This window comes from Callorhinus ursinus, unplaced genomic scaffold, assembly GCF_003265705.2.
Source record: "Callorhinus ursinus isolate GAN/ISIS: 27379988/994484 unplaced genomic scaffold, GSC_fseal_2.0 scaffold10, whole genome shotgun sequence".
Lineage (NCBI taxonomy): Eukaryota > Metazoa > Chordata > Mammalia > Carnivora > Otariidae > Callorhinus > Callorhinus ursinus.
In genome coordinates, this window is record NW_027397072.1 from 85,745,212 (window position 1) to 85,878,938 (window position 133,727).

Below are 133,727 nucleotides of genomic sequence, written 5' to 3' on the forward strand. Positions count from 1 at the left end.
TCAGAAGACACAGGCTATCAGATTGGATTAAAAAACAAGACCCATCAATATGCTGTCTGCAAGAGACTCATTTTAGACCCAAAGACACCCCCAGATTGAAAGTGAGTGGGTGGAAAACCAATTACCACGCTAATGGACACCAAAAGCAAGCTGGGGTGGCAATCCTTATATCAGACAAATTAGATTTTAAAACAAAGATTGTAATAAGAGATGAGGAAGGATACTATATCCTACTTAAAGGGTCTATCCAACAAAAAGATCTAAAAATTGTAAATATCTATGCCCCTAACATGGGAGCAGCCAATTATATAAGGCAATTAATAACAAAAGCAAAGAAACACATTGACAACAATACAATAATTGTGGGGGAATTTAACACCCCTCTCACTGAAATGGACAGATCATCTTAGCAAAAGATCAACAAGGAAATAAAGACTTTAAATGACACACTGGACCAAATGGACTTCACAGATATGTTCAGAACATTCCATCCCAAAGCAAGGGAATACTCATTCTTCTCTAGTGCCCATGGAACATTCTCCAGAATTGATCACATCCTAGTTCACAAATCAGGTCTCAACCGGTATCAAAAGATCGGGATCATTCCCTGCATATTTTCAGACCACAATGCTTTGAACCTAGAACTCAATCACAAGAGGAAAGTCGGAAAGAACTCAAATACATGGAGGCTAAAGAGCATCCTACTAAAGAATGAATTAGTCAACCAGGAAATTAAAGAAGAATTTAAAAAATTCATGGAAACCAATGAAAATGAAAACACAACTGTGCAAAATCTTTGGGATGCAGCAAAGCAGTCCTAAGAGGAAAGTATATAGCAATACAAGCCTTTCTCAAGAAACAGGAAAGGTCTCAAATACACAACCTAACCCTATACCTAAAGGACCTAGAGAAAAAAACAGCAAATAAAGCCTAAACCCAGCAGGAGAAATAAAATAATAAAGATCAGAGCAGAAATCAATGAAATAGAAACCAAAAGAACAGTAGAACACATCAAGGAAACTAGGAGCTGGTTCTTTGAAAGAATTAACAAGACTGATAAAGCCCTGGCCAGACTTATCAAAAAAAAAAGAGAAATGACCCAAATCAACAAAATCATGACTGGAAGAGGAGAGATCACAACCAACACCAAAGAAATACAAACAATTATAAGAACATATTATGAGCAACTCTATGCCAGCCAATTAGATAACCTGGAAGAAATGGGTGCATTCCTAGAGATGTTTCAACAACCAAAATTGAACCAGGAAGAAATAGAAAACCTGAACAGACCTATAACCACTAAGGAAATTGAAGCATTCCTAAAAAATCTCCCAAGAAACAGAAGCCCAGGGCCAGATGGCTTCCCAGGGGAATTCTACCAAACCTTTCAAGAAGAATTAATACCTATTCTCCTGAAACTGTTCCAAAAAATAGAAATGGAAGGAAAACTTCCAAACTCATTTTATGAGGCCATCATTACCTTGATCCCCAAACCAAAGACCCCATCAAAAAGGAGAATTACAGACCAATATCCTTGATGAACATGGATGCAAAAATTCTCACCAAAATACTAGCCAATAGGATCCAACAGTACATTAAAAGGATTATTCACCATGACCAAATGGGATTTATCCCTGGGCTGCAAGGTTGGTTCAACATCTGCAAATCAATGTGATACAATACATTAACAAGGGAAAGAACAAGAATCATATGATCCTCTCAATAGATGCAGAAAAGGCATTTGATAAAGTACACATCTTTTCTTGATCAAAACTCTTCAGAGTATAGGGATAGAGGGTACATACCTCAATATCATAAAAGCCAACTATGAAAAACCTACAGCGAATATCATTCTCAATGGAGAAAACCTGAGAGCTTTCCCCCTAAGGTCAGGAACGTGGCAGGGATGGCCACTATCACCACTGCTATTCAACATAGTAGTAGAAGTCCTAGCCACAGCAATCAGACAACAAAAGAAATCAAAGGCATCCAAATAGGCAAAGAGGAAGTCAAACTCTCACTCTTTGCAGATGATAGGATACTTTACCTGGTAAATCCAAAAGACTCCACCCCAAAACTGTTAGAACTCATACAGGAATTCAATAAAGTAGCAAGCTGGTGCAACCACTCTGGAAAACAGTATGGAGGTTCCTCAAAGAGTTGAAAATAGAGCTACCATACGATCTAGCAATTGCACTACTGGGTATTTACCACAAAGATACAAATGTAGGGATCCGAAGGTGTACGTGCACGCCGATGTTTATAGCAGCAATGTCCGCAATAGCCAAACTGTGGAAAGAGCCAAGATGTCCATCAACAGATGAATGGGTAAAGAAGTTGGGGTATATATACACAATGGAATATTATGCAGCCATCAAAAGAATGAGATCTTGCCATTTGCAACGACTGGAGGGTGTTATGCTGAGTGAAATAAATCAATCAGAGAAAGACATGTATCATATGGCCTCATTGATATGAGGAATTCTTAATCTCAGGAAACAAACTGAGGTTTGCTGGAGTGGTGGGGGGGGAGGGATGTGGTGGCTGGGTGATAGACACTGGGGAGGGTATGTGCTATGGTGAGTGTTGTGAATTGTGCAAGACTGTTGAATCACAGATCTGTACCTCTGAAACAAATAATGCAACATATGTTAAGAAATAAAAAGAAGAAGATAGCAGGAGGGGAAGAATGAAGGGGAGTAAGTCGGAGGGGGAGACGAACCATGAGAGAGGATGGACTCTGAAAAACAAACTGAGGGTTCTAGAGGGGAGGGGAGGGGGGATGGGTTAGCCTGGTGATGGGTATTAAAGAGGGCACATTCTGTGTGGAGCACTGGGTATTATGCACAAACAATGAATCATGGAATACTACATCAAAAACTAATGGTGTAATGTATGGTAATTAACATAATAAAAAATAATTGAGCATGAAAAAAAAGATATACATTTTCATTCATAGCTCAGCAATTTGTTTTATTTTTCTTCAGGTGTGCCTGTGGTTATAATTTTGTATTGGACACATATGAGAGACAGATTTTCTGCAGAAAGAAAGCTTTTCTAGTATATCAGATGAATGTCCATATTGATATTTTAAGGTTTCACAAAAACTTCAAGTGTGGTAGAATCATTCAGTTAAAGCACGCCCTGAATAGGGACCAAGTCCCTGAACCATGACTATTTCTGATTTGTGTTTCATTCAAAACTGGCCATTTTGCAAATTTGGTATGTGGTGATAAAAGCATGAAACAGTAATTTAAGGTTCTCTCCCCATAATTTCTAGTACCCAGCTCAGGGGGTAAGGGCATGTTTCCATCATTCCTCAAAGATGGAATCTAAGTGTAAAATATAGAGAAATGAAGAGTCAGATATTTGGCTTCTGATTTTCTTTAGCCACAGTTGGTTTTAAAGCAGAAGATTCAGAAGACTATACCATACAAAGAGCTAGTTTATATCCATATCCAGATTGGCTGAAGGTTCTCTAAAGTGTGGGTGAGAGAGAACCAAAGAGGTAGACACTGGTGACCCAGGACCTGGAGCCATTTCCCTACTCTTCCCTCCCCACGCTGACTCCAGATCAGGGCAGTGAAAGAATCCCAAGGTGGGTTTGAAGATCCCCAGAGAGAGAGAACACACGACTTGCCTGTCCTGGGGAACCATGGGAGGAATCAAGATGTAAGGCACCCCCCCACAACCAAGATGGCATAGAATAGCAAATGGACTCTACAAGCAACAAGCCAGAGAGACTCCCGGGTGTCCCATCATTCTGCAAGACATTGCTGTGACTTGTGAGCCTGCCCAAAGTGGAAAAGAAGTAGCTTGTGAGAGGACCAGTCTTCAGAGGCCTTGAGACTGCAGAAAGAGGAGAGGTGGTGGATCTGCTTGGATGCACCTGTGGTTGGACCCTAGACCACAGTGAGGACAAATCAACATGGATGGATGGTGGCTGAGAACCAGACATGTCCTCCAGGGCCTCATGCCATGAGCAGCTGCTCCCTCGCATGGTCATGAATTTTACTTCAATGAAACTTTAGTTTTATTTTTGAGTATAATTACATTTGAGTGTAAATAAAAAGGACATTTATTTTTCCTTTGTTGAGATATAGTTCACATACCACACAGTTCACCCTTTAAAGGGTACAATTCAGTAGTTTTGAGCATATTCACAGGCTCACGGGACCATCACCATTGTCTAATTCTAGAACATTTCATCACCTAAAAAAGAAACCCCATGCCCATCTGCAGGCACTCTCTACTCCCCCCTTGCCCCAATCTCCAGGAAAAATCTCCAGTCTACTTCTGTCTCTATGGATTTACCTAATTCTGGACACATCATATAAAAGGAAACATAAAATATTTGTCCTTCTGTGACTAACTTCTTTCACTTGATATAATGTTTTTAGTTTCATCCATGTTGTGACATATATGACCACTTCATCATTTCTTATGGCAAAAACAACAACAACAACAACAACAACATTCCCTTGTATGGATATACCACATTTTCTTTATCCATTCATCAATATGGGTATTTGAATTTTTCTACTTTTTGGCTATTATGAATAAGGCTACTACATATATTCATGTATAAATTTTTGTGTGGATATATGTTTAAATTTTTTTTGAGCCTTTCATTCATTTTCTATGCTTATTATAACAAATTACCACTAATACTGGCTTATAACAAAAATTTATTATCTTACAGTTCCATAGTTTAGAAGTCTGAAATTCATCTCATTGGACAAAATCAAGATGTCAACAGAGCTTCATTCCCTCCTGGAGGCTCTCCCTTCCTTGCGCTTCTCAGCTTTGAGAGGTTGCCCATAGTCTTTGGCTCATGGCTTTCTTCTTTCATCACCAAAGACAGAAGCCTAGGGTAGAGATGGCACGTTACCATCTCTCTGGTTCCCCTTATTTATATCTTCTTCTAATTCTTTCATTAATTTTAAGATTACATTGGGTCCCCCTTTATCATCCAGAATAATCTCCCTATTTTGAGGTCAGCTGATTAATTCCTAACTGCAATCTTATTATCCTTTGCCATGTGGGAATTCTTTGTTGTTGTTGTTTACTTTTTTTTTTTTAATGTAAACTCTATGCCCAAGTGGGGCTTGAACTCACAATCATGAGATCAAGAGTTGCATGTTCTTCTGACTGAGTCAGTCAGGCACCACAATACCCTTTGCCACATAACATAACATATTCACAGGTTCCAGACATTAGGATGGAATTACTGAGATGTTTGGTCACTGTATCTCTATTTTTTTGAAGAACTGCCAAACTGTTTTCCTAAGCAGACACACCATTTTATGTCCCCGTCGGCAGTGTAAGAGTGTTCCAATTTCTCCACATTCTCACCAATACTTGTCATGTCTGGTTTTTGATTATCGACATCCTTGTATGTGTCAAGTGGTATCACGTGGTTTTGATTTACCTAATAACTCATCATGTTGAGCATCTTTTCATGGGCTTCATGTCTTTTGTATAGAAATATCTCCTCAAATCCTTTCCCCATTTAATTGGATTTCTATGCATTTTTATTGTGTAGTTGTAGAAGTTCTTTATATATTCTAGATACTAGACCTTTATCAGATATGTGATCTGCAAATATTTTCTCCCATTTTATGACTTTCTTGATGGTGCCCTTTGAAGCACAAAGGTTTTTTACTTTGGTGCAGTCCAGTTTATGTACCTTCAAATTCATTAATTATTTCTTCTGCTTGTTAAAATCTGCTTTTAGGCCCCTTTAGCAAAATTTTAATTTCAGGGATCATACGTTACGACTCTAAAATTTCTATTTTGTTATTTTTATAATATCTATAACTATTGATATTTTCTGTTTTGTGAACCATTGTTCTTACACTTTTTAAAAAATTATTTAGACATGGTTATTTTTTGTTCTTTGAACATAATTATAGTAGCTGATTTAAAGTCTTTGTGTAGTAAATCCAATATCTTTCTTCCTCATAGGTTTTTTTTTTCCATCTTTGAGCTATACTTTCTTGTTTGTCTTATGTCTCATAATCTTTTGTTAAAAACTGGACATTTTGAATTATATAATATGGCAATTCTGGAAATTGGATTCTTCTCCCTTCTCCATGGTTATTCATTTTTGCTAATTGTTTAGTGTCTTCTCTGGATTAATTATGTAAATTCTGTATTCCTTGTTGTACACAGCCATTGAGGTCTCTGTTCAGGTTTAGTGTTCAGCTAGTGATTGAACAGTGATTTTCTTCAGTGCCTTGAACCAATAAGTCACCTAGCCTTTGCCAAGGAGTCTGTGTGTGTACTGAAGCGTGTCTTCAATGCTTGAATCTCAGGTTTTTTTCTGGGCATGCACACATCCCTGCACATGTACATCATCTTCCAGATTCACAGGAAGATGTCAGAGCTTTTACAAAGCCTGCTACAGACATCTCATTCCCAGTTTTTTTATTATAAGACTTTGGTCAGCCTCTTGTTAGCCCCAACTGGTATCACTATCTCAGATAGCTGCCATGTTAAAGGATTGCTGCGGGTTGTTTTCAACAAACACCCTAGTGATAGGGTTGTTAGCCCCAGATGGCTCTGAGTCAGGAAAAGAACTACAATCTCTGAGAAAGGTGTTTTACAGTGAGTTGCAAGAAAGGTCAAATAGTGATGGTTTTCTAGGGCTTTCAGGAAGCTCAAAAGCTGTTCTGACCCTTGAGTGGCTGCTAGCGTTCTGGTTTTCACAGCTACCATAGTTGTGAGGCTGTTGTTCAAGACTCTCAGGGAGCTGGAGTGAAAGGGAAGAGAATAGGGCAAGGTAAAAATGTCACAAAGCTCACTGTTCTTATTGAGATTTAGACATTCTTCTTGAATAAACAGTCCTTGGATTATTGTCAACACTTACTTAATGTCCTAGTGTCTGAAAAATGTGATTCCTACAATTTCTTCCAGTGTTCTTGTTGCTTTTATGGAGGGAGTGGATTTCTGGAGGGCCTTACACTGCCATATCAGAAGTGCTCTTCTGCAGTCCAGCATTAAAACACAATCTTGGGGAAAGAATGGGATTAAATCCAAGCGAGATTAGAAATACCAGTTTTCATAATACCAAGAGTTTTTCCCCTCATATTTTAACGTCCCAGAAGTTGAAACGCAGTTTGCAATCACTATTTGCCAGCTAGGAGTCCTAAGAATTTGTTCTTGTCTCCTTGTGGACATTAAAATTGCAGAATGCATCAGTAGCTCAGAAGAAAATCCTAAAGATGATAGTAGAGCTCCCTTTATTTTTATTTTTTAAAGATTTTATTTATTTATTTGACAGAGAGATGGAGAGAGAGCACAAGCAGGGGGAGCTGCAGGCACAGGGAGAAGGAAAAGCAGGCTCCCAGCTGAGCAGGAAGCCCAACGCGGGGCCCCGGATCCCAGGATTCCAGGATCATGACCTGGCCTAAGGCAGATGCTTAACTAACGCCACCCAGGTGCCCCTAAAAAGTGGTGTATTCACCATTGCTTCTGATGGTGCAGAGAACAACTGTGGGTCAGAAAATCATAGTAGAAATTAATGACTCTTATCCAAAAAGTGATTAAGAAGAGAGCCTCTGAATATGAATGTTTTAAGAATACCTTAAATAGGGGCGCCTGGGTGGCTCAGTCAGTGTAGCGTCTGCCTTTGGTTTAGGTCCTGATCCCAGGGTCCTGGGATTGAGACCCACATTGGGCTCTCTGCTCGGCAGGGAGCCAGCTTCTCCCTCTGCCTCTCCCCCTGCTTGAGCTCTCTCTCAATTGCTCTCTCTCTCTCTGTCAAATAAATAAATAAAATCTTAAAAAAAAGAATATCTTAAATAATCTGTTTCACTTATATTTAGCTTTTCTATATGTACAAGAGTGATAATGTAAGAAAAATTTGTCTAAATAAGCCTAAAAACCTTTTCAACCAATTTACAAGTTCAAAGTAAGTATTGTTTTCTGGAGATTTAATGTGAGCATAGATACTGTAGCTCTTCTAATAAGCATGTTAAAAAGGTATAAAGGAACAAATAAAATTAATTTTCATGTATTTTTATTTAACTCCAAATGTCTAAGATATCATTTCAATGTCATCAGTATAACACAATGATTGAGATATTTTACATTCATCTTTTCACAGTAAGTCTTAGGTATTTGGGGTGTATTTTACACTTCACGTCTTAAGTCTGATGAGCCCCATTTCAGCTGTTCAATATCCTTATGTGGCTTATGGCCGCTGTGTCAGTCAGCACACACCAGGAGTTCTCACTAATTTAATTACAGCATTTTCCTCTGTAATGGTGCATCTTATACTTAAGGATGTCTTTGATGAGATGGAATATGGTGGTTTTTCCCTTGCGCTGGGAAGGGGACTCAAGACAGAAATTAAATTTAGTGATGGAAAAAATAAAGTTATGGTTCTTATACACACCTGCCATGTAGGTTAGATGAGAGCTGTCCGGGATGCCATTGTTGGCTCGGGATTCCTAGGTCAGCTGAGTCCACCTCTCAGAGAGGGGCAGCCTCAGTATCATGGCTGCTGGGTCTCCATTACTGCCGCCCAACATGGCTGCCAAGCTGTGTCCATGTCTGCCCCTAGATGCTCCGTGCAGGGCTCACTCAAACAGGCTTCATAAATGGGAAGAAGCACAGTCCAAAAAGTACCCTCCCCAATGGCTTCAGGCCTGCATCGTTTTTTTCTAAAATAGCCAAGGGGCAGGCTGTTGTTCTAATCCCAAACCCCACCCCGGCCGTGTAAGAATAGGGAAATCAACAATGACAGGGGGCGCCTGGGTGGCTCAGTCGGTTAAGCGACTGCCTTCGGCTCAGGTCATGATCCTGGAGTCCCGGGATCCAGTCCTGCATCGGGCTCCCTGCTCCGTGGGGAGTCTGCTTCTCCCTCTGACCTTCTTCCCTCTCATGCTCTTTCTCTACCATTCTCTCTCTCTCTCTCAATAAATAAATAAAAATCTTTAGGGCGCCTGGGTGGCTCAGTTGGTTAAGTGACTGCCTTCGGCTCAGGTCATGATCCTGGAGTCCCGGGATCGAGTTCCGCGTAGGACTCCCTGCTCAGCGGGGAGTCTGCTTCTCCCTCTGACCTTCCCCCCTCTCGTGTACTCTCTCTCTCTCATTCTCTCTCTGAAATAAATAAATAAAATCTTAGAAAAAACAAACAAACAACAACAAAAAACAATGACAGGAAGGTATTTTTCAAAGTCATTGATTTTTCTTTTACTTTTACTTTTGTGATCAGCTTCTCAGCTGGCATCTCATTTTCCAGGTTAAGTACTGTTGTTTCTCCAGTATGATGCAATTGAGTTAGGACAGTAGCTGGGAATAATCGATGAAATGCCAGTGCTCCATGCCTGCTTTCTCTATCCCACATAAGAAGCACTCTATTCGCTGGATGGGACACACACAGAGACTGGCTTCTAATAACAAAATAAAAGTTGTACTTGACTGACACATGTAGTTCAGATGCATTTCAGTGTTCTGAGGATTTAGAGAACTTGAAAAGCTTGGATCCTCTGTTAATCTCCATAACTTTCATACCACAGTTTCTCAAAATATTCAAAATATAATTGTCCTCCAGAACTGAGACCTTGGAGTATTGGGGTATGGGATACTCGAGTATTAAAGCAGTATCTCTAGGTACTAAAGGCTGCTTTAAAAAGCCTACCATAATGGTTCCAAGCATGAGCTGTGAAGTCAGACAAGGACTGCAAGCCAGCCTCTGTCATTTGCTGGCTGTGTGATTGTAGGCCGATGAGTTAACCCGAGCCCCAAATTTCTGGGGCTAATAAAATATTTACCTTAGAAGGTGATTTTGTGAGGCCTAAATACAACCATCTACCACGAGGTTTGCCTAAATAGTTCTTGGTAAATTGTGCAGTGGTCCCCCTGACCCCCAGGGGATATATTCCAAGACCCCAGTGGATGCCTGGAACCAAAGATAGTACACACCCCTATAAATACTATATTTTTATACATATCTATGATAAAGCTTGATTTATAAATTAGGCACAGTAAGAGATTAACAATAACGAATAATCAAATAGAACAATTATAACAATACACAACAATAAAAGTTATATGAATGTGGTCTAAGTATATGATTGTGCTCTACTCACCCTTCTTCTTGTGATGACATGAGGTGATAAAATACCTTTGGCCGAGGTGAAATGAGGGGAATGATGTAGGCACTGGGACGTAGCGTTACTATCGACCTCCTGGTGGCAGGTCGGAAGGAGGATCATCTGGTTCCGGACGGTGGCTGACCTTGGGTAACTGAATCATGGAAAGCAAAACCACAGATAAAGCTGGGACCACTGTACTTACAATGGGAGGTGGGCAAACCTTTTCTGTAAAGGGCCAGATAATTCATGTTTTAGGCTTGGCCGGCGGACTATAAGGTCTCTTTATATGTGGCAGCATAGACAAGACGTAAACAAGGGAGCATGGCTGTGTGCCAGTAAAACTTTATTTACAGAAACAGGCTGTGGGCCCCAGTTTGCCAATCCCTGCTCCCAGAGGGGCCCGCAGAGGTTGAGTGCAGGAGGGCCTTCCTCCCGCAGGGTTCTGTGCTCCAGGCTCTCCTGAACACAACATTTCAGTAGAAGGGCTCCCTTAACCCTTTGAGCCTTTAGCCAGGAGGCAGTTTTGTCTCTGAATGGATGCTTTGCTATGCAAACGGTGTTGAAGATCCCTGGCACTTAGATTTCCCTCCCTCTCCCTTTCCCTGCCCTGATCTTCCTCCCCATCTCCCTCCCCCTGTTCTTCCTTCGTCTCTGTGCCTGCTACCTGGCACAGAAGTAATTCCAGGTCTTCCCCGGCAGTGCTGCCAGGAGCATGCAGGCCCGAGAGGCCGCCAGCCAGGCCCCCGCGGAGGCATCTCTGCAGCAAGGCCGGCTCCTCCCCCGCTGCTCTCTCAGTGTGGGGGGAACAGCCTTCTAATCAGGGCCCTCGGAGCCAGTCCTGCGTTTTAATTATCTGGAAGCAAGCAGTCATCTTGTGGGGAAAGAAAAAGGACAGGAACCCAAAGGTGGTGGGAGGACGCCCAGATGCAGCCCAGCTGTCCGCCGTGATTTATGTCTCCCGAACTCCCCGGCTGCTCACAGCAGTCCTCCCGTCAAACACCCCGAGTGCCCCGCCTCAAGGCTTCCTTTCCATTGTACCCAGAAGGCACAAACGACGGGGAACTTCTTTCGAGGAGCCTAATGAGCCGATTTTCTCCTCACATGCAAGCATGAAAATCCCATGATCTGGGAAAATCCCAGATCGGGCTGATCTGACACTGCAGCAGGGTAAGGCGATTTCACCGTCCCTAGGTCTTCCTCTAATAACTTATGGGTATTTTCTAAGACCTGAAGACCTGTCAAGCTGGGGATGAGTCTCCCAAGGCAATAAATTAACTGAAATGCTGGGCTACTAACTCAACATAGAGAAACGGTAGCCTAAATATGCTTTTCCTGCTTGTTTTCGCCACTGTGGATCTTGGTCTTTGGCAATGAGCCCTTGGGTGAAGAGGACCGAGGCTGCCTCTGGTCTCAGGCGCAGGCCGTGTCCATACTCACAGTTCGAGGGTCTGCTGCTGCTACTTCATTTACAATTTTCTAATTAGCTTTCAGCTTTGTGCCATGTTCTCCTAAGATGGATTGTTTTCCTGCCACTCGCTCATTTGTATCTGCAACTTTTACAAATGAAAACAGAGAAACTTCTAGACAAATGAAAACATGTTTTATTTACAAGAAAAAAGTCTGTACACTGTGTATACATAAAAATATACAAAACCAAAATAGAAAATATCAAAGGTGTTAAAATGTATACAAACACTTTTTTAAAATGTGACTCCTGGAAAAACCTCAGGCCTTACTTAATTAATTTGAAGAGTACACATTGCAGTTTAAAAATTACCATACAAAAAAATTCTCAAAGCTGTTAAAAAAGTTCACTGGTTCCCACAGGAAAAATTTCATAAGTATTTTTAGCTAGCATAAAACAGGATGTGTGGTATCATAAATGTTAGGTTTTTAGCATTACCAGTGCAGTTAATTTGTTTGAAACCTACCTGGTAAGAAGACTGTTTTCCACAGAACCAATATTCAATTCCCCCCCTAACCTCGTAAAAACCATGAGCTATAATAAATAACCTTTCCATCAACATTCAGTGCTCCATTGGGCTTCTGATGAAGCTATGATGTTCAGGTAATGGTTCTACCTGCACAGCGCCTTTTAAATATTTTTGCCATACTTTTATACACACCCAGGGTGTGTAGAATATCAGTGTGTGGGAAGACAGAATGTTTTTTTTAATAGAAGGACATCTAACATTTGCTTTCTTCTATTAAAAAATTGGCATTTGCATAATTAAAATAAAATTTACTGTAAAGGCTTCAGGAATAAAGTTTGATGAAAAAAGACAATATAAAACCAACCATGTGTGTAGATACGTATATATACAATTATATAACTATATCTACATGCACACTTTCATAACAAAAGAAAGAACTAGAGCAGTGTCTTTAATTCTTTAAATTCTATCATTCCAAGCTTGTAGAGGACTATGCTGGATTATTATTTCTTACTAAAAGGCTTCATTCATTTGATAAAACAAGAATCAGAACTTATATTTTATCCTTGAATTCACAGAGAGATACCTTTCGTTTACCAATTGTGTAAATAATGCCCAAGTGACAAGGACATGCAGGATTATTTTCACAATGGAAATGTCCAGAGTATAAAAAAAGAGTTTGAACTCAGGCACATTTTACCTAAGCAACTGATCTCTCAATGCAACTGTAATAACTGAGTAAGAGCTCTAAGCTATCAGAAAGTGGGAAGTCGAATCAGACAACATGACAGAATATAGAGACTATTTGGCCTGTCATGGATTTCTCAATAATTTTCTCCTCCCTCTCTCTGTCTCTTCCCATAGCCAAGCAGAAATAGGACCAGGTCACTTTGCCTACCAGCCTCAAACACGCACTGTGTGTTAATCTCTAAGAGAGGCTGGAGAGAGAACTTTCATCATGTCATTTCTGCATAGAAAATGCTTCCATCATATGCCATTACTCACGTGAGACTGATCCCACTTAATGCAGCCAAACAGGACCTAATTAATTCGGTGGTTGTAAGTGCTCCTGCCCGGAAGGGTCAGCCAACCACATAAGGTATTAATCTGTTCCACCAGAACGAACTGGCTCATAAACATGTAATGGAGCAACCCCGTGGTAGCTTTAAACAGTTACTTTTATTTCCCAATTTTGAAAATGCTAACTATTATTTCAGCATCGCTTTGTCCAGATGCTCCAGCTACAATGACAGATGATTACTGGTGAGTTCAGGATTGATTAAATATCTGGCTTAGAGAACGAGGGCCCGAGACACGCGAAGGGCTGTGACTGAAGCAGGGGTCCCGGAACTCTGCGTCCAGGCAGAAAGGAAAGACCCAGTAATTGAAACAGGCACCAAAGTCCCTCACGTGGCTTAATACATGCCCTTGATGTTGCATGATGCATATATGCAACTTTTAATTGATTGTCTCTTGGCCTCTGCACACAGTTCTTGATAAAAGCAGCCCTGTACAGACTTAGTGGGGAAGGTCAGGTACACGGGGCCAGCACGGGTATTCCCTGCAGACAGTGAGCATCGGACACCTGTTAAATCCCACCACTCTCATAGCTGGTAGAGGGACTGGGGAACTAGTTAGCAAGAACCTAGACAAAGGTGAGTTGTCATTCTTGGTCAATATTTGTTTCTTTGTGGTAACAGCAACCACCACAAAAGATGGAGTGAAATTATCTTGAGACACCTAATGGCTTCAGGTTGCACCTTAAAAACTGTATCAGCGTCCCTTCCAGAAGCGGATGGAGCGTTTTGGGAGGGACAGAGCCTGGGAGAAATGTACTAGGACAGCATTTATTGTCCACTACTCCACAGAAGAACTGTGTGTTTACAGCAGTTCAGTAAATGTAGCCTAGAAGGACTTAATCAATGTCTGGCAAAATACTGCCACTTAGGACCAATTTAGCTAATACTAGATGCAGTCATCATGTTAACTACAACAGCCTGATCTTTTTGGGAGGCTAAACAATTTAAACTTTCAAACAGAAGAATGCCCAGCCACGCTATATTAATATGTGTACCACATTTTCTGAATGTTTAACAGACCCTGATTCCCAAGAGTCTTTAAGGCCATAATAAATTCAAAAATTTTAATTAGATTTCCTTTATGCTCTTCAGTCTTTCTTATAACATCAGTGAGACTGAAAGGACCTTTTAAAAGTACATGCATTACAACAAAATGTTATTTAAAAATCTTTGAAGTGTTTGAAGTGTTTTCTGGGGCTTTTGAACTTGAATATTTATATTGACCCCCAATGAATTTTCCTCTCACCAAGCTCTTATGTCACCAAAGGGGAATGTCCTGGGTAATAAGGTCAGAAGGAAATCCCCCAGGAAGACTATCAAAGGAACTTCAGTGTCATGGACATTTGAAAGCAGAGCTAGAAGGTCCAGGGAGAACCAAGACCATGGAAGGACTGCTCACCGTGCTCAGATTAACCTCATGATCTGAACTCCTTACTCACTACACGTGGGGACAAGACTAAGCTCTTTCAGGAAACCAGAGAGAAAAGTGTCTTGACTATGTCAGCTCACAGATAAGCTAATGTGTAGGACAAACTTATCGATTTCTTCTCATAGATCTGGAAAGAAAGCTCTCAAAATGGGCTTCTCATGGATGCTGTCATGATTGAAACTTTTTTATTACTCCTCTACTTCACTATTATAATAAGCCATAGGAGATGCCTATTACCTAACACGATTTCTGGGGAGTTAGACTCACCAAACAGAAGCTGTCAATTTCTGTAAACCATTCTTGCTCAAGAAAGTAGTTTTGAGAGCACTCAGGAAAAACCAATCCTGGAACAAAAAAACTTTCCCACTAAACTCTCCTGACATTCATGCACTTGCAAGGGAGAACATATTTGATTTAAAAAGTCTTACCTCTACTGCTATGTTTTGGTTATGTAGAGAGGTAACATGTCTAATTGTTGTATTCCAAAATGTTTGTTTCACTACATTCATAGCAAAAAAAAATTGTTTTTCAATGCATCAGTGATAAAAGTTGAGTTTAAAAACAGAACAAAACAGATCTGAATATAGCTAACGTATTGGGGTGATAACTTCCTCCCCTCTAGCCGGCTTTGCCTCTTAAGCATATAGGTATTTTCCTTGTTGTTAAAGAGCAACGTTTTCACGCAATTTTATTTATATTTATGGCTTGTATGTGGCCGACAAAAAATATATCTGTGAAAACAGGGACAGGGTTCCTCAATATCTGTCTGCAGAGAGAATTAGTGAAAATCCAGTCCATCATTGCTGGAGTTCCAGCAGCTGATATTGACCTGAAAGAAATCTCCAGGAGAGAGATAGGTGTGCATCCCTAGACGCACAGAGTGAAGGCTCTGCATTCCCTCCTTCTAGATCGGAAGGAAAGAGCCCTCCCCCATGGCGGAGGGGGTCACAAGTGTCCGTGGGTGTAACAGTGTAAGGGCTGTGGGGGAGGACTGGCAGCTGAGGGGGTACAATGCAGGAAATCTGGAGCTGGGAACATTCTGGCCCCGGGCCACCCTGCAGCCAGGTGATTTTGTATTTACTTGCCAGAGTAAGAAAATATTGCAGGAAAACAAAGTGTCTCCTCTGTAGTGCTACCCCAGGGTTGGCTTTTCCTTGGACTGCTCGAGATGGATGCTTTCTGGTTTTAGAAATCTGTCCTGATACACAAAGAGCAAAGCTTCGGTGGGCAATGGGAAACAGAGTGGGGGAATGCAACAGTTTGCAAACATGCACATCTCTCAACATATATGGGAGATTTTGCTGTTAAAATAAACACATCTGAGTGATAATTCAGATGCTTGTCATAAACGCTAAGATCTTTAATAACGAATGAATGTACAAGTGACACAGTAGGTGCTACAGATACTGTACCTCAACATGGGTGTATAAACCACTTCATAACGTCAGGCACATCACTGAAACCTGTAGCCCAAACCAACCCTCATAAGGGATGCCCATGGCATAAGAAAAGGTTAACATTTCTGGAGGTACAATACCCATTTGTCATTCATTTACCCCCCTTTTCTAAGCTTTTTTTTTTTTTTGCATCTTTCTTGAGCATTTTTTGCTTTTAAATTCCATTTCTGTATTCCAAGCAGTAATAAATACTCAATGGCTTAGAAAAAGAAGAATTCTTGGGCCACTGCTAAGTTACAGTCTAAAGGCTGAAGACTACATTGCCTAAAAGAGATCTTCAAGTATGCTCCTGTGACTCAGAGTACAACAGTAGTACCTTATTGCACATCGCTTCTCAAGAGCCTCTCTTCAGGAGGGCGGCCCGGCGGGCTTGGGCGCGGGGCAGCGCACCGCCCGGAGCCCGGGCAGGACCACCTTCCCCTTGCGGTGCAGGTCGCCCAGGGCGCCGGTGTTCAGCCGCTGCACCAGCAGTTTCTCGTAGAGCAGCGGGTGGTAGGCGCCGAGTGTGCACGCCGCGTCGTAGTACAGCTCGTGGTAGTGGCACAGCTCCGTCTGCCGGATGGACGGGATGTATTCATACACGTGCACTTCGCTGCACAGGGACATCATGATGAGGATTCCTGCGGCGGAGAGAAAATTAGAAGCAGTGGAACAACTCCAAGCGGGAGCGAGGATGTTTTGGAGCGTGGTGGTGGGAGTGACTGTAGGATGCACACTTGCTCTGCACTCGTTCGTTTCCTGTTACTTATACATTTGCAGTGTTAGAACCTCCAGCAGGTGGCCTGTCTGCGGTTCATGGGGTGCGGGGGCCTACGGAGATGTGACACACATTCACACGTCTGGTGGATTATCATGGGCGGGGCAGCGAGAAAGGAGGAGACAAAGGTACTGAACTTAACAAGCGGCAGTCTAGTGAGTGGCAGGTCTGAATTCCCCAAATTGGACAACCATGCGTCACAGTCCACACGCAGGTCCTGTTCTCATTTGCGAGAGTAGTTTACGAAGAAACAGGTTAGAAAAAAACTGACTATAAAATAGTTGCTTGATTATAACTGATTATAAGACAGTTGTTTGAAAAGAAAGAAATGGGATTGGGGACGCAGATGTTAAGATTCATATTATCAAAATTATTTATCTCCCTGGAACTGTCAGTATTAAAGTTGCTTTAACTGACTTTTCTTTCTTTTTCTTTCTTTCTTTCTTTCTTTCTTTCTTTCTTTCTTTCTTTCTTTCTTTCTTTCTTTCTTTCTTTCTTTCTTTTTCTTTCTTTGTTCTTTCTTCCTTCCTTCCTTCCTTCCTTTTCTTTTTCTCTCGTTTTTAATGTTTCAAATAGAGACCCATCAAACCTTATCCTCACTGAGCAAATCTAGTTCTTGATCTAGAAGGGCTAAATGGTTTTCTTTCTCCCCAGCACCACCAACATCTTTGTTCATATCCTTTAAACTTAAAAAATATATATGCTTATCCTTTTTATGAAAGAGGGATCCTTTCTTACGAAAAAACACAGTCACAACAGTTACATCCTGTTAAATGGCAACATCTATCTGCAGAGGATAATCATATTTCTAATTAATCAACCATGAAAATCCTCACAACCAGAGAAAGTCATGCATGAGGGCCACCGGGAGAGAAGAGAGAAGGGGACGAATTTTGCCTGGGGATCCAGAGGAGTTGCTCAAGGAGGTGAGCCTGAACCTCCTAGGCTGCCTGGCAGACAAGGGGAGGAAGAGAAGCAGGAGAAGGGGTGCTGGTCCACAGGTGACAATGGCATCCTGTTTAGAAGCCTTTTAAAGGTGTGACTTGAGAGCCAGGACACAGTATTGTGGCTGAAAATAAAACACATTCCTAACAGAGAGAAGGAGGTGCTTCATTTCAAATTCTAAGAAGCAAAACTGTCCTCAAGAGCTCTGTCAAAACTTCAAGTTACTGGTCTGTTCCTTTCCTTTTCCTCCCACAACCCATTTCCTCCTCCTCTCCATTGGCTGACCTACTGCTGGGTTGCAGCCCCTTCCTTGGGATGACCAAAGGTAACAGCAATTCAGGGGGAGCAAGGACCAGCACCTCACTCCAGAAGTCACCGAGGAGAGTGGGTATCAACACCTAAACATGCAACACAGGCGATAAAGAAGTCTCTCTCCTTCTGATGAGCAATTACAGCTCTAGAAATATTTTTTCTCTCCTCCTCATAAAATCATCTACTGATTGACATGGTGAATGAGAAAGCCATGCGCCCAGGGAGCATTAAAATTCCCCCTTTGATCCCAGTTACTTTACACCTGCAACAAACAAGAACCCCTCTGATGTGTACGTTCTTTCTCGATGAGCATCACAGGGCCCGTGTCTATGGAGCTGAGGAGGGCATCAGTGTTTTCTAATCAGGAGCTATGGAACAAGGTCCTGTACGGTATTGCCCTGGAGCAGGCAGCCCTCCCTCCCCGGGGCATGGTGTGATGTGCGGAGGAACCACATCAAAGGATCCTAGACACCCCTCGCATACTTAGACGCTTTCCATTAATACAATTAATAAAAACAACTTTCAGTTGAAGAGGCTTCAAGGGTGTCTTACACAAAGGCATCTCAAAAACTAGCAATGGAACTGTACTTAGAAACCACAGGTCTCTGTTACCTGGGGTGTGTTGGGAGCCAAGGACACAACCTCCTCCCTGAGGGCTGAAGTCACACGTGTAAGAGCTGTCACCTTTGCAACTTTGGTCCTTAGAGTGGATGGCTTTCAAAAGTTAACCTTATACTTCAGAAATGTATTAGCCACATTATTGGCCCTCCTCCTAAAGCAGTTCTCAAACTTTGGCACGAAAAAGAATGATCCGGGTAGCTTGCTAAGTGTCCATTCCTGGGACTTGTCCCCATTTCCATAGATTTGGGTTCCACTGGTTTGTGTTGGGATTTAGGAAATTGCATTTTTTAACAAATGTTCCTAAGCTATTTGTGGTGAAGGACCATTGGCGGGGGGGGGGGGGGGGTTCAATTTAATCATGAACCTTTATTTTGTAAAATACAGTATAATGATTTACTAGAAAAATTATCACATATTTGCATGCCATGCTCTGTCAAGTTACTACAGAAGTTTGTAAATACTTTCAGTTTCTACAATGATCTACTTGTAGACCAATGACTAATGTTTCCAGACCAATGCTGGTCCACTTCCCATGCTTTGAGGACCATCTTTGAGGACCATGCTGGTCTAACACAATATTCTTTGAAGAAGTCTGCTCTAAGGGACTCCCATGCTGTTTCCTAAGTAGCTAGACATTCTACAGGTTAGATTAAATCTAGAGCTGAATTGCCACCCACACCCAAGTGAGAAAATCCTTGGGTAGTTTCTCTAGTCCTTGTTATTGCCTTGGTCTCAAAAAGCAACTACTAAGGGGCACCTGGGTGGTTCATCTGATTAGCGTCCCAACTCTTGATTTTGGCTCAGATCACAATCTCAGGATCATGAGATCAAGCCCCACATTGGGCTCTGTGCTAGGCATGGAGCCTGCTTAAGATTCTCTCTCTCTCCTTCTCCCTCCGCTCCTCCCTGCTCGTGCCCTCTCTCTAAAAAAAAAAAAAAAAGAAAAGAGTATCTATTAAGATCTTTGAATCTTTTTTTTAAAAGATTTTATTTATTTATTTGACAGAGAGAGACACAGCAAGAGAGGGAACACAGCAGGGGGAGTGGAAGAGGGAGAAGCAGGCTTCCCACGGAGCAGGGAGCCCGATGCGGGGCTCAATCCCAGGACCCTGAGATCATGATCTGAGCCAAAAAGATGCTTAACGACTCAGCCACCCAGGTGCCCCAAGATCTTTAAATCTTAATAGATATTTCCCAGAGAAAATGTTCACTCTTGCTGCTGGTTAATTATTACTTTTTTTTAAAGATTTTATTTATTTATTTGAGAGAGAGAGAGAGTGAAAGTGAATGAGCACAAGCGGGGTGAGGGGCAGAGGGAAAGGCAGACTCCCCGCCAAGCAGGGAGCTGACTCAGAGCTCGATCCCAGGACTCCGGGATCATGACCTAAGCTGAAGATAGACGCTTAACTGACTGAGCCACCCAGGCACCCCTAATTATTACATTTTAAATCATGCGTTTGTTAGATACACAATATAAATTTTGTCAGGAGACTAGGCAAGAAGTTAGTTTCACTGCAAGTAAATAGGTACATTTTAGCATTCTCATATATAAATACCTTGTATTTTAAAATAACGTCTAGAGCTTCAGAAATGCAGAAACTTGGCAGTTAGTTCATGATAGTCCAAGATGGAGGCCAAGAGAGGTTAAGAAAGTGTGAGTTCTTGCCTTGAGTTATCTGCACAATTCCTCCTGATCTTCTCCCTATCTGATACAGACTTACAACAGCAGTTGTCCATCCTATCGTGCACTCATATGAACTTGTGACTTCCAGTAACCATGAGCCTAGAGCATCCTAAAACTTAGCGGCAGAACCTGCTCTACATGTTTAAATGGCAGCCATAGCTGTAGTGCTGATATCACAACTGGTATGGCAGCCCCTTCAAAGGGAAGGGAAAATTAATTTACAATTTGTTGGGTGCATGTGAAAAGTGGACCAGACCGATGGAACCAAAGCTGGAGAATACTTTTCTTATTTTGAACTTTTTTCAGACAGCATGGTCAATTCATTGGCATACGCATACTCTGTTTTTTGATTTATTCAGGCCATTATTACACATTGTTTTGAGTTTAGAGTCAGACTCTGTCATATAATAAATACTGAAAATCACTATTACTAAATGTGGTCAAATCTATACATCAGTTATCCAATGAGTGAATAGTACTTAGCCAAACACAAAATCCTAAAGACAAAATTTCTTCTTGTTTTGCAAAAAGGAACTAGGTAGACATCAATATTTGGAGTTCTAGAATAGCCCTGGCACAGTTCACAGGGTGTGTGTTAGGGAACAGGGTGTGTGGGTGTAGACACCGCAGTGAGGCAAGGTTGGGACAGGGCTGGGAAAGATCAAAGCCTTCACATTCTGCTGGAGGCCTCTTCAATTAAATTCAACATTTATTAAACTGGGCACAGTGCTAATCACTAGGGAATTAAGAGAAAGTTTCTTTAAGGAAAGAAAGAAAGTAAATTAAAGAACTAAGCTTTAAATTTAAAAAAGAGGTAGTGAGCACCTAACCTACAATTCTTTGGATGACCTGAAGAAAGTGTTTTACAGACTGTACTGGGAAAAAATGTTTGAGGCCTACCACCAACATTGCTTCTATAAGTGTTGTGAGGCTGAGCCCTATTATCCACCGACAACACATGGTCCTCAGACGTCCTCTGAATTACTACCAATAGAGTGCCATGTTGAGGGTCCCCAGCCCACCCTCAGGTTTGATGATTCACTAGGAGGACCCACAGGTCCCAATATTTAGTGATACTCAGCTATGATTTATTAAAGCAAAAGGATACAAGGCAAAATCAGCCAAAGTCCAGGGGGAAACTAAGGCCAAGTTTCTATTCCCAATGGAGTCACATGGGATTTGCTTAATACCCCTAGCAACACGTGAAATGCTGCCAATCAGTGAAGTTTTTGAGAGACTCAGTACTCAAGATTTTTGCTGGGAACTCATCGTGTAGGCAGTCTCTGCCTGGCACATACCAAAATTCCAGACTTCCAGAAGGAAAGCAGGTGTTCAGCATAAACCATACTGCTTACATAAACAGTCTAGGCACAGTGAACTACTCTTATCAGTTATGGGGTTGGGAACCTTCCCCAATCAAAGATCCCGGATGCCAGCCAAGGGCCAACTTTGTAAGCATGCCTTCCTAAAGATCAGCAGTCAAGCCTGCCAGGTTAAATCTTTTCTGCAAAGATACCAAAAATGGATAAATTCAAAGTATCATGTTACTTCAATATCAGTTCTCCATGCCAGACCAATGTGGGGAATTCACATCTGGTTATGCTAAAAATGTTTTTATTCTTTTTTTCATTTCCTCTCTTAGGACTGCTCAGGATTACCTAAAAGTCAAAAAGAATACAAATAATTTAATACTATGCTACTTGGTAAAGAATTTCTAAAAAATCACTTAAACTCTTATGTTAAGTAATTTTAAGGACTACCAGAAAGTAACTGCTTTCATCACTAATAAAATTTTACTGCTTTCACCCAGCATTCAAAGAATTAATACCAATCCTTCTCAAACTCTTCCAAAACACAGAGGAGATAGGAACACTTCCAAATTCATTTTATGAGGCCAGCATTACCCTGATACCAAGACCAGGCAAGGGCACTGCAATAAAAGAAAATCACAGGCCAATATCCCTGATTAACATAGGTACAAACATGCCCAACAAAATATCAGTAAACCAAATTCAACAAGACATTAAAAGGATCATACACCACAGTCAAGTGGGATTTGTTCCAGGGACATAAGGATGACTCAGCATCAATAAATCAATCAATATGATAGACCACTTTAACAAAATGAAGGATAAAAATCATATGATCATCACAGTAGATGTAGGAAAGCATTTGACAAAATTCAACATTCATTTATGATAAAAGTTCTCAACAAAATGGGTATAGAGGAAATGTACCTCAACATAATAAAGGCCATATATGACTAGCCCACAGCTACATCCTACCCAATGATGGAAAGCTGAAAGTTTTCCCTCTGAGATCAGGAACAAGACTTTTATCCAGCATAGTATGAAGTCTTAGCCAGAGCAATTAGGCAAGAAAAAGAAATAAAAGGCATTCGGATTGGAAAGGAAGAAGTAAAACTGTCACAATTTGCAGATGACATGATACTAGATATACAAAACTCTGAAAACTAGACCAATACCTGTTAGAACTAATGAATGAATTCAGTAAAGTTGCAGGATATAAAATCAATATACAAAAAAATTTGTTTTGTTTCCCTACACTAATAACAAGCTATCAGAAAGAAAAATTAAGGTAACAATCATATTTACAATTGCATTATAAACAATAAAATACCTAGGAATAAATTTAACTAAGAAGGTGAAAGATCTGCACACTGAAACCTGTAAGATACTGATGAAAGAAACTGAAGAAGACACAAATAAATGGAAAGACATTCCATGCTCATGGACTGGAAGAACTAATATTGTTAAAATATCCATACTACCCAAAGCAATCTTCAGATTCAATGCAGTCCATATCAAAACCCCAGTAGCATTTTTTCCCACAGATATAGAACAAAAAGTTCTAAAACTTTGTATGGAACCACAAAAGACCGCAAATAGCCAAAACAATTTTGAAAAAGAACAGAGCTGGAGGCAATACCCTCCCTTGATTTCAAACTATGTTACAAAGTTATAGTAATCAAAACAGTATGGTACTGGGCGCCTGGGTGGCTCAGTTGGTTAAGCGACTGCCTTCGGCTCAGGTCATGATCCTGGAGTCCCGGGATCGAGTCCCACATCGGGCTCCCTACTCAGCAGGGAGTCTGCTTCTCCCTCTGACCCTCTTCCCTCTTGTGCTCTCTCTCATTCTCTCTCTCTCAAATAAATAAATAAAATCTTTAAAAAAAAAAAACAGTATCGTACTGGCATAAAATCAGACACATAGGTCAATGGAACAGAATAGACAACCCAGAAATAAACCCAAACTTATATGGTCAAATAAATTCCAATAAAAGAGCCAAGAATATGCAATGGAGGAAGGACAGTCTCTTCAATAAATGGCATTGGGAAAACTGGACAACCACATGCAAAAGATGAAATTGGAAGGCTATCTTATACCATACACAAAAATTAACTCAAAATAGATTAAAGACTTGAATGTAAAACCTGAACCCATAAAACTCCAAGAAGAAAACATAGGTATGAGCTCCTTAACATGGGTCTTGGCAATGAATTTTTGGATTTGACACCAAAACCAAAAAGAAACAAGTAGGACTACATCAAATTAAAAAACTTCTTCAAAGCAAAGGAAACCATCAACAAAATGAAAAGGAAACCTACTGAACAGGAGAAAATATTTGTAAATCACATACCCGATAAGGTATCCAAAATACATAAAGAACTCATACAACTCAATAGGAAAAACCCCCAACAATCCAATTAAAAAATGGGCAGAAGACTGAATAGACATTTTTCTAAAGAAAACATACAGATGGCCAAGAGGTACACGAAAAGATGCTCCACATCACTCATCATGAGGGAAATGCAAATCAAAACCACAATGAGATATTATGTCACACCTGTTAGAATGGCTATCATCAAAAAGACAAGAAATAACAAGTTTTGGCAAGGATGTGGAGAAAAAGAAACCCTTGTGCACTGCTGGTGGGAATGTAAATTGGTGCAGCCACTATGGAAAACAGTATGGCAATTCCTCAAAAAAATTAAAATAGAATTATGTTATGATCCAGCAATTCCACTTCTCAGTATTTACCCAAAGAAAATGAAGCCACCTGGAAAAATATCTGCACCCCTATGTTCACTGCACTGTTATTTACAATAGCCAAGATATGGGAAACAACTTACGTGTCCTTGAAGGCATTGCTAAGTGAAGAAAGGCAAACCTAGAAGGTATTACACTACATGAAATAAGTTAGACAGAGAAAGACAAATGCCATGTGATCTCATTTATATGTGGAATAAAAAATAAAAAATAAAAAAAACCAATAAACAAAAAACACCCTCATAAATACAGAGAACAGATTGGTGGCTGCCAGAGGTGGGAGGGTGGGCAAAACAGGAGAAGGGGGTCAAAAGGTACAAACTTCCAGTTATGCAATAAATATGCCATGGGATATAACATACAGCATTGAGACTGTAGTTAATAACACTCTATTACATATTGGAAAGTTGCTAAGAGAGTAGATCTTAAAAGTTCTCATCATAAGAATAAATTCTGCAAACCAGACGTGGCGATGGATGTTAACTAAACTTACTGTGGTGATCATTTTGCAACAGAAACAATCAAATCATGATCTACACCTGAAACTAATATAATGTTGTACATCAATTAAACCTCAATATAAAAAATTCCTGCTTTTAACATGAAGCCAGACTTTTAGATAGGCAGATTAGTATTTAGACACTTTTTAATGTATTTTTCTAAGCCAATCAGACGGGCATGTAGTCAGCTTTTTAAAATCTTTAAATATAATTCAATTAACATTCAGTTTCTTTGGCCAGTTTTTATAAATGAGTCCATACTAGGTATTCATTTAAAGAAAAAAAAGGCGCACATTTTTTTTCTGGGCAATTATGACTCAAGAAGCATTCATTTGCCAAATTACATGTCTTTAAGTATTATAATGCAATCAAACCAATTAAAAAGCATTTCGACTGGTCTTAATAAAATGTCACATTATATGACTAGCAGTATAAACACTTATTTGCTCCAAAATCAGCATAAAAAGCAAACTGCAACCCATGTGCAGAGTATCAACAAATTCTGAATGAATTAGGTTTCCCCTATAAAACTCTACTTTGCATATCTAGCTTTGCATTTGATGTGTTTCCCCATTTAGTATAGTGTAATCATTTATAGCCTTGATTTTAACTGTGATTAAAATTATCTTGCTTTCACCTGGCAAAATATTTAAAGTAACATCAAAAATCGTTCAGAATGATAGAATTTTCTCCTTAATGAATATATCCTTTCAACACATGGCACAGAAGCTATGGATATAAAGAACACAATGGAAGTGACAGACAAAATATTGGCTTACATTAGTTCCAGTTAACATTTGAACATAAGTCATATGTAAGGCAAATTAGGAATTTCTGAGAATGACCAATACAACACTGCAAAACATATTTCCGAAGGAGTGGTTAGATTTATATTGTATTATTTGATGGTAATATACATTCAGGATTCATTATTCATAAGGAAATGCAAAAAGTTGTTCCTAATCAATATAATTGTGACATATTTTATGCAATCATAAATATGAATGTTAAGTGGCTGATTATTTTGTGCTAAACATCTGAGTTTGGGTGATATATTGGAAAATTAGAACCTCCAAAAGCAATACAAAATGGAGAAGAAAGTTATGACTTGCTTTTAAGCCTAGTATTCTTATGCATATTTAAGATTTTATTTATTTGATAGAGAGAGACACAGTGAGAGAGAGAACACAAGCAGGGGGAGTGGGAGAAGCAGGTTTCCCACTGAGCAGGGAGCCCGATGCGGGGCTCAATCCCAGGACCCTGGGATCATGACCTGAGCTGAAGGCAGACGCTTAATGACTGAGCCACCCAAGCGTCCCTCTTGTGCATATTTAAATAGCCTGAAATTATAGTGTCTGCATTTATGAATTCCAGAAATATTAGTTATAATTATAATCAGTAGTGGCTGCTTTTTTAAAAAAATGGCAGGATGTGCTGGTGGTTTCTACAATAAAAATATTGTCAATTGGTCCATTGTAGATTTAAGTAGAGAGTCTCCCCTCTCTGTGCTGCTGGTTGGGACCTGTGCTGCCAGGCTTGTCTGCCTGCTGGTCCTCAGGCTATGAGCCAGGGATGGTGAAGGTGGTGCCTCCTGGCATGGCTGGATGCCCTACTGCATGTAAGTGACAAACCAATCCAGCCATGCTTTATAACCCCAGGTGAGTTCACTGACCTTCTATAAAAATATCTGTCTTTATGAGAACAAAACGGAAGCCGTGGGATTCCAGGTAAATTATTCCTTATCCTCAGTCAGGCTAAGGTACAGTCCAAACGACTTCCAAGTACCAAATAACAAGATAAATCTCTAGTATCCAACTAGGGATGAAAGAAAGAAATGCTACTCATATGCGCATGAATAGCTCCCCAGTGGGCTGAAGGTAAGGAACCTAATTAGATAAAAAAGTTGTTCCAAAGAAAGAAGTCCTTATGGATCATCAAAATTACCTTGATCCATGTTACTTCCTTTTAATTTAAAAAATGCATGTGCTGTCCACCAGGGCCAAGAATCCCTTTACTGCTTCTCTAGAGAAGAGGATGGTACATGTACCACATTCCCAGTGTATCTACTAGTGTGCCTCTTTCTGTGAACTGTAAGGCTCTAATTAGAAAGTCAAAGAAAAAGCAATATGTCAATACTTAACAAACTGACATCAAAATATCATATATACTCTTTGCTCAGCACTAATACTCTTGGGAATCTATCTTAGGAAATGGTTTAAAGGAAGAAAAGTCTATGTATTCACATACAGAATAAACTCTAGTATTTTTGTACATAGGTATAATGATGACTCATTAATATAATTGTTTGAGAATATCAAATACTCTGAAACAACTCAAATACTCAACAACTAAAGAGAGGCATAAGTTATGATATTCCTATTTGATGTACTGATATGGCCTCTGTAATATCAAAATGAACAAGTCTATTTGTTTGATTATGTATCTTTTTTTTTAAGATTTTATTTATTTATTTGAGAGAGAGACACAGCAAGAAAGGGACCACAAGCAGGGGGAGCGGGAGAGGGAGAAGCAGGCTTCCCGCTGAGCAGGGAGCCGGATGCAGGTCTCAATCCCAGCACCCTGGGATCATGACCTGAGCTGAAGGCAGATGTTTAATGACTGAGCCACCCAGGCGCCCCTTGATTATGTATCTTAACAAAAGAACAGTGTTTTTATATTTGCGAATATGGTCTTATTTGATCGAGCATATGTTTTAGATGAGAAACATCACAGTAACAGTGAACAGAAAACATTAGCTATTGTACTAAGCACATGATAATTCACATATGGGAATTCAAACATAAAGGCACCACTGGGATCTTTATTTTCTCATTGAAAGACCTGAGGCTTGGAGGTTTGGAGTAACTTGTTCAAGATCACAAATTTAGTAGAGTGGTAGAACCAAGGGTTGGTTTTGGTCTCTGCAGAGCCCAAGGTGTTAACCACAGGACATAGCACACATAACTAGTGACAGGAGAAGAGGTGGGCATCCTTCTACATGTGAGACCAGCTGAATCAGACGTGAGAATCTAAGGTGGCATAAATCACAACTTCCCATTCATTTGTTCATCCCTTCATTCACTGAGCAAACATTTACTGTGCACCTGTTGTGTGGTGCCACACACTGAAGGAAGCTCATTCATTACAACAATGGTTTTTTCTTAAAGATTTATTTATTTATTTGAGAGAGAGAGTGCACATCAGTGGAGGGAGGCACAGAGGGAGAGGGAGAGAGAGAATCTCAAGCAGACTCCCTGGTGAGTGTGGAGCCCGATGGCGGGCTTGATCCCAGGATCCTGAGATCATGACCTGAGTCAAAATCAAGAGTCAGATGCTTAACTGACTGCACCGCCCAGGCGCCCCTCATTAAACAATGTTAAGAAAACAGAACTCTGTGGTCATGATTTGGAAGAGTTTAGACTATAGACTAAAATACAACCAGATGGCAGTACTGGAGGAGCTGGTGGGATTACCTGATGCTTTAAAAAAATGTTTAAATATTTAGTTATAATGTTATTTTCCCCTTTGTGTAAGGCCCACCAAGAAGACTCTTCAGTTACAATGAAAAATCTTATAAAGCAAGACAGCCAGTCTCTTCCTTCAGGTTTGGTGAAAGCTTTGGACCAATGTCTATGTTGGGATAAATAATATCTAAATCTCCTTAGGCTTACATATGTTAATAATGAGATTTCTTGAAAAGTTAGTCAAGTTTTCACTGATTTTCACATAATGATCTTGTTAACAAAAGTCAGAATATATTTACACAGTTTTATTAAAATATTTGGGGAAAGATAATTATCACTAATCAATGTCCAACTTTGAGTTAGTTTTCATGTTTAATTGCAGTGAATATTCATCTCTTTAGCAGTGACTCTTCAGAATATTTTGTTTGGTAGTAATATCGGCTTGATGTTATAAAAAAAGGAGAAATCATAGTTTAAAATATTCATTTAGAAATATGAGAGTACTAGCTTCAGTATATATCATAGATATTAAATCTTTAATAAGTATTTTATTAAATAAAGCTTGTAATGAAAGTATAGTTTAATTCACTTGATCTTAAAATGTATTTATGTTGTGTCAATATTATAAAAATTGTTCACATATGTTCTCTAATTTAGTTTAATTAATAAAGAAAGCATATTAAAATTATTAGCTTTGATAAGTCCTTTATGTATGTGAATTAGAAGTTTCTGGGGGCACCTGGGTGGCTCAGTGGGTTGAGTGTCTTCCTCTTGGTTTCAGTTCAGGTCATGATCTCAGGGTCCTGAGATCGAGCTCCACATCAGGCTCCATGCTCAGCAGGGAGTCTGTTTGAGATTCTCTCTCTCCCTCTGTCCCTCCCTCCACTTGCACTCTCTCTCTCTCTCTAAAATAAATAAATCTTTAAAAAAACAAACAAACCAAAAAAGAAACTTCTGAGATGCTTTTCCAGCAACAAAATGAGTTTCAGTGAAGAAGCTCTCAGAGTTTGTTTTCTTCAATGCTAGGTCAATGTGTTCATCAAGTCTTACACAACTTACTGCTCTTTATAATCAGAAAAGGCAGTTCCTGTTATTTGTAGATAAAACAAGAATTTATTTAGGTGCAAGTGAAATATCTGTGCCTGAATCTGATCTTACTAGGACATCTTGCCCATAAGAAAACTTCTCCGTAGGAGCTGATAATACACAGATCCCACAGAACCCAGGAAAAAGTACAATGCATACTCAGGAATTGTGATCAAAGACAATGCTGATGCAGAAATATTTCCAAGCCTGCTCTAAGGCATTCAGAATGGTGCAGTGGACAGAAGTAGTTTCTAGACTCTTCTTCCCTTCAACACTGTAGTCTCCCCTAATCCTGCAGGTTCCTTTACTCACAGTCACCTGCAGTCTGGAAGCAGGTCCTCCTGACATATCATCAGAGGGTCAGTAAGTGGTCAAACGCCAAGTCCCAATGCCCACATCATTCCCCTCACTTCATCACGTGGGCATTTTATCAAATCTCATAGCAGCACAAGAAGAAAGGTGAGTACAGTACCATAACAGAGTTTGATAGACTGTATTCACATAACTTTTCTTGTGATACATTGTTATAATTTATAATTTATGAATTCAACTTCTTCATCAGTATATATGTACAGGAAAAAACACAGTCTAAATAGGGTTTGGGACTATCTGAGGTTTTAGGCATCCACTGGGGGTCTTGGAATGTATCCTCTGCAGATAAGGTGCGGGGGGGACTATGTATTTCTTCCTCTCTTTTCCCCAGAGAAAACACACATACCCACCATAGCTCCTATCTACCAGGCAAGCCCTCGAGATTTATGTTCCATCAAGGAGAGGGCTGGTTCAGGGTTAGGGGTTCCTAATGAAGGTCCAAAAAGGATGTCATGCTTCTAGAATGGGAGATGTTGGCTGAAACTTCTGCTTGAATATTCCTGAAGGTGGTTTCCTGCAATCAATTAGAGTTGGGGACCTTGCTTATTGGTGCCAAAACTTATACTCAATCAGTATATGTAAAGAATCTGGGTCCCAAGATGATAGAATCAACCAACCAACCAAACAAAAATCCACTTTCAAGAAGACATTTACAGCCAGCTGTTATGTATGACATTTCACGAGTTTTTGAGACATGAAAGAAGTCTATCAGTAATGATAAGAGTAAATTTTTTTAAGCTATGTCTTTAAAGAAACAAAAAGAATAATGTATTGGTCACATCCTGTGTTCTCCTGAGCCAAATGCTTATCACCTTGATGGCACGTCTGTCAATACAGGATCTGCAGACAAGATTTCTAAAGTTCCTTCTAACTTTAAGATTCTAAAACGATAGGAAGGTGGTTCTCAAAGCACAGAACAAGGACCAGCAGCATTAGCATCACTTAAGAACCCGGTAGAAATGCAAATTCTTGCCCCCTCCACCTCCTCAGAAACTCTAGGATGGGCCCAGGTGTCTGTGTTTTAGAAAGGTGTGGTAGCCAGGCTTTAGCAGGGGCCCTAGGATCCCTACCTGGTGTTCCCATCTTTGGGTAGTTCCATCCCACAATAACGGGACTGACTGATGTAACAAACAGAATGTAGCCACGGTGATGGTGTATGACACCATAAAAAGTACTGTGGCCTCCTCCTTGCTCTCTCTCCGATCGCTTGCTGTAGGGAAGCCAGCTGCCATGTTGTGAGGACTTGCAAGTACACCTAGAGAGGTCCCCGTGGTGAGGAATCGAGGCCTCTGGTCAACAGCCATCTTGTGAGTGAGCCACCTATAAAACAGACCAACCAACCTACCTCCAGACAGCTGGAATGCAACCTGATGAAAGAGCATGGTGAGCCATCCAGCCAATCTGCTCCCACAATCCTGACTACAGAAACTGTACAAAATAATAAATGCTGATTCCTTCCAGGAGGTGAGTCTTAGGGTACTTTACTTCATGGCCTTAGCTAACTAATACACAAACCCTCCAGGTGACTCTGACACATGCTGAACTTGAGCTGAACTGAGCTAAAACATTCATTCATTCTCCAAATAATTATTTCTTGTACTTCCTATGCGCTAGGCTACGAGCATGAACATGATGGGCAAAACAGACACTTCCCAGCCCTCGAGGCAGCCTGTTCTTTTCCTTCATTTGCACAGTTTGTGATTTTATTTTATTTAGGGAACACACACTTATGTAATGTGGGTGACCCACTGCACCGTGAGTTTGTGGTGAGCAGGACCTTTGCCTGGTTTCTTTCCCACTACCCCTGGGCCTCACCCGGTGCCTGCTACATAGGAGGTGCTTAATTAATATCCACCTAGTGGCTTTGCCCTTCCATCTTTCCCACCTTCCTCCAATATGATGAACTGAGGCCCGAGGAACAGGCCTCTGAAGAGCAACCAATAACAATACATTTAAGGGTTCAAGGTGTGTTCCCCTGGGAATCTAAAGGCCATTGGCTATAAATTTCCATAGAAAGAAATGTCTTGTGTGTTCAAAATGGTCAACTTTTAGAGTCCCTCTATATTACACATGCAGATTCATAAACACATACAAGGAAAATATATGCAGTGGGTTTAGAAATAGAAGTAATTAAATGTGAGACTATTTTCCTGTACAGATGTGCACGTCAATAAAGCACAGGGACTCTTCTTGCTTTACCTCCAGGTGGAGCCCTGTGGTGATGAGGAAAGCAGATTATCAGGAAATTGCTCTTCTCTGATAGAGGATGTCCTGCTGACCCCCATACTTGTGCAGAACCCTCCGCTGTGCACCCAGAAACATCCTGATCTCACTGACCAGCTCTAGGATGGGTTCTTCTGTTCAGTAAGGGACAGGAGAGGTTAGTGTTGGAAATAAGGTGGTGAGATAAGAAGTCAATAGTTTTTTTTTTCAACATGACCTTAGAACACGAAGGAGTATTTAGAGAACCCTTTTCTTTTTTAATGTAGGCTCCACACCTTGCATGGAGCCCAACGCAGGGTTTGAATTCATGACCCTGAGATTGAGACCTGAGCTGAGATCAAGAATCAAATGCTTAACCGACTGAGCCACCTGGGCCCCCCGGAGAACACTTTTTGATAACAGAAAATAACTCACTGATTTTTAAAAATTCTTATGGCAGAAAGTTTGAGATGTGAGTGACATCATTTTACCAATACTTAGGAACATCAGAGAGGTTATAAAACAGACTCTGGCTCTCAGCATATTTCTGAGCAAGATCCAAGAGGAGGCAGGCCAATTGCAACATCCGCGGGGTCTTCAGAGGGCAAATGGTGCTCTGCTGGGCACAGCTCACACAGGCTGCCTCTCCTGCCCATCCTTCTTGAGGGCTCATGCTGAAATCTGGCCGGGGACGAGAGCAGCAAACGAAGGTGATGATGGCGGGCTGTGTCTTCTGCGACATCGGTATTCCCAGTCACAGAGCATAGCCCGCCCAGCGGGAACTTAAGACTTCCATAATTACCCGCTTGCTCTTTCTCATTCTTCTGTGACTAGCAGAACTTCACAGTGCCATCCTATACAACTGCGTGTGATGGAGATGGTCTCCCTCTGCACTGCCAGAGCACTGGGCTACTAAGAGCTAGAAAGGAAGCCAGTGCTTCCTGGAGCTTCTCTCTTATTTAATCCTAATTAATTTAAATGTAAATAGCCCCCTGTGGCTTGCAGCTGCCACTCTGGGCAGGACAGTGGTAGAAAACAGTAATCATGGCAAATGGGTGCACCAACTCATCTTGAGGAAGATTTTATCATTTTCATCTCTTCTAAGAGCGCAGGGAGGCCAGGCCCACAGGAGTGATTGACTTGCCCACGATCAAAAAGGTGGTAAATGGCAGAGAACAAGTCATGCTTCATCTGTCTGCCCCAGTCAGGACTCCTGCACCGCCATCGGAGTGCATTTCCCCTTCTTCAAGTAAAAGACGCCTCAAAGGCAAGCGTCAGTCTCTGAAAACTCCAAATTCTCAGGAAGCTAGCCATATGCGGCAGGATTCCTTCCAACAAAAACACATGGGAAAATGTTTCTCTCCAGCTATGAGGATCTAACTTGATTCTTTCAAACTACAAGTTTGAAAGTATATCTGACAGCCCCCACTGCGCTCGAAAACTTTTGCTCCAAGCCAGTGGTAACCCCATGAATTGGTGAGAAGGCAATAATACGAAAAAGATTTTATTAAACTTCTGCCACATCCTATTAAGTGTGCTTCTATCCTACTTAACTTTTGCTGACAAACTAGATTATACTTTCTTTCCTAAATCAACAGGATCCCATGAAATTGCACAGAAGATAAAGTACCTAGCATTTCAGGACTGATTTGGAAATAGAGTGTTAAAGGCATGACTTTAAAAGGGCGGTTAGCTATGCTTAAGGAAAATAATCTGCAGTCATATTGTAAATTCTGTCTTGAATTCTATGTAAAATATTTCACATTATTGTAATACCAGAAACTCACTCCAAAATCCACAAGCCTCAGTTCAGATACTTGAAGGTCCTGTATCCATAACCAAATGACTACGAGCTCCATAAATCTCTCCTTTATTCACAGAAACCCACAGTGCAGCCCAAATTAAGATGCAGGGTTGTAAATTCATTGAAATTAGGCTGGAGAACGTCACAGTTTTTTGTGGACAAAACTAATATCCTTCTGTTCTATTACAGCTTTCATATTGCCAAGGGGATCGAAGCTATTCCTTAATATTACCCTACTTGGGTAAAATCAAAGAGATAATGGGATGATTAGCTGAGGCATAGGTAAGGAAATGGGGTAAGACCACAGATTTTGAGGATCAGAGCCTGGTTGCGAAAAATATATATAATAAGCCAAGTGTGATGATCCTGTTAGATAAAACAATCCATTTTTTAGATTAGAACTAGTGCACTTTGGTAGCAAGAGCTGTAGAAAGTCCTAGAATTATTCTCATCAAAACCTGCACCTACTCTCTTACAACACATGACACTATCGTACAGTCACAAATTCACCTCCTCAATCTTGCATCATGTGAACAATGTGAATGGGTGAGTGGGGTGGTGGGTCATAGATGACCCAGGTGGGGTCTATGTGTCCTCCCTTTGAATCCCATGGGGACTTAACTATTCTGACCCACAGAACACAGCGCGAGTGACATTGTGCAGGTCTCTAGGCCTCAGCCGTAAGAAACTTGCTGGGAGGCCCAAGTGTCTATTTAAGAAGCTCAATTACCTTGAGACCACCATGCAAGAGACCATGGGCAGGCACAGAGTCAACATTCCTGGCTGAGCCCACCCTCCCAGCCATCCACATCAAGGGGGCCAACCATGGGAGGGAAGCCATTCCAGGAAGCAGCTGAGTACCACCAAGTGACTCCCACTGATGCCCGTGGAACAGAAGAATCACCCAGCCAAGCCCACCAAAATCAAGACCCACAAAATCATGACAGAAAATAAAATACTTCTTGCTTTACACCCTGAAATTTGGGGGGTACTTTATTATGTACCAATAGATAATCAGAACAGAGTATTTCTACTATCTTCAGCTAATCTATGCTTCCTCTAAAACCACCTTCTAATTGTTCTGATTAAATAATGTAACTGTACATTTACTAAATACTAAGCCTAATCCTGCCGGCCTGATCATCCGTTCTTATATACACCTACCAATGAAGCCGGAAGATGGTGGGTTGGGCTGAATCTTCTCCTTGGTGTTCTCCTGGATAATGTCCCAAAGCTGCCATATAAATTTTGGATGAAGAATGTAAAATGGCTGATTTGGGTTTCTCTGACGGTGCTGAACATATGGAGTGAACAGGTTGTAATCTGGCTTCTTGTACCACTAAGAAAAAAAAAATCGACACAATTATGTACAGAGCACTACAGTGGGAAAAGGAAACAGGCAGCACTCAGGTGGGGGCAGAAGCTCCTTCCAGGCTGAGGGAACAGGAGGGGAGTGAGGTGGTGACTGTCACGTCTTTAGGCACTGCCTCACTGGAAGAGGGAACCAGAACAAAGAGAGATAGGGTTCCAGCCCTGGAGGATGGATCCTTTGTTCTTTAGTGAAATATGGGAGATGAGGTAGGGCAGGGGTGCTGGACTCTTCTGTAAAGACCCAGACAGTAAACACTTTAGGCTTTGTGAGCCTCATGGTCTTCTTCAACTAGTCAATTCTTCCGCTGTACTGACAAAGCCACAGCAGAGAGCACGAATGGGTGTTTTTGCGTTCCAATAAAACTTTATTTACAAAACAGAGCCACATTCGGCTGACGGCTGTAGTTTGCTAACTCCTGGGCTCAATCAGTGTATTTCAAAAACATATTTCTATATCAAATGTATAGTGACAGAAAGCATGCCAGTTGTTGCCTAAGTCTGGGGTAGGGGGGCCCGGAAGACTGACAGGTGGGGCACCAAGAACTCTTTGGAGTGATGAAAATATTCCATTTCTTAACTGTGGTGGTGGATACATGACTATATAAATTTGCTAATACTCATCAAAATACATACTTCTACTGATTATACACACGTTATTGTACGGAAAAATGCACAATAAGGTTGATTGTTTTGTAAATGTCTTTAGAATGTCTTGGGTGCCGTCATGAAATGGGATTTGGAGGTCTGTCGGGGAGAGACTTAGCTCATAAGGCTCTGAGGGCCCCATCATCCCTTTGAACTGGCACCTTGGGGAGATAGGAGGTATATATTAATCCCAAGTAATATTCCCTGGTTGGATGGATTCTGTGGCTTTAACAATTTTGAGAAGGACTAGGCCCAATCATCTTTAGTACACTTTGCCCCCAAGCCAAGAGGCAGCAGGAGGAAAGCAAGAGGAGTATGGGCCTCAGTTTCCTCACCCCTTCCTCCTCCAGAGCACAGACCACACAGAAAGCAGCCCTGCTGCCTGAATTTTGGCACTGTCATGCCCATGTCCATTGGGTTGGACAGCTCTGTGCCCTGGGCTTAGCTGCTTCCAAAGGAGGAAGAAACAAGGTCCAACAGCTAGAGGTCTCAGTCTGTCCACAAACAGCAAGAGATAGGTCAGAACTTAAAGCTAGAGAACTTCAATCTGGAAAGGAAGCTGAAGAGTTCCAACATGCATTTCACACTTGATTCTTGGTAGATGGTACCTGTGAGAATCGGCTGGAGAGCTTTCTCAAAAAATACACACTCAGGCTGCAGGCTACATGTCTGGAAATGGGGCTCTGACAGATACACCTGAAAAATCCTCTCCAGGTGATTCTGGTTTGTACTCCTAGTTAACAACCAGTTAGCAATCATGCTAGGTAAACGTCCAGCTTGGTCTCATGATGAACAGTGACCAAACACCCCCAGAGGGACCCAGGTGACCTTGGACAGCTGCTCTCTTGGAAAGTTACCTCTTGGTGGAGTCAAGATCTGTTCCCCCACCTTTACCTTAAGAAGGATGCATTCTCTTAGGTCATGGCAGAACAAGTCGAAAGACACTCTTTGGCACAGCTGACAGCATCTTTCACGAGGCTAAACCGTCATACGTATTTCCCAGCCCTCTTTAAAAACCGCACTGGCTTTTCATCCAAGTTTTCACCAAAAGTAAGTAGCTGCTCCTTTAGATAGGCAATGATTTGCCAGAATGCCATGAATATAACTTGCTTATATTTTGATGGCCAGTAATAATCTTGTTTACACTATACCACGTAAAGTAAAAAAAGGGTTTAGAGGCAGAAGCCAAAGAGTGGCACACTCCAGGAAAGCCTGTAACAGGTTACACTTAAAGAATAATGAGCTGCTGATTCACAAAGTTTAAATTCTCTTGACAAGCACTTTGAATTTATTTCAGAAGGTCTTGTAACTGCTTGGAAGTTAAAGTAACCCTATCACAATGGAAACATTCTGACTTTACTCCACCCAATCTCTAGTGAAATTAGGAATGTCTGAATATTTAAACACTGTAATTTGTTTTGGTTTTTAACTCCTCCAGAGCAAAAGCCCCTTTTCATTAGATACTTGTTCACCAAGTATGCTCTGGGAACCGGGTATCAAAATGGTATGAATACACATGTATTTAAGTAGCGCCCGTGAGTGGTTTCATTCTGTGAAAGCTTAATCCTTGACTTGCTCCCATTATTAATCAGTCAAAGGCACTATCTGACTGTTAGGGTAGGGGCACTTACCCTAAAGAAAACACTTACCAGATTAAGATTTGCAGAATAAGGAGCAGGGTCCCAGGCCACCAGAATGACATCTTTATACAATGAGCTGTCAATGAAGTGATGGTTGGGGTTGGTCAGAATCTGCAAATACAAATAAAAGTCATTTCAAAACAAGTGTTTGGTTCTTCAAAATTACATCTTAAAAAAGATGAAAATGTAAAAAAATGAATCAGAGCAAAAAAAAAATTGTTCAGACTTTGTCTTTTCCTCTGGGGGATGGAGAGAGATGAGCATCGCATGCTCATGTGTGTAAAGAAATGTCTGGGGAAATGAGGGTTAAAAATAAAATCCACTGTCTCCTCCATTTTCACCAGCACTGTATTCATAGCTGGTGGCATCGAATCAGCTCCTGAAAGATGCCATGCCCTAGCTAATTCGGCACCCCAACATCATCTCCAGTTACTTTCACAGGTGATTGGAGAGGGAGGTGCAATTGTGGATGACCGGCCTTCTGAAGGCGCCTCCAGGGGGCCAGGCTCCCGACAAACGGAATACAGGCTGCCGGCTGACGGATGGCAGCCGCGATGTGACTTCCTCCCTCTGTGCCCCTATCTGGTCCTGGAGGAGACCAGGAGACACCTGCCAATCATCTTTTTTTAACTACAGTTTCGGAGGGAAAAAAGTATTGGTTTTCATCAGTTTTCAGGGGCAATTTTTCAGTTTTTGGGATATACTTTCTTCATATTTGAATATTTCTCAAGCCAGGGAGTATGTTACAGGGGACACGTATTTCAATTTGGTGGGGTTGATAACGCTGAAAAGCTGGGAAGCTGTGATTGAATGAATGGTGGCTCTTACAATCAACGGCATCTGTGAAGTAAGGAAATATGACGATTGTTTCAGGGTACCATGAAGAAAGCTAATCTTTCCTTCTGCAAGCAACCTGTCATAAATCATCCATCACCTCATGTTCTTTTTATATAGTTTGAAACTCTAGGAACTGCTGTGGTTTTGAGAGTAATTTTGCTCTGAATTTGGAAAACATTCTTATGAAGAACACCAGGAAGAGAAATACTTAACGAAACAATCCTTTTTTTTTTTTTTAAGTTTTTCAAACGATGGACTAAAGCTTGCAAGCCACCCTATTGACCCTTGGATTTTGTAAACTGTGTTTTTCTCCCCTTCATCACTGGCCTTTCTCACCGTGGCGATTTCTTTTAAATTTAACTGTCTTTCCCTCCATTCATAAAATGCAACATGCTAAGTCTATGATTATGTACGTACATGTGTGTATGGATAGACATGTATTTCCATATGTACACTGATTTTTCCTTTTAATTTTATTTACTCATTTCTTCCTATTCATGTCACATGTAAGTTCCTATTTATCTGCATTTTTTTCTCAATTCTTTTTAATTACAGACCCACAGAAATAAGCAAGACCATGGTCATGAATAATGGTAATTTCTCTTCACTCATCCAGTTAAACTATTTACCTATAAGATGTACATCCACGAGAACACATCATCCATCTTACCTGGGAATTAATGATGCGCACAGTGGTTTTATTTCCAACATCTTTCTCATAGCCGCGTGTAGGAGCAGAGTTAAATCTCAAAACTGCATCATGAGAATCTAAGGACACATAAGTGACAAACTTACTGTACTTTTCGCTGTCGAATCGACAAAATTTAGAAAAAGCGTTAAAGCAAATTTTTCAATACCTGAAGCTAATAAGAAACAACCAATAAAGTTAAGATACCCATACACATATTTTTCAGTATAGTGTCTATTTAGAAGGGGATCCCGGCTAGGGGACAAATCAACATGGAAACATAGGACCATTACAAGTGGTCCCATATCATCCAAATGTTAAGCTATATTTAGATACTTGTTGTGTTCACATTCTTTAAAGGGGACATGCTTTATGCAGCCATTCTCTGAATGATTCCAGAATATTTCAAAGATGGAATCTGTGGAAGCAGGTAAGGATATTGCAGATGGGCTGCTTGTGTGGTTCTTACTGCTTGGAGCATGGAGGCTGCTCATGGTGCCTCTGAGACCGCGGCCGAAGCCAAGACCAAGGGCGTCTCTCACACAGAAAGAGCCACAGCCTTTAATGCGACTTCTATACCTTGGGGTACTGGTTTGTGCTTAAAAAGAAAACCAGCCCTTGGGCACCTGGGTGGCTCAGTCTGTTAGGCATCTGCCTTCGGCTCAGGTCATGATCCCGGGGTCCTGGAATCGAGCCCCCTTTTGGGGCTCCCTGCTCTGCGGAGAGCCTGCTTCTACCTCTGCCTCTGCCTCTCTCTCTCTCTCTCATGAATAAATAAATAAAAATCTTAAAAAAAAAACAGCCCTCTATAACACCGTATGTTAACTATACTGGAATTAAAACTGAAAACTTAAAAAAAAACCCCAAAACCCAGCCAGGATTTCTGTGCTTCACATACTGCTGCTGCTGCCCAGAAGACCCACGGGGGAGCAATCGAGAGCGTTCTGCGTTCCCAGCAAATGGTATGACTTCCCGCCGCCTCCCTGCCAGATGGAAGCACCACCAATGGTACTGGCTGCCAAGGCACTTTGTCTTCTGTCAGGGCACACCTTGGTTCACCGAGCCTCAACTACAACATAAATCTATGTCTCTCTTCATTCAACTTGACAGATTTTTAAGTTCTCAGAGATCCTGGGTGAAAACAAAGCTCCCATCTCCTGGAGGCCGACAAGGACACAAAGAGCTACAGGTAGAGGAGAGTGGGGTGACCTGTCTATCCGATTAAGGGATGGGAATGGGGACATGTTCCCTTCCCACAAAGCAGTCCATATGCATACATATGTCTGGAAATTTCCTGAGCCAGCTACTTGTGTTGCCCAGAAACCAGAGTTAATCAGCAATAAGGGAATTTCTATGGGCTATCTTTAGCTTCAAAAATTCCATGCACATTTCAAGTTGAACTTGGTTGGAACAACAATGCCTGTGTATGTGGGAGAGAGAGAGGGGGGTAAGATTATGTATTTCGGATTTGCCAAAGAGCCTGTGGATGTACCCTGCATTTACTGTGACTATACCCCATGCAAGTCCCTAAAGCAGCCCATCTTCTTCATTTGAGTCCTGCTATATCCCCTCTTGAGCAGTGTCCTTGGGAGAGACCTTCCTATTCCTTAAGTAGCAGAGACTCGGCACACAAGTCACCATTAAAACAATGGTACACTAGGTACCTTTCTTGAGCTTCTGAGCTCTGAGCTCAGAAGAATTTGTATTCCAGTTTCGAGCACCAAAATTAAATAGAACACAAGGAATGCATAAAGGATTACTGGCTATGCCATTAAAAACTTCTACAGTGTTAGGGAGGCCCAGGTGGCCCAGTCGGTTAAGCATCTGCCCTCAGCTCAGGTCATGATCCCAGGGTCCTGGATAGAGTCCCACATTGGGCTCCTTGCTCAGCAGGGAGTCTGCTTCTCCCTTTCCCTCTGCCCTTCTCCCTGCTTGTGCTTGCTCTCTCTCTCTGTCAAATAAATAAATAAAATATTTTTTAAAAAATTCTACAGTGTTCTTTTAGGGGAACTGCTGAAGGGGTCAGCAAGCTATGACCTGTCACCTGTTTTAGTAAATAAAGCTGTACCATGACACAGACATACTCATTTATCTATTGTCTGTAATGGCAGAGGTGAGTTGTGACAGTGACCCCATGACTCACAAAGCCTAAAATATTTACTACTTGGCTCTTCAAAAAAAAGGAAAGAAAAAGAAAGAGGTTTGCCAATCTTTACATTCTAGGTGATCCATGCTTTGCATATATGATGTCAAAAAACATGAACATTTTCTATTTTCTTTATAAGTACTTGCTCGCACATTTTTTATAATGAAAGTTTTGTTATTTATTTTTATTGAATAGTACTTTGTCATAAAAACTCAAATGATATTTGCACTAGAAAAATTAGATTACCCAAAGCAGTGCTTCTTATTTTTGGGCCTTAGAACACTTTTAACTCTGAAAATTATCAAAAACCCAAAGTTCTTTTGTTTATTTGGATTAAATTTTTCAATGTATGCCACCTTAGAAAGCAAAACTAAAAGATGTTTATTTATTTATTTAAAAATAAAATATTTTTGTGAAAAATAACCATATTAAAAAAAATAGAAGACTGGCACTGGTTTAAATGTTTGCAAATTTCTCTAATGCCTGGCTTTTCAGAAGACAGTTGGTTTTTCTTATCTGCTTCTGCATTCTATCTGCTGCAATATATTGATTTAGTTGAATTATGTCAAGACTCAGATATATTGTTGAAAATGTAAGGAGTACTTTAAGTCTTTCCAGATTACTGGGAATATTCTTTGATACTTCATCAAAACTTGACAAGTGCTAGTTTTTGATAAAAAAAAACAACAAAAATCTTTTGTAATATGGAATGTGAAACAATATAAATGAACTTTCCATGCTCTGTTCCATTGAAATCCAACCAAATACTTTTTCTTGCTCTCAAAATGGAGGATTCACCCAGGCACGATTTTGTACCATTTAGCAATGATCATTTGGAGCTATCAGTTCAATCAGTTATGCAGATCTTCCAAATATTGATGCATTTCATTATAAAGTATCCCCCAAAATCACATCAGTTAAATTACCATGCATCTCATCAGTCTGAAGCATGGGAAGCTTCCAAGTTTGAAACCATGTGTCCTTAGGATTGATGAGGTTGAAACTGGCAGAAAGTTTAAAGCTTGTTTTGCAGAAAATTGTTTCCCCCTAATCAGCTATTGTGTCTTTTCAGACCCCACTGACTGCAGAAGCCTGGACTCAAGGTCAACTGATACCGTTCCAGACTATGAACAAAGGAGGCCTCACATTCCTTACTCAAGATAACAAGACCAAGACCCCATCCAGTTTAAAATGTCTCTTGGGGCAAACCCATAGCCCCTTCTCCTTGTCTGAAGATAACCTCCTGACGTCAGGGGCTGAATGCTGCCTCGTTCTGATGTTAAGTCTACACCCAAACAGAACACGGGATGTATGTTACATGTACGTTTGTTCAATGTGCATGTTCCATCTTTCCTTATGAGCTGTCATAAGTTTCCCTGATCTTTTCATCAATATTTATGCAATTTCAACCCCTGTGATTATAAAAAACTCATTCTCTCTCCCTTTGGGGAGGCAGATTTGAGGCTTGTCCTCTCCTCTCCTGGTTTGGCTGCATAAATAAACCCTTCCCTTGCTGCATACCTGATGTCTCAGTGATAGCTTTGCTGTGCATCGGATAGAGAAACTTGGGTTCGGTTCCAAGTTCATGGTTGAAAGCTTGCATTTTATCACTGGCAAAAAATACTGTCAGCTCTTTTCCTAAAAGTGACAGGCTCACTCAGATCCTTTTTGAGAAAATATCTACCAAATATCCAGGTCTGAATAAAGTATGTCTATCAGTCATTTGTTTCAAGTAAAAATTGTTGTTTCATGATGCAAGTGGCTAGTGCTACTCAAGACTCCAACCACACAGGGGCTCTTCTACTGTACTGGTCTGCAGAAGTGTGTTTTCACTTTATTGCCCACTTTGTCTTAAAAACACATGTAGTCAAAGATGGATATTAAATAAAACCAACATTTTTTTTTCATATTTTTCCTGCTTCATCAAGGACATCCTTAAGTGAAGCAGGCACTCTATTCTTTTCCTGCTGAGCCTGGCTGGCAGTGGTTGGAGTCTAAAGAGTTAAAAGGTCAATCTTTGGGAAGGAGGCAGGGAGGCAGAGACAGAGGGAGGCTGCTATGGATGGAGAGTGAACCTCCTTAGAGCTGCCAGTAGGATCAGGATGGGAGGGGGGAGCAGGTGGGAGGGGCAAGCCCAGGGTGTGTCTATCAGTTTTGTAAATGTCTGCCTGGCCCTGCATCTCCTTGATAATGCGCCCGAAAAGCTAAGCTGTCCATTCGTATTTACAAAAGGAGGAATGGATCAGACAGCAAGCACACGGGGAATAAAGTAAAGCCTCATTTCTGGAGAAGGCATTTCCAGGGTAGAGCCATTTCATGTTGACCTTGAGAACCAAGCCAGGCTACATGCATCCCCCAAGGGAAGATTAAAAACACCCTTGAAGGAGCAGCCAGCCAGGAGGGCACTAGCCCTGAGTCACTGCCCTGCCTTGGGCCCTGCCGCACGGTCCCCTCCTCCTTTCCTGTGCTCCTCCAGAGCACAAAATCGGAAACGGGAAGGGAGCAAAAGCCTCCAATCTTTAGGGAGCCGCCTGCCAAACAGATGATTCATCCCTCTCGAGACTCCGCCGCCCTGGCCTGTCTCACCTCTGCCTGGGACTGCTGCAATGTGATGGACTTCCTTTGTGCCCTCAGGTCCAGGCTCTGGAACACTCTCTCAAATGAAAAGCTGACCCATCACTTCCCTGCTTCAGAGATCACAATGCCTCTCTCTGCACCATGGGTGCAGGAATCAGAGTTGGAGTTTCTGGAGAGGGAGAGTGGGGTTTAATGGAGGCCAGGCTCCACCCCTGTGCCTCTAGGTGCCTCCATAAAACAGGAATCATCATATCTTTGGCTTGCAACACTGAACACAAGAGCATTTAGAAACAGGACTTGGCTGCAGTAGATGCCCCGTAAGTGACACCTTTTATTACAATTACTATGTGAAGTCTGATTTCTGAAGAATGATGCACGAAGACATCATGAGCTGCCCGCCTGCCTGCTTATCCATTCAGGTCTCTCCCCACTCCCGGCCCCTCGTGCTGCCTGTAGCTCTCACACCCCCCCATTGCCCCTACCCCTGTGCCCTTTTATGTACCCCTACCTCCCACCCCCAGCGCTCCTTCTGTTGTCTCACCTCCTTGTTATCCTGGCCTTTGGACTGGATTTCCCTCTTCTGGGCAGTTCCTCTTAACCTCCTCTGCCTACCGGCCATCAGCCCTCACGGTGGGTTAGGGTTCTGTTGTCATTTCTTCCCTGTCAGTCTGCATATCTCTCTGTCCTTCTAACCATGGAACCGGAACTGCCTGTTAGAGTCATTCTCCCCCAGTACTCTGCAGAGGATCTGAGGTTTAGTTCTGTGCCTTATTCATCTTTGCATCACTAGTAGGCCTAACATAGTATCAGGCCTTGGTGAGTTGGGGATCAATAAATAATCGATGCTTGTTAAATGACTATATGATCTGCTTTCTTACCTTTTCTTACCTTTTAAGGTATCAGGATATGCTAAGCCCCAAGCTCTTACCATCAAGTACTATATGCCCTGCTTCCTACACACAGCCCTCCCCACCCTCCCATTCCCTCCACACACTTCCCAGAATTTGGGTTTCAAGCACACAGATCCCGATTTCCCATACCAAGGCTACTACTGTTGGACATTTCTGCTCTGTCGAGTGTTTGCTTAGGACTGCTGGTAGCTACCAGCACTACCAAATTATTATTGTTTATATGTATGGCTGAAAAAAAAATCATCTCTCGGCTCTAGGAAAGACTGTTCCATGTTTCCAAAACAGTTCAGTTTGCTTTTCAATAACAGTCAAAGTGGAGGTGTTTACAACTGCTGCACCGTTCTCAGAAACAGTTATACGGTGTGACTCAAGCCTAACAGAGCCGGGAAACAGGACTGCACTGCCCGCCTGAGCAACCAGCAGGGGGAGCTAGAGGGCAGTCGAGAAGCAAACCTGAGGAGCAACTGGGTCTCCCTCTCAGAGACCCCCCAGTGGCGGAGTATTTATGGAGGGGCCTCCTGGCAGGGAGCTAGCCTCGGGTACTTCCGTAGCTTCTTCCTCAGATTTTCATGAGACCATGACCTTTTGTAAGTCCTTTGATCTTCACTTAGCCAATTTCACAAGTAGATTTCTAGGGTCCGGGATGATTTCAGCTAACTAGCAGAGCACGCCCCAATACTACAAGTTGCCTGAAGGAATCCACGGCATGAATTTGTTTTTATCAAGAGAGCCATTAACAACTCTGTTAATAAGCACGTATATATCAGGAGGGTAGGAAGGAGAAATGTCAGCACCTGGCAGGCAAAAGTGCTGAGACTAACAGACACACTAGTTTATAAAAATGAAAGACTTCTTTGTTTTTTCACACTGAACTATGCTCTAATTATGTATTCCTTAAAAAAAAAAATCTTTATTTTAGAGACAGAGAGCACAGGAGTGGTGGAAGGGGCAGAGGGAGGGAGAAAAAGAGAATCCTGAAGCCAACTCCTCCCCATTGAGCATGGAGCCAGGGCGGGCTAGATCCCAGGACCCTGCCTGAGGTCATGACCTGAGCTGAAAACAAGAGTTGACTGCTTAACTGACCCAGCAACCCAGGAGCCCCTGATTACATATTCTTAAAATGGTAGTACAAAATTGGATTCAAAGGAACCAAGGCAAAACAATAAAGAGAATTTCTTAAAATTTCTGAGTGTGTTCTTCAATTATGAGTCTATAACTCTAATCATGAAGCTTCACGTAAGTGCAGACAATATAAATTAAATTTGGATGCTAGAAACCAACAAAGATTTAAATGACATTTCCCGTTCCCCGGAAATGTTAATTCCTGGTTTCTTTCACACTCTCTTCCAAATTCTGAATAGAGTTTACAAGACTCTGGTCAGGGATATTTATGCCAGAATAAAGAGCAAGAGAAATCTCCCTGACATGCAAGAGCAATCCAAATATGCAACTACTATGCAGAGGTGTTTAAAATAAGGCAAAACAAAACCAGAAGCAAGTTACTGCCTGCTTTAAAGCATAATACTTAAATTCCTTCTTACATTATTAATAATGGTCCTCGGAAACCGGGAAGAACTTCACCCCAGGGAGCTTAAAACCACTGTTCTTCCCTAACCAATGGCAGACTGCTCCGCTCCAGCTCTTGCGGCATGTGACCCGTGGACAGGGTTATTACGAGCCTGCTGTAATGTCAGCTCGGGGATCCTGGGACCCTACACTGCCAGCCCATACTCGTGCCTTTTTTTTTTTTTTTTTTTTTTTTTTTAAAAAATTTCACATTCATCTTCATGCCCAAGAACATCTGCGAGGAGGTCTGGGTTGTAGAGCTTGATTACAATGGCATCACCCCATTTCAAGACGGCTCTGGCTTATCAGCCATTCCTCTGGAACACATAACACTAATGGACCCAAGAAACAATGGTTATTCCTTTTGAACAAGTGGGCAATGCCCCTTGACTCTCACTTCCAGGTGAGTTATGAACTATAACAACACCGTCTACTGTGAGAATGTAGTAGACACAGTTGTTTTACACTGGGACTTAAGGACAAGGCTGTGTCTGATTCACATTTTTTTTCCTTGGCACCTGGTACAGAAGCCTGCACACAGTAGGGACGAAATACATGTTTATTAAATGAGCGAATGAGTCTGAAGGGTCAAAATGCTCGCTCACTGGTGTGACAATGGAATGAGCCTGGGCACAGAGGGATGTCTAAGGCCTTACAGCAAAGACTGAAGTTTCCTGGGGAAGAAGGAACTCTGTTTCCAGTGCAACAGAGAGACGCTGCCTCAATTTCCTACCTGCTGGCCTGCCCTACAGACTTCAGGCTCCAGACTGCAATCTCAACTCTTACCTGAGTTTCCAGCCTACTCATCTGCCCTACAAATCTCAGACTTGCCAGTCCCCACAATTGCAGGAGCAAGTCGTTAAAATAAATCTTTCTCTCTCTCTAAATCCCATCAGTTTGTTTCTCTGGAGAGGCCTAATACAGGAACTGTGACCCAGATGTTCTCCTGGGCTCTTGACATGGCTCTGAAGGCAGAGTTCAGAAGGAAAGATAGACGCCCGAGGTGTGGTCGTGTGATTTACCATCTTGGAGAAGGGCCCTGCTGGGTGCACTGGCCCTCACCCAAAGGCTGGTGTGCGCCAGCCAGTGCGATGTCAGAACTCCTTGTTCCGACCGGAAGGGCTCTCCTCTGAGCCCACAACATCCATTGAGTCCCTGGGCTAACTAAAATTACCATCATTTGCACTTCTCTTTGGAGAACTGTTGCTGCCCCGTGGGAGTTCTGCTTTCCTCTCTGGTCCTCTCGCTCCTCTCCCATGATCCTACCACGTATGGGTTCATCAGGTCTTTGTGGGCGAGGTTGGGAGCCTGTCCACGTAGAACATAGGGTCTGCAGGAGACGAATTCTGAGCAGCGCCGGCCTCCCACTCCCCTAACACCCAGCTGGAGAGGGGAACACCTCTGCTCTAATCTCCCTCCCCCCCCCAAAAAAAGACCTCTGCTGGCACCTCCAACAGGCTCATTCTGCCCCAGGGAGATTCCCCGGCTGGCGTCCGAGACCTCGGGGGCCGGGCCCGACCGGCGCACCCACCAGCCGGCGTGCGCACGGTGGCGAGACCCACCTATCTCCTCGCCCAGGGAGGAGTTGAGGATGGCGCCGGCCGACATGACCACGGCGCAGCTCCGGAGGCCGCGCGGGTGCAGCTGGCTTAGCGGCACCGCAGGGACCAGCTTCTGCCAGCCGAGCGCCGAGAAAGGCGCCTCCTTGCCGTCCAGCGTGCGCACCCGCACCCGGCTCCGCAAAGCGCACAGCAGCTCCGCGCGGCTCAGCCCCGCCGCCTGCCGCCCGCGGAAGCGCACGCCGTGCTTGTTGGCGCTCAGGTAGTCCTGCATGGCTTTCTGCAGCCGCGGGTTGAGCATCTTGGACGAGACGTTTCCCTTCCAGAGCCGGTGGAGGAAGGCCCTGGACATGGACGAGTAGAGCCTGTCCCCGTCGTCGCCGTCCTCCAGCACCAGGCTCCCGCCGGGTTTCCGCTGCCTCTTCCCCGCCCGCCTTCTCCGCGCCTGGCGGGCTGGTGCAGCCCCCTCCGACCGGCCTTGGTCCCTGGGGGAGAGGGCCCCCGGCGTGCCCTGAGTGTGGCTCTGCAACCCTGGCTGACCCGCGGCAAAAAAGTAGTCGTCGTCCTCCGGGTAGAAAGCACTTTGCGATTTCCTCCCGATCGGGGATGAAAAGAACTCTTCGTCACTTTCAAACCCATCCTGCACCTGGGCCCACTGCGGCAGGTCGCTCGGCGCCCTGTGGAAGGGGCCCGATGGGCGTCCGTCCAGCAGGCCCTTGTGTGAACCCACGCTCTGGAGCAAGGAGGGTTCCTGCACGGCGCCCATGATGGCCCTCTGCTTCCCCTGCATGGGCAGGAGCCTCCTGGTCTCCAGGAAGGAGAAGGAGCTGGGCGCAGGCTCAGCTGGGTTGCTGTCGGTGAAGTAAATGAACATCACCACGAAGAGGAGCCCCCAGGCGAATATCCCGCAAAGCATTCGTTGTCTCCATTGCTTCAAGTGTGGTTTCATGGCAGGTCTCTGGGGTCAGCACCTTGTGTCCTAAAGCGGTGGGTGGCCGAATGAACCTGAAAAACAGCCAGGTCTACAGTTAGCCACCTGAAGACGCCTGCTCCGATGGTGCAGGCGCTAGGGACAGTCTGGCCTGAGCAGCGTTTCTGCGGGGGTAGGGTTAAAAGGGGCATCAGAAACCAGGATCATCTGGGAATTTTGACTAAATTCAAGTGTCACATCCCCTCCCACCTGCCCTTCCCCAGACCGGACCTCTGCAAGACAAGGGGTCCAAGAGAGTCTTGGGAGAGAGGTGGAGGAGTGGCCGTATATTTGGAAAACCTCTGGAGGTATAACCACCTCCCCACCCTGACAGCTACTTAATTGGGGCCCATCCCAATTACCTCTCTCTGCAACTGCCTTTATAGAATTCCATTTGGTAAAGCAAAGCAGCTGAATTAAGAAGTAGAGTTGGACCTCTCTTCCCTGATTTATCAGAACACGAAAGGCTCAGTTTCTAAGGGGTGACAACCATATCAGATTCTTCATGGTCTCCCCCAGGCCCTGGAGGCTGCCAGGAACATACCAGGAGTCCACCTATGATCCTGAATAAGCAATGCTTCAGAGACTGTGGCCGTGGGCCAGTGTTATACCAGAGTGCCTGTGGATTTCAAAACTACACTCAAATAAATGCCCTCCTACTTCATCCCCATCATGAGTCTCTGATGGAATAGGAGGGAAGTATGTTAACATTTCAAATAAAGGAGGAGATGAGTAGAGAGCTTGCTGTTTCTAGATGAGCCTCCAACAGGGAAAGGATGACAATGGAGGCGGAGATGAAAAGTGTAAGATAAAATGTAAGACAGAAGGAACCTCTCCTTCATACAGTACTGCAACCCATGTTTATTGCTACATTGCTGTGTGGGATAAGACAGTAATAAGAAATGTACCTAACCTTCAGGAATGTAAGCAAAGCCCCCCAAAGGGTAAAAATATAAGGCATGTGTAATAATACTGGAGCTTACTGGAGCCTAACAATGAGCACGGTGCCCAACGCAGGCAGACACTGAATAAATACTGGCTAAAAGAATGACATGAGCCTGTGTGTGTGTGTGTGTGTGTGTGCGCACGCGCGCGTGTGTTGGGGGTTGGAGGCTGTGTGTTTGGGTGATGGGGTTGGAATTAGGGAAAACTTAACTGAGCAGTAATGCCCTTCCAGCCATGGGAGACCTCATAGACCTATCTGGATGTCAGAGCCACAGGTTCTGTGAGAAATGGGGAGGAGTGAAGTTTTCTGAGCAAGGGCATACCATGCTGGTTGCATGGGCTTTCAGACTTCTGTGTAGCAGGTAAGGGGGACAGGGAGGAGTGTAGGGAGGCAACAAAGGGCTCAAGGGGGTCATTAGCAGAAATCAGACACTCAAAGTAGAGTGGGAGGAACTCAGAGGGGTACTCCTTCCTTAGCATAGGCTGATGGATGCTACTAAAACTCAAAGGCATGTGAGATGTGACCAAAATGCAACAGCTGGGGTTTGCACTCAGGTAACTCCTATCAAAGTGAGTGATACCTACATAAACCTAGTTACCATGGAAGCTACACACTGTCTTTGGTGGTTAAAAAGATATGCCAATGTAAGAAAACCACATTTGCTTTGTGGTTCTGTAGCCGATTAAATATGGACACAGATTCGTTCACTCTCCTCCCATTGAGAGGTGGGGTCTACGGCTCCTGTCCTTGCATTTTGGGGAGGGCTCTGTAACTGCTCTGATCAGTTACTGGGCTCAGGTCCAGCAGCTTCCACTGCCTGCTTCTTAAAATGCTCATTCACAGGTGGAAGCTAGCCATCAACAAAGACATCTCTCTGACCTGAGTCCACCATGCAGCCAAGAAACCCAAGCTCACCATGTGGAAAGGCCACTGAGCTGTTCCAGCTGTTCAGCCCCTGCACCAAACATGAGGAGTGAAGACGCCCTGTTGCATGTCCAGGCGAGTTGAGCTTTCAGATGATCTAGCCCTGAACCTCTGACTGCAACTGCAGGGAAGACCCCCAGTGAGAACCCGGCCGAGCCCGGTCTACCCAGAGAATCAGAGTGGTAGTGATAGATCGTGGATCTAAGCCACTAGGTTTTGAGGCGATTTGTCACAACAGAATAGACCACTGGGACAGGCGCTAACAGAAATGTGAAATGAGAAGTGCGCCAAATGCTTCCAACACTGGGGCATCCTTGAAATGAGAGTCTACGTTCTCAGAGATGATTTGAAAAGCTATATTCAATTACATGTATAAGTTGTGGCTTTTAAAAAGTGTTTGCTTTCCCTTGTATTCGCATACAGGCAAGGCCGTCAGTTTCATTTACAGTCAAAAATCAAACACACACGTAAGGAACATGGATTCACCTAGCCAGACACGCTGATGCCAAGAAATTTACATAGAAGAAACAATGCCAACAGTTAACCTATGTGCCACACCCCGTGCTCAGCACTCTTCCTCCAGTACCTCATTTGCTCCTCCCAGCACCTAGTGAGGTAGGAAATACTGCTATCTCCATTTTGTAAATGAGGAAACGAAAGCTCAGAGAGATTGAGTAACTTGCCCAAAGCCACAGAAGTAGCCAGCCGTCGGCTTGACTCCAGGCCTCACACTTTTAACACTAAGTTCTGACTCCATTAGATCATACCAACGGAAGCTACAAATAAGGCTCCTTAAACTATCTGTGGGGAAGGATCATTTTTACCCCTCCAAACTGTCACAATCTGATACTTATATATTTCCATTCCTGAATGTCTTGGCAAGGCCCGACTGCTGTAAGAGATGCTAAATGCTTACTACCAAGTTCCGTACACATCTCATCAGGAGCTGGTAATGAACAGTTTGCAGACGTGCACAGTGTGGGGACCACACTTTGAGCAAGAATCCACTAAATGATCTTTCTAAACCTGTCCCACTCTGGAGCGCGTGCTTCAAACTGTAATGCCTAATCTGAAGATCTAGAAGCTGTTTCCTGGATTTCTACATTTCTATTAGAAATCAGAAAATCATCCTCAATGACAGTTATTCTGTCTTCACCTCAAGTGAGCACACTGAGTACAACTCTGATGCTAACCTCTGGAGTTAGCACCGGCCCACGAGTTAAGGACTCAGTCCCAAAAGACTGCCTGTGCTTCAGACCTCAGCCTTAAGTGGGAACCCCAGTCCACTTGTGCATAATTATGAACACTTGGCCAGCAATCTGGGAGGCTCCCATGACACCCCTCGGGTTCCACAATTAGCCGGAATGAACTCAGAAAGTCCCTATACTAATGATTACGGAATTTTTTGTAAGGTATACACATAGTTCGAGGTCTTGGGGGGTGGGTCCCAAACAGAGATTCTCTGCCCTCTGTCTGCGGTGTCAGAGAACATCACCCTCTCCCAACATCACTGTGTTCATTAACCATAAAGCTCCACCAAGCCCTGGCATCTAGAGATTTTCCTGGGGTTTCATTTGCTAGGCGTGCCTGATTGAATCATTGATTTAAGCATGTGATGGAATTCAGTCCCCAGTCTCCTTTCTGCCCCCAGGGGTCAGGCTGGCCCAAGGTCTTGCTGGTGACCAGCCCCATCCTGAAGCTATGCAGGGACCCACCAAGAGTCACCTCATGAACATAACAAAGACACTCCTGTCACTCAGGAAATTGCCAGGGTTTTAGAAGCCCCATGCCAGGAACCAAGGAAAAAGACCAGACAAATTATTATACCACAACAAGGCTGTAGTTGCTAATTTAAAAGGCAGTCTTTTTGCTTCTGGCTGGAAATCCTTATTACTTGGTTGTCCCATACTAAGCAACAGCTCTGGGTGCTTACTTGGTGGATTATTAAAGAATGGGGAGTGGAGGTTCTTTGTTCAGCATTTGCTTGAGAGACTATTTTTAAAACGCAGAGTAAGAAGGGGAGGGGTGTGCACAGGATTACTGTGGGGGAAATGATGAAGAGGAAGCCTTGATCCTTTGGGGAGGACCTAGAAAGCTCTGGCCTTGGGGTTCAGAGCTGAGGGTCCTGCCTCCCCTCCCCCCATGCCGGATGACAGATGACCCTTAGCTGCTTTGGAACTTCAGAGTGGGAGTATCAGACATACAGACTTCATTATACAGAAATGCATAGTTCCCAACTGAAGCAGGCGAAGACTTTTTTTTTTTCTCTGTGGGGAGATGACAGACATGGAAGGGAGGGAGAGCAGGTCTGGAGAAAATAAGAGCCTAAAAGGGAAAAGCAGGAGAGAAGGAGCTGTGGTGAGGCCAAGAGCCTGGGGCAGATTTTGTTCTCTCTGCCCACTTTTTTGGGAAGTAGAAGGGTGGGATTTGTGAAGCTCTCTGAGCACCATGAAAGCATTCGGGATCCCAATGCAATAATGAGGATTTTTCATTAGGTAAGATTTTGTGGCTTTTGATGCACAGTAATAATAGAAAGGAGTGGGATCACTGTCTCAACTCATGATTAGGCTGAACTTTTAATAATCCAAAAGCCTTCCCCGCAACCTCTGTCACTGCAAACCTCCTGCTGCCAATTAAGGGAACATTCTCCAAAATGATTAAATCACAAGGCAAGAGCAAATCCTCTGCCAGCAAAAGGCTACAGAAATCATTTTACGTTATCACCGTCATCAGCATCTTTATAAAAATCCAGGTGAGAGAGAGACGGAGGATATCGTCAATGCTATATCCATTGGTCATTCTTGCCCTTAAAAGGACCATACAGCCTAATAGGAAGAAAGGTTCAGCTAAGCAACAGAAAAAGGAAAAAAAAAAAAAAACACAACACATTTTTTTCCCCTCTAATGTGGTATATCTGAAATATTATAATGATATAGCTTAAGCAAAGTAATGTATACTCATTTGTCTATCCCATCATTAGCTGGTGTGATATAAATTGCATCAGGGAGACATAAGAGGTGCATCAGGTGAATCATCTGTCCCTAGGTGCCAATGACAGAGTGTTCCCTGATCTCATGCTCATGTGTGCTTCGTCAGGGCTAGTTTAAGTGACTGAGGCAGCTGAGTTCCTGCCAGTTTTCCCCTGGGAAGAGCACTGGCAGGATAAGAAGCACAGTCTGTGTGCTGTGGCCTTCTCTTCTCTCCATAGCAATGCTAACATTATTACCTGGCCACGCGCTGAGGTTTGCATTTCAAGTAGATGGGTGTTCTCTGCCCACTTGAACTACTGTTTGTCCATCCCCACTTTTCTCCCACTTTCTGTGGTCTTTCTGGCCAAGCCTCTAGGAAACCTGTATGGGAACACTAAAGCGATGAACCCAGACACAATGAAAAAATGACCCACGACCCGAAATTATTTTGATTGTCCCACTTGCTCAGGAATTTCGGTGCCTCGTAGGTACTAATTCTCAAAGAAATGAGTCACTTTGGGCGTCTGGGTGGCTCAGTTGGTTAAGCGACTGCCTTCGGCTCAGGTCATGGTCCTGGAGTCCCAGGGTCGAGTCCCGCATCGGGCTCCCTGCTCAGCAGGGAGTCTGCTTCTCCCTCTGACCCTCTCCCCTCTCATGTGCTCTCTCTCTCTCTCTCTCTCTCAAATAAATAAATAAAATCTTAAAAAAAAAAAAGAAATGAGTCACTTTTCTGCATGGATGTCCAAAATAATACAAAAGAGTGTTAATTCTCCTTGAAATCGTTCAGAGAGACATCACATTTTCCAAAAGGTACCATTCATTACAAATAGTCAGATGAAATTAGGGAAGGGTAAGCCACAGATGAACCTGACAACAATGCAGCGAAGGGTTAATACGGCCAGCGTCTCATTTTGTTCAAGGGTAAAGAGAAGTTAATTCTGGCCTTTGCCACTTGAACGACGTCCCTCTTATGCCCGGAGGTTGACAGGCTGGCTCACCGGTTTTCCTGAATGGAGAGTATTTTTTTAACCTACTTTGATGGATGTGTGTGTTACAGCCGCCATCTGGCTGGGTTTTCTGTTGCTCTGAGAAACACTCGTGTCTCTTTTTGGTGTAGAAGTTTTCTAAAGGATCTTAAACCTAAGTATTTACGTTAACATTGATATAATAAAGAAGATTTAGGCTGTGAGCTATAGTGAGACACTCATGTGTCTTAACAGCCTTCAGGAGTCATTTTCTTCCCAGATTCATTTTTCTAAAATTAGCTCTTGTCACACACCCAAGAAAACATCAAGGCTGCAGAAGAGGGAGGTGCCACCCCCAGCTGGAATGCCTCTATCTCTTCACAACCCCATTGGCTCCTTTCACAAATAATCCCTTTTCTTTCCTTTTCTCCTTTTCTATAAATGTGAGCAAGCCTCCAGACTGCCGCACGCAGGATGCCGGGGGCCCCCCCTCTCTAATTCTTTCCCGCTCCGGTCTCAGCCCATTCTTAAGCTAATGTCCAGAAGAACAGAAAGAAGAAGGTCAGCCCGGTCAGTAGGGCTGGGTGGCGGGAGGGCTGCCCGCCTTCTAATGGGTCCGGCGTCTTCATTGTCCTATGAGGGCGGCCTGGCTGGCCCATTGTGAGCCCCAAGGGGAGGTGGCTGGGCTCAGGCCATGTCTCCTTGTGACCAGGAGCCGCCGAGCTCCATCATGGAGGTGGCCATCCCCTGTGTGAGGAAGGACACTGTTCTGTGAGGGCTGGCCAACTCGAATGAGCTCGCTTGGCAATGGCCTGAGTTTAAAACCCCAGGGCCACAGCTTCGGGTTGATGTAAAACTTGGATGCTTGAATAATCTCAGTGGGGAACAGTGGGGGCTACTTGAGGGTGGGACCACATCACAGTCTTGTATTCCCAGCGAACAGTGTAGGTGGTCCCATGGAAGGTTCCTGATGAATATTTTAAATAAATGAAATTTGAATGACTATAATTCATAAAACAAAATAAGTAAGACTGCCCAGATGGGGCTCCCGGCTGGGGTCAAAGGGAGGGGATGCACTGCTTGTGGGCCTTCCCAAGCCAGCAGGAGTGTGCGGGGGGTGCCCTGCACATGTAACCCGTTGCCATATGGTTAGGTTAGTATAATGAACACCAGTCAGAAGTGGCTGGGGAGATGGAATGAACCAGCAGCAGTGGTATCAAATGCTACCATTTATCAGATGCCTACCATGGGCCAGGCACTATACCAAGCCCCTCATCCGCACTGGCTCATTTTAATTCTTCATTCCCAGTGTAATCTTTACATCAAACACCATAGTAAACATTATTATTCTCATTCGGTGTATGGAGAAACTGAAGCTCTAAGTGGTCCACTTCATGTACATTGTTCCCAAACCCCTGTCTTTCTGCCCTAACTAGATCACAAAACCAGGGGATGCTGCACCATGCTTGAAATTTTAATGAGATATTTTCCTCTCTGCCATAAAGTACTATGCCAAATTTCAGCCTAGATCCCGACACTGACTGGGCCACATGATCCCCTAACATCCCATTTCCCTAACATGTTTTTGTCTGCTGGAGAAACTGGTCTTCCTAGTCAGGCCTTGGAATCCACACCTTCCCAGAATCCACCTGCTCGGCAATCATCGGAGACAGCTTAGCCTCGGCCTACCAACTGAATGGATTTTGCCCAGTCAGAATGGGATGCCAATTCGCTAACATTTCCAGGGAGTCTAAAGGTGTGAGGGTCCAAGAATCTCAAGGAATTTGTTATCTAGGTAGGAAGACCACAATTCTGACTGCTTGGTTCTCTGTCCCAGGATAGGTGGGCATACAGAGGAGAGATACATATTAAAATAATCATGGGTTACTTTAAGGGGGGGTGACGAGGGTTGGACACTGAGGCCCACATTGGTATGGAAGGGAGTTAGTCATTTCTAGCCAGTGGAACAACTAGGCTAAGTGTGCCTGGGGTGGGAATTTGCATGCTGCAAAGACAGGTGACAAGGAATGGAGGGCTCAGGCTGGACAAGGAGGGCCAATCTTAGGAAGACTATGGTATTCTCTTTCTGGGCGAATAATTGCAGCAATAGAGATTTTTCCTCAAGTGGCAGGGCAGATGGGAAATAGGTTAAAAGGCAAGGACTCACATATGTGAGCCACTCTGGGCAGCTTTTAGCTTTCAGAACTTTCTGCAATGAGGTGCCAGGTGCTGTTGGGGCAGAGGGAGGTGGACATGATTCCAGACGTCTATTACTGGCTGTACAGGGACAACACAAGCTGGCGACTAGCTAGGGTCTGCTGGCTTCCTGAAACAGCATTCATCTGCTTTGGACACAGTGGCCTGTTTGTTTTATGATAATTAACATTCAAATATTTACACTTTACACCAATAATATGCCAAGGCTCATGACTGAAGCTGTAAATTAGCTTCAGCCGTGATGTTTAATACTCAGGAAGATGAAATATTGCCTACCTGCCACTGAGATTTGGAAGTTCTACTCTGTTCCTGCAAACATAAGTGGGCTTCTGGGTAAAAGGCTCATTTTAATTCTTCATTCCCAGTGTAATCTTTACATCAAACACCATAGTAAACATTATTATTCTCATTCGGTATATGGAGAAACTGAAGCTCTAAGTGGTCCGCTTCATGTACATTGTTCCAAAACCCTTGTCTTTCTGCACTAACTAGATCACAGTTAGTGATCAGCAGGTGGCTCTTACAGGGAGGCCTCTGTACCAGATGGAGCCACTCCGTCCCAGCCCGAGAGGGGTCCAGAGCATCAGTCGGGGCTGGCAGGGACACGTGTGTGATGGCAAGGGAGTGCCAGCACCACTCGGGGGACAAGTCAGGGCTACCTTCTGTGGCCTACCCAGTGTTGCAGATAGTGGCGTTGTTACCTATGAGGAAGAAAGGCAATGTGTGGTTGACCGGAAAGCCCTGTGGTCAGACAGCCTGTTCAGAGCTCGCCAGCTGTGTTATCCTGGATAAATCCTTTGAGCCTCAGTTTCTTTATCCAGTGTGAGTCATAACACTGCCGAGATCCTCACGGCTCTGTGAAATGAATGAGTAAGGCACCGCGTGTGACGTGACAGGCCCAGTGCTGGGCCCAAAGTGAAAGCTACATAAATACAATTTTTCAATCCCAGTTTTGAGAGTCTGTAAAAGTAAAAAGGTGGTATAACCAGCATGGATTTCATTGTATGAGTATTGGCCCCATGTGTATACACTTGAAGGTTCACCAGTAGGCATCCCTCTCTTTACATGGTCCCAAATGGATGTGCCCTTGTTTAGATAAACCCTAGCACCTGACTCAAGCTAATAAGTGTGGAATAAACCCTGCCTCAATAAAGGCCTCTCTCTGGTGTCTCAGTCACAAAAAGCAGAACCTGTCAGGGACTGGATGCCTGAGAAGTATCTTTTAATGGTTCATCGTGTTACCTTATTTTAATTTATGTTGCTATAATTCAACAAATATTTATTAGACCTAATGTCAGGCTGACTATATATCCTATGATACTTTACCCTTGGGGGAGCTGAATGAAGTTCTTGGGGAAATTAAGATTTGAATTCTTAAACACCAAGAGTGAACGATTGAAAAGCATGGGGTAGATTCAAAGTCCAACATGTCTCTTCAGTCCAGACAATGGGGCTCTCACAAGAGCCCAGGAAGAAAGAGCGCTTAGAAGAACCCCCTTTCAGAAAACTTCAAAGGCCCTGTGGGCCACTTGTTTTGCCCATCAAGGGAAAGAAAGTGTTTTCTGTGGCAAGAGCCACATCTTAACAAATCACAAAAATAAAAAAGGCTAACTGCTTTAGATCCATCTCCATAGATCCACACCAGTAGATCTCAAGTGGAAAGCTGGGGGAAAAAACAGAAGCTGCAGAAGCAAACTCACAAGAGTTGCACCATTTATGCAAGATTTTAAAAGGCTAGTACAAACCTCAGCTAGTAGCTACCTCTGAGGAAGAAGGACCGAGACTTGGATGAGTGAGAGGGACAGAGGACACTTGCATCATTGCTCAAAAATGTCCTTTCTTATTTTTTTTAGTATATATATATTTTTAATTTTTATTATGTTATGTTAATCACCATACATTACATCATTGATTTTTGATGTAGTGTTCCATGATTCATTGTTTGCATATAACACCCAGTGCTCCATGCAGAACGTGCCCTCTTTAATACCCATCACCAGGCTAACCCATCCCCCCACCCCTCCCCTCTAGAACCCTCAGTTTGTTTTTAAAAAATGTCCTTTCTTATAAAGAAAAGATCCAAAGTAGCAAGGCAGAATATTAATAGATTCTAAATCTGAGTATATAAACTCACTTCTTATGTATTCTCTGTGTTTTTAAAAGATTTTATTTATTTATTTGAGATAGAGAAAGAGAGAGAGCGTACACGGGGGGTGGGGAGGGGCAGACAGAGAGGGAGAGGCAGAGAATCTCTAGCAGACTCCACACCCGGTGCTGAGGCCAACATGGGGCTTGAGCTCACATCCCTGAGATCATGACCTGAAACCAAGAGTCAGATGCTTAACCAACTGAGCCACCCAGGTGCCCCGTGTTCTCTCTCTCTGAACAGATTTAAACATAACAATTTTACATACAACAAAAGTTGAAAAATAAAAATTGTTATAAGACTTGCAAAAATAAGAAAGAGAAATCATTAATCGGGTTTATATTTACATCTCTATTTCCTAATCTCTTTGGCCAATAATTCCTGCTTACTCTCTTAGCACAAAATATAAATCTAACATTTAGATTCTACACTGGATTCCAGCTTGGTTAAGACTCTCATGTGACACCATCATCAATCCAGAGAAGAATAACTTATAGCTATACTGATTTATGAAAGCACAGAAAAGCACTGAGATTCTGGCCCTCACTCTTTCTAGGTATGTGATTTGGGGCAAGTTACTTTGCATTTTGGATCATCAGCTTCATCATATGAAGATGAAAATAACCCCAAATTTAACAGATTGATACAGAATAACATATTTCAATGAGAAAATGCAAATAAAGCTTCTATCATTGTTACCATAAGAAGTATCTAAAAATAGCTATTTCATGTGGCCCCAGTCTCTGTATTAAGCATTGATGGGTGCCATCTTGTTTACTCCTAACTACCCGGGAAGATGGAGTCTCTCTGAGTCCTGTGTTGGCTAAATTGAGGGACGTCTCCAGAGGAACATCTTTGGCCTCTGCTCCACCTCTTAATTCTCCCACATACTAGGAGTTCCCAGTCCACTGACAAATAAGGATCATGGTATGAATCTCTATAGAACCAAACTGAGTTGGCCCTAAGTCTAGATTTGGTAATTGCAGGAAGAAAGGTGGGGGATTGATAATCCAATGTATTCCCCACACCCAGGCACAAATTATGCATGACCATCAGTAATGCATGTAATAATTTAACCTTCATCTGTCTGACATTCGTGGTATCTTCTAAAGCACTGAACAGTTATTATTTCAGTGTCTCTCAAAACCTACGATCTAGGAACTATGGTGAAGCCCATAATATAGATGAGAAATATGAGTCACAGTGAAGTTACTTAAAAGTCCCACCATCAGCATGTGTTGGAGCTAGGATAGTACCTGGTAAAATTGTAGGCAGTCAAAATGAGGACAATGATGATGTTTGCTCTCCTTACCTCCGAGGGTTGTTGAAAATACCCAGGAAAAATGCATTAGTAGGGACACTTAAAATTAGATGTCCTACAAATTCATTCAGTTTTCATGACATAATTATAAATATTTAGATTCCATTATTATATCAGAGTTATTTTAGTTGCTTTTTTTGTCCTACAAAATGTGTGTAAATCAAAAAGATGATCCCATTATATATATAAAAAAAATCACCTTGGCAGATGTAGAGGTGCCAGGGAAAATCATAGATGGTGCATATTTTTCTGAGCAAGTAAAAATGATAATAGTTTGCTTTGTAAGGCTATTTAGTGTCTTTAATAATACAGCCTTAACACTGCTGAGATTTGGTTTTAAGAATGGAACTTTTAAAACATTATTAAGAGAAAGTGTCAAGTTGTTAATGCCCTAACACCAAGTTCCTTTCTATAGGACACATTTTCCTCTGAAGTAATAGGATAAGGCAGCTATGTCTTCAACATGCATTAGCTTTTATATTAAAACACATACAAACACACATTATGAAGTCAAATATAAAACCAACTTGAAGATTTAATAGAAAACATGAGACTTCAAAGAAATTTCTCGGTGCGGAGCTTTCAGTGCTGCCCTCTGAACTTCAAAGCTGAATGTCCTTTGCCCTACTGGAAAGGTCTGAGCAGCTGGGATGAGACCCAAGCATGAGGGCCCCAGCACACTGAAGACTAACCTAGGAAAAGTTCAAATGTTTCCTCTCTGGTATGCTTCTCTAGTTTGCATTTTTCAAAGCCTGTAGAAAAATTCCAGATTATGAAATAATTCCTGAGGTTTCTAATTCTGAGGATTGGCTCACCCTTAGAATATCTTCCAAGCGCCAGCACACCGCAGTCACGACCACTGAGTCACGGTTCCCCTGCGAACAACAGCAGATATACTTTCCGTATCTAGGAGCACAGTGCTGGTCTTCTGTCACTTCACTCATTCATTTGTTCTACGGATAACTGGGCACCTACTACATACTACTATGTCTACCATGCTGAGCAAATCAAATATTACCTGTCCCCCCATCGAGCTTACCGTATGGGAAAGACAGAAATCAAGTACACTAATCTTGCAGGATGTTGTGCAGTCCTAACTGATGTTTTTTTTTTTTTTTTTTTTTTTTTTTATCACATTCCCTTTTCAATTCATGACCTTCCTCCATTCACCACAATAAACATAAGACCTCCCATGCCCAAAGGAACCAGAAGGAGGTAATGTCAATTCTTGCCTTTAAAGTTCAAAAGCTGGTGCGCCTGGGTGGCTCAGTCAGTTAAACCTGTGACTCTTGGTTTCGGCTCAGGTCATGATTTCAGGGTCATGAGGTTGAGGCCTGCATCAGGCTCTGCCCTGGGCATGGAGCCTGCTTAAGATTGTCTCTTTTTCCCTCTGCCCATCCCCTGCTTTCTCTAAAATAAAAAAATTATAATAAATAAGTAAATAAATAAAAATAAAGTTCCAAAGCTGTATTTCAAGGGGTGGGAAAGGGCAGGACAAAAACTGGGAAGTATACTTGCTGCCCAGTTTTCTCCTGCCCAAAGGGAGATTGAAAAGATCTCCCAGCTGATGGAAAAGGAGAGTGGGAACTGAAACAGAACAACTGGCCCCTGGCCAGGGCCCCTGACGATGGTCGTAGTGTCAGTGCTAAGAGGAAGAGAACAACAGAACTCTAGGTGAGTTTGTAGACAAGATCTTGCTGTAGTCTGCACCTCAAACCTCGGGCTGTGGAGGTAGCACAGGGTTGGCTGTGTGAACCCAAGTTTTCTGTACCCAGAATGGCAGGGAAGAATAACCAACTGTGGCCCCCAAAGTAGAGAGAATCCACAGACACAGAGGGGACATGCAGCATGGGCAGGGGGACTAAGGGGGACAGTAGAGAGCACTGTCCTGTAATGTACTATAAGGCAGAAGGCCAGGCAGCTAATTCAGTGCCCAGACAGTCCCAAATGCATGCACCTGGGTGCTAAGGACTAGACAGTTTCCCTGAGGTCATGAAGCTGTCTAAGTTAGAGGAGGGAAAAAAAGAACCTAAATTAAGAACCCATGTTAATGTCAACTTTGGTTACTTTAATCAACTAGAAAGGTTAGCTGAATTGGCAGTTAGATTTTTCCAACACTGAGTGGAATAGGGTCTCAAAATACAGCTTAAGTTGAATTGAGATAAGTTGCATTTCTTGAACACTTCTGGACTGAAAATATACACCTCCTATGTAAGCATATGGCTAGAAGCATGCTACGTTTTCTATCTCCTGAGGCTGCCCATATTTATACCCATCGTGTTGGTTTCTCCTCTGCACTGCAAACCCATATAACCAACTACTTGTGTGACAGTTTCTCTTAAGTATTTCCTCGCAATCTCAAATTTCACGTGTCCAAACCAAACACTCGTTACTTTCTTTTCCTCCCTTAACCTTTCTCCATCTGGTAAACAGTGCGGCCATTCACCCAGGTGCCTGGGTCAAAGACTTTGGTGTTATTCTTGCTCCTTCTTTCCACATCCAGTCCAACCTATAGCCTTGATCTGAAGTAGGCAGCCCTAACCCTAAAACATACCTGCACTGGTGGCCTTCTCTACTGCCCCGAAGTGGTCCGAGCCACCTCTCGCCCGCACCCATGCAATGACCCCGGGGCCGGTCTCCCTGCTTCCATCCTGCCTGTCCTCTGTGGATGCTCCAGGAGGCAGAGTGAAACGCTTCGGGTGGGAATTTAATGTTGCCGGGTCCCTGCCGTCAGTTCTCTCTTCCCTGCCCCTCATGTACGTGGTGTGTGTCCCCAGTTGTCTCTCGGACCTCATTTCCCACCGCTGATCCCTCGCCTTCCCCCCTCCTCCAGGTCCTTGCGGCCTTCTGTGCGCTCAGCACCCACCTGCTGCAGGGCCCGTGCCTGGGCCCTCCCTGCTCCCTGCCCAGGCCATCCCTGCTGCCTGCAGCCGTCCACCAAAATCTGACCTGCCATCCTCCGGCTTTATTAAAGTCTCCGCTCTATTCAGAAGGGCTTTCCCTGCAACACTCATTCTCTTGAACTCTCTCAGCTGCCTTTGTCTTCACTTTTGGTAGTGAAGTGCTTGATGTGTTGTATGTTTAATGCTTTTCTTCTCCAACAGGGCTTAAGCTCCAGGAGGAGGCCTGTCTTTCCTCAGTCTCTAGATAGTGCCTGGCACATAGTTAAGGGTTCGACCACTGCAGGAGTGAGGTGGGGAAGGAATTGAGAGACTTTGGGGCATAATTTAGGCTGGGGAGACTAGGCAGGTCATGTGGAGGCAGTAAAATTTAAGCTGAGAACAAACGGATGGTGAGAAGTTAGGTACTGGGGGGCCGGGTGTGTTTCAAGTGGGGGAATAGGAGCTGTAAGCGATAGGGCAGGTGGGAATGTGCACATCTGTACTGTAATTTGGCTGAGTGCATAGGTACACAATAGATCCTCTTTACAAAGATCAAACCAGGGCGCCTGGGTGGCTCAGATGGTTAAGCATCTGCCTTCGGCTCAGGTCATGATCCCAGGGTCCTGGGATCAAGCCCCACATCAGGCTCCTTGCTCAGCGGGAAGCCTGCTTCTCCCTCTCCCTCCACTTGCCGATCCCCCCGCTTGTGCGCTCTCTCTCTGTCAAATAAATAAAATCTTTAAGAAAAAAAAAATCAAACCACTTGTTACTTAATCTGCAAACACACCGTGAGACGGAAACGCTGGCTTCTATGAAATATACTATCAAGAACTTGTGAGAAATACTATAATTTTAATGCCTTTATCACATGTAATGACATAAATAAAAAGCAGTGTGTTTCAGCCTCCCCATCAGAGCTCAGTAAAAACCTCTCACAGAGAGTTTTAGCTAAAACCCAACCACATACAGGTGGGAAATGGGTTCTGGAAGTTCATTTGGTGACGGATGGAACTAGGAAGACGAGAGAAACAAGAAAATAATAATATGTCCACATCCACCCAGCCTTGATGCATTGCACAAAACTTTTGCAGGGCCTCGGCAGGACTGCTGACGAGGAACCACCGCCAACACTGGAAACTCAGAGGCCAGCCCCACTCCTGAAATATCAGGGTCAGAAAAGGAAGGGGGGATGGAAGGGTGAAGTCCAGAGTCATGGCGAAATCATCAGAATATGAACTTAAAGCAACCAGGATGACACAGGACAACACAGTGCATAGAGGCAGATGAAAGATGGTGTCTGAAGACTGTGTCTCTGGGATGGCACCACGAATCATAAATCATTCTGATGAATTCTGCTCCAATATCTATGCTAAACAAGTGCTCTGGTATCTAACCCCCATCCTCCCCAGCCCCCTTTCCTTCCAGCTGTAATTTTTCTCTGGTCTGCAAAAAGCTCTTTTATCTAATTTGTAAATTAGCCATGGCATATTAGCAGCCCACCTACCCTTGATGGGGGAACACACACACACACACACACACACACACACACACACACAAACATACACACACATACACAAAATGCATACCGTAAGCCTTTATTATATGTTCAGGAACTGTGGTGGGGATTAAAAGAACAATGTAACTCAGTCTTATCCTTTGTGATTCTATAATTTAATGGAAATAAGTACTAAGGTTGTCTTCATGGTACCTTTGTCAGCCAAGAACATTTCACTATTAAAGAGAATATATGTTCGTTTATTTTTATTTCTTACTCTTATGAAAATATACAAATAGTGCTACGCTTGGGGTATCTGTATCTAATTTCCATGCTGAGGAAATGGAAGTTCTGTAACAGATAAAAAAAATGACTGATCCAACATTTATTCACTCAACAAACATCTCTTGTAAGGCACACACTCAGACATAAAATTATTAGCGATTGTACCATACATTCCATGTGGCTTAAATGAGATGCTAACACCAGAGCACCACAGTAATAAAACCGTATGGATCTTTATGTTTTCTCTCACTCCACTGTGCATTTGCTCATTTTATTTCTGCTCTTGGCAAGATTTAAGTAAAGGCTTTTTTTCCTTTGCTCTACAAATGTTTGCAGCAACTATATTCCACTGACTTAACACAGCATTAACTACAGTACAAATATATGCTCCTCAGATTGCTTTTGGAAAAAGGAAAATGTTTATGATCTCTGTCACAGAAACACTGAATTCATCAGTTAAGAATTTATTTAAAATGTCAGATGTGTTTGATAAAAATCTATAGCAGGAATTCATTTCTGAACAGTGTGGAGTGACTACTCTGAATTAAAAAGAAAATAATATACCCTAAAGTATGATCTGGGTCTCTCAGAATATAAAGTTCAGGTCAAGCCATGTGGGCGACTGTGAGTCTACACTGCATCACGTGCTAGAAAAGCATTTCTGACTTGGTTGCCCCTCTCATGTTAGTAAAAATTGTAGTCCCGATTCTATAAGTGAACAAAATATCAGTTCTCCGTAGAAACAAGTGAGAGGCATGTGACAAGAGGAGTGTAATTTCATCCTGCTTTATGGTGCAGGCTCTAAAAAGAGGCAGGACAAAAAGAAAACCATATTTCTAGATGGAGGCAGGACAGTCAAGAAAAGTGACTCCACATTAGAGAAAACAAATAATTGAGCTATTTTAAGTCTAATTAATGTGATTCATAAAATACATTTCTGTTTTCCCCCAACCCCACAATGAGTGAATACAATAATAGAATTCATGAGTTCATGGCTCACAAGGTCAATGTTATTCGTCTTGGAAAAGCCAAAGAACATGAAATCAGTGGTGACATTTTCTCGCTCCATGCTGGAGACTCGAGAGCATTCATAAGAGCTGGGACGACCTTACAAGGATGCCAACTTTCTCTTTTTACCAACGAGGAACCCATGGTGTGGGGAAATGAAGCGTGTTACTTGTGTTGCAAAGCTAGCTGGAGGCAGACTACTCGAAATACATTCCTCGTCATCTGAATAGATTGGATCACGGATTTTACTTCTAGAGTATTTTAAAGTTCTGTAGCCGAACAGAATGCTGCCAAATTTGAGAATGAGGAATCTGAAGAATAATATGCCTACATTGTACTGTCTATAGAATTGTTCCAATGGAATCCAAAATATTCTGGAGAGCACAGGTGGTCCCCTATTAAAGGCACGTTTCTGAGTCTGGCTGCAGAGCAGATCACCACAAGGTGGCATCCCGGGCACAGGGGCCAGGGCCCCCTACGGGCACTGTGCACCCGAGGAAAATACATTGGCAAGTACCAAGAAGTCTGGGTCCTCAGCCTGCTGATGGTGGGGCCTGGCAGTGCTGGATTAACCTCTGCCATTCTCATTTCTCTCAACTATGGAATAAGAAGAGCAATTAACTGCTCTGAACACCTCAAAGGGTAAATGTGGGATAGACAGAGACCGGGGATAAAAGCAATGGGAAGCTAAGAAGAGCTTTTGTCTTTATTATGTGCGTGTGAGCTTTCTTCTTACTGGTAGAGACAGCACAGAAGCTACAGAACAAATGCTTGGTGCAGTCTAGGAGTCTCTAGGGCTGCATGTTAAAAAGGAGAACTTCCCAGGTTCCACTGCCAACTTGCTGAACCAAAATCAGCGGGGCAGGGCCCTGGAGCCTGCACTGTAGATGCTTCCCCTCCGGCTGCTCGCCTTTGCCCTTGGCCTTGCCAGGGCTGCAGTGAGTGAGCGGTGGGTGAGCAGAAACCAGGGAGACTGGGAAGAATGGGCCGCTGCATTCCAAGGCAGTTTGGTAGGAATTCCCCAGGCTCCCCGCTGATGCTGGTTTGACCGCAATCTCCTAATCCTGTCACTGCTAACAAAACCAACCTGCACCAAAACACCTTAGATCCAGGGGCCACACGCCACATCTACATGCCTTTGAAGAGTGTCACCTTTTTTCAGAGCCAGCTTTGGCATCCCTCTCTGACATTCCCTCATTTCCTGCGCTGCCCCAGGACTTCGTACATACCCCTTCCTCCCTCGGGCAGAACCTCTGCATGACCAATGGGTGGCACATACCTGACTTTCAATGCTTGATGTGCACACAAATGAATAAAGAAAAAAAATACGGTATTCATTACAGTTACAAAAATCTTACCATAGCATTAGCAACACTATTTCCTTTTACAAAAGGCATTGGAATTTCCATTCTATGGGGAAAAGATAATGAGTTGAATTACAAACACCTACATTCAAAAACTTGTATATAAGTTTCTTCTGTTATTAACCATATCAACGTGGGTAAGTTATTAAATTCCCGACTAGTTTCTTCAATTGCAAGACTGAGGTAACATCACACAGCTTAGCCAGCCTTTAAGAGGATTTTAATTGACCTCTGTATGAAAGTCAATTAACGTACTGCCGGGCACAGATGTTTCAAGAAAGTTCATTCCCTTCCCTTTTTCCTTTTGCACACTTTCTAATTGGTTCTGTAGTGCTCTATAAAGCTTGTAACAAATCTTCCAAAAGAAACTTCTAGGTCAATTTCATTCTTACTTAGTAATGTGCTGATAAATGTTTGACAACTGGCTCTTGAGAAAGAGAAGGGGAAGTGGAGAGCTGATTTCTGGCATCTGCCCATTTCCTTGCTGTACATACTTCTGCCATGGCCAGTTTTAAACTACTAAGGTGACATCACTGAACACGGAGCTGGTAAGAGACACACAGAAGCTCATCATTTGCTAGTATTTGCACCATGCAGATACAGCAGATGTAAACAACTTTAAGAGCATGGGTGATAGTAAAATTGAAATAATTAGGAAACAATGAGTGTTGAGAATTGACTACCTTTGTTTTTAATGTAGTTTTAACAACTGGCTCACAAAATTCCTGAATATTTACGAGCCAGCTGTCACACACCACTGTATCTTACCTCATCAAGAAAAAGTTGACTACAGGGATATTAATTCCAGGGCATTAGATTTTTCAGACTATAGAAAGGGCTTTATTTAATTAATTATTTTTAAAGATTTATTTCTTTGAGAGAGAGCATGCACGTGCACACATGGTGGGGGAAGGGCAGAGGGAGAGAATCTCAAGCAGGCTCCCTACTGAGTGGGGAGCCCCACACGGGGCTCAATCTCAGGACCCTGAGATCATGACCTGAGCCAAAATCAAGAGTTGGATGATTAACTGACTGAGCCACCCAGGTGCCCTAGAAAGCTTTAATTATGCAGGACCCTTCAAAGAGATGTGGCAAGTATATGCTTAGAGTTTCTGCAAGGGTGAACTAAGTCTACGGAACAGTACGCATCTATATGGTGCTGATACAGTGCCCCGTGTGTGAGTTCCGCCAGACAAGGCGGTCAGAAAGAAACTGGACAATGCATCACGCCCGGCCAGCACTCAGCTAGCATGCTGGTGATAATAAAACGGGTTTGTTATCACTCTTCTTTCCATCTTGTCCTTATTACATACATTTGCAAGTCTTTGTTTTTATCTTCAGTCCCTTCCATTTGTAAGACACTCTGCCACGATGTGACAAGTTTTAGTATCCATGTCAGACATCTGACACTCATTTTACAGAGGAGAAAAGAAGGCACAGAGGAAGGAAGCAAGTTGCCCAGAGGGAAAGAGGTGTGGGGCTGGAAGCCACGTTTCAGAGTTTTATAAAACCACTTTGCTCTTCAAAGCCCTCGAGGCACATTTTATTTTCTTAGGCATCTGTACAGACACTGAATCATTTCAACGGAGATAATAAAATGTATTTGTGACTTGGAATTTTTTTTTTCTGCCTGCTCCATTCTAGAAGTGGCATTTCATGACTCCAGCTTGCCTCCACACTAGGTTATCTTTCCAACAATAGAACTGTCTTGTTTGAAGATTTGCACAGTAGTTCGAAGTTGATGAAGAATGAACTTCCAGTAAAGGCATACTATGTACCAAGTGTGGGACTTCATAAGCCACAAGCAGGGCCTCATTTAAACATAAATACAACCTATGAGTTAGGTCATATTATTGCTTGATTTTATCATGAGGAACAAGTTCCTTGAAGTTAAGAATCCATTCGATTGGGGTGCTTGGGTGGCTCAGCGGGTTAAGCATCCGTCTTTGGCTCAGGTCATGATCCCGGAGTCCTGGGATCGAGCCCCGCTTCTCCCTCTGCCCTTCACCCCGCTTGTGCTCTCTCTCTCAAATAAATAAATAAAATCTAAAAAAAGAGAGAGAGAGAGAGAAAGAATTCATTCGATGTCAGCCATCAGGGCCAGCCTCCCGGGCATATGACTTGTGCAGTGTGATAGGTCCCCACACTCAGAAGGACCAGGTTTGCATTCACATTCTCCTGCCTTGGTCTTAAAGTTCTTTTTTTTTTTTTTTTAAGAGTTATTTATTTATCTATCTGAGAGAGACACAGAGCGAGCACAAGCAGGGGGAACTGCAGGCAGAGGCAGAGGGAGAAGCAGGCTCCCCACTGAGCAGGGAGCCCGACGAGAGGCTCGATCTCAGGACCCTGGGACCATGACCTGAGTGGAAGGCTGCCGCTTGCCCGACTGAGCCACCCAGGCACCCCGGTCTTAAAGTTCTACTTTGTCTTTGAGTCTGTGTTTCCCAAGTCTGATGGGAACATGGGACAAGACAACAACGAAGCATGCGTGTGAGCAGAGCAGGTAGGTATAACATGTGTGATAGGGGTGCCCCCTTCCTTGCCACGCCATTCACACGCAACATGCGTGATGCCCCTCGAGCCCACAATGCACAGGAGTTTAGCATGACTCAAAGTGTGGACACGGTAAGCATGTGACCTCTGTGACTAAGTAGGGGGATCTGGCAGCCCCGAGCAGCCATGCTTTGTCAGAGCTGGAACTGGCTTCAAAAGCAAAAATAAGAAACACAGTGGCCCAAGGGTCCTATCATGTCCTTTCTTATTTCCCTGGATGAGCCATCCACATGCGCTAAAAACGATGACGTATAGAAAAGCCCTTCCTTCCTTCTTGAAAAGCTGAAGTTGGTGGAATGGGCGTGTGTCACCAGGCGAAATGAAAACAGCTGAGTTTGTTCTGAGCTGTGTTTCCACTGTTCCGGTAAGAACGAAACATGTAAGCATGTGCCAGCCATGAAGGGCACATTGTGCAATCTTGGTGATTCTGCACAGGTGTTGAATGCTCTTATATTTGCATTTAAAACTGGATTGTGCAACAGAAAGATGAATGGTAAAATTCATGCTGATCATTAAGTTTTAATTTTTCTTTACTTAGAACATTAAAAACACCATGACAAGTCAAGACAGAGAAAAAAAGGGAAGGGAAGGAAAAAGTGTTTTGTTTTGGTGCTGTTAAGGGCATTTTTGCCCCCATGCATTTGGAATAAGGGGCCCCACATTTGAATTTTGCATGGAGTCCGTCCACCAACCCTGGGGGTCACGTAGCGCCTAACTGACAGAGTCAGGGTCCGAACCCAGGCTGACTCCAAAGCTCTGCTGCTTTGACACCATCTTAGTCAGCGTCTCATTAAAAGCAACAGGGTTCCCACAGTTTCGGAACATTTTTGTCATTATTCCACTTGGTAGAAATCTGGACATCTGACAATTAATTGTTTATTCCCTTTGGCTTTTCTTTTTTCTTCTTGTTTTCTCCGAATCATTTAGGCTGTATTTTCTCTATTCACAGAGCAAGTATTCACTCTGAGCCAGGAACATATAACTGTTATCCAACAGAGTCTCAGCAAAGCGTACAATTTTAGAGACAAAGAGGGCGAAGTCATTTCTAAGAACCTTAATAAAAACAAATAAATGAGGAGTTTTATGTAACTTCAAAGTCTTTCTGCTTCTTTTCCTCAATACTTAATTACCTCCATAACCGGAGGCTGCATTTTATGGCAGGTGTAATCCTTTAGGGGACTGGGCTGGTTAGGACGGAGGAGGGACTGGAATGAGCACTTGGCTGCTAAACAGGCATTCCAGTTCAGAGACAGAGTGTTGGGTTGAACACCAAATGTGGATGAAAAGCAGCAGATTAAAATTTTGTGTGCTTGAGTCCCACGGCGAACTCAAAGTCAGGGAATTTCCATCCCAGGACCTTTCTGCATCCTTAAGATGCCCAAACCATTCACTGGGTTAAGTTACCTCAGCCAAAACTCACCTCAAAGAATAAGGCATTATATAAGAAGGAAATGCAGTAGCAAAACCACCACCACCACAACAAAAAACCCCAAACCTTTAGGAGGGCTGATTTAGCAAGGGCCAAAAAAATTTGCTAGACCTGCAGTAAGACCATTACCTTGGACTATGGTGTTGTGGTTCTAATAATAGCCACAGGTGACCCCCTTCAGCCCAGGAAAGATGTGCTGGTTGGTACTTAAGCATATTGTTTGTCAAAAAAGCCCCAGATGATTTACTCTCATTTTACAAGGGAAGAACCTTAAGAACAAGAAGCAGAAGAAATCACAGACCTAAATCCAAAATGCAGAACTATAAAATGCCTAAAAGATAACACAGGAGAAAATCGTGATGACCTTGGGTTTGGCAGGGACTTGTTAAAGACAACACCGAAGGCATGATCTGTGAAAGAAAGAGCTGATAAGCTGAGCTTCATTAAAATAAACAGCTTCTGCTCTCTGAAAAACAATCGCAAGAGGATGAGAAGACAAGCCACAGACTGGGAGGAAATATTTGCAAAAGACACACCTGATGAAGGACTGTGATCAAAATTATACAAAGAATTCTTAAACCTAACAGTAAGAAAATAAACAACCTGATTAAAAGATGAGTGAACAACCTTAACAGACAACTCATCAAAGAAGATATACAGATGGCAAATAGGCGTATGCAAAGATGCTCCACATCCTAAGTCCTCACGGAAATGCAAGTTAAAACAACCACAAGATACCCATACACAGAATGGCTGGCATCCAGAACACTGACACCACCAAGGATGGGGAGCAACACGAACTCCCATTCATCAAGTGGTACAGCCACTTTGGAAGACAGTTTGTCCGTTTCTTAGAAAACTAAACATACTCTTCCCATATGCTCCGGTAATCATGTTCCTTGGTATTTATTAGAAGGAACTGAAAACTCAAGTCCACACAAAAGCCTGCACAAGGATGTTTATAGCAACTTCATTCACAATTGCCCAACTTGGAAGCCACCAAGGTGTCCCTCAGTTGGCTAAATGCATAAATAACACCCATTGGATAATATGAACAGATAAACTATGGTAACCAGACAATGGAATGTTATTCAGCACTAAAAAGAAAGGAACTCTCAAGGCATAGAAAAATAGGGAGGAATCTTAAATGCACCAACTACTAATGAAAGAAGCCAGTCTGAAAAGGTTACAAACTGTATGATTCCAATTATATGACATTCTGGAAAAGGCAAAACTATAGAAAGAGTAGATCAGTGGTTGTGGGAGTTGGGGGAGGATATTTAGGGCAGTACAAATACTCTGTGTGGTCCTCCAACAGTGGGTACACGTGGACACACATTTGTCCAAACCCCCAGGAGGTGCAACCTCAGGAGTGCACCCCAATGTGAACCACAGACTCGGGGTGACAGCGATGTGTCAGTGTAGGTTCACCAACTGTGGGGGCTGCCGTGGGGAAGGCTGTGCACCTGCGGGGCCAGGGGGTGGGTGGGAAATCTCTGTGTGTTCTGCTCAATTGTGCTGTGAACCTAAAACTGCTCTGGAAGTCTTAATGTAAAAAATGTAGAAATAAAAGAAAAGAAGAAGAACTCATATAAATCCCCCTATCCCCAAAGTGGAGAGCCTGGAATCTGAGACTCGGTCTATTGAGTCCAGGCCCATCTCTCTCCCCGGGCTGCCCTCTACGGTTTACAAAGCACTTTTCACACACTGTGCAACTCAGCGCCATATGGATTTTGTATTAAATGTCCAATTCTGACCTCAGTTACACTGAAAATAAACTTTTCACAGGTCATAAATTTTTAGAACCTGCCATAGTAAGCGAAATATCTGTGTACAAGTCCCAAAGCAATGATAACTGTCCCGAAAACCTCCAGCCGTGGTTCAATAGTGCGTGCTGTTAATGCGCAAGTCCTGACATCATGTGTCACACAAAGGGATGGGAGACCAGAAGCGGAAGAGAGGTGGGGAGAGAATCCGACACGCAAAATATCTGTCATCAATCTATGATCAGTGTAGAGGTGGGGGCTTAAGAGACAATTAGAATAAGACAACATGTTCCCCTTTTCAAGAAGGAAGTTTCTAACCTCAGAATGTACCTTTCTTCTATAAGTTTCTGTCGCCACTTGTGTTCATTATGGCTGAAAAGCATGAAGTAAGGAGTGCAAAAGAAAAAAAAAACAACACATCAAATACACTACTCATGGTAAGAATGCCATCACACTCCATGCTGGGTTCATAGTGAGATACAAAGTGGATGGGTGGGTGATCCATTTCTAGACTGCAACAAGGCCGTGTCCAGCATGACAGAAGCTTCTTTTATTCAGCACTGTCTATGGAAGGAACTGGCTAGCCCCTGGCAACTCAAAGGTAAGTGAGAAAACCCCCACACTGAAGAGTTTTCGGGGTGGGGGAGGGTGGAGATGGGTGGGTGGTAACCCGAAGTCCAGGACAGCCACCCCAGGAGCTATAAGCCAAGCTGAGAAGCTCCCCAGGAGGGAGCCGTGCCTCAGTGGAATCAGGGACTGCAAGGGCTCCTCTCGGGCAGGTGCAACCACCGAGCCAGCGGAAGTGGATCTGGATCTCTGGCAGCTTCCCTTGTGCACAGAACTTACCTCTTCCCCTCAGATATTCCAGGAAATACCAACCCCGGACAACTCGGTTAATTTCCTTCAGCAAACAGAAAACATATTTCGTCTCCTCGTTTCACCTTGTCCTCCAGAAGCCGCCAAACAACAGATGCCCTTTGAACTCAAGGATAACTGTTGCTGTCCTAGGACGCCTGCCCGAGATGGGGGCCTGAGGGACCCCTTTCCTGCCTGTTTCCTGGGTCAGGGCAGGGAGAGCTGACAGGTGACAGGGTGCAGAAGCCCCCTCCCGCTGCCGACGTTCTCTGGGCTGGAGTGGGGCCTTCAAAGCTGTCAGTCAGACTCTTCCAGAACACTCAAGAACCCTGGGGAGGGAAGAAAGGATTTGTTTGCTTTTAAGCCCTTCTCATTAAACTGACTGATAGTTGAGGACTCCCTTGGAGTCCAGCCATGCAGGGGTCCAGCCGTGGACTGAGGTCCCTCCCCCAGCTCCAAGGGGGTCCCAGCTCTCCCTCACACCTGCGCCTCACACCTTCCTGACTCATGGCAGGACTGAACAGTGGGCCCAGCTGTTTATGAAGATTATAATCGGGCTGACCTCTGTGTTGAGCCATGTTCCACTTCACCTGGTGTGGCCCATGTGATATGCCCATGGGGCCTGCTAGGGAGCCCACCTGCAAAATGGCCAGTGACGGGAGTTCGGGGAGAGCCAGTTCTGTATCGCAGTCACCTGGGGTATCCCTGCACTTAGCCACTGTTTGGCCACGGAATTCTCCCGATCACTGCACGGTCAAATCTCCACCTTCCCCTTGGCAGAGAGAGCTGGAGGCCTTAACCATATCACCCTGCAGGATGCTAGTCTTCCCTTCCTGGGAGAAGGCTATGCTTTCCAAAAAAAAAAAAAAGAATAAAGAATGAAGACAATTATTTTGGTGTGCAAATTGAATGTTTAATAATAATTCACTAAGAGGGCCTGAAAAGTTGAAATTTTGAATTACTTCAGATATGCATGAAATGTAAATAGGAAATGCAGTACTTCTTGTTAGGCCCGTATTATTCATCACCAGTTTCTAGGAAACCAACAAAACTGTGTTTACTTTGAGGCTTACTGTCTGAGAGTAAACCTTATCAAGGTTTGGGGAAGCAGTTGGGGAAAAAAAAGAAAGCCAAACCAATAAATAAGCAAGACACCAAACTCATCAGTGAAGGCACAGGCCAAGTTCACTGCCTCCCCCAAAAGCCTGGGATCCATTTGAAAAGAGTTCCAGTATCTAATGATTATGAGTTTCCTGGAGGGTTCAACAAAAGTTGGTGGGGTAGTTTTACTGCAGGGGTAGGCCTTCCTGGCTGGCACCAGATTTCCAGAACACAGTAATAGAATTTTCTAACCACATCCAGTTATCAAAAACCATGTCCGGGACAACAACCTAATTAAAAAGTGCAGAGAAACCCACTGGCATAGCAGCCTTATTAAGCTGGCATAGCATGACTCATAAGGAAAATTAAAAGGGCTTGGGGGTGTGTAGAGATCTAAGGTCATTAAGAAAAATGAAATAATTTAAACAGATATTCAAATTTGAATACATTACTTTAAATAACAGCAATGCCCTGATGCTCTGGGACCTAAACCACACTTCGACCAGGAGATCGAGTTTTCTTGAAGAGCTTCCTTTTGCCCGGTGTGTGAATGCAGGGACAGATGTGAGTCTGTGTGGAGGATGTGGAGATTTACCCACAGCCAAGGGCGGCGATGGGGTCTCCAGAATGAACTGCCCGACTGCCACAGTCAGTAGCACCGACTACTGCTAATAGCCAACACACATGAAGTCGTTAAAATCCACTTAACTTGACTATGAAAGCCATTTAAAGCTATTTCCGTGGGTGAGAGGAAATCCACACTTAGGTTTTTCTTTACTCCCTAGTGGTCCCTTGTATCTTATGCGTATGTCAATGGAGTAAGGAAATAGTTTATTCAAATGCTCCATGCATTTTTTTTTTTAATTCCCTGTGCTTTTGTTAAATGCCTGCAATGTTCTATTTGCCACTGAGAACTGCCAAAGGTCCCTAACTTCAACCATGGGTAACATTTTTTATTTTAATTCTAATATGGGTTCAGAGTAAGGGAAAGAGTCCCTTTAATTAAATGACTCATTCCAGGCATGCCCTAGCTGTAACTCAACCTTTTGGGAGACTGCAAACTTTAAAACAAAACTCTCTTACATGGTGAGAAGAGAAATGCACAGCACTTGGCACTCAAGAGGATGCGCATCTGGGAACACACTGTGAAAATACACTACATTCCACATAAACTTTAATGACCTCGGCCGCACCGCACACTGACCCTCTGTCCTGGGAAGGCACCCCTGAGCCCTGGGGCTGTCTCCCGCAGGGAGCGCTGCAGAGCAAGGTCAGGGCCACGCCTCTGACAGACACAGGAAGAAGGCACAGCATAGTGCCTTCCCCAGGCTTTCAACTAAAAGTGTGCGTACCTTTCCACTTGCACCTGGTTGGACTGATCTCAGGATCAAGGGATTGCATTTATAATTCTTAATGGACAGCTGATATTTTACACTGTCCCCAGTCTAGCAGTATCTTTCCAAGTTTTAACACCTATGGATAGATGATTCATAGGCAGCCAGAAAATCATGCAGCCCGACACCCAAATGCTCCTGAGCCCATTTGCTCCACAGCAGCCTTTATTATCATGCCAGGTGCTGGTAATGTATGTAGCTCTAATTGTTAGAATTTGATACAACACTTATGAATCCTAGACAGAGTGCTTTTATAAAACCTCCTTGGGCAGATCCTACCCAGATTATTTACTAACCACTTACCAATTACGCGTGTCCCGTACTTCTGAATGCTTTGTTAAAGAGGGGAACAAGGATACCCAACCGCATTTGTAATACTTGTGAAAAGAAATGTGACTTTCCAGTTTTCTCTGTGAGATTCACAAGAGGCGTAAAAATTATAAAGTTGAATGGTTTAACTCTGATTTCCTAACATTGCAAATAAATGTACTTTTCCAGAGTGATTAACAGGAACTCTAAAGATAATGTATGTACAGAACAGTCCACCTGGTCCGTGGTCCCTTGTCTTCACTGAAGACAAGGGACCCGCTATATACATGTATATATCGCCACGCTATATACATGGCGATTCAGCTTGAAAAAGAAAAGGCAGAAAAGATCCCCTCTCTCCCCTTCATTTTTAGAAATCAGTTTACAGAGCAGTCAGTAATCCTTTCAAATCTAATAATACTTTTACCTCCATTCATTCAGCAGACATTGATCAAGCACCTACTGAGCTCAGTACCTTGAGATGTGCTAAGGAGTTGGGGTCAGAGCCCCTCAGGGCTGCCTGCAAGGGCGTTACAGTTAAGCAGGGGAGAGAGAAGGAAAAAGTTAATTTTAATACAGAGTAATAAGTATGACAATGAGAGATGGTGCCGTAGCACAGGAGAGGACCACGCACCGTCTGTGCATGTGTGTGTGCACGTGTGTGACACAGAAATAGAGACAGAAAGAGAAAGAAGCAGGTCCATCCTTAGACTCAGCCCGATATGGTCAGAGAGACCCTCATAGTAGGAAAGTAGAGACCAAAACACTGGGGCCCAATTCAGAAGCACACGATGTCCTAAAAATTCCAGGCTGTGTCCTGTTTGCAATGAGGGGAAGGCTGGGTTGGGTGGGGGGCAGCACTGGAGCATCTAAGGAGTGAAGAGGGTCACACAATCAAGGTTAGGGTTAGGAAAGATGACTCTTTGCCAATACGGACAACGGACAGGAGTTCAGGAGGCGAGCAAGAGTGAATGGAGCCATCTGTAAAATGAATTCCTCCTATAATATGCTCCTTCTGCTAACAGGGCAGGGCTTCCCTCCATTTTTTTCTGTGAAGAACACAATAAACAATAGACGCTGAAGCCCAAAAAACACTTTGCCTTCCAGAAATGGTAAATGTCAAGAAAGAGACTCTGGACGGTCACATGAAGTATAATCACAGATTTCTGAGCCACTTAAGTAGCACATGCCCAAGGGCATGCTGAACAAAAGCCAGCATTTTCAGAGGCAGGTAAGAGATCCAGCTTCCTCTTCAGGAGACAGAAACCAAATCATGAGACTCGTAATGCTGTGTGAGCTTGGCTGCCAAAATACCCTGCTCTCTACCAACTGGTTCCATTGGCTTTGGGTTTAAGCCAGTCTCTCTGGCTTTGGGCAAATCCTGAATTGATACAACATAATCTGAGGACATTGGACCATCATGAAGCAATCTGCCTGTTAACCTTTTTACTTTTTAAATCACATTTCCAATTTTTATTCTTTTCCTTTCTTGTAAACTTTGAACTACCATTCTACCTTTTCTTTATATTCCTTTGAACATTAGTTGCTTGGTATAGTGAAAACCTCTCCTCAAGTTGGTCAGTGCCCAGTCCAAGTATAGGCCAGGCAACAGATAGCCTGGAACTGAGTTTTTAGATTTTTTAGTTTTTTTTTTTAAGATTTTATTTATTTATTTGAGAGAGAGAGAGAGAGAGAACACACGAGCAGGGTGGGGGCAGAAGGAGAAGCAGACTCCCCGCTGAGCAGGGAGCCTGAAGCTGGGCTCTATCCTGGGACTCCAGGATCATGACCTGAGCCAAAGGCAGACGCTTAACAACCGAGCCACCCAGGCGCCCCTAGATTTTTTAGTTTTTTTAGTTTATGGATTTTTATTTACTACTTCCAAATTGCGATGTAGAATAGCTCTATGAAGACAAAAACTCTAAAGAATCTATGTGACTTTAATCTCCCATGTCTTGCTGAATTTTTCTGACCTAGTTCCTCAAAAAACATCTCCTAAGAAAGTCTAACTGTATTATGTAAAATATCTCATAGAGCTATCCATTTTTCAGTGTCCACTTGCAGTACTGAAGTATGCCAAATTCACAAGCCTGAGGTTAAGAGTTGCCAAATGAAATTAAATTCAGTTAGTAAAGAGAGTTTCATTTTGAGTTTTTTTTCCATAGACCTGTCATACGTTGTTTTATTTTTAATAAACTGAAATATATTAAAATGTATCTTTGAGATTTAGAACATAATGTTACTAACCTTTAACACAGTTTAAAATTTATTTCTGATCCTGTCATGTAGCGAACAGAAAGGAAGATCTATAGCTTCCAACAACGGCAAAACTAAGCTCTTTTGTTATTAACAACTGGTTGTTAATAACAAAATGCACTTTACGCAGCATGGACGTTTCAATGACTGGAACAAACATTAAACGTCTCTAGTTTAAAGCACAACCTATATTTCATTGCTGGCTAATGCCGCTTCAACCCTAAAAAAATATATACCGAGTTGTTAAAATGTTATTTTATTTAAAATTGAACGTAAGCAGGTGACACAAAACTAATCTGTCCGGTGAGAAATCAGGATACTGATTACCTTCCACAGGACAGTGACCAGAAGGGGATACGGGAAGCTTCAGGAGGCTGGTAATTTTTGATTCTTGATCTAGCTGGTTACATGGGTATAGTTGGTTTATGAAAATTCATTGAACTTTTCACTTATCTATGCAGAAATTCTCTGGTTAGGAATATAGCTGAAGAACACAAGACAGGTAAAGTAGTTGCCCAAAAGTCAGAGTAAAACTGAACTTGGAGAAATGACACCACTTCCCTCCCACATCCCACGGACACAAGAAGTACATGATGCACACAGACACGTTTAGAGAATGAATAAGAAGACAAGAGATTGGAACTCTCTGGAGGAATAAATAAGTGGCACATGGAGGGGGGGTGGAAATGACAGGTTTTTATCTCTTTTCTCCTCCCAGATTGCATCTGATGCCCTCCATCTCTGGTTTCAAGACTAGCATGACACGAGCCAGTTCTTACTGATTAGTGTCTACGAACCCTGGATGTTTTAGCCAAATCTCTGATGGCCTATTTGGTTTGCAAGGGAATAGCTAAGTTTGCTTCTCTGTATCCTCCTGAGACCCTAGAAGGTGGTTTGGGGGCATTGTTGCGCCTCTATTGTATTTGAGGTGGATGAAATCTGATCTGTGAGCATGAAGGTAGCTGACAAGAATAATGTCACATCCAAGCAAATGTAATCCTATGAATTGAAAAAAAAAGACACGCTCCAGACCTATTCTGTGCAAGGATGTCACTCTTCCAAGCTCTCCGAGTTGAGTAAATGCTTGTGGCATTAGCTTCTCTTAGTAAAACGTGAACAAACATCTCCCATTCTACCAGTGCAAGCACTGGAGTCACTGACCCAGTTACTACTTTTTCTCCCTCTACAAACCGTCAGCACCAAGCCAGGGAAACTATATTTTGAAGTACACATGTGAGTGAACAGTCCAAGGGACATCCCCTTATCTCGGAAAAAAGATTTGCTTAGCAACTACACAGAACAAACAAGGTGAATGTTTAAATACCTAATTGCAATCATCAATCCTTGTTTTCTACCCATAACATAAAAAAAAACACACACACACACACAATATAAAGCAAACAAACAAAAACGTACATGACCTTCCTCCTATAATTCTGTTCTCTGTCTACCTTTCCTCACATACAGAACTTGAATTTTTTTCCTGAGAGAAAAGACTATGTGGGTTCATAGGAAATATGTATCCTGGAAAGCCAATTAATTGATCTCTGGATGCCTTTCAGTTCAACAAGGGTTGATTCTAAGGAATGCAACCTTCTAGGATGAACCTGGCAGACGGCAACCCCGGGCCCCTGGCTGCCGTTTCCACCAATGCACTGAGCATTCAGGGATGCTGCTATGCAGCACGTGGATACCGTAATTCCCAGACTGAATGTGTGGGCCATGATGCAGGGCAACTTTGTATATTATAAACTCCCCTTTCATTTTCAAATCAATGTCTTGAGTTCAAGATAGATCTAATTTGGGCAAATGAGAAGCAGGGACCCACTGGGGGCCCTCTGGGGTCAGTGGAGTTTAGTTTTGCCAGTAAAACCTTCCCATCATACATGTGATTATACTCACAAAGTTCCATGTTATCATTGGGTCATATACACCATCTAGGAACAACAAGGGCTCCTTGTTCCAGGAGGTTTTTGACTACCCCTCATGAAGCACATTTTAAGATTTTCTTTTACCCACTTCTGGTTTTACATTTAATACTATGCTTACCGGTCGTGAAAACAGTGAAAACCCCCCAAACCAAAAACTAATGCTGCTCTTTCTGTGTATGCATTACACAATAATATGTGGGGTATTACTGGGGTATGATTATAATATATTAACGATATGTTTTAATTATGTGAAAATTATAGAGTATGGCCAGTAGAGACATATTTGGATTTAACTTACGGAAGCACTCCCATTATTTTCAAGTCACATTATAGACGTTTTCCTACTACTATCAAGTCAGTTTCTAAAACTCTCCCACCTCAAATAGTTAATGAAGCCATCTATTTAATGGCACTCTCTGAATGTTATTATAAAGTATCAAGTATTTAGCTGGGCAAATTACTTAATTGGTTCAACTCTCCCAGCTACTAATTTTGAACATAGGGCAGAGGACTATAGTTTGTAACTACACTGTGATTCCAAGGAAGAAAACTGCCCTTTGAAAAATGTCAATCAGATACCTACATACATATTATAAGCATACAGATACACACATACTAATATAAAGTAAACTGTGTTGCACTGGTCAGCTTCCCATTATTCACAAATTGCCCCCCAAAAATATCTTGAGCACCAGGGGGTATCAAATGTTTTTTTTTTTTTTTAAATTAAACACTTGAGCTTGCTATTGTCTTAATTATTTTACCTAAAGTTTAAAGATCAGAGGTCATTAAAATTCAGGGTAACTTCAAATAGGGATTTGTTCTCTCAGAGGGAGACTAAGTCACACACACTGTTTGGCCAACTTCAGGTTGACCCGAAACCCCTAACATGGCTCCACTTCTTTCATCCCAGCAAATAGCTAACTAATGTATAGGACCCCACATCGGTTCTCCCAGCTGCCCTGCCTGAAGAGGCCTCCCTTGTGAGTTAGTGTCAATAGTCAAAAACATTCTGCAAACCACCAAAGGTACCTTGAAGATGCTGTTGTTGTAAATACTTACAGATACACACACTCACACACATAAATAAGTGTGTTTTTCCATATTTATCCTATTAATAATAAATCAAAAGTAAAGTATAAACCCTAAATGTTTTGATAACCTTTGAGCAAGCCACTGATAATTTGGAACATGCAATTCTCTCAGAGATATGAATACAGGAAAAAGAATGTTCTTCTCTCGGTCAGAAAGTCAGGGCTCTAAGTCCTGATTTTGTTACTTGACAATTGTGAATCCTAACAATTAATGTGTAAGTATCCTAACTCAGGTTCCCCCTCCTACTTACGAAAGGCAAACCTTATTAATGCAGGGACATATTCCTTCTGTATTTGCACATGTAGGTGTGTACGTGTGTGCGTGTGTGTGCACGTTCTTTTTAAAGACAGTCCTCTTTTCTGTATGGGGGATATAGTTTTCCTAATTTTAAAATATAATTTACACAGCAAGATCCCTCTTCTCATAGTTCAATCAAATCCATCCATTCAATCATGCACTTATAGTTCTATAGCTTAACTGGGTTAACTCTATCATTTAAGAAGCAAATCCAGTATTAACTGTACTTTTTTTTTTCTACTGGTTCATGGTCAGAGGCACAAATACAGGTTTTTAGCACATAATAGTATACTTATCTTTCAGAAAAGTCATCACTACACTTTCGAGAAAGCTACTTTTCAAATTTATCTCTGAATAATGAAAGCTCTCAGATTATCTAAGAGATTTACCCTTTTCCAAATTTAATTTAAAGCTAAGTCATTTTAGAAACCACAATTACCAACATGCAAGAATCTCTACTTGAAAAATTTGTATAATTTGAACACGGAAAACCAATTGTTTTAAATTTAATAACGCATTTCCCTCTCAGGCTCAAATACTAGCAGCAGCCTCGAGTAGAACTTAATGTATGAATTATAAACTTCTGAACACAGCAGCTTATAATCAAGATATCACAGGATTTTTCTTTACAATGTATTCTCTCATGCTTTAGCCAATATATTTCTAAATGTCCAGAGATATTACTCTCTGAGCTTGCTCTCTTCACTGACCTAATAACTCAGAGCGTTGGGACAATCTTCTCAAATCTTAGCTTAAAATTTTCCTTGGAAATTCCACTTGCAAAGACACCCTTCATATGAGCCTGATTTTCATTCTAATACTGACTGCCCAGATAGTCTCACCTGTGGGGGCCATTTTTAGGTTGCATTTCATGCCCCTTTCTGCTTCCAGGTTCTGGTGAATCCATGGGGGCTTTGCCTGATGAGTGCCCCAGCCATCCCCTTCCATCCAATACAATCTTCCTCATCCAGCAAGCTCGGCTATGGTTTGAGACATGAAAGCTCACGGGCACAGTCCTTCTCTGGCCCCAGGACAATGACCACCAGAGGTGTCATGCTTGCTCCTCCATAGAGTCTGAGCACAATCTCCACAGCACAGACTTCCACACACAAACCCAGGTTCAAAACCCAGCTCTGCCACTCTCCCACTATGGGATATTGAGGAAGGCACTTCATCTTGCTGAGGCTCAGTCTCCTCCCCTGTAAAATGGGGATAACCATCCATCGCGGGGTTGTGGCTAAGGTGTACTTTGATAAGCTATGCAGAGCAAGTGGCAGGGTATAGTCCATAGTCAGTCTGAAGCAATTGCTCTTACTATTCTTTGAGTTACTACTCTCCCCTGGGCCACATGGTGTTTAAAGGGATGTCCAGCATGTTTAACTAAAGGGGAATTCGCTTCTGAGCAGGGGAATTCACTGTTAAGTGTGCAAGAATATACAATAGTCAATGGCATGGAATCCCAGCAAGAGACGCCACCTTGGAGATGATTTAATCTGTGTAAGGCTTCATTTCCCAGCCCTGGAAACCGAGCCCTCCTAAGGCTCAGACTTGCTCCAGTGACTTGCTCTGGAGGGACAGCACTCCCTAGGACTCAGGTTTGGGGGCGACGGCCAAGAGATTTCCTTGCTTCTTCTTTGCTCTCTGAGAAAGTCCAGTGCAAAACTGCAAACCCAACCCACACACCCTTCCAAGCAGCTTGTTAGAGCCCGTGTCTACTTCAAATTCAGAATTCATTCCTAGGGAAGACCACAGGGGGCAGCAGAACCCAGAAGGGACACAGAGCAGTTCCGTGCAGAGGAATCCCGGAGGCGGGTGGAGTAGACTTTCTCTGATGCCATTTCCATCCAGGGAGCAATTCCTCCCCAAATCAGAAGGGACGTGGCACTGTGAGATGGCCCAGAACCTGCCACTGGCCAAGTGAAAACAGTGGCCAGGCAACTGCTGGTAACCTGCTTTTACCCAGCAGGTCTAGGATCCATGCTAGTGCTGGACCAAACCACTGCTGTCTGAAAGGCCTTAGGACTGCCAGTTCACACCTCACATCCTTGAAATGCACAGCCACCACTTCGCCCACAGGTTGGGTGGGTTCCAAGCATTGCAATGGTTCCCCATCAATTCAGCGTGGGGGCAGGACTTGGAATTTCAGATCAGGATGGGATTTGGTAACAAATCCATATATCTCTGATACTCCTGTCTATGCCCTGTGTACCTAATAATGTTTACAGACAAATCTTTCAAAAGTAGGAAGGAGGGCTTTCAGAAAAATGGCAGATAAATTAAACTGAAAGTCTGAAGTTTATCCACTGACAGTGGCTGGTCAACTTCCACAGCATACTCAGTCCTTGACCTTGACCTCAACCTGTTCAGAACATTGAAAATTGCTATGTAAATGTACACCTGCACTTTTCCTGATTCCAAAATTAGCATCTGATTCTATGTAATTATTTCTCTTACAGTCAGTGGTGAACTTCATCCCATAGTTCTTTTTTGAGCAGGAGCTTTCAATGCTTAGAAACTTAAAACAACATACACCTATCATTTATGCTTAGATATTTAAGCCAGTCGAATGAAGTATTTCATTTAACTTAACCAATCAAAATTTAAGATCATATAACAGAAGATCCAGGAGGGGGAAAAACACATTACAATTAAAGAGAAGGTGAATATTTAAAAGATTGTCCCCATTATCAACGCATGAGATATTTTTATTCAGAAGTATCGGGAATGAGGCATTCAATCTGAAAATCAACTCAGTTTCTCAAAGGGCAAATATTTCCAAGTTTGTGGAAAGGAACTCATCATTTATTTGATCTAGGCACTAGACGCAGAAACCTCAGGGTAAGTTTGTCATTTTAGGAAAGACTTAAGCAGCACTTGGCAAACAAATGCTTGGGTACATTCTGGACCTATGGTATACAACTGCAGTTAGTATAAGCAATACATCAGAAACACACTTAAATCATCCCAGAAAGAGGAGAATCTCAGGAAAAATCTCTGGAAACAAGCACCTCCAGGACTTTCTCAGCAACCACTTCATTATTTAACCTATATGTGGCTGGCTGACCACAAATCCTCCCCTAGCCCCAACCTAAGTCTTCACCCCCAGAGTAAATAAACACTTCCTTTCTTTCTTTTTTTTTTTCAAGGTTTTTATTTATTTATTTGACAGAGAGAGACACAGCGAGAGAGGGAACACAAGCAGGGGGAATGGCAGAGGGAGAAGCAGGCTTCCCGCTGAGCAGGGAGCCCAATGTAGGGCTCAATCCCAGGACCCTGGGATCATGACCTGAGCAGAAGGCAGACGCTTAACGACTGAGCCACCCAGGTGCCCCATAAACCCTTCCTTTCTTTCTTAACTGTCCTCACCAGAAAGTGAGCATAGTTGATTGATTGCCCTTCTCTGCCTACTAAATCCATTCATATACATACATTAAAAGATTTATTTATTCATTTTAGAACAAGAGAGAGAGAGAAAGCAAGCATGTGATTGGGTAGAAGAGCAGAGGGAGAGGGACAAGCAGACTCCTCAGTGAGCACAGCTCAATCCCAGGACCCTGAGATCATGACCGGAGCCAAAGTCAAGTGAACGCTTAACCCACTGTGCCACCCCAGTGCCCCCATTCACTTATTTTTAGACGTTAAATTGTCTCAGCCTTAAACCCTCCAGTCTGCATATCCTTATTTCATTATCTTTACTTCCTAGATAGACTGCACCACCCAAGAAACCCACCAAATGCTGGCCTCTGCTCTGACCACTCTCCAACAGTTTCCATCTTCTGTTTAAATTGTGGGGCTCAGAATTCCACTAAGAGCTGAGGCTCACATCACAATTTTGCCAAGAGATTTTACTTAAAACTCCAGAAGCTCCAACTGCACCAAGCAAAGAGGTAAAATGCTAAAATTTACATCAATCACAATAAAAACTGGATCAAGATTCCAACATGTTTGAGTGCCCCTGTTTTTAACGTATTTGTAAAATTCAAGGCAATTCACCTATTATTTTAGGTTGCTAAACCTAAAATAGGTTTTAGGTCTCCATTTTGATCATAATATTCATTCACCATTGTCAACAGTTTTTCTCAAGCTTTAGTAGGAAATGCAAGCCTTGGAGTGCTGCAAAAATTCTGGCTGTCAGTTTCAGAAAAATAATGGGAGAAGTTAAGTGGGTAAAAATAAGTTCAAGGCCACACATCATTTTATCTTTTAAAGGAAGTGTTAACCCTAAGTTTGCAACAGCATGATCACATACAGCACTTCAATTTTTGAAATTCTTCCTTAGTCACAATTACTTCAAAATGGCAAAATATATTGAGCCCAATTCCAAAAAACGTAATTATCAAGTAACCTGCATGAGACTTTTTAAATATGCACAATGCACAATGAACTTAACACAAAATCTGTGGCAAGTGCTCCAACAATACCCTCACCCAAGCAGCCAGTGCCCCGCGCAGAGGATCAGCAAGCCCCTTCACCGTTAGAACGCAAAAGGCACAGAAAACAAAGCTTTCAACCAAATATGGTTTGCTTCTCGTCAAATTTTCGGCATGACCCTGTAAAAATAAGTTCACAAAAAACCAGCCAAGCATTACTTTTCTGCTAAAGTGCTTCTCGGATTATAAAACAGCTTTGAAAGTTCAGCCTGACAAAACAAATATGGTACTAGGAGGAGAGACCTGGAAGGCAACCACAAAAAGTCTCATTTAAATTCCTGGAAAGCAGGGCTTCTCCAAACACAGCTATTCAGCTAGCTTTGGAAGGCATCACTTGCTTTTTGAGCCACAAGTTTAACTTCACTCCGTGCCCCAGCACCATCAAATCCGAAAGAAACTGGTGTTAACGTTGCTTACCCAAAAGAATGTACCAAAGGTCTTCTCTATACACGGTGAAAAGTACAACTTAAAAGCAAGAGTTTCCCCCGTGCAAGCTCGTAAGAATTAGCACCCGGGTATCTGGGATTCTAAGGATACCTTCTGTCCCTAAACATTATAGCTACAGCAAACTAGAGATCAATAGAACACACTTTATGCTTTAAGAAGCGCAGTTTTGCATGGGGGTGGGGTCGAGGAAGGCAATTAAAAATCTCTATTCCCTCCCAGAACCAAATTAAATAAAATAAAAGATCGCCGTTTCACTGACTGAACCACAGGAGCAAAACTGTGTCCGCCTGTCCCCAAAGCTCAAGCCCTCCTGTTCGCTCACCCTCTCGGAGAATATCTTGCTTCTCTCCCAAAACCCTCAATGTTTTCCCCCCTCCCCAAAGTCTGGCTCCTGGTCGCCGAGCCTAACTCCCTACAGAGCAGCGCACAGGCTGCGGCGACACCGAGGCAGACGTCGCCCCACCGCCCGAGCCCCTGCCCTCTCGGACCAACCTTCTCCGGACGCCGCGCCTCGCAGCGTCCGATCCCGCGGTGCTCGGCGCTCCCCGGCCGCGCGGCGCTAGAGTCGGAGACGTGCGTGTCACATTTTATTCCCCGGCAGCCGCTCGGGTGCGCGCGCCACACGCTCCCACACTCCCTCGGCCGCCCGCGGGAGCCGGGACCTGGGGCCGGGGGCGCCCGACGCACGCCGCGGAACTTGGGGGCTGCGGACGCCGCGCGCGCGGCTCAGATCCTCCTGCTGGTGGCTGCCCCCGCCTGCGCGGAGCAGCCTCCCCGCGCCACCACCGGAGCCCCGAACGACCCGCGCTCGCGTCCCGGGAGGCCTGCGGGAGCACCTCCCCGGGGCCAGAGCCGCTCGGCGCCCGGCGGCAGCTGCAGGCGCGGCGGGTGGCTCGGCCTCGGGGCCGGCGCGGCGCTGCGCTCAGCCCCGCGCCGCGCGCCTCATTGTTCCCGGCAGCACGGCGGCGGCGGCGCTGGCGGCGGGAGGGACCGCGGCCCGGAGCCCCGGGGCTAGGCGGTGGCTCCCGGCCCCCGCGCTGAGCTCGCGCCGCGCCCCGCCCCCGGGCTCCGCGCGTCCCCTCCACCCTCCTCGGGCCCCCCTCCCTCCGCCTGCGCCTCCGTCCTCCCCCTTCCCGGCCTCGGCTCACCTAGCGGCCGGGCGCCGGGAGCTGGGAAGTTGCACAGTCCACTCCCCGCGCCCCCGGCCCGCCAGGCGGGGTGCACGGCCGGGCGCTCCCTGGCTGCGCGCAGAACCCTGCCTCTGGCAGAGAGCGACTGCAGACTTGGGCTGCGTGGGGCGGCGCGGGCGGCGCGGCTGCCTAAAAAGGTATGCCTCTCCCCGGCCGCCGCCTGCAGCCAGCCCTAGTTCCTCCGGGGGTTACCTGCACCGGCACCGAGTGGGGCAGCCGGCGGGCACGCAGGTCCCGCGGGCGGCAGGGATGCAAGAATGCGAACAGGCTGTGAGTGGCGGGCAGGGGAGTCTGGGCGCCTGGCCCCGCGGAAGTGAGTCTTTGTGTTCCCCGCTTGAACACACCCTCCCGCCGCGCCGCAGGCCGGACTACCTGCGCAGGAGGCAGCGCCCGCGAGCCGGCCGGGTAGGGCGCAGGGAAGCGCAGCATCTTCCCCGGCCCGCTGGCTCCCTTTGTTCTTCCCGCGCGGCCGCCAGGTCCTTGCTCCCGGAAGCTTCTCCGGGGCGCCCCAGGGTCGGAATTGGACTTCGGGACCAGCCACCTTCCACTTGCAAAGGGCCGCCCACCAAGTCCGGGGAAGGAATTCCGTAGAGGCCCCCACCTACCCGCCCCTCCCCACCGCCGGCCCCTGTCCGCGAAGGATGGGAAAGTTCTCGGGACCGTGGCGCCCCAGGCTGCTCGCTGGGCGCGTGGAGCGGGCGGCGACTGTGGGCCCGGCAGCTGGAGCGGTGGGTGGGGCCGCCGGGAGCCGCAGATCGGGTGTCAGTCTGCTCGCGTGCGGAATGTCCATTTGTCACCGCGGCCCTCTTGCCCTTCCCGGGCGGCCGCAGCTGGTCCCGGGACCCGAGACCGCGCCGCCCTTTGTTTGCTTATGATAAACACGCTCCTTTGAACTTCAACGTGGCTCTCCGCGTGCGTGCAGTGGCGCTGGGTCCCCGCCGCCCCCTCCGTGGTTGCTTTCCCTGACCGACAGCGGTACAAGTGTGGGGGAGCCCCCAAGTAGAACTAGGTTGAGGTGGGTGATATTACCACATAGTGCCCATCCATCCCAGAGGGACGAGTTACCCGCTGTCCTCTCCATCCCCGGTCCCTGGAGGGGCTAATAACATTTTGAAGACACAAAGCCTTCACTAAATATACCGTTTTAAAATTTGTATTACGTTCATTTAACTAATTAAGGATTTTTAGAATAAAACAATTACCTAGATAGCCAATTCATTCAGTATTCGCAAGTGCCTACTGTGTGCTGGGGACTCTCAGCAGCAGGCTTGCAGAAGTTTAAAACGTCAAGGGCCTTCAACTAAAACTGGGCAAAATGCATTGTACTCAATCAAAAGCATGGGTCAAAAAAGCTTACTCGGTATTTCCCCTGTTATGCTAATGGTTTCTGACACCCGGAATTGTCCAGAACTGCATGAAGGGATAATGTGTCACAGGATTTAACAACAACGAAGACTATATTCCACTAATGTGAAATATTATAGTGGGGCTAAAAGTAAGTTTTAAAAGGGGGGGACACGATAGAGTCCAGTGGCTTGTGGGGTGGGGGGAGGAAGTAATGCAAGGGGGTAAGTAACGCCCTTATCAACTGAGAGGCCTTGGAGCGGGTCACTAACTGTGGACCTTGGTTGCCTCTTCTGTGTAAGGCATATAATGGTACCTACCTTCAAGGTTCCTTGTAAGAAGTAAAGATCAGGGGTTAAAAGTGTCTCCCTTAGTGCTTGGAATGTGATGCTTAATAAATTGTAGTAATTAATAAATAATAGTGCAAAGCACTTTAATGGTGAAGGAAAAAATAATTTGTATATACTTGTAGTGTATTTGTATTTTATATACTTCTTGTTTCTTTGCATGAATGCTGCAAAAGTCGACCTGTTGACTACCCTAAAGAAATCTTAATGAGAAGTTAAATAAGAGTGGCCAAATAACAATTAACCTGATGCTTGTAGAAAAACTACCACCTGAAGGCAAATATGCAAATCATTGTTGTAAAATTGTAAGTGGATTGAGTTTATTATTTGTGATTGGGGGTAGTGAATGAAGTGGTACTGAAGTGGCTTAATCTATTGTTTCCTGAAGAAATCAGAAAGCCAGTTGATGTGCAGAAAGCTATCAGTCGATGATTATTTCTGTCAAAGTGTAATGGTAAATAAAATATTTTGACATCCTTTAGTTGCTTAGAGGAATGCCAAATAGGAGCAGAATATTAATGTTTTTTATGAGTCTACCAATTTGTAAGACATTCCTGGGCTGTTCTGGCACTTTAATATCCCTTTCCTTAAACAAAACAAACCACAACAACAACAAAAAAATAAACTTACTCCTCCAAATAAGAAAATTCCTGCATCAGAAACCTGCTTGCTCTTATCCATTTGCTCATAATAACTTCAATTTCCTTTTCTGTTTTTAAACTCAGGGCTCCCCCACTGACCCATCCACTGTTGACCCATGCTGGGCTATGTTTCACAGGAGACATAAGGAAAACAGAAGGACTGTTTTCAGGAACTTGTTATTGGTTAGCAGTCAAATCAGGAGACTCAGTGAATCTCCCAGCTGAGAAGTATTTGAGATTGGGTAGAAACTGAAAAGTAAACATTTCTTAACTGTACTATTGCTGAATCTGGGGTATTTGTTTTAACTTAAGTACTTGTCATAGAAAATATTTCTCTCCTATTTATTTTGCCATTCAGCTGTGACAGTAAACCCACTGATTCCTTTACAGATGGGGAAACTGAGGTTGACTTTTGTGTTTTTTTTTCAGGACCGTTTTCTCTAAGCATTTTCTCTCTGCTTCTGACTTACCTATGATTGCCATTCTGGAGAATGCATTGAGCACCTCAGGGAGGAAAATCACCTATAGATGTATTCTTCATATTTAATCAGTGAAGCAAATCTGTATGTGGTCAGTGTAAAAAATGAATTTCAGATACTCATTCATTTGGAGCCCATTATACAATGCTAAGATCAGGAAGAAACATTTGTTTTCTAGCCAACCTATAGATTTTTTTTAATTTAATTAATTTACTCTTTAGAAATGTTAATAAGGAAACAGACCAGTATGAAGAAGAAACAACCTCGGGTATTTGGATGCGTGTAGGGGTCAGAATCCTGGGCACGCAGGAGTACCACCCCCCGACCCCCCAACACACAACATTCCTTCAATATTTGCAAATGGAGAGGAAAGAAAAATCTTTGCTCACTTAAGAAATGTGTCTTTTCAGCATCAGAGAAGGGAGGACACAAATGCAATTGGTTGCCCTTAGGCTTGCCCCGTGCCCAGTGCGCACCACTTCGAGCCCATCCTTGGGCTCCAGGCAAGGTGACTGAGCTGGCCTCAGGGCGGGGTCAAGGGGTCACAACCTGACCTCTCATAGCCTTTCAGACAGAGCAGGATGAAAAATGTCCGGGTGCGAAAGTTTTCTTTTCCTAAACTTTTCCTTGCTATCTAAAGGACAGGACTGAAAGCCAGGGCTTGACTTCCAACCTTGTCACCTTAGTGAAGTTGCTTGAGCTTTCTGTACCTCAATTACCTCACCAACAAGACTGATTGATCCATTTCACAGTTATCCACAAGAATTGGAGCTCTTGTCGCAAGCTTAGAAACATTCCCAAGGGTACAGCACTTCACAGTTTATGTAAAGGATTTCCTGTCAGTTACCTCATTGGATTTTCCACAACTCTGAATGACGAAGGGAGGGTATGAAGGTGCACAGAGAGGTGGCCCTGTCACTTCTTGATTCTGTGGTAGTAAGAATATGTAGTCACAAAAATTTTAGAGCCTATGTTCTATGTTCTTTGTAAGTATTAACTCATGTAATCCTTATAGCAAGGGTTTTAAAACCTTTTTCATTTTTAACCTTTTATTTTGAAACAATTTCAGACTTACAGGAAAATTGGCTAAATAATACCTCCCCCCACCATTCCCCACATATTGACACTTGACTGTGTTTGCTTTATTATTCCTTTACTTTCTATTTGTTTTTTTCCTGAGCTGTTGAAGAGTACATTGCATACATCATGGTTCTTTGACACCTAAATACTTCCCTTTGTTTCCCTAAGAACAGGGACATTCTCTTTAGATAACCATAATATAGCTATCATAAGTAGGATAATAAAATTGGTTATACTGTTGTCTAATCTCAGACTTTATCCACATTTCGCCCATTGTCTGCTAATGTCCTTTATAACAGGTGAAAAGGTTTGGGACAGCCCCCCCCCCCCGCCCCAACAAGAATGTGCTGCTTTGGCGTGTGGATTATTTTGAGCCGAAGACAATGGAGATCCTGCGGGCTCCAGAGAAAACGCTGCCCCTCCTTTAACTACACAGAAGAATCTAAATTGGAGGAGGTTTCCAGAATAAGGGTTATTAGCAAAGATAAATTTTATGTGAGTGACCCGCCTATATGACAGGGCAAACATCTAATTACCAAACATCTGCTCTTCTTATTGCCCTGTGAAGTACACGCCTTTCCTTTGAAGTCCCAGACCCCTATCCCCTTCTCCTTAGTTCAGAATGACATATATCCCTCACTTTGCTGCACTCTCTTTGGAATTACTATGTCTATGTGGATTCCCCATACATATGCCTATTAAATTTGATTTCCTTCTGTTAATCTGATTCCTATTGATTTGATTTTTAGTCCAGCTAGAAGGACCTTGAAAGGGACAGGAAATTCTTACTCCCTGTGAAGGGGGCAAGGAATTCTTGCTCCCTTACATGGGGCATTCGTGAATGATAATAATAATAATAATAGTAGTGCCCAGAATCCAATACAGGATCATCTGTCATACTTAGTTATTATGTCTCTTTAGTCTCTTTATAATTTTTTTATCTTAAGTTTTTTATTGTTATGTTAATCACCATACATTACATTATTAGTTTTTGATGTAGTGTTCCATGATTCATTGTTTATGCATAGCACACAGTGCTCCACGCAGAACGTGCCCTCTTTAATACCCATCACCAGGCTAACCCATCCCCCCATTCCCTCCCCTTTAGAACCCTCAGTTTGTTTTCAGTGTCCATCGTCTCTCATGGTTCATCTCCCCCTCCAAATTACTCCCCTTCATTCATCCCCTCCTGCTATCTTCTTCTTTTTTTTTCTTAACATATATTGCATTATTTGTTTCAGAGGTAGAGATCTGTGATTCAACAGTCCTGCACAATTCACAGCTCTCACCATAGCACATACCCTCCCCAATGTCTATCACCCAGCCACCCCATCCCTCCCACCGCACCCCCATTGCAGCAACCCTCAGTTTCTTTCCTGAGATTAAGAATTCCTCATATCAGTGAGGTCATATGATACACGTCTTTCTCTGATTGACTTATTTCACTCAGCATAACACCCTCCAGTTCCATCCACGTCGTTGCAAATGGCAAGATCTCATTCCTTTTCGTGGCTGCATAATATTCCATTGTGTATATATACCACTTCTTCTTTATCCATTTATCTGTCGATGGACATCTTCACTCTTTCCACAGTTTGGCTATTGTGGACATTGCTGCTATAAACATCGGAGTGCATGTACCCCTTTGGATCCCTACATTTTTATCTTTGCAGTAAATACCCAGTACTGCAATTGCTGGATTGTATGGTAGCTCTATTTTCAACTCTTTGAGGAACCTCCATACTGTTTTCCAGAGTGGCTGCACCAGCTTGCATTCCCACCAACAGTGTAGGAGGGTTCCCCTTTCTCTGCATCCCCGCCAACATCTGTCATTTCCTGACTTGTTAATTTTAGCCATTCTGACTGGTGTGAAGTGGTATCTCATTGAGGTTTTGATTTGGATTTCCCTGATGCTGAGCAATGTTGAACACTTTTTCATGTGTCTCTTGGCCATTTGGATTTCTTCTTTGGAAAAATGTCTGTTCATATCTTCTGCCCATTTCTGGATGGGATTATTTGTTCTTTGGGTGTTGAGTTTGATAAGTTCTTTATAGATTTTGGATACTAGCCCTTTATCTGATATGTCATTTGCAAATATTTTCTCCCATTCTGTCGGATGTCTTTTGCTTTTGCGGACTGTTTCTTTTGCTGTGCAAAAGCTTTTTATCTTGATGAAATCCCAATACTTCATTTTTGCTCTTGCTTCCCTTGCCTTTGGCGATGTTTCTAGGAAGAAGTTGCTGCGGTTGAGATCAAAGAGGTTGCTGCCTGTGTTCTCCTTTAGGATTTTGATGGACTCCTGTCTCACATTTAGGTCTTTCAATCATTTGGAGTCTATTTTTGTGTGTGGTGTAAGGAAATGGATCAATTTCATTCTTCTGCATGTGGCTGTCCAATTTTCCCAACACCATTTGTTGAAGAGACTGTCTTTTTTCTATTGGACATTCGTTCCTGCTTTGTCAAAGATTAGATGACCATAGACTTGAGGGTCCATTTCTGGGCTCTCTATTTGGTTCCATTGATCTATGTGTCTGTTTTTGTGCTAGTACCATACTGTCTTGATGATGACACTTTGTATTAGAGCTGGAAGTCCGGAATTGTGATGCTGCCAGCTTTGCTTTTCTTTTTCAACATTCCTCTGGCTATTCGGGGTCTCTTCGGATTCCATACAAATTTTAGGATTATTTCTTCCATTTCTTTGAAAAAAGTGGATGGTATTTTGATGGGGATTGCATTGAATGTGTAGATTGCTCTAGGTAGCATTGACATCTTCACAATGTTTGTTCTTCTGATCCATAAGCATGGAACGTTTTTCCATTTCTTTGTGTCTTCCTCAATTTCTTTCATGAGTATTTTATAGTTTTCTGAGTACAGATTTTTGCCTCTTTGGTTAGATTTATTCCTAGGTATCTTATGGTTTTGGGTGCAATTGTAAATGGGATCGACTCCTTCATTTCTCTCTCTTCTATCTTATTGTTGGTGTATAGGAATGCCACTGATTTCTGTGCATTGATTTTATAACCTGCTATTTACTGAATTCCTGTATGAGTTCTAGCAGTTTTGGGGTGGAGTCTTTTGGGTTTTCCACATAAAGTATCATATCATCTGCAGAGAGTGAGAATTTGACTTCCTTTTTGCCGATTTGGATGCCTTTGATTTCTTTTTGTTGTCTGATTGCTGTGGCTAGGAATTCTAATACTATGTTGAATAGCAGTGGTGATAGTGGACATCCCTGCCGCGTTTCTGACCTTAGGGGGAAAGCTCTCAGCTTTTCCCCATTGAGAATGATATTCGCTGTAGGTTTTTCATAGATGACTTTAATGATATTGAGGTATGTACCCTCTATCCCTATACTCTGAAGAGTTTTGATCAAGAAAGTATGCTGTACTTTGTCAAATGCTTTTTCTGCATCTACTGAGAGGATCATATGATTCTTGTTCTTTCTTTTGTTAATATATTGTATCATGTTGATTTATTTGCAGATGTTGAACCAATCTTGCAGGCCAGGGATAAAACCCACTTGGTCATGGTGAATAATCCTTTAAATGTATTTTTGGATCCTATTGGCTAGTATTTTGGTGAGAATTTTTGCATCCATGTTCATCAGGGATATTGGTCTGTAATTCTCCTTTTAGATGGGGTCTGTGTCTGGTTTTGGGATCAAGGTAATGCTGGCCTCATAAAATGAGTTTGGAAGTTTTCCTTCCATTTCTATTTTTTGGAACAGTTTCAGGAGAATAGGTATTAATTCTTCTTTAACAGTTTGGTAGAATTCCCCTGGGAAACCATCTGGCCCTGGGCTTTTGTTTGTTGGGAGATTTTTGACGACTGCTTCAATTTCCTTAGTGGTTATAGGTCTGTTCAGGTTTTCTATTTCTTCCTGTTTCACTTTTGGTAGTTGATACATCTCGAGGAATGCACCCATTTCTTCCAGGTTATCTAATTTGCTGGCATAGAATTGCTCATAATATGTACTTACAATTATTTGTATTTCTTTGGTGTTGGTTGTGATCTCTCCTCTTTCATTCATAGTTTTGTTGATTTGGGTCATTTCTCTTTTCTTTTTGATAAGTCTGGCCAGGGGTTTATCAATCTTGTTAATTCTTTCAAAGAACCAGCTCCTAGTTTTGTTGATCTGTTCTACTGTTCTTTTGGTTTCTAGTTCATTGATTTCTGCTCTGATCTTTATTATTTTACTTCTCCTGCTGGGTTTAGGCTTTATTTGCTCTTTTTTATCTAGCTTCCTTTAGGTGTAGGGTTAGGTTGTGTATTTGAGACCTTTCTTGTTTCTTGAGAAAGGCTTGTATTGCTATATACTTTCCTGTCAGGACTGCCTTTGCTGTATCCCAAAGATTCTGAACAGTTGTGTTTTCATTTTCATTGGTTTCCATGAATTTTTTTAATTCTTCTTTTATTTCCCGGTTGACTCATTCATTCTTTAGTAGGATGCTCTTTAGCCTCCATGTATTTGAGTTCTTTCCAACTTTCCTCTTGTGATTGAGTTCTAGTTTCAAAGCATTGTGGTCTGAAAATATGCAGGGAATAATCCCAATCTTTTGGTACTGGTTGAGACCTGCTTTGTGACCTAGGACCCATTCTGGAGAATGTTCCATGGGCACTAGAGAAGAATGTGTATTCTGTTGCTTTGGGATGGAATGTTCTGAATATGTCTGTGAAGTCCATTTGGTCCAGTGTGTCATTTAAAATCCTTATTTCCTTGTTGATCTTTTGCTTAGATGATCTGTCCATTTCAGTCAGGGGGGTGTTAAAGTGCCCCACTATTATTGTATTATTGTCAATGTGTTTCTTTGGTTTTGTTATTAATTGCCTTATTTAATTGGCTGCTCCCATGTTAGGGGCATAGATATTTACAATTGTTAGATCTTCTTGTTGGATAGACCCTTTATAGGATATAGTGTCCTTCCTCATCTCTTATTACAGTCTGGTTTAAAATCTAATTTGTCTGATATAAGGATTGCCACCCCAGCTTTTTTTTGGTGTCTATTAGCATAGTAAATGATTTTCCACCCCCTCACTTTCAATGTGGGGGTGTCTTTGGGTCTAAAATGGGTCTCTTGCAGAGAGCATATTGATGGGTCTTGTTTTTTAATCCAATCTGATAGCCTGTGTCTTTTGATTGGGGCATTTAGCCCATTTACATTCAGGTTAACTATGAAAGATATGAATTTAGTGCCACTGTATTGCTTCTACGGTGACTGTTACCGTATATTGTCTATGTTCCTTTCTGGTCTATGTTGCTTTTAAGCTCTCTCTTTGCTTAGAGGACCCCTTTCAATATTTCTTCTAGGGCTGGTTTTGTGTTTGCGAATTCCTTTAGTTTTTGTTTGTCCTGGAAGCTTTTAATCTCTCCTTCTATTTTCAATGAGAGCCTAGCTGGATATAGTATTCTTGGCTGCATGTTTTTCTCCTTTAGTGCTCTGAAGATATCTTGCCAGTCCTTTCTGGCCTGCCAGGTCTCTGTGGATAGGTCTGTTGTCAATCTAATGTTTCTACATTAGGTTACATATCTCTTCTCCTGAGCTGCTTCAGGATTTTCTCTTTGTCTCTGAGACTCGTAAGTTTTACTATTAGATGGTGGGGTGTTGACCTATTTTTATTGATTTTGAGAGGGGTTCTCTTGCCTCCTGGATTTTGAAGGCTGTTTCCTTCCCCACATTAGGGAAGTTCTCTGCTATAATTTGCTCCAATATACCTTCTGCCCCTCTCTCTCTTTCTTTTTCTTCTGGGATCCCAATTATTCAAATGTTGTTTTGTCTTATGGTATCACTTAATCTCTTGAATTCTGAACTCGTGATCCTGTAGCTGTTTCTCTCTCTTTTTCTCAGCGTTTTATTTTCTATCATTTGGTCTTCTATATCGCTAACTCTCTTCTGCTTCATTTATCCTAGCAGTTAGTGCCCCCATTTTGGATTGCACCTCATTAATAGTCTTTTTGATTTCGACTTGGTTAGATTTTAGTTCTTTTATTTCTCCAGAAAGGGTTTCTCTAATAACTTCCATGCTTTTTTCAAGCCCAGCTAGTATCTTTAAAATCATGATTCTGAACTCTAGGTCCAACATCGTACTAATTCTGTATTGAGTATGTCCCTGGCAGATGGTACTACCTCTTGTTCTTTTTGCTGAGGTCATTTTTTTCGTCTTGTCATTTTGTCCAGAGGAGAATAGATGAATGAGAGAACAAAATGGTAACAGGGTAACAACGTCCCCAGAAAATATACTCTAAACAAATCAGAAAAGACTTGAAACCAGGGGAAAAGAAAGGGAAAGAAAGAAGAAAGAAAGAGAAAAAAAAAAAAAGAAAAAGGAAAAGATAAAAACAGAACAAAACAAAAAAACCAGAATATGATCAAATATGATCAGGCTAGTGCATAGGTCAGTGCCACACACTAGAATTTTGGTGTATTTTCGTTTGTTAGAAGAAAGTGTCTCCTAAATTTTAAAGAAATAAAGACTTACATATGTACAACATAAGGGTTGATACAATGAAGGGGTGGAATATGATTGTAAAGATGAAAATTATAAAAGATTGTATAAAAGGAATTGATAAGAAGTTGTTTGAAAATGAAAGAAGAAGATTTTAAAAAAGGGAGAGCATGTGATCAGGCAGGAGACTAGAACAAAGCCATACACTAGTGATTTAGGGTATATTTTGATATGTTAGAAGAAACTGTATCTCAAAATCTTAAAGAGAGAACAAGTTATATATATGTATGCCAAAAATAAGGGTAACTACTATGAAGGGACAGAATATGATTCTAAAAGTGAAAAATAAAAATGTTTTTTTAAAAAAGGGATTAATAAGATGTTGGTTGAAAAAGGGAAAAAGAAAAATTCAAAAAAAAATTAACTTTGAGAAACTAATTAATCATGGTAAAAAAGCCATGAATTCTATGTGCAGTATTCCCCAAGCACTGGAGTTCTGCTGTTCTCATTGATCAGTAAACTTGGTCTTGGCTGGCTGTTCGTGCGGATCTTCTGGGGGAGGGCCCTGTTGCCGTGGTTCCCAAATATCTTTGCTGGAGGCGGAATTGCCCCACCCTTGTTGGTCCAGGCTAAGTATTCTGCTCGGGTTTGCTCTCGGGAGCTTTTATTCCCTGCAAGCTTTCCCTACAGCTTTGGAGGATGAGAGTGAAAATGGTGGCCTCCCAATCTCCACCTAGAGGACCCGAGAACTCGGGGCCCTGCTCCTCAGTGCGCCCCCAGAGAAAAGCAGTCAGTCACTCCCGTCTCCCTGGTCTCCGGCCGCACTCCGCGCTCACCCGGCCTGTGACCGAGCGTTTCTATCTCTGGCACCCAACCCCGTGTGGAGTCTCCAAACCCAGCAGATCCCTGGGGTGCGCTCCCGTGCCGCTCCTCCCGGGGGAGGAAGGGGAGTCTCCCCGGATCTGGCGCTTGTTGGGTCCCTGCTGGAGGAGCAGTGGCCCGACTGTGCCCCGGATCACAGTTTATGGCAACCCCGAGCTGAGAGCCCGCGCCTTGGCTCCGCCCTGCAGCCGGTTTCCCCGCTCCAATACCTGGGAGCTCTGCCACACTCAGGCACCCCCGGTCTTTCTGTGACCCCGAGGGTCCTGAGACCACACTGTCCCGCGACGGTTCCACCGCCCGCTTAGACACTGGAGCGACGTTCCTCAGCGGAGCCGACTTCTAAAAGTTCCGATTTTGTGTTCTGTGGCTCTATCACTTGCCAGAAGCAATCGATGGAGGCCCCCTCCCCCACCGTCTATCCTCCCGAATATCGCCTTGGATTCGCTTCTCCGCACATCCTACCTTCCAGTAAGTGGTCGCTTCTCTGTTCAGAGAGTTGTTGCTACTCTCTTCTTCAATCTCCTGTTGAGTTCGTAGGTGTTCAGAATGGTTTGATCCCTATTCAGCTGAATTCCTGAGACCAGATGAAATCCAGGTCTCCTACTCCTCTGCCATCTTGCTCTGCCCCCGTCTCTTTAGTCTCTCTAATATGGAACATTTCCTTAGAGTTTCTTCAACCTTAACATTTTTGCAGATTTAGACTATTTATTTCCTCAAATGCCCTCAGTTTAGGCTTGTCTATTGTTTCCTTACAATTAAATTCAGATTAGACTCAGGTTATTCTTTTTTTCCCCCCCTTTTTGTCCAGGAATACCAGAGTGTTAATGTCTCTTTCAGAACATCATTTCAAAGTTATGCATTCTGTGCCTTTGTTCCAAAGCAGTGGGCTGAACTTTCATTATTTGGCTAATGTGGTGCCTGCCACCTTTCTCCCAGTGATGTTACCATTCCTTCCTTTATAATTACAAAGTAATTTATGTGGGAATACTATGAGGCCATGTACACATTCTGTTTCTCTTCAAACTTGTATTCACTAGTTTTGGCCCCATTCATGACTCTTACGGGCAATGATGGCGCCATTTTTTTCTTTACACTTAGTGGTTGGCATTTTGCCACAGGAAGATCTTTTCCTTTCCCCCATTTATTGATTTTATAAGAAGGTTTTGATGTGAATATTTTTGTCCCCCTCTTTCTAAAGGAGAGGAAATGACAGGTCACAGAAGGGGAAGCAGATGGATGTCACACATCTAGTAATTGTCACTCAGGCAAGATAGTGCTTCTGAATCTCTTTCCTCATCTATAAAATTAAAACAATAAACCATGTTATGGGGCTGTTCAGAGAATTAAATGAGATCGTGACCTCAAATTGCTTACCCCAATTGAACATATAGTAATTATTTGATAAACAATAACTGCCATTAAAATGATGGGAATACTCCCATTTTGTAGATTTTCTTATAGAGGGTAAGAGAGATGCATGAGTATTTGTTACCAAGGAACATTCTGACTCTGAATCCACTACTTCAGCAACCATTTTTTGAGTGCCAGCTATCCACCAGGTTTGGTTCTAGGAGCTATGGCTATAGAAGTCAATGACAGAATAGGTGCTGGCTCTCACTACCTTCTATTTTTTCCAGGTGAAACTGAACATATAAACCAACAACAGCCAGATCATATATGACAATGAAACTCTGACTCAATCAGCAGCAACCAAACCAGGAAGCCAAATTTTGTACAGTCCACCCCAACCCGGGTGTAATAACTGCTATCTTCTCCAAATTTTGTCCCCACTTATAATTTAAGAGCATATGTAGAAAGCCAAATATGCTCCCCTAACCGATCACGTGGAATGTCCCATGTCTAGTTACCCCATGGTTATGGGCTAAATTATGTCCCCCCCAAATTCATATGTTAAAGCCCTAACATCCTGTACCTCAGCATATGACTATATTTAGAGATAGAGCTTTTCAAGGGGTGATTAAATTAAAATGAAGTCATTAGGGCAGCTCCTAATCCAATCCAACTGGTGTCCTTATAAGAAGAAGGTAGAACACACAGAGAGACACCGGGGTATGCTCTCACAGAGAAAAGACCATATGACAACACAGCCAGAAGGCAGCCACCTGCAGGCCAGACAGAGAGGCCTCAAAGGAATCGCTACTACCAACACCTTCATCTGGGACTTCCAGCCTCCAGGACTGTGAGAAAATTAATTTCTGTTGTTTAAACCACCCACTCTGTGGTATCTTGTTATGGCAGCCCTAGCAGGATAACACAGTACCTGCAGCTTCCCCATGCCAACAGTCTCCCACAGGGCACACCTGAAACCATCCTTTTCTTCCATTATAAAGCTTTCCCCCTTCCTCTGCCTGCTTTGGACTCTCTGCCAAATGCATATGATGGTGGTTGACTCCCTTGCTAGAGCCAACTCCGAATAAATAGCATTGGGGGTTCTCACTTGGGTGGTCTTCATTTATTTGCACACAGGGAGAGGGAAGACCTATCAGCAAGTTGCCAGAAGGACACCTAATCCCATCCCCAGTCCTTGGCAGGATACGGAGATAGACCAAGGCTAGTTAAGAAACTTCCTTTTTAAACATAGTGATATAGGAACAAACCACCATGTGCGATGTTTCCTTGATTACCTGTTCGAAGCCCTCTCTTCTAACAAACTAGCAATATAATTAATTAATACCTACCTCAACTACTGGGTAATTTTCCCATTGATTAGCCTTGCAATTTGTTACACATCTCTCACAAAACACAAATCATTTTAAGGTGAAGCAGCCTGTCCTGACATACAATTACAAAGAGGTGAAAACACCATTCCATTTCAGAGCCTAAATCCTATGGCAATTTACATTTTTTCAGTCAATGCTAGAAATGGTACAAAATAGCTTCAGCTATAGAAACTAATGGATAATAATGGCACTAATTTAAGAGGCATCTTCTGATGAATACATCATGAATACAAAGTAGAAACTTTGGACCAAATTGTTCTTTAAAAAACCTACCTGTTAGTTTTTCAAAAGAAGTGCTAAGTTGTTTGATATTTCTCTTGTTTGGTTCAAGTTATTCTTTCCAACATATTTCTCATCTGACGCACTTTAAAAGTCAATGCGTGCTTCCCAAAGGAATTCTCACATGACCAGGATTGATTGTAAGTTATATATTAAATAGCACAATTTTAGACAGTCCTACATTTCTTAATTCAAAAATCAACAAAAGTAAAACAGAATCACCAAAACAAACTGTATCCTCTAACATGCAGGAAATAATTTTTTAAAAGATTTTTGATTGACTTGGCTAAGGGGAACCAATTATCCCATGACATGTAAAAATATTAGAGGGACAACACACAAAATCCTTTGCCCTGTTCTTTCGGTTGGAGCTTATGGTGGCAGTATTGATGAGATACAATGAATAATTTATTCTTCTGAAAAGGTTAGCACTTTTGAAATCTTAACTTCCTTCCTTCCTCCCTCCCTCCCTCCCTCCCTCCCTTCCTCCCTTCCTTTCTAGTTTATATGTGTTCTGGAAGATGTTCCTATCTATGGAATGACTGAGATATGGTAAAAGGAAAAAATATACATTCATGATTTTACTTTTTTTTTTTTTTTGAGAATTACTTAAGAACACGCTTGAAGAAAAGTTCCAAGATGTCAGCAGGGGTTGTCATGGGGGCAGATGGGTTGCCTTCTACCATTTTCTTCCTGAATGAGGAAGCCGTCCCTTCTAAGTGTGGCCAGAGGTCTAGGGGCTTCAAGACCCTCTCAGAAAGGGTTCTTGAGGTCAAAACTATTTTCCTAGTAATACTGGATATGATTGTCCTTTTTCATTCTCATTCTATCTTGAGTGTGGAGTGGAGTTTTCTAGAGGCCGTGTGACATGTGATATTGCAACAGACTGATTACAGAAGCAGCTCTGAGAATTCACCTGTATTTTCAGTCAGACATGAAAGCAGTTTGCAAAAATGTGAGGCAATGTGCTTCTTCTTCCTAGATTTCATTCTGTTTTGTTTTGAGAAGTACAGTTAATTTTTCACAAAAGGTGATTTATGTTAATATCTAATAGCTTTATATTATTGCTACTTTTTTAACTTAAAAAAAATTCCAATATAAACATATAGTGTTGTATTAGCTTCAGGGGTACAATAGAGTGATTCAGCATTTCCATACATTGCTTAGTGCTCATCATGATAAGTGCACTCTTAATCCCCATCACCTACTTAACCCATCCCCCCTTGCCTCCCCTCTCGAAACTATCAGTTTGTTCTCTATAGTTAAGAGCCTGTTTTTTGGTTTGTCTCTTTTTTCTTTGTTTGTTTTAGTTCTTAAATTCTACATATGAGTGAAAGCATATGGTATTTGTCTTTATCTGACTGATTTATTTTGCTTAGCATTATACTCTCTAGACCCATCCATGTTGTTGCAAATGGCAAGAGTTCATTCTTTTTTATGGCTGAGTAATATTCCAGTGTGTGTGTGTGTGTGTGTGTGTGTGTGTGTGTGTGTGTGTGTGTGTATCTATCCATGGACACTAAGGCTGCCACACGGCCACACCAGTCTGCATTCCCACCAACAGTACAAAAGTATTCCTTTTCCTCCACATCCTCGCCAATGCTTGTTTCTTGGGTTTTTTATTTTAGTTATATTATTGTTACTTTTAAATCAACTCAATAATTTTAAAATTTCTGTTTTAATTTTGGTAAATATGCAATAGATATAACCCACATAAAAAAAGGTTTTTGGGGTCCTCTGTCATTTTTAAGAATGGAAAGAAGTCCTGAGATGAAAGAGTTCGAGAACCTCTAAGCTAGAGATTTGGAGCACATGTGACCAGGAAAGTGCTCTGACATGTGGTGAGGCCCAGGCTGGTCAGCTTTGGGCTGTTTCCTCAGGGCTTGCATGACCTGGTTCTCCAGCTACATCCCTCTTCCCAGCATGACACTTCCCTGGCTCCCTCTCCTCAGAGGTCTTCTGGTCCCTGGGTCTTTGCTTGCTCACTTCTTAACCTATACATCTCAGTTTAAATCTCATTTTCTCAGGAAAAACTTACGAATAAAATACAACTTCATGGCACACAGTACTTTAATTCTGTTGCACATAACAAAATTATAATCACATTCAAATATGACAAATATTTATCAAATGTCTTCTATATGCCAGGGCCTGTTCTAGGTGCTGAGACACATCAGTGAAAGACATAAAAAGAGTCCCAGGACTTGAGGAACTTATGTTCTGGTGCAGGGTGGTAGGAGACAGGCAATAAGCAAATAAATACAGAAATTATATAGTATGCCAGATAATAGGAGCTCTAGAGAAAAATAAAACAGGGAAGGAACATAGAGGATCCTGGGAATATGAGGGTTGCTATTTTTAAAAGGCTAATCAGGGAAAGCCTCACAGAGAACAGAAGGAGCAAACCTAATTGGAGAAGTCTCCAGAAGGGTAGAAGAGGGAACAGCAAGTAGCAATGATAACAGATGTTATTCATTTCTTAAATATTATAAGGAAGTATACAGTTTTAAAGTACAATTATCTCATTTCTGTGGAGTCTTTTTTCCCTGTTTGAATAAGTAAGAGTAAGGATGTCATCTGTTTTGTTCCATGCACTGCAAATATCTGACAGGTGTATGTTGAATCAACAGTTCTAACTCTGCCTCTCCTCACCCCCATGCACCCTTTAGCCCCACCTGCCGTGGGTCCCCCTAACACAAGGCTGTCTGTCCCCTTGTTCCTGACATCTGCTGCTATTCATGGAATCTCTGTGGGTCCTTCTCTCAACCCTTGCTATTTAACATTGATAGAAAAGTGAAACAGTGTTGGAGACCAGCAGCAGTGTTCAACATTACTGGTGTGTAGACTAAACCTGAGCCTTAATTCATCCTTCTCATCTAACACTGGGGAAAAGAATTCCAAACTCAAGTCTGAATACAGTTTGGTTAATGGTTTCACCCTCCACTCAGTTACCTGAGCTAGGAAGCTGGAAGTTAAACAACATACACACCCCTTGATTCCTAATAAATAGTTAGCTTCTTTAACTCCTGAATTTGCATCGTCTATTAAAATGTTCCTTTCCTTTTCCATTGCTTTGGGTCTGATTCGTATGGTCTTGTGCTGAAAGAGGTTTACAGTCTGGTCTTTCCACCTTTAATTTCTCCCCAATTCAATCCATCCTTCATAGTCACCATATTGTGTTCATATATATATTTATATACATTTATTACATATAAATATATCTATTAATTTATAATGTAATATTTATAATTTATATATTATATAAGTAAATATGATATAGTTATTCATTTATTTGTATCATAAATTTTATATAATTTTATAATTTAGATTTATTTACATAATATATATTTTCATATATATTTTTTAAAGATTTATTTATTTATTTAAGAGAGAGAGTGAGTAGGGTGAGGTGGAGTGGGCAGAGACAGAGGGAGAGAGAGAGAGTCTCAAGCAGACTCCCTGCTGAGCGTGGACCCTGACACGGTGCTCCATACCACAACCCTGAGATTGTGACCTGAGCTGAAACCAAGAGTCAGATGCTTAACCAACTGAGCCACCCAGGTGCCCCTATATTCTCGTATATGTTAAGTATGTATAAAATATATGTGAGGGGAGCCTGGGTGGCTCAGTCAGTTGGGTATCTGACCCTTGATTTTGGCTCAGGTCATGATCTCAGGGTCCTGAGATGAAGTCCCACATGGGGCTCCATGCTGAGTGTGGAGCCTGCTTAAGATTTTTCTTTCTCCCTCTCCTTCTGCCCTGCCCCTCCCCCCACTCACACACTTTCTCTCTTTCTCATATATATATATATATATGTATATATATATATATATATAAGAATTGATCTATCTCTATGCATAGCTATACTACATATAATTTAAACATATCTATATACAGGTTTGCCAATCTGCCTTCCCCTCTTTAAAATCTTCTTTGGCTCTCTAATGCCCTGAGAATAATAGATAAAGAGTTTTAAAGTGGTGTTTATAGTCTTCCTCTGCTAGTTCGAATCTCATTTTCCAGCCTCATTTTCTACCATTTCTCATAAGTATGCAATTTTTATACATACTGGAAAAATAACCAAATTGGTTATTCCTGAAAAAAAATATTCAATTTCACTGAGTCTTTAGTCTTTCTTTAATTAGACCCACGGTTCTAAAATGCGTGCAGAGGTGCTCAGGATGCCACAGCAAACTTCCTTAGATGCTGCAGAATATTTCAGATTTTCAAGGGAAACACAGTGACACTTGATACTTGTAGGATGAGGCAGTTTGGCAGTCTCCACCTTAGATTGTGCTCTATTGTTACTGGTGATATCACATCATTTGAAATTGTGTTTCCAGTACTTGCTGTGATTAAAAGTAGGTATCATGTAAAAACTAAGGCGGAACCAGAAACCAAAGCAGCATCATTCAATCTGATTCCAAGTTTGAGAAGTTCTGCTGTGCTCAACAGGAACACACATTATTAAATAATTTTGGATATTTCAGAATGAAGTAAAAATATGTTTTTTCTTCCATTTATATGAATTGCTTTTCAAATAGCTATAGTGGATTCTTGTTATTTGTGCTAGTTATGTTCCAGAATGTTCCCACAAACAGTGAATTTGCAAATACTGAATCATTGCTCCAAGAAGAAATACAGGGTTGGTTGCTGCGAGGTCCTGACCACAATATTTTCATCAACTGATCAATTCATAACCTTGTTTACTAGTGTCTTTGTTTAAAGGCATCTACTTTAGGGGTGCCTGGTTGGCTCAGTCGTTGAGTGTCTGCCTTCGGCTCAGGTCATGATCCCAGGGTCCTGGGATTGAGCCCTACATCGGGGTCCCTGCTCCATGGGAAGCCTGCTTCTCCCTCTCCCACTCCCTCTGCTTGTGTTCCCTCTCTCACTCTCTCTGTCAAATAAATAAATAAAATCTTAAAAAAATAAAGGCATCTTATTTAATATACATTGTTGAGTCCTTAACATTGAACTCCCACCTGGCAACATTATAAGACATACCTGAAGGAAGTTTATCTAACACACATCATCTTTTCTCCGTAGGGTACCTCAGAACCTTTCTGTGCTTAGGAAATTTAGTGCTATGCTTGGGGTGTTTTAAACAGCAATATCAGCAGCAAAAAAGCACAGAAGTGTGAGAAATATGGCACTTAATAGACCATGATAAGGGCACCTGCTTACAGTATGAGAACTGAAACATGAAGGCAGAGCGTCACCTTGTTTGACTGAAACTGAGAACATATTCTCCAAATTTTGACACAAAATTTTCAGTGCTCTGTGTATGTCTGCAAATGACCATGACAGTGCCATGAGTATTGATTTGGGGGTTACAAATACATTTGAGCAAGTAGGTGAATGCAAATATGGAAGCCACAAATAATGAGGATTGGCTGTACTAAGATGTCAGACTGTATATACTTTGAAAGTTGTTTGTACCTTATTAGTGAATACATGAATCAAAACTATTAGACATTTCTTTTGGCCTAGAGGCATCTTAAAAAATTTATGAGAGGCACCTGGGTGGAACAGTCGGTTGAGCTGTTGGCCCTTGGTTTCAGCTCAAGTCCGGATCCCAGGGTCCTGGGATGGAGTCCCACATTGGGCTCTGCACTCAGCGCAGTCTGCTTGTTCCTCTCCCTCCCACCCTGCACGGGTGCTCTCTCTCTCAAATAAATAAATAAAATCTTTAAAAGAAAAGAAAAGAAAAGAAAAATTTCTGAGACACCATGGGCACTGTAAACTAAGAAAGTTTGAGAAGTTTTGTTTTCATTTTTCTTTTCCCCTCCCCAGGTTACTGATGTTCGATCTTCTTTCCTATCCCAACTTGGTGCTCCCTTCTTACCCGACTCCTCCCTGCCTTGAGTTAGCATCTGTCACTTTCTCTTTTGGCCCTGATATCACAAGTGGTTAAGTGGTGCCATGATGCCACTTATCACAGTACAAAGGACCCATCTCTGTCATGAGACTGGTAACTCTGAAATCTGGGAAAGTATTTCATTCTTTGCCCACCTTTTTTCCCCTCAGGCTATAAAGTCCTGGTTCTGCCAACAATAACAAATAGAATTTTGCCAGATCTTTTTCTAGTTCTCCATTGCTAGACACTGAATTGTCTCACAGTCATTCCCATTTTATTTTCAGTCTCCCTAGGTTTAAAGGAATGGAGGAAGGAAGGAGTAGGATCTCATTTGGCTCAAAAATAAATCTTTTCTGCGTTTCAGCCCTCGCTGAGCACTGACTGTATCTCAGGCAGCCGGTGCCAACGCAGCATCATGGTAGCATCCTTCCTTATCTTGGGGACTTCATCCTTCTTCTCCCCAAAGGATGCCATTGTCATGGGAACAAGATAGCATATTGGCCTCTCTCTAACCTTGGGATAGAACATTTCTCTTTTTAAAAGAAGTTCATTAAAAGATATTTTTTTTTAAAAAGTTTTTATTTATTTATTTGACAGAGAGAGACACAGCGAGAGAGGGAACACAAGCAGGGGGAGTGAGAGAGGGAGAAGCAGGCTTCCCGCCGAGCAGGGAGCCCGACGCGGGGCTTGATCCCAGGACACTGGGATCGTGACCTGAGCTGAAGGCAGGCATTTAACGACTGAGCCACCCAGGCGCCCCAATTCAAAGGTACTGTTAAGAGAATGAAAGGGAAATTCACAAAATGGGAGAAGACACTTGCAACACTTACAAATCAGCAAGAAATAGATAGGCACCCTGTAGAAAATAAAAAAAGAGAATTGAACAGGTGCTTCATACAACAGGATATATAAATGACCAATAAATCTGAAAATGTGTTCAACTTTTTCAGTAATCAGAGAAATACGGCTTAAATCTGTAATTATTCTCTACCCCAGAATAACTAACATTAGTAAAAGACTGACAGTACCAATAATAAAAAGAGAATTTGTGTAGCAGTATCACTTCTATTACCCCAATCTGGAAACATTCCAAAGTCCTTCAACCATAAAACATACATAAATTATGGCCTTATTCACTATGGAGTATTACACAGTAATGAAACTGAACAAACTGTAGCTACATGCAACAATGTGGCTGAGTCTCACAAACAGTTTTGAATAAAATAGTTCAGAAACAAAAGAATACATGGTATTTGAGGATTGCTCTACCATTCCCACCGGCAATGTATCAGTGATCCAGTTTCTTTACATCCTTTCCAGCATTTGGGATTGTCACCATTTTTTAATTGGGGATATCACACACTGGTCTTAATTTGCATTTTCCTGATGGTTATTGATCTTGAACACCTCTTTGTGTGCTTATTTGCCATGTGTCTTTCTCGTCATGTCTTTATCCATTTTCTAATCAGATTGTTTGTTTTCAGTGTTGATTTTTGAGAGTTCTTTGCATAGACTAGACGAGTCCTTTGTCATGCATGTGATACAAATATTACCTCGTCTTTCCATCATCTTAACAGGGTCCTTTGCAGAGCAAAAGTTTGAAATTTTGATTTACTTAAAAATACCATTTTTCTCTTTGGTGGGTCATGTTTTTAGTGTCACATATTAGAACTTTTCACTGAGCCCTAGGTCCTGAAGATTTTTACCTACATTTCTTCTAAAAGTTTAATAATCTTATGGTTTACACTTAAATCTATTTTAATTTTTGTATAAAGCATGATGTGGGCCTAAGTTCATGTTTTTGCCCATAATACCCGATTATTCCAGCACCATTTGTTGAAAAGATTATCCCCTTCTCCTATTGAATTGTTTTCACATCTTTGTGAAATATTAGTTGATCATAATTGTATAGGGCTATTTCTGGGCTATCAAATCTGAACCATTGACCTACGTGTCTTTATCAACTCCAGTTCCACATGATTTTGATCACTGTATTATATAATAAGTCTTGAACTTGGGTTGAGTGATTCCTCCAACTAAATTTTTCATTTTCAGAATTATTTTAGTTAACCTAGTTACTTTACCCTTCCACATAAATTTTAGAATAATCTTGCTTATCTCTTAAAAATTCTTCCTGAAATTTTGGTGGGAATTTTGTTAAAACTGTGCATCAATTTGGGAGGAATTGACTTTTTAATTTGTTGAGACTTCCATAAATCTAATAATCTGGTATGTCTCTCCATTTGTTTATTTATATCTTCTTTTGATTTCTTTAATAAACATTTTGTAGTTTTCAGTAAAAATGTTGTTAGATTTATTCTTCAGAAATTCATTTTTTAAATATCAGTTTCCATGTGTTCGTTGTTAGTATATAGAAATACAACAGATTTTTGGATGTTGATCTTGTCTATGCTAATGTATATATTCAGGGCTATAAATTTCACTCTTGCCACTGCTTTAGCTGCATGTCATGAATTTTGATATGTTGTAGATTCATTTTCAAAAATACGTTCAGGGTATTTTTTATTTCTCTTGAGATTTCCTCTTCAACTAATGGATTATTTAGAAACATATTGTTTAGTTCTATGTTTTGATGATATCTCTGTTATCTTCATATTACTGATTTCTGGTTTGATCCCCTTGCAGTCAGAGAAACTGGTCTTCATGATTTAGTTCTTTTAGGTTTGTTGCAGTTGGTTTTATATTCCAGGATATGGTGTAACTTGGTATATATTCCTTGGGTGTTTGAAAATAATGTTTTCTGTTATTGTTAGGTAAAGTGTTCTAAAATATCAGTTAGATTCTGTTGGTTGATGAAGTAGTTGAGTTCTTCAGTGTCCTTGCTGACTTTCTCTTTAGCTGTTCCATCAATTTGAGAGAGAGGTGTTGAAGTTTCCAAATATAATTGTGGATTTCTGTTTCTCCTTTCAGTTACACTCACACACATTTTGTAGCTCGGTTGTTTGGTTCACACGCATTTAGGATTGTTATGTCTTCTTGATGGATTGACCTTGTTAATATTATGTGATGTCCCTTTCTGTCTCTGATAATTTTCTTTGCTTTGAAAGCCATCTTATCTGATATTAATATAGCCAACTTTAGTTTCTTTTGATTAATATTTGCATAGTATATAATATTTCATCCTTTTACTTTCAAACTACATATGTCATTATATTTGAAGTGAGTTTCTTGAAGAAAACATATTCTTGGGTAATGTTTTAATCCACTCTACCAATCTCTGGCTTTTAAAATTCACGTACATTTAAAGAAATTATTACATGTTAAAATTTAAGTCTGACATTTTATATTTTGTTTTTTATTGATTATCTCCGTTTTTCACTTCTGGTTCTCTTTTCTTACTACCTGTGAGCTACCAACACATTTTTAGAATTCTGTTTTCATTGTGTATAGTGTTTTTGAGTGTATCTCATTTATAACTTATTTAGTAGTTGCTTTAGATGTTATATTACAGGTACATACTTATCAAATTCTACTGGTATTAGTATTTTATTAGTGTAAGTGAAGTGTAGAAACTACTTCCCTTTACATCAATATATTCCCCCATTTTATTTGTCTTAAATATTTCCTCTACATCTATTGCAAACCACACTAGGCAGTGTTATTATTTTTGCTTCCCCTATCAAACATAGTTTAGAAACCTCATGAGGAGAGGGAAATTCTGTTGTAGTTACCCAAATTTTTGCTTTTACTATTTTCCTTTGTCTGTCCTGATGTTCAAGATTCTTTTGTTTGTTTGTTTAAATAATTTCCTTTCCATTTGGAGAACTTCTGTTAGCATTTTTTTTTCAGGGTAAATATGATGGTGACAAATTTCCTTAACCTTCATTTATCTGAGAATGTCTGGATGTCCCCTTCATTCCTGAAGAATAGGTTTCACTAGATATAGAATTATAGGCTGACAGTTCCTCTTTTTTAAAGCATTTGAAAAATTGTGCCATGTCCTTCTGACCTCCATGGTTTTTGATGATCAGAAATTCTGTCATCTGAAAAAAAAAAAAAAAAGAAAAGAAATTCTGTCATTTGAATTTTTTGCCCCCTGTTGGTAATGTGTCATTTCTCTCTGAGTGTTTTTAAGATTTTTTTCTTCATTTTTAATTTTCAAAAGTTTGCCTATGTATCTTAGAATGGATTTCTTTGGTTTTACTCTGTTTGGAGATTGCTCACTTCTTGAATTGTAGGTTTATACTTTTGCCAAATTTAGCAAGTTTTCAGTCATTATTTCTTTGAATATTTTTCCATTCTCATCCCTTTTCTGATCTCCTTCTGGGATTTTAATGACATAATGTGTGATCTTTTGTTATAATCCCACATGTCCCTGGGATTCTGCTCAATCTTTTTTTTTTGTATTTTTTCTCTGTGTTGCAGATTTGGTAATCTTTATTATTCTCTCTTAAATTCACTTACTCTTTCTTCTTTCCTCTCCATTTTACTATTGAGCCAATCACTGAGCTTTTTATTTTGACTATTGTAGTTTTTAGTTCTAAACATTTTATTTGGTTCTTCTTATAGCCTCTATGTGTTTTCCAAGATTTTCTATGTTTTAACTTTGTTTCAAGTTTTCATATTTGATCACTGAAGCATTTTTATCATGGCTGTTTTAAACACTTGTCAGATAATTCGAACCTCTTGGTGTCTATTGATTGTCTTTTCTCATTTAGTTTAAGATATTCCTAATGTTTTATATGACAAGTGATTTTTTTCTTGAAACCTAGATATTTTGGATATTATAAGAGTCAGGATCTTATTTAACTCTTGCATTTTGGAAGGGCTCTTCTGACACAACTCCAGTGGGGGAAGGGGGTACCACCTTGTTGCTCTCAGGTGGCAGTAAAAATCTTAGTTCTCCACTTGACCTCTGTGGGGACAGATGGGACTCCTGAATTGCTGGGTTAGGGGTAGGTGCCCCCTAGGCCTCTGCTGATACCACCTTGGCACCCTGGCATACTTTCTTTTCTTCACATATTAACAATGATAGATCTAAAAGTATTCTCTGTCAACAATCAAATCATAAGCCAAGAAGGAAACTATGTATTGAGATCTGATAACTGTTCTGGCTGGTTCATTTTGAGAGGATGAGATAGCACTCCTAGCAGGAAAGGCCTTTGTGAATGCAAAACCAGCGGTCATTTAGGCAGAGGAAAGTTCTGGTTACAGCTAAGTTTGCCAATCATTTTAGTTTGGTTTTCACAGAAGCAGACCTTGACATAAGGGCAAGTTTGTTTGAAGGTGCTCCCAGGAAACATCAGGAGGAGGAAGAAGGACTGTAAGTGGTGGCAGCCAATAAAGAGTGCCTTGTGAAGCAAATCCCCAGCATGGGCACTCAGAGCTCAGTCCTGCTGGGGTGCTGTGGGCACCAGCATAAGACACACAGCTCCGAGTGTGATGGAGCTGGGGTTGTATATGTTAGTTCCTGTCAGTCTCTGCTCAAGGGCTGCCTGGAGTGTAGGAGGGGGTGGGAGGGGGTGTTCATTTTTTGATGCCAGCTAAGAGGACTCCAGCTGTCACAGAAAGTCCCCGGGTGCAGAGATTAACTGATGGCAGTTGGAAGTCAGCCTGGTGCGCTAGTGTGACAAGGCTTGATGGAGAATGGCAGGGCACCAACAGTATCAGCAACACTAAGTAAGAAGTGTACTAGAAGTTACCTGTAATTCTCCACTAGCACATTTTGGTACCTGGATGAAAAAAAAAAGGGGTCCTTTAGCTGGAAGCTTCTCTCCATGATTTTTTCTTTATAAGTTGAAGGAACCCTGTTCAGGTGGGGAGCTTATCCTCCTTGTGTCTCGTTTCACCATCTTTACTGTTTTTTTTCAAGAACTTTCCCTATTGCAGCCTTCTTGAAAAGCAGTTGTCAGTGTTCTCTAGTGACCGTGAGTCTCATCTCTCTGAGACAGTTTTGGGTGAAACCAGGATGAGAGGTCAGCAATGGAGTGTGGTACCACTGCAGCTTGAGTTACACTCTAACAGGGGAATGAATGAGCTTTCAATGGGCAATTGCTGCATCAGAACCTCTAAGAGAGGCTGCCTGTGGGAGAGCAGGAGGGCCATGCCAACTGCCCTTTCCTTGGGCCTTGATAAGACACAATAGCCACTGCACTCGCCTTGCCACCTACAGCTCTTCTGGAACCAGTTCACCTCTGGCTTTAGCCTAAGGACAAGGAGCACCCCTCTGAAGGTTTGATTTGGCAAAGGAGCCATGTGAATGAGTAAATTAACACTAGGCCTGGTGTTCTAATGCAGATGCCTGGGAGGAAGAGGTCTGCCATTTCCTGAGCCACTAAATGCTTTGGGGGAAAATAATTGAGTACTTTGGTTCTTCATCTGTCAGGAAATTAGAAACAATATTGAACTATCTCAGTGGGGCATTGTAAGAATCAATTGAAAATATAATTGTTTAATTTTCCCTATAATCACATAGGATGCTTTCCTTGCTGGGACCCTAAGATGCTTTATATGAAGGAAATGTCACTTCTGTTCTTTGGCTGCTTCGAGCCTTAGAGAAATGTAAAAATATGAAGAAACCAATTTAAATGTATGGAGGAGACCATATCCTTTATTTCCTGAAGGATAAGAGCAATTTCATCCTTTCTTCATGTTTTTCTCTAGGCTCAAAATATAAGAATATGGAATCAAACAATGAAAACCCTCTTAAATGCCTTAAATGTACCTGTCAAAATACTCACATGGTTGGAAACATCCCACCCCACATAAGAAATATGAAATTTATTTGAAGATAAAGATTCCCTTTTGAATGATATTTCTCTGCCAGTTCTAGTGGTAGTCAAAACTGACATAGCTTTTGACTTAAGAAATAGGATTCAAAGCCGGTCTGTGAAATCAGGCCAGGACTTTCCCCAAATTTGGCTTAGCTTGAAAGAAAATATTTTTGGATGAACCCCAAAGCATTTTGTTTAATATTCTTTTAATGTCAGATCAAGATTTAACATGAACAACAAGAAATTGGTTTTAGGTGTATACCTCCTATAGCCAAAGTTTTGAATGAGTCAGCAAACTAGGTTTTTTATTTAGCATTTGTATTAGTTTCTTAGGTCTGCTGTAACAAATTACTGTAAATATGATGGGTTACAACAAAAGAAATGTATTCTTTCACAGTTTTGGAGGCCAGAAGCCAAGAATTGAGGTTTTGGTAGGGTTGTCTTCCCGCTAAAGGTTCTAGGGGAGAATCCTTCCTCACCTCTCCCAGCTTCTGGTAGCTCTAGGCTTTCCTTCATTTGTGGCTGCATCACCTCAATCTCTGCTTCCACCTTCACATGGCTTGATTCCCTGTGTGTGTCCTGTGTGTCACTGGTCATTGGATTTAGGGCCCACCCAGAGAATCCAGGATGACCTTCTCTGAAGATCCTTAATTTAATTACATCTGCAAAGAACTTTTGTCCACATAAAGTCACATTTGTAGGTTTGGGGCGTTAGCACTTGGACACATCCTTTTAGGAACCACTATATAATCCATTAGAGTATCTCTTTTTTAATTTTTAATTTTTTTTAAAGTAAACTCTATGCCCAACGTAGGGCTTGAACTCACGATGATCCTGAGATCAAGAGTCGCATATTCTACCAGCTGAGCCAGCCAGGTACCCCAGTATCTTCTTTTTAAAAAATGTTTTTCATGGGATTAAAATTGTAGTAAAATTAGGACTATCTCAGGAAAGCAAATACCTTTTCATTCTTTATTCAGTTTCCTTTCTAGCATTTCAGCTTTTTGAGAAGACAAAATTACTTAAAGGTTTACAAATCCACTTAAAGGTTTACAAATCCCTCTAAAGGTCTCCAAATGCCTGCCATTCTCTGTTAGTACAAGAAGGATTCTCCACAAGGTGACAGTGCTTCAAGAATTCAACCACTTCACTTTCAGTCAGCTCCATGATCTTAGAGGCTAAAGACCTCAGGTCACCTCCCTCAGACCAGTCAGGAAGAAGGACTCTGATTTGCCAGGGTCATGTGACTACCCCCGCTCAACCTCTGCAAGGGGGTACCTAGTGAGCAAGGATGCTAAACAAAGAAAAGCATGGCATTACCACAATTTCTGAAAACAGTTCTCGGTTAGAGAGTCTAGTGGAAGGGGGTGGTTACTAGAGAAAGAGTGAGAGAATATTTCCTTAGCTGATCCAAAACTAAACTTTCAAAATTGATGTGCTCCCCATTTCCAAGTATTTCCGTGGTATATCTAGACAGCCTGACAAGTAATTCCTTTTTATGACCGTAGACACTCCAGGCCACCTGGGGTTGCTACCACTTGATGCTCAAATAAAGTAACTCTGATGCCATGTGCACAAACAAACTTTTGATGCTTGGGCTTCCCATGTAGCTTGCCTACTGGGAGAGAATTTAACAGCAGGGCTGAAATAATTTTATGGTCTGCTTGACTGTAAATGTAAGAGCTGACCTTCTGGTTGCATACTTCTGTGTCTTGTGAGCTTTCAAGGGAGAACCAACAACCCCATTTCTGGTCAAATTTCAGAAGTCATGCTTCTTACTTCCATTTACAATTCTTGAGGATTAATTTAATTTGAGTCCTTCCTGGTTCTATCAAAGATGGCTGAGAGTTTAGAGTCAGACAGCTGCTCTGGGTCAACTCCTATAACTGCTAATAATGATGGCAAGGGGGTAGTTTTTTGTGGGGTGGGAAAATATCTTAAAAGTTGTCTCTTTTACCTCCATACCCCTATTTTTTATGCTTATAAACATTCCTTTTTCAAAAGAAGTATATGGAAGTACTGTTTTAATACCCAAAGGGAAAAATGGCCTGAAGTATTTTAAAAAGTGGATTGTTAAAAAAATTCAGTGGCTCATGATACATATTACTTCTGAAAAATTTGTGCAATGAATATGTTATGATTGTTAATATAACGTTTTATAACTATTTGGTATTCCTATACAGTGCTTCTTCAGCATCACTGTAAACTTTGTGAGGGCAGGGTTGTGTCTTAATAATCTCTGTTTTTAGTTTCTGGCACACACAAAGCTCAACTAGGTTTGCTCAGTTTGTTATTCTAGATAAGTGCTAAGTGATGCCCAACAGAACTTTCTGTGAAGATGGAAATATCTTTTATCTGTGCTGCCTGACGTGGTGGACACTAGACATTGGTGGCTTCTGAATATTTGGGAAATGACCAGTGTGATTACGGAAGTAAACTTTTTATTTTATTTATTCTTAATTAATATAAATTGAAATTGAAATGGCCACATACAGGGGTGCCTGGGTGGCTCAGTTGGTTAAATGTCTGACTCTTGATTTGGGTTCAGGTCATGATCTCAGGGTCATGAGCTTGAGCCCCATGTCGGACTGTGCACAGCATGGAATCTGTTTGAGATTCTTTCTATCAAACAAACAAACAAACAAATAAATAAAGTCTTAAAAAAATAAAAAAGAAATGGCTACATATAAAACAAGAAGGAAAGAGGATATTAATGAATAATAAAGGCAATTAGAAAAAGAATTCATTTTTACACTTTGTGGCAGATATGATAGGCTCCTAATCCCAAACTAGTTGTTCTAATACCTCCACCTGCTTATTTCTTGCTAACTCTAATTTTGTTCAGCCATTGAGAGGTCCTGTGCTTCTAGGGCTCTTCTCTAGCCCCAGCAATATAGATCTTAACTGATCTAATCCAGAGTTTCTTAACTTTGACAGCACAATAGAATCACTTGGGGGACTTTCAAGCACCTGGATGCTCAGAATTCATGCAAGACCAGTGAAATTAAAATCACTGGGGATGAGACTTAGGCATCGTATTTTGTAAAGTTCCCCAAGTATATGCAAATTTTATGTGTCAACTTAGAGGGTGTTTTTCAATTAGATTAACATTTACATTGATAAACTTCAAATAAGCAGATTGCTCTCCATTATGTGGGTGGGCCTCACCAATCAGTTGAAGGGCCAAATAAAACAAAACAAAAAACTGGCTTTCCAAGCAAGGGAAAAGTCTCCAGAAGACCGCCTTCAAACAGGAACTGCACATTGGTCCTTCTGGGTCCCCAGTCTGCCAGCCCACACTGCAGAATTTGAATTTCCAGCTTGCATAATCTCATGAGTCAGTTGCAAACTCATGCAAATCACATCCTTTTGGTGCTGTATCTCTGGAGAACACTGACTAATACAGATATTGGTACTGAGAGGTTCTCAAGGAACAGAATCTTAAGGATAAATCTTCAGAATTTATTCTGGGATTTCTGGAATTAGCTCTGTAATCTGATTAGATTTAAAGACAACAATGACTTGATTTCAAGTCCTAAAGAGAGCACACAGTCCATGGTATGATCTGACAGTAGAGATACTCAAAATACCACCACTGGATACCCCCAATCAAGCAGTTGTAAGAATCAAGGATCTGAGTGACCGTGCGTATGTTATTTTCAAACATTTTCTTTCATCAAATGAATTAGTATAATGGTATATAATAATTAATAATATATATATATAATAATGGTATAAAATAATTAGTATAATGGTTTCTCCTAATGTTGCTGGACAAAGTGAGAAGAGAAAAAGATGAGCCCAAGGACTTGGATCCCAGCTCATGCATGATATCAATGACCCAAGAGCTTCCATGTCTTTGTTGAAGGAGGAAAGTTACTTCCTGTAACCACTGGGTACATTGCTGAAAACCAAACCCAGAGTGTTGTTGTGCAAGTTTTCTGAGTTACAAAATCTTGCAGGATGTCTAGGGTTAAAGTGAGGGCATTAATTGAGAAGGAACTGGATCCTAAAAGTTGGAATGGGGATCTGTACTTAGACTTGAGTTGTGGCAGGCCTCTAAAGATGAGGTACAAATTGTGACCCATGGGAAGGTGTGCTGTCTTCTAAAGGTTGACTTATCTAATTTATGCAGACACAAAATCCAAGGACTATGTGTGGGGATGGATACAGGTGTGGGATAATAGTTAAGGGAACATTAATTTGGCTGAATTTATAGATATGGGGCCATTAAACAGAGATTTCTTCTTTTAATATTGTAGCTTGGGGGTTATAAAAGCTTCCAACAGTTTGTCCGGTTAGTTGACTGAAACATAAACCAAAAGTTGGCCCATTCTAGGGTGGGAGGATCCAAATGGCAGCATCAACCATCAAAGGCAGAGTGGGCATAGCTACCGTAGCACCCAGCAGAATCACTGTAGCACTCAGAGGAATCAGGCTCACACAGACCTATGGTGGTGATTAGTTGATGACGGTGTTCCTAAAAGTGAAATAGAGAGGAAGGCTGCTAGATTCTTACTTGCCTTATTTAAGCAGGAAACTTCTAGGTAAAATGAAAAAAAGCCTAAACTGAATCATAAAAACTGAGAATCAACAGCCTCTCAATAATTCCCAGATTTGAGCCAATTTACAGATACAGAACCCTTTGAATGTAGCGTAGGGGAGGCTAAGCTCTTGAGAAAAGACCCCTGGAATACTACTGAAAATTTATACTATAAATCTTTCTCACAGCTTTCCCCAAATGGACCTACAGCCTTTTACCAGGATAACTATGCAGTGGGGAAAAGGAGATAGTCAGACCTTTGGGGGTTAGAAAGCGCTGGATACTGTCTCTGAGATAATATGCATATCAAGAGACCCAAAATGTCTTTACAGTTCGCCAGAGTAGGGGCTAATAGAGGTCAGGTAACCAATGGAGTTTTAGCTCAGATCTATCTCAGTGTGGGTCCAGTGTGTCCCTGAAAATATCTTATGGCTATTTCCCCAGCTATGGAGTGCATAATTAGAATAGACATACTCAGCAGCCAGCAGAATCTCACATTCATTCCCTGACCTGTGGAGTGAGGCTATTATGGTGGGAAAGGCCAAGTGGAAGCCACTAGAACTGCCTCTACCCAGGAAAATAGTAAACCCAATGAAATATCACATGCCTGGAGACATTGCAGAGATTAATGCTATCATCAAGGACCGGAAGGATGCAGGGGTGGTGATTCCCACAACATCCCCATTCAACTCTCCTATTTGGCCTGTGCTGAAGACAGATGGGTCTTGGAGAATGACAGTGGATTATTTTAAATTCAACCAGGTATTAACTCTAATTGCAGCTGCTGTACCAGATGTGGTTTCCTTGCTTGAGCAAATTAACACATTGCCTGGTACCTGGTATATAGCTATTGACCATGCAAATGCTTTTTTCTCCGTACCTATTCATAAAGACCATCAGAATTATTTGCTTTCACCTGGGGTCTAGAGCAAGAGAAGGCTCTGCAATAGGTTGAAACTACCTTCCACTTGCTCTGCCCCTTGGGTTGTCTGATCCACCAGATCCACTGGTGGATCCACTGGTGGAAGTGTCAATGGCAGAAACAGATGCTATTTGGAACCTTTGGCAGTCCTTATAGGTGAATTGCAGAGCAGGCCTTTAGAATCTGGGGGCAAAGTCCAGTCATTTTCTGCAGATAACTACTCTTCTTTTGAGAAACAACTCTTGGTCTGCTACTGGGCCTTAACAGAGACTGAATACTTAAACCCGGGCCACCAAGTTACCATGTGGTCTGAGTTGCCCAACAGGAAGTGGGTGTTACCTGATTCACAGAACTGTAAAGTTGGGTGGGCACAGCAGCACTCCATCATCAAATGCAGGTGGTATATACATCATCAAGCCCAAGTAGGTCTTAAGGCCCAAGCAAGTCCATGAAGAAGTGGCACACTGCGTTCTCTTCTCCAGCCTGCGCCTATGATCTCATGGGGAGTTCCTTATGATCAGTTAACAAAGAAAAGACTACTCAGACCCGGTTTATGAATGGCTCTGCATGATACACAGGCACCATTCAAAAGTAGAGAGCTGCAGCACCCTAGCCCTTTTCTGGGATATCCTTGGGGGATAGTGGTGAAGGGAAATCCTCCCAGTGTCCAAAAATTTGAGCAGTGTACCTGGCTGTTCACTTTGCTTGGGAGAAATGGCCAGGCATGTGATTATATACTGATTCACAGACTCTGGCCAATTGTTTGACTAGATGGTCAAGGACTCAGAAGGTAGAAGGAACATGAATGAAAAATTGATAACAAAGAAATTTGAGGATGACATATGTGTATAGACCTCTATGAATGGAAAACAAAAACAATATGACAATATTTTTGTTCCATGAGAATGCTCACCAAAAGGTGACCTCAGCAGAGGAGGATGTTAATAATGGAATGGACAGGATGACACTTTCTGTAAATAATAGTCAGCCTCTTTCCTCAGCCACTCTTGTTATCACCCAATGGTGAACAAAGTGGCCATGGTAGCAGGGTGGAGTTTATGCATGGGCTCAGCAACATGGACTTCCACTCACCAAGTCCAACCTGGCTTTGGCCACTGCTGAATGCCCTATCTGCCAGCAGCAGAGACCAGCCCCGAGTCCCAGATATGGCACCATTCCCCAGGGTGATTAGCCAGTACCTGATTACATTGGATTGCTTCCATCATGGAAGGGGCAGCATTTTGTTCTTACTGGAATAGACATTTACTCTGGGTATGGATTTGCTTTCCCTGTGTGCATTGTTTCTGCCAAAACTATCATCTGTGGACTTACAGAATTCCTTATACATCATCATACTTTTCCACACAGCATCACTTCTGGTCAAGGAACTCATCACACAGCAAATGAAGCATGGCAATGGGCCCATGCTCATGAAATTTACTGGTCTTACCATGCTCCCCACCATCCTGAAACAACTGGCTAGATAAAATGGAGGAATGGCTTTTGAAAATTTGTTTACAGTGCCAACTAGGTGGAAATACCTTGCAAAGCTGGGACAAGGTTCTCTAGGAGGCTATGTGTGGTCTAAATTAGCATCTAAAAGATGGTGCTGTTTCGTCCATAGCCAGGATGCATGGGTCCAGGAATCGAGGTGTGGAAATGCGAGTGGTATCACTCACTGTTACTCTTATTGACTCACTAGCAAAATTTTTGTTTCCTATCCCTGTGATATTAGGTTTTGCTAGCCTAGAGGACTTATTTCTAAATATTTTCCAAGATTTTATTTTTAAGTAATCTCTACAACCAACGTGGGGCCCAAACTAACAAGCCCGAGATCAAGAGTCACATTGTCTACTAACTGAGCCTGCCAGGTGCCCCCAAAAGGATTTATTTCTAAAGGGAAGAATGTTTCCTCCAGGAGGCACAGCAATGATTCCTTTGAACTGGAAGTTAAGTCTGCTACCCAGCCAATTGGAAATCCTCATGCTTCTGATTTAACATGCAAAGAAGGGAGTTACAGTGCAGGCTGTGGTGACCGATCTTGATTGGGAGACTGGACCGCTATTCCACAGTAAGGAAGAGTATGTCTGGAATACAGGAGATTCTTAGGTATCTCTAAGTATCACCCTGCCCTGTGACTGAAGTCATGGATAACTACAACAACACACTTCAGGCAGGACTAATAATGGCCAGGACTTTTTAGGGATGACAGTTTGGGTCATCCCATTGGGTAAAGAACCATAACTGGCTAAAGTGCTTGATGAGGGGCGCCTAGGTGGCTCAGTCATTAAATATCTGCCTTCGGCTCAGGTCATGATCCCAGGTCCTGGGATTGAGCCCTGCATCAGGCTACCTGCTCGGTGGGAAGCCTGCTTCTCCCTCTCCCACTCCCCCTGCTTGTGTTCCCTCTCTCGCTGTGTCTCTCTCTCTGTCAAATAAATAAAATCTTAAAAAAATAAAAAATAAAGTGCTTGATGAAGGCAAAGAGAATACAGAATGAGTGGTGGAAGAAGGTAGTTATAGATACCAACTGAGACCATGTGACCACTTAGAGAAATGAGAGATATAATTGTCATGAGTATTTCCTCCTTCTTATTTTGTCATGAATGTGTGTTTGTGTGTATGTGTTAAACAAATACCTTTGTTTTCTTCCCTCTCTTATTCCATCATTATGCAACTATGTTATATTGATTTTATATCACATTATTTAGATATCGTAGCTTTACATCATAGTGTTTAAGTTATGGCATATCAGTGAGAAGAGTAAATGTCATGCAAGGACCTCAAATCCTCCCTGGGGAAAGATTTTTGTGAGTTTTTGGTTATTGCAGGAATGTCAAGTGGAAGTAAGATCTTGCTGGTGTCTCTACTTGGAGATTAACAGTGGTTTAAGGAGTGTCAATTTGACAGGGGGTTAACTCATGATGGTTAATTTTATGGGTCAGCTTGGAGGGTGTTTGGGTATGAGATTAGCTTTTAAATCAGTGAACTTTGAATAAGCAGATTGTTCCCCATAATGTGGATGGGTCTCATCCAGTCAGATGAAGGCTTGAATAGAACCAAATGAACTGCCTAGGGAAATTCTCCATCAGAAGGCCTTTGGCCTGGAAGTGTACCGCCTTCGGTCTCCAGCCTGCTGACGCATACTGCAGGTTTTGCATTCACCTACCTTCATAAATGTGAGACCCTATTCCTTATTACACATGCACATGCATATACACATGTGCACGTGCATACACACACACACACAGACACACACACCCCTCAAGTTTGTTTTGTTTCTCTGGAGAACCCTGATCTGACTAATATACCAGATGATTCCAATGGTGAAAGAAGTTTGAAACTCAATAGTCAAAACCAATTAGAATTATTCCATTCCTCTTAGCAGAGATTGCTGTAAGAATGTAAATGTCCTTCTGCCCATTGCCGCAACAATCACTGGTGGAAGGAATGGAATAACAATAATTGCAAAATGCAAACCTATAAAATTTCCCAAGGATAACACTGCAGAAATTCTAGATGGGTTTGGTGATGATTTTTAATTTTTTTTTAAAGATTTTGTTTATTTATCTGAGAGAGAGAAAGCAAGAAAGAGTACAAGCAGGGGGAGCAGCAGAGGAAGAGGGAGAAGCAGACTTCCTGCTGAGCAGGGAGCCCAATGGGGCTGGATCCCAGGATCATGACTTGAGCCAAAGGCAGATGCTTAACCGACTGAGCCACCCAGATGCCCCTGGTAATGATTTTTTTAGATATAACACTAAAAGCATGATCCATGAAAGAAAATTAATAAGTTGGACTTCATTAAAATTTAAATCTTCAGCTTTGTGAAAGATACTGCAAAGAGAGTGTAAAGATATTCACTGCCTGAGAGAACATCTCTATAAAAACGTATCTGATAAAGGATTGGTATCCAAAATATTCAAAGAACTTTAAAAACTCAATAATAAGACAACAGAGAATCCAATTAAAAAATGGGTCAAAGGTTTGAACAGAATTCATCATTGGTGGTAGTGGTGTGTGTGTGTGTTGGGGGGAGGGAGGTTCTTGTCTCTAAAAAGGTTTTTCTTTATTAAAAATTGATGCAAATAAGGACCATTCTTTCCCCAGGTCTTGGACATTGCTATATGAAGATGAGATGCTCAGACCTTTTCCAGCCACCTTGCAGCCATGAGGAGACAACTATTGTAAATGGTATTGTGTTTTTAATTTTAAATTCCAATAATTTATTGTTGGTATATGAACAATTGACTTTGTATGTTAACTTCATATCCTAAAATTTTGCTATAATCACTTATTATTTCCAGGATTTTTTTTTGTTGGTTCTTAGGGATTTTCTACAAAAACAATCTTGTCTGTGTACAAAGCTTATATATTCCTTCTCAATCTGTATATCTTTTCTTTTTTCATCTGATTGCATTAGCTAGGACTTTCAATAGGAAATGGTAAAAAGAGATATCCCTGCCTCATTCCTGATCTCTGGGGGAAAGTTTCTCATGACTGAGTAAGTTGTTACCTGTAGGCATTTCATTGATGTACTTTGTCAAGTTGTGGAAATTCACTTTATTCCTAGTTTGCTTAGGGTTTTTATCATAAATGTGTGTTGGATTTTGTCAAATGCTTTTCTACATCTATTTGTATATTTTTTTCTCTTTTAATACATTGATGTGATAGATTACATTAATTGATTTTTATTTTTTATTTTATATTATTAGAGATTATTTATTTATTTATTTGACAGAGAGAGAGAGAGAGCATGTGCACACAGGCAGGGGGAGTGGGAGAGGGAGAAGCAGGGAGCCCGCCCGATGTGGGGCTCCATCCCAGGACCCTGAGTTCATGACCCGAGCCAAAGGCAGATGCTTAATTGCCTGAGCCACCCAGGCACCCCACATTAATTGATTTTTGAATGCTGAGCCAGCTTCCATACCTGGAATAAGTTATGCTTACAGTGCATAATTGCCTTTATACATTGTTGGATTCAATTCTCTCATGTTCCATCTGGGATTCAATTTTCTTATGTTTCATTTCTCATGTTTCACAGGAATTTTGCATCCATGAAAGGTATTGATCTGTAGTTTTACTTTCTTGTAACTTCTTTTTCTGGTGTTGGTCTGAGGATAATGATGACCTCATAGAATGACTTAGGAAGCATTCTTTCTCTAATTATGAGCAACATATTGATGTCATTTCTTTCCTTAATATTTCCTAGAATCCATCAGTGAACCCATCTTGGTCTGGCACTTGTTGTTTGGAAGATTATTAATTATTTATTGGTTAAGGTTATTAATTAATTATTGATTTAATTTCTTTAACAGATATGTCTATTTAGATTATCTGTTTCTCCTTGTGTTAGTTTGGTATATTTTGTCTTTCAAAGAATTGCTCTACTTCATCTAAGTAATCAGATTTTGAAGCAAAGAGGCATTCAAAATGTTCCTTTATTATTTTTTTAATGTCCATGGTATTGGTAGAGATCACCTTTAGTTCATTTCTGATACTAGAATTTATGTCTTCTCTCTCTTTTTTTTTTTCATAGTTAGCCTGGCTAGATAGTTTATCAATTTATTGATCTTTTCATAGAATTAGGTTTCAATTTGATTGATTTTTTTCCTATTGTTTTCTTGTTTTCAGTTTCATCTATTTCTGCTCTAATTTTTATTATTTCTTTTCTTCTGCATGTTTAGATTTGACTTGATCTTCCTTTCCTATATTGTAAGATGGAAGCTTTGATTATTAATTTTGTATCTTTTGTTTTTTCAGTTATGTGCATTAAATGCTATAAATTTCACTTTAAGCACTGATTTTCCTGCATACAACACATTTTGATGAGTTGTATTTTCATTTCATTTTGTTCAAAATATTTTTAAATTTCTTTTGAGATTTTTTGACCTATGCATTTTTTAGAAGTGGACTGTTTGATTTCTAAATATTTTGGGAATTTCTAGTTATTTCTCTGTTGTTGATTTCTAGTTTAATTCCACTGTGCTATGAGAGCATACTTTGTATAATTTCTATTCTTTAAAATTTGCTATTAAAGTGTGCTTTATTAACTAATGATGTACTGTATAGTGACTAACATAACATAATACAAAAATTTTAAAAAAGTGTGCTTTATGTCCTAAGATCTATTCTGTTTGGGGGAATGTTCGATGTGAGTTTGAGAAAAAGTATATTCTGTTATCATTAGATGAAGTATTGTATAAATGCCAGTTAAATCTAGCTGATTGATGGTGTTATTAAAGTCATTGGTATCCTTACTGATTTTTTTTTCTGCTGGATTTGTCAATACTCATAGACATGTGTTGAAGACTTCAGCTTCAATAGTGGATTTGTCTGTTTCTTCTTGTGGTTCTATCACATTTTGTCTCATGTATTTTTATGCTCTTCCATTAAGTGTATTAAAGACTGTTATGTTTTTGTTGGCGTTAATGTCTTTATCGTTATGCAATGCTTCTTTTTATTCCTGATCATTTTTCTTACTCTGAAGTCTGCTTTGTCTGAAATTAATACAGTTACTCCAGCTTTGTTTGGATTAGTGTTAGCATATTGTATCTGTCTTATCCCTTTGCTTTAAATCTATCTGTGCCTTTAGGTTTAAAATGGGTTTCTTGTAGACAACATATATTTGGGTCTTGCTTTTTTTAATACTTTGTCAGTCTCTGTGTTTTAACTGATATATTTAGACCATTCACTTTTAAAGTGATTATAAATACAGCTGGATTAATATATACTCTATTTTTTTTAAGGATCTGATGAGAGTTTATTTTAATGCAATTAAAGAAATTTGGTTATTTCTGTGACATACATTTTAAGATAACTGGAATTATGACTAATAACATTACAAATCAGATTTTTAGGAATTTCATATAACTTCTAGAACACTTATATTAATAATATATATCCATACAAGGATATCTATAAAGAAGGTATAGCATTATTTCTATTTTGACTATACTACTCCTGTAATTTAACACATCAAATAAGTCTAGTTTAATGTCTCTTTTTATGAAGAGAGAAAACAAAAATTTGTTTCTTTAAATTTTTTATTGTTATGTTAATCACCATACATTACATCATTAGTTTGTGATGCAGTGTTGCATGATTCATAGTTTGTGCATAACACCCAGTCCTCCCCACAGAACGTGCCCTCTTTAATACCCATCACCAGGCTAACCCATCCCCCCACTCCCCTCCCCTCTAGAACTCTCAGTTTGTTTTTCAGAGTCCATCATCTCTCATGGTTCATCTCCCCCTCCGATTTACCACAATTCATTCTTCCCCTCCTGCTATCTTCTTCTTTTTTTTTCTTAACATATATTGCATTATCTGATTCAGAGGTACAAATTTGTGATTCAACAGTCTTACACAATTCAGAGCACTCACCATAGCTCATACCCTCCCCAATGTCTATCACGCAAAGACTCCATCCCTCCCACCCCACCCCCACTCCAGCAACCCTCAGTTTGTTTCCTGAGTTTAAGAACTCCTCATATCAATGAGGTCATATGATACATGTCTTTCTCTGATTGACTTATTTCACTCAGCATAACACCCTCCAGTTCCATCCACGTCATTGCAAATAGCAAGATCTCATTCCATTCATGGCTGCATAATATTCCATTGTATATATATATATCCCATCTTCCTTATCTATTCATCTGGTGATGGACATCTTGGCTCTTTCCACAGTTTGGCTATTGTGGACATTGTTGCTATAAACATCAGGGTGCACATATCCCTTCTGATCCCTACATTTGTAACTTTGGGGTGAATACCCAGTAGTGCAATTGCTGGATCATAGAGTAGCTCTATTTTCAGCTTTTTGAGGAACCTCCATACTGTTTTCCAGAGTGGCCGCACCAGCTTGCATTCCCACCAACAGTGTAGGAGGGTTCCACTTTCTCCAAAACCCCGCCAACATCTGTCGTTTCCTGACTTGTTAATTTTAGTCATTCTGACTGGTGTGTGGTGGTATCTCACTGAGGTTTTGATTTGGATTTCCCTGATGCCGAGCGATGCTGAGAACTTTTTCATGTGTCTCTTGGCCATTTGGATGTCTACTTTGGAAAAATGTCTGTTCATGTCTTCTGCCCATTTCTGGATTGGAATATTTGTTCTTTGGGTGTGAGTTTGATAAATTCTTTATAGATTTTGGATACTAGCCCTTTATCTGATATGTCATTGGCAACTATTTTGTCCCATTCTCTTGGTTGTCTTTTGGTTTTGTGGACTGTTTCTTTTGCTGTGCAAAAGCTTTTTATCTTGATGAAATCGCAATACTTCATTTTTGCCCTTGCTTCCCTTGCCTTTGGCAATGTTTCTAGAAAGAAGTTGCTGCAGCTGAGGTCGAAGAGGTTGCTACCGTGTTCTCCCTTAGGATTTTAATGGAATCCTGTCTCACGTTTAGGTCTTTCAACCATTTGGAGTCTATTTTTGTGTTTGGTGTAAGGAAATGGTCCAGTTTCATTCTTCTGCCTGTGGCTCTCCAATTTTCCAAACAGCATTTGTTGAAGAGACTCTCTTTTTGCCATTGGACATTCGTTCCTGCTTTGTCAAAGATGAGTTGACCATAGAGTTGAGGGTCCATTTCTGGGCTCTCTATTCTGTTTCATTGATCTATGTGTCTGTTTTTGTGCCAGTACCATACTGTCTTGATGATGACAGCTTTGTAATAGAGCTGGAAGTCCGGAATTGTGATGCCACCAGCTTTGCTTTTTTTCCCCACATTCCTCTGGCTCTTCGGGGGTCTCTTCTGTTTCCATACAAATTTTAGGATTATTTGTTCCATTTCTTTGAAAAAAGTGGATTTTCATGGGCATTACACTGAATCTGTAGATGGCCTTAGGTAGCATTGACATCTTCACAATGTTTGTTCTTCCAATCCATGAGCATGGAACGTTTTTCCATTTCTTTGTGTCTTCCTCAATTTCTTTCATGAGTATTTTATAGTTTTCTGAGTACAGATCCTTTGCCTATTTGGTTAGATTTATTCCTGGGTATCTTATGGTTTTGGGTGCAATTGTAAATGGGATCGACTCCTTCATTTGTCTCTCTTCTGACTTGTTGTTTGTGCATAGGAATGCCACTGATTTCTGTGCATTGATTTTATATCCTGCCACTTTACTGAATTCCTGTATGAGTTCTAGCAGTTTTGGGGTGGAGTCTTTTGGGTTTTCCACATAAAGTATCATATCATCTGCAGAGAGTGAGAGTTTGACTTCCTCATTGCCGATTTCGATGCCTTTGCTTTCTTTTTCTTGTCTGATTGCTGTGGCTAGGACTTCTAATACTATGTTGAATAGCAGTGGTGATAGTGGACATCCCTGCTGCGTTCCTGACCTTAGGGGGAAAGCTCTCAGCTTTTCCCCATTGAGAATGATATTCGCTGTATGTTTTTCATAGATGGCTTTCATGATAATGAGGTATGTACCCTCTATCCCTATACTCTGAAGGGTTTTGATCAAGAAAGGATGCTGTACTTTGTCAAATGCTTTTTCTGCATCTACGGAGAGGATCATATGATTCTTGTTCTTTCTTTTGTTAATATATTGTATCACGTTGATTGATTTGCAGATGTTGAACCAACCTTGCAGGCCAGGGATAAAACCCACTTGGTTATGGTGAATAATCCTTTAAATGTACTTTTGGATCCTATTGGCTAGTATTTTGGTGAGAATTTTTGCATCCATGTTCATCAAGGATATTGGTCTGTAATTCTTTTTTTTTTTAATTTTTTTATTGTTATGTTAATCACCATATCACATCATTAGTTTTTGATGCAGTGTTCCATGATTCATTGTTTGTTCATAACACCCAGTGCTCCATGCAGAACGTGCCCTCCTCAATACCCATCACCAGGCTAACCCATCCCCCTACCCCCCTCCCCTCTAGAACCCTCAGTTTGTTTTTCAGAGTCCATCATCTCTCATGGTTCGTCTCCCCCTCTGACATACTCCCCTTTTCTTCCTGTCCTGTTATCTTCTTCTTTTCCTTTTTTCTTAAAATATGTTGCGTTATTTGTTTCAGAAGTACAGATCTGTGATTCAACAGTCTTGCACAATTCACAGCGCTCACCGTAGCACATACACTCCCCAATGTCTATCACCCAGCCATCCCATCCCTCCCACCCCCAACCACTCCAGTAACACTCAGTTTGTTTCCTGAGATTAAGAATTCCTCATATCAGTGAGGTCATGTGATACATGTCTTTCTCTGATTGACTTATTTCACTCAGCATAACACACTCCAGTTCCATCCACGTCGTTGCAAATGGCAAGATCTCATTCCTTTTGATGGCTGCATAATATTCCATTGTGTATATATACCACTTCTTCTTTATCCATTCATCTGTCGATGGGCATCTTGGCTCTTTCCACAGTTTGGCTATTGTGGACATTGCTGCTATAAACATTGGGGTACACGTACCCCTTCGGGTCCCTACATTTGTATCTTTGTGGTAAATACCCAGTAGTGCAATTGCTGGATCGAACGGTAGCTCTAATTTCAACTGTTTGAGGAACCTCCATACTGTTTTCCAGAGGGGTTGCACCAGCTTGCATTCCCACCAACAGTGTAGGAGGGTTCCCCTTTCTCCACATCCCCGCCAACATCTGTCGTTCCCTGACTTGTTAATTTTAGCCATTCTGACGGGTGTGAGGTGGTATCTCATTGAGGTTTTGATTTGGATTTCCCTGATGCCGAGTGATATTGAGCACTTTTTCATGTGCCTGTTGGCCATTTGGATGTCTTCTTTGGAGAAATGTCTGTTCATGTCTTCTGCCCATTTCTTGATTGGATTATTTGTTCTTTGGGTGTTGAGTTTGATAAGTTCTTTATAGATTTTGGATACGAGCCCTTTATCTGATATGTCGTTTGCAAATATTTTCTCCCATTCTGTCGGTTGTCTTTTGGTTTTGTGGACTGTTTCTTTTGCTGTGCAAAAGCTTTTTATCTTGATGAAATCCCAATAGTTCATTTTTGCCCGGGCTTCCCGTGCCTTTGGCGATGTTTCTAGGAAGAAGTTGCTGCGGCTAAGGTCGAAAGGTTGCTACCTGTGTTCTCCTTTAGGATTTGCATGGACTCCTGTCTCAGGTTTAGGTCTTTCAACCATTTGGAGTCTATTTTTGTGTGAGGTGTAAGGAAATGGTCCAGTTTCATTCTTCTGCATGTGGCTGTCCAATTTTCCCAACACCATTTGTTGAAGAGACTGTCTTTTTGCCATTGGACATTCTTTCCTGCTTTGTCAAAAATAAGTTGACCATAGAGTTGAGGGTCCATTTCTCGGCTCTCGATTCTGTTCCATTGATCTATGCGTCTGTTTTTGTGCCAGTACCATACTGTCTTGATGATGACAGCTTTGTAATAGAGCTGGAAGTCCGGAATTGTGATGCTGCCAGCTTTGCTTTTCTTTTTCAGTATTCCTCTGGCTATTCGGGGTCTCTTCTGGTTCCATACAAATTTTAGGATTATTTGTTCCATTTCTTTGAAAAAAGTGGATGGTATTTTGATGGGGATTGCATTGAATGTGTAGATTGCTCTAGGTAGCATTGACATCTTCACAATGTTGATTCTCCCAATCCATGAGCATGGAACGTTTTTCCATTTCTTTGTGTCTTCTTCAATTTCTTTCATGAGTATTTTATAGTTTTCTGAGTACAGATCCTTTGCCTCTTTGGTTAGATTTATTCCTAGGTATCTAATGGTTTTGGGTGCAATTGTAAATGGGATCGACTCCTTCATTTGTCTCTCTTCTGACTTGTTGTTTGTGTATAGGAATGCCACTGATTTCTGTGCATTGATTTTATATCCTGCTACTTTACTGAATTCCTGTATGAGTTCTAGCAGTCTTGGGGTGGAGTCTTTTGGGTTTTCCACATAAAGTATCATATCATCTGCAAAGAGTGAGAGTTTGACTTCCTCTTTGCCGATTTGGATGCCTTTGATTTCTTTTTCTTGTCTGATTGCTGTGTCTAGGACTTCTAATACTATGTTGAATAGCAGTGGTGAGAGTGGACATCCCTGCCGCGTTCCTGACCTTAGGGGAAAGGCTCTCAGCCTTTCCCCATTGAGAATGATATTCGGTGTAGGTTTTTCATAGATGGCATTTATGATATTGAGGTATGTACCCTCTATCCCTATACTCTGAAGAGTTTTGATCAAGAAAGGATGCTGTACTTTGTCAAATGCTTTTTCTGCATCTATTGAGAGGATCATATGATTCTTGCTCTTTCTTTTGTTAATGTATTGTATCACGTTGATTGATTTGCGGATGTTGAACCAGCTTTGCAGCCCAGGAATAAATCCCACTTGGTCATTGTGAATAATCCTTTTAATGTACTGTTGGATCCTATTGGCTAGTATTTTGGTGAGAATTTTTGCATCCATGTTCATCAAGGATATTGGTCTGTAATTCTCTTTTTTGATGGGGTCTTTGTCTGGTTTTGGGATCAAGGTAATGCTGGCCTCATAAAATGAGTTTGGAAGTTTCCCTTCCATTTCTATTTTTTGGAACAGTTTCAGGAGAATAGGTATTAATTCTTCTTGAAATGTCTGATAGAATTCCCCTGGGAAGCCATCTGGCCCTGGGCTTTTGTTTCTTGGGAGATTTTTGATGACTGTTTCAATTTCCTTAGTGGTTATAGGTCTGTTCAGGTTTTCTATTTCTTCCTGGTTCAATTTTGGTAGTGGATACATCTCTAGGAATGCACCCATTTCTTCCAGGTTATCTAATTTGCTGGCATAGAGTTGCTCATAATATGTTCTTATAAATGTTTGTATTTCTTTGGTGTTGGTTGTGATCTCTCCTCTTTCATTCATGATTTTGTTGATTTGGGTCATTTCTCTTTTCTTTTTGATCAGTCTGGCCAGGGGTTTATCAATCTTGTTAATTCTTTCAAAGAACCAGCTCCTAGTTTCGTTGATCTGTTCTACTGTTCTTTTGGTTTCTATATCATTGATTTCTGCTCTGATCTTTATGATTTCTCTTCTCCTGCTGGGTTTAGGCTTTATTTGCTGTTCTTTCTCCAGCTCCTTTAGGTGTAGGGTTAGGTTGTTTATTTGAGACCTTTCTTGTTTCTTGAGAAAGGCTTGTATTGCTATATACTTTCCTCTCAGGACTGCCTTTGCG

At 42.0% G+C, this 133,727-nt stretch overlaps 1 protein-coding gene across 5 annotated transcripts; it reads right to left on the reverse strand.

Moving 5' to 3' along the window:
• Positions 1-15,621: 15,621 nt before the first annotated feature.
• ST6GAL2 (ST6 beta-galactoside alpha-2,6-sialyltransferase 2) lies at positions 15,622-88,882 on the reverse strand. 5 transcript variants are annotated; one of them, XM_073896899.1, is made up of 6 exons: positions 88,681-88,882; positions 47,767-48,768; positions 38,987-39,084; positions 37,489-37,590; positions 34,988-35,162; positions 15,622-16,625 (listed from the first exon to the last, which is right to left on the reverse strand). In XM_073896899.1, the coding sequence occupies exons 2-6, from the start codon at positions 48,710-48,712 to the stop codon at positions 16,354-16,356; spliced, it is 1,593 nt and encodes a 530-aa protein (XP_073753000.1). In that variant the 5' UTR covers positions 48,713-48,768; positions 88,681-88,882; the 3' UTR covers positions 15,622-16,353. The 5 variants fall into 5 exon arrangements, with proteins under 5 accessions (XP_073753000.1, XP_073753002.1, XP_025724576.1 ...); XM_073896901.1 differs by lacking the exon at positions 88,681-88,882 and adding an exon at positions 88,267-88,315; XM_025868791.2 differs by lacking the exon at positions 88,681-88,882 and adding an exon at positions 87,611-88,033.
• Positions 88,883-133,727: the final 44,845 nt, after the last annotated feature.

What these genes read in the sequence shown, in the direction of transcription:
- ST6GAL2 (XM_073896899.1), bottom strand. Translation starts at nt 48,712, where the DNA reads ATGAAACCACACTTGAAGCAATGGAGACAACGAATGCTTTGCGGGATA. An exon ending in ATTCTGCAAATCTTAATCTG is followed by an intron (nt 35,163 to 37,488) that starts GTAAGTGTTTTC and finishes TTTTTTTCTTAG; the next exon opens with TGGTACAAGAAGCCAGATTA. An exon ending in ACCATCTTCCGGCTTCATTG is followed by an intron (nt 16,626 to 34,987) that starts GTAGGTGTATAT and finishes TCTCCGCCGCAG; the next exon opens with GAATCCTCATCATGATGTCC.